The sequence below is a fragment of the Puntigrus tetrazona genome, unplaced genomic scaffold (assembly GCF_018831695.1).
Source record: "Puntigrus tetrazona isolate hp1 unplaced genomic scaffold, ASM1883169v1 S000000798, whole genome shotgun sequence".
Classification (NCBI taxonomy): Eukaryota; Metazoa; Chordata; class Actinopteri; order Cypriniformes; family Cyprinidae; genus Puntigrus; species Puntigrus tetrazona.
Genome location: NW_025048402.1, coordinates 228131 through 340000, shown reverse-complemented (window position 1 = coordinate 340000; position 111870 = coordinate 228131). Strand labels below are relative to the sequence as shown.

Sequence of the window (111870 nt, the reverse complement as noted above, 5' to 3'; positions counted from 1 at the left end):
AACCTGGAGAACTAAATATCCAAAGCAGATTCGGGCTGCAGGCGTTTTTCTGATTTTCCGTTTTCAGTTTTAGTAAGAAATCGAAGATGATACACAGATATTGACACGCAGGCCCTTCCTGATTTAGTAACATTAAACGTCTCGAAAGCTACAACACAAGTCTTATAGTTGGGAAAGTCAGGTGATAGAAAGGAGTTTTGAGGACTGAAGATAAGAGAAAACTTTACCGTTCTTGTAGTTGTTTGCTTGTAGCAGCTAATGAGAAAATAGTGGCCTTGCTCTGTTTAAGAAAGTCACGTGAATGCATGATAGAGTTTTATTTCTAATGAGATGCGTGTCATCATGACGTGTTCATGCCGTGTGCTTGCAGGAGTTTTGGCGGGTCATGATAACCGTGTCAGCTGCTTGGGTGTCACTGATGACGGGATGGCTGTGGCTACAGGCTCCTGGGATAGTTTCCTTAAGATCTGGAATTAAAGCCGTAAGGTAAGCTGCTCTGTGCATTGATTTATCACTCCGTTTCTGACATCAGCTGATCTTCAGCCCAAATGTGTACTAGTGCTCTGCGTACTAGTGCTCTGCGTACTAGTGCTCTGCGTACTAGTGCTCTGCGTACTAGTGCTCTGCGTACTAGTGCTCTGCGTACTTGTGCTCTGCGTACTTAGTGCTCTGCGTACTAGTGCTCTGCGTACTTGTGCTCTGCGTACTAGTGCTCTGCGTACTAGTGCTCTGCGTACTAGTGCTCTGCGTACTAGTGCTCTGCGTACTTGTGCTCTGCGTACTAGTGCTCTGCGTACTAGTGCTCTGCGTACCACGCTCTAGTTAGCAGCTTTAGCAGCCAATCACAGAATGTACAGGTTTCTGTGTTTTATGCATCCCCTGAATGAATAAAAACACAGCCCTGGAAGACGCAGAAGAGAGTAATCTCGTAATGTAAGCATATGCATATTAAAAAAATGATGCAATTTAATATAGAGATGAAAACTACGTGATGTTACAGAGTGAAATGTTGATCCAGAAAGAGGTCCGAGCAAGCTTAGGAAGTACTGATGGAAGCCATCTACTCCATTTTTACTTTGATATTACTGAAAATTAGATTAGATATATATACATATACGTGTGTAAATATATATACGTGTATGTGTATGTATATGTAATTATTGCATTAAAACATTTCTATATGAGTTCCATGTCAATATATTAAACCTAATATACTATTTAAATGAATCTGTGATGTCTCATCTCATGGTAATCATATATCCTAAACTGATTAGTTAGAGGTGTGTACAGAGAGGTGGGAGCGCTCTTACACACATCTGATGCGTATCCGTTTCATTTTCAGGCCTTAAACCCATCGGAGAATATTGGAACAGTTTTATCATTTTGTTGTGGGCCGTATCTATGTTTGATATGTGCCACATGGAAGGAAGATAAATGTTGACTGGGTGACTTGAATCGGTGTGAATGCATCATCTCTCCTGTCACCTGCTGCTGAAGACTCATCACATCTCTCTTTCCTCTTTCTCTCCAGATCGCATCCGGACTCTAAGGTTGACTGGAAGATCATTCCAAAATGAAAACGTTCGATTTTATTCCCCTCTCTCCTTCTCAAACACAACAGAACTGACCCCCAACATCTATAAACGACAAAAGAGCAAAAAGTTTTCTTTTGGGAAAAAAAAAAAGAGCACAATTGTTACACTCAGCTAGATTGTAGTTGGTAAGTGGATAAAAGTTGATAATTGTGCATCCTTCTGGGACCATTTTCTGATACTGTACTGAGAGAACACAAGACACTCATTCCACTGCTAATGTCATTATGCTAATGTCATCTATCTTTAACGTCAAAACAGGTGGTTTTTCTAAAAGAAACTAGCTCGATAGCTTTATGGGCCTTCTTTGGACCTCTCCTCCCGGTCAGGATCGCAGGCTTGCTTTTGTCTCCTAGTTTTTAAATGTTTGGGATCGAATCTTAGGTAGGAATGAAAAGAAAGGCGACACTCTGAAAGCGGTGTGTCTCCGAGCTCAAGGATTTGATCAGGGGTCCACTAGCTGCTATCAGGCCTGTACATTTAGTCCCAGGAAATTTGATTATTAATGTTCTTCTTTTTTCTTTTCTTTTTTTTTTTTTTGTCTAGTTGCGAATTTTTGTTTGCACAAGTAAAACAGTTTTGCAAATACGTTAACTAACCGAGCACGTGCTGTTCACGACGACGAAGACGTTTAACCGTACTTCTCCTCATGCTTTTTGGGAAATGTAGAGTAATTCAATGAAGATTAACCGATCGTTTGAATCATTTTATTTGATATTTTTCTTATCTTTGATGTGGAGGATGTTGAAGGAGGGGTGGCTAGTTCTTCCTCTTTTTTTTCTTTCTTTTTCTCTCTTTTTTTTTTGGGTTTCAACAGAGGTGCCCGTTTTGTGCTTGGAAAACAGTTACTACTCTGTGAATGACATGTTGTATAAATCAATGTTTGAAAATAATGATATTGAAAACTTTTTAAGTTAAAAAAATCTTTAAAAAAAACTCTTCTTTTGGTCGTCTGCCATGGGTGGGAAACTCGTAGAATCGCATGCTGTAGAATTGCTTAAGAGGTGCATATGGAAATATAAGTCCTTGATGTTTTTCTTTCTTTCTTTCTTTTTTGTTTGTTTTTTTCCTTTTTTTAAATAACCTATTAAATAGATCATCACAGTATTTATTTTATTTTTCTTTTGCTACTCTGTGCATACACAATTTAGTTGAACTTTCAAAGCTATGCACTTAAGAGAAGCAAACGTGTTGATCACAACAGCGAGTGGTGAGTTGTTCTGTCCCTTGAGACACACACACACACACACACACACACACACACACACTCAAATAACTAGAACAAAGAAATATCTCTCTGTAGCAAAAGAAAAATTTCAGATACAAAGACAGTGCTAGAGACATTTTGTAACAAACAGGTTTTTTTGTTCTTTTAATAAAAAAAAGGAAAAAAAATGACACAGCATTTGAATGGCAGAACTTTTCTGTTGTTCCCTCTCGACGTGTATCAAGAAAAGCGCTCTTTCCTTAGCTGTAGTGGCATTTCTTCCATTCTGTTATTTCTCTGCAACATTCTGTAAAAAAAAACCCCAAAAACAAACAAAAAAAAAACAAACAAAACAAGAAAAAAGTGCTGTTGTTGTGCGTTAGGCCTGGAGTCGGCAAGAAAACCCCTAAATGAACTAAATGAGCTTTTCTTTCTCCCTCTCCTCGCCTCTCTCCATACAAATAACTTACAGCTCTGCGTTCCCACTGTACCCTTCTTCATCTTTTGTATTTAATTTTAAAGTCAGTGTACAACAGAAAGCTGGATGCAAGATAGAAACTATATTAAAATGTACTGTTATTTAAGATGTAATAAAAAGCAGTTTGAGACGATCCTGTGTCTCTTTATTGAAGTAGTGGTCCGTTCGCTCTGACTGAACAGAGACGCTGTGCTTTAAGCGTGAAGGAAAGCTACGTTTCCATTTTGTCTGTTTAGGGCAGTGGATCCCAAGCGGTGTGCCGCGGCACTAAGGGGTGAGATCTTTTGAGGGTGCCGCCAAAATTTCGGGGAAAAAATTCCAAGGGTGCCTCAAACAAGAAAAGGTTGGGAACCACTGGTTTAGGGGGTGCTGTAACCAAACGTTTAATAGTAGCTTGTCCGTGTTTTTGGGTTGTAACAGTAAGTACTCATTCAGGAGCCCTCTTTTTATATTTCACCACAAACCCAGATGAAATGCAGCTTGTTCTGTGAATACCAGCATTGATCATTTCAGTACTGCTTTTTTTAACAACTGGACGTACAATTTTGACATGGATGATGAAACTGGTTGGGATGATTACAGTTAAGGACCTTAGGACCAACACAGTGTGCTGGAGTAGTCCTAAAAGCCCAAAGGAAGCACTGAGAATCAGTTCAGACGCTCCGAATAAAGGCTTACGCTTTTGCATAGTTCGGGTTTACTTTTAGGAACCGCAAACCGCCAGGTCCGGTATTAATAAAAAAGATTTATGTTGGTTAGCGTGGCCCTTATTTCTAAAGTCTTCTTCTTTCACCCACACAGTGAACTCTTCACGAGAAACAGAAAGAAACCCGATTCGGCTGAGATTGGTCTGTATTTGGGGTGCGCTCAACACAACTGACCGTACATCATTAATAATCATCCAGGGTCATAGCAAACTGAATTGTGTTAAATGAGAACACAGAATAGAGTCATCCGTCCCTCTCTCTCTCTCTCTGTCTCTCTCTCTCTCTCTCTCTCTCTCTCTCTCTCTCTCTCTCTCTCTCTCTCTCTCTCTCTCTCTCTCTCTCTCTCTCTCTCTCTCTCTCTCTCTCTCTCTCTCTCTCTCTCTCTCTCTCTCTCTCTCTCTCTCTCTCTCTCTCTCTCTCTCTCTCTCTCTCTCTCTCTCTCTCTCTCTCTCTCTCTCTCTCTCTCTCTCTCTCTCTCTCTCTCTCTCTCTCTCTCTCTCTCTCTCTGTCTCTCTCTCTCTCTCTCTCTCTCTCTCTCTCTCTCTCTCTCTCTCTCTCTCTCTCTCTCTCTCTCTCTCTCTCTCTCTCTCTCTCTCTCTCTCTCTCTCTCTCTCTCTCTCTCTCTCTCTCTCTCTCTCTCTCTCTCTCTCTCTCTGTCTCTCTCTCTCTCTCTCTCTCTCTCTCTCTCTCTCTCTCTCTCTCTCTCTCTCTCTCTCTCTCTCTCTCTCTCTCTCTCTCTCTCTCTCTCTCTGTCTCTCTCTCTCTCTCTCTCTCTCTGTCTCTCTCTCTCTCTCTCTCTCTCTCTCTCTCTCTCTCTCTCTCTCTCTCTCTCTCTCTCTCTCTCTCTCTCTCTCTCTCTCTCTCTCTCTCTCTCTCTCTCTCTCTCTCTCTCTCTCTCTCTCTCTCTCTCTCTCTCTCTCTCTCTCTCTCTCTCTCTCTCTCTCTCTCTCTCTCTCTCTCTCTCTCTCTCTCTCTCTCTCTCTCTCTCTCTCTCTCTCTCTCTCTCTCTCTCTCTCTCTCTCTCTCTCTCTCTCTCTCTCTCTCTCTCTCTCTCTCTCTCTCTCTCTCTCTCTCTCTCTCTCTCTCTCTCTCTCTCTCTCTCTCTCTCTCTCTCTCTCTCTCTCTCTCTCTCTCTCTCTCTCTCTCTCTCTCTCTCTCTCTCTCTCTCTCTCTCTCTCTCTCTCTCTCTCTCTCTCTCTCTCTCTCTCTCTCTCTCTCTCTCTCTCTCTCTGTCTCTCTCTCTCTCTCTCTCTCTCTCTCTCTCTCTCTCTCTCTCTCTCTCTCTCTCTCTCTCTGTCTCTCTCTCTCTCTCTCTCTCTCTCTCTCTCTCTCTCTCTCTCTCTCTCTCTCTCTCTGTCTCTATGTCTCTCTCTCTCTCTCTCTCTCTCTCTCTCTCTCTCTGTCTCTCTCTCTCTCTCTCTCTCTCTCTCTCTCTCTCTCTCTCTCTCTCTCTCTCTCTCTCTCTCTCTCTCTCTCTCTCTCTCTCTCTCTCTCTCTCTCTCTCTCTGTCTCTCTCTCTCTCTCTCTCTCTCTCTCTCTCTCTCTCTCTCTCTCTCTCTCTCTCTCTCTCTCTCTCTCTCTCTCTCTCTCTGTCTCTCTCTCTCTCTCTCTCTCTCTCTCTCTCTCTCTCTCTCTCTCTCTCTCTCTCTCTCTCTCTCTCTCTCTCTCTCTCTCTCTCTCTCTCTCTCTCTCTCTCTCTCTCTCTCTCTCTCTCTCTCTCTCTCTCTCTCTCTCTCTCTCTCTCTCTGTCTCTCTCTCTCTCTCTCTCTCTCTCTCTCTCTCTCTCTCTCTCTCTCTCTCTCTCTCTCTCTGTCTCTCTCTCTCTCTCTCTCTCTCTCTCTCTCTCTCTCTCTCTCTCTCTCTCTCTCTCTCTCTCTCTCTCTCTCTCTCTGTCTCTCTCTCTCTCTCTCTCTCTCTCTCTCTCTCTCTCTCTCTCTCTCTCTCTCTCTCTCTCTCTCTCTCTCTCTCTCTCTCTCTCTCTCTCTCTCTCTCTCTCTCTCTCTCTCTCTCTCTCTCTCTCTCTCTCTCTCTCTCTCTCTCTCTCTCTCTCTGTCTCTCTCTCTCTCTCTCTCTCTCTCTCTCTCTCTCTCTCTCTCTCTCTCTCTCTGGAGGAAAAAAGCCTAAAAGTCAATGACAGTGCTGCTTTAAATCTGATGTAGATCGTGATGACGGTGAGGCATGTCCTTCAGCTGCGAAGTTCAGCAAAACAGTGCTAAAAAGTGAACTTGGAACAAAACCGATTTGATCTAGATGTTTATGATGATCCGACAATTTCATTTGGTGGCGCTCTCAGACAATCTGCACAATGAACTGCTGCTTTGAGAGAAGCACCTCTTTTTAGCGTTTACGTCGTTTGCTCAGGCACCATGATTTTTATTTAGGAAGGACAGAGGCACGTTTCAGAAAGGAAAACTGAATATGTTTCCTTTTCAGTATAAGAGGTTTGTCACTTCAGAGAGAGGAGGGTAAGTTGAGCTCTTTCTCAAAGAGAGGTAACTTGGAGTCGGTTACCATGGTAACTACATCTGTGAACCTAACCTGTTCAGGAGCAGGTTTTCTTCAGTAAACCCAGAGTTTCTTTTAGTCTCATCCCCTTTTTAAATTTTCTTTTTATTTTAAGTATATTTGTCTTGTACTCTAAACGACAGGTGTCATGGAGTTAAACACAACTGATCCAGTTAATCAAGTTCTTCAGGCTCAGGTATGAACTGCGTGGTTTTTGTGTTGGTTGCTTGTCTTTGAAGAAGCACAATCTTTACCCTAACCCTGTTCCCTCTTGGTGCTGAGATCTGTCAATAAAGACCGTGCTCTTAAAGGGATAGTTCACCCAAAAATGTAAATTTTAAATTACTCACCCTCATGTCCTTTCCAAACCCATAAAACCTTCGTTCATCCGCGTAACACAAATTTATGATAGAGCACTATGTCCCCCCACAGACAGCAAGGGTACGACCAGTCCCGGTATAGTACCAAGGGTACGGCCAGTGTACATTCAACTAACGTGATCGACTGAAAGAGAATGTCTCAGGTATGTATGTTACCCTCAGGATAATAGACAGTCCACAAGGATGTATTTATGAAATGAAACATGGAATGCAAGTTGCTCAATTCTCACAGATGATTGAGATCCCAATTGTTCAAGTGATTGTTCAAGAAACTGATATGCATGATGACTTGAGGTATGCTGATGTCTTTTGATTGGTGCTGTTGCCATGGTGAATCAATATTTCTGAGATCCATTGATCACATTGATCAACTTCTGATAATCATGGTGCATGTGTTAAACTCGGACAACCTTCTCTCAGTTCAGCTATGATGAAACTAAAAAGCTCCCCTTGGGGTACGTTTTAATTCAAAGTTGTGAGTGCTCTGCCACTGTTGTATGAAGCTAATATTATGACAAAAACTATATGAATTTAAATCATGTAGAATGGAATTATTGACAAGTTATTTAACAAAACTGAATATTAATTATCAAAATAATTGATTTTGAATTTCTTTTACTTGAATATTTAACATTTGAAATTGAACACGCATTATTTTAGACATATTTTCAAACAACAATTGTTAGACTGCAAATATCCAGATTTTTTAAAATACAGCTTCAAGTTTTCAAGATGAAGAAGAAATTCGGCACATCAAATTAAATTTTCTAAAATTCAAAATGAAGAAATTCAGATCAGCAGGTTAGAGGTCATTCACAGGGAAAAGTTGGTGACCTCAGGAAAGTCGAACAAAGCATTTTGGCCAATCGTACAGTTGAGGTAGATTCCTGGAGCGACTCGGGGTCATCATTCTTCTGTCTCATCATGAATCGTCAGGAGGTAGGTGTTTGTACGGTGAACAGGCGAGGACGTCGTGGAAACATGATAGTCATGGCCAAGAGATGAGAAGTTGTGGGAATGACATATTTTTCTCGTGAGGATGAGTTCTTCCCGCTTGCAGCACAAGTCATTGAATGAATGGGTTTCACAGCACAGACCACACTGCTTTAGCACCGATTCGGACTAGAACCGAGGCTAACAAGCAGATACATCACCAGCTCGTATGTGTATTCGAAAACATAGCGGTCTGCGGTTTATTTACTCATCAAAAAGTCAAACCTATTTTAAATCCCATATAATATTCAGTTTTGTTAAATAACTCTTGTCAATAAATCAAATGTTATTAGTCTGATAACTCATAATTAGAATTTATGCTTTGAATTTAAAGGGATATTCCACCCTAAAATTAAAATATAAAATTTTCTTTACGTGCAAAAAGTATTCTTGTTGCTTCATAATGTTACGGTTCAACCACTGAGGACAGATGGATTTTTCCTGCAATGTTTTTCAATGCTTTTCTGGACTTTGACAGTGTATATCTTTAAATGTGTTCTGAAGATGAACAAAGCTTTTACAGGTTTGGAATGAGCTTAAGGTTTCACTGCTAGCCGAACACTCGGAGGTCATTCACACACACACACACACACACACACACGCTCTCTCTCTCTCTCTGAGTGTGAGTGTTTGGCCTGTGTGTTCTACATTTCTTTTTGGGATTTTCGTAATCCGTTGTTCCGTGAGCTTAGTCCGACAGTAAGGAGGTGTTTTATATAACTGGGCGTCTGCTCCTGGTTTTGTCCGGTGAGCATGGCTGCCTCAGGTAGCGGGAGTTTGAACTTTGAACTCTGACGCGGCGTCATGGTGTGAAAAGTGACTCCGCTGTAAGCTTAGAAGAATGTAGTCTGGCTGTTGGAGAAGAGACTGGTCTGAGAACATTCTGTCCTCCTCTCTTATGTTGTGTTTGTGAAGATAACTGATTTAGCGAGCCAGCTGGTAGAAAATGGGATCGTGGTTGGTGGTAATTTTCCTCGGTGCTCCCTCTTTCTACTGCCTCAAAAGTGACTATCTAATGTGCCACCTTTCATTCTGAATGAAGTTATGATCAGAATGCTCTCTCGGTTTCTCCTATTAAGATGATTCCCACTGGGGGTAAGTCTCATTTTTAAGGCATGCTGTATCATTTAGGTGTTACGTCTATATGATTCTACAAGATAACTTTCGTCATGATGAGTTTATCTTTTTTTTCCTCCGACAAAGGGGTGAGACCGGGCATCTTATCCCCACTTGTTCCCTCCATCCACCGGCTGACGGTGTGAGAAATGATGGAGAGGTGCAGAATGAAAATGATTTTTATTTGTTGTCTTTAGATCAAGAGAAAGCGTTTGATCAAGTTGAGCACAATTACTTTTGGGAGGTTCTACCCAATCTTATTTCTATGGGAAAGGTTCTGTAGAGTGATGTTGAGAGTAAACTAGACAACGGTGTGCCATCTGGTATGCTCTATTCTTTAGCAATTCTTTTTTTAAACAAATTAGGAAAAGATCTGCATGGTTTGTGTATTTTTAATAGTTTAAATGCTTTTAAATGATCAGTTTATGCTGATGATGTTGTTACTTTAATTTGTTGTCAGAGAGATGTGATTTTTTTGGTATAATTTATTAAATGATTTCAAAGTGTTTTCCTCTAAAGTAAACTGGTCTAAAAGTGAAGGGTTTAACCTGGATTGGGGGAGGGTTAAATACCTTGTGGGTCTTTTTAGGAAATGAAGTTTTCTAAAAACTTTGAAAAAATAATCAATCAATCAATCAATCATTTTTATTTATATAGCGCTTTTAACAACACAGGTTGCATCAAAGCACTGTACAGTATAATGACAGGGATATATAGTGACGAGAGTGACCAATTTCTTATTAAATGCAGAGACGGTCTCTGTAGTCAATTCAACGATAGTCACTAGAAGTTAAGTGTCCCCAACAAAGCAAGCCAGAGGCGACAGCAGCAAGGAAACAAAACCCCATCCATACAGAATGGAGAAAAAAAAACCTTGGGAGAAACCAGACTCAGTTGGGGCCAGTTCTCCTCTGACCGGACGCCCAGCACTTTAACTCTCAGTTCAATTTTAAACACAGCTGTGTCAGATAGTGTAAATGACTTAGTGTGTGTGTGTGTGTGTGTGTGTGTGTGTGTGTGTGTGTGTGTGTGCATCAGGATCTGGTGATCGGTCCACAGAGCTCATCTAGGTGTTCTGGTCTCTGATGAACATAATCTCTGTGTACTGATCCACCATCTAGTCTGGATACAAACTGTGAAAACAGATTAAGAAAGAGACAGGACTAATATTAGCGTAGATGCCATTCTTTTTACGATGTCACAAGTACATCGTATTGTAGGAGTAGTGTTCCCGGTTCCAGCAAATCTAAGTAATGCAGCCTAAAAATCCTTTAAAGGATCTGAATAATAAAAGGTGTGTTGGTGTGTTATGTGTAGGCTAAGTTAAGAGGTCTTCTTGATAAATGGACGTTTTTTTCTTCCTAAAATGTCTTTATAAGGGGCGTATTATAATAATAATTATTAATTTGGTAGCTTCCTCTTTTTGCGTTCATCCACTACTAGATTATTTTGTCTAAAGTTCAGCCAATTTTAATCGATTATTTTGAGGGGATAAGCTGCACTATTCGTCCTAAAAGCTGTTCTGTGTTTGGCTCAAGAAGAAGAAGAAGAAGAAGAAGGACATGGACATTTACAAAGCAGAATAGCAGCTTTTGGGCTTCAGATACTGGACCAGCGGACTCGAACTGGAGATCTACAGCTTGTGCTATTCTTCAGATTTCTGAAGGCCTGGGCCTGGACAAGACTTTATTCTGGATGAACCCTTAAAAGATGGACTTGTCCAAGCTACCCATTTTTTACTGAAATCTTTTTAAAGCGTGGGCTTTGTTTACAGATCAAAGAATAGTAGAACAAGTTCCTTACCTTTAATTCATGGGCCACGCTTGGATATATCTTGTGAAGGTCTCTCTCAGGAACTTGAAAGTCTTCTTCTCAGTGCTTAGTAACAACACTTGCATGCTTTAAGAATGTTGATTCAGTTGTTGGACATTTGGGCCTTCATCCAGCCCGTACTGTGGCTGAACCTCTGAAAATGTGCAGTTAATTGGGTCTGAGCCGGCCTCTGGAAAAGCCCTCTACTAAAGTTGTGTTAAATCTTTTAATAAAAAGCGTTTAGATGATAAGGTGGATACAGCTCCAGATGGAGGGTGGAGAGCTCTATATAAGTCACCATTAGCTAAGAAACTAGGGGCTTTATAATGGAGAACTTCACACGGGGCAGTTGAAGTTCATAGTTTTGTTTCGATTTGAAATCCTTGGAGTTGGTAATCATTGCCCTTTTTGTTTGCAGAGGGAAACCTTTTCTGTTGTGGTTTAAAGTATGTGCAGAGACACAGGTTTAAATGAATGTTCTGTTAGGTCAAGCCAAAATGGTGATTTATGATACTGGAAAACACCATATTGAACAAAATACAGGCTGTAATTTAGAGGTGGTTTTTATCAATTCAGTGAAATGCAGGATTTTAAAGTAATGAATGATCTTGTTTTGATTTGGTGCTATAAGGGGGCTTTGTGTAAGGCCATTGAAGACTCTTACGTTCATCTTAGGTTTCTTCCATTTGTTTCTGTTTAATTATGTGTAAATGACTATATAATGTTTTAGTTTTTGTAACAAAGTACATTTGAAATTCTATCTTTATCTCTATCTCTCTCTCTTATACACACACACACACACAGACACAGACACACACACAGACACAGACACACACACACACACACACACACACACACACACACACACACACAGACACACACACACAGACACACACACACACACACACACACACACACACACACACACACACACACACACACACACACACACACACACACACACAGACACACACACACACACACAGACACACACACACACACACACACACACACACACACACACACACACACACACACACACACACACACACACACACACACACACACACACACACACACACACACACACACACACACACACACACACACACACACACACACACACACAGACACACACACACAGACACACACACACACACCTATCTACACACACCTACCTTTTCTTTGTCTGCTATCAACACCTCAGGTCTCCATTACTTGCTCTAAAATGATATTTTGTAATTATCAAGGAGGCGTTGGGCGAGATGCAGAATCATACTAATATTAGCGTTTTAAGGAGAAAGTGGTGAAATACATGGAATACATCCTCTGATTGATCTCTTGAGATGTGGCACCCATAGGATCAGTGGAATAATTGACTCTGGGATGCTGAATTATTAGAGAAATAATGCACACCCGAGGTGCTGACTTTTCTGATTCAACTGCCTGTGGTCAATTATTCCTATTCTTTGAACATATTATCCTTCATACTTCATACATACATCTAGTAAATAAACAAATGAAGGGATGAGAGGTTTCAACCATAATCTTAATGTACAAACATCAGGGCATGTATAAGTCTTAATTTAAGAAGTGTCTGTAATACGCCTGTATTATATATCTATACTGGACAAGGGCTTGATGGACGGATGATTCAGATTCAACAACCCTCACAGTGCATTGTGGGTATTTTCTAACCGTTGTACACTTAATGCGGTCATTATCCTCCTCCATTTTCTGTAGGTTACAGCTCAATCCAGACCAACCGAGGGGGACTCATACTGTTTTCTTCTAAATACAGAAAGACACCAGACCAGTTTAAGTATACGAATTACACAATGACTTGGATTTCTAGTTTTTGTTAAACAGCATTATGTCATTACTCATATTATAGCATTTTACATTTAATATATTCGGACATGAAATATGTAAGATACCTGACTTGATGGATTCATTCACAAACATCATTTGGGGTCATAAACTGAGAAATCAAAGAACATAGAGGTCATTGTACTATAAAGAGAATGTCTTTAGTCCTCAATCAGCAAAAACATAGGACAGAACAGAACCTAGTACTGATCAGAAACTATAACATTGTAAGTGGACCTCAAAAAAAGGTTCAAAATGATCATTTTAACCCCTTTAGAAGCGTTTGATTAAATACGCATTATGTTTCCAGACTTCGAGGCTGTTTTAATTTGTTCGAGCCAGAAGATGGCTCTGTTGTCGATGCTCTCGTTTTCTTGCTCACCAGGGACAAGCCTCGGAGCTTCACGAAGCTTCATTTCATTATAAATCACTTAGAGATCCGACGCAGAGCCAGGCTTTATTGGTTTGGACTCATTTTCGAGTAGTTTCTAGAGAGAGGGCCTTTGATTTATAAGTATACGTGGATATAAACGAGCGTCTGGGGCGCAGGACGTTTCGTCTGATTGTGTTTTGTTTTTTATTTTTCTTCCACTTTACGTGAAAAAAGGCTACATCATTTGAGCTACTGTAGCACAACCTTGCGTAGTCTAACAATAATAAAAATAATAATAACAGTTATTATTATAACAAATTAGAGACGCGCACTAATCTCGACGGAGACCTCCACGTCACACGCAGGGAGCCGGTTCACGCGAGCTTCCGGTAACCGCAGTGAATCACGGGATACGAGTTTTCGCCCCATTAGTGACATCACAAAAGGTGATGGATTAAACTACATCTCCCACACAAATCCTCTCGTCGTTCCAAGGAAAGCCCCGTTCTTGCAGCTCCTTCGGTGAGTTAGAGCCTCTCCTCCGCTCCATGTTATTCAGGGGAGAGGAGCGGAGCGGAGGCGTCGGGTCCGCGGTCATGGAGCTGCATTAGGAGCAATAAAGCACAAGCTCCTCTACCCCTGCACAGAAAACACACACCGGCAGGAGTCTACGGCGACGGCGGAGGAGAACGCGATCATGCGGTGCGCGGACAGCAGAATCTGAACGCGTCTGCCGATCGAGATGAGCGCGGAGGAGCAGCAGCAGCAGCAGCGCGACTGGACGCGGGCGGAGGTGCAGCGGCTGTCCCGGGAGCTGGCGGAGACCACGCGGGAGAAGATCCAGGCGGCGGAGTACGGGCTCGCGGTGCTGGAGGAGAAACAGCAGCTGAAGCAGCAGTACGACGAGCTGGATGCGGAGTACGAGAGCGTCCGCCAGGAGCTGGAGCAGCTGCGAGAGGTAACTGCGACACTGACGCGGCGTCGAAACGCTGTCACTGTGCTGTCGACGACATGGCGAACCCGTGCCGAAATGACGCCATCGCGTAGTCGATAACGATGAAATGACGCCATTGTGTAACGTTCGCCGATGTGATGGAGAGACCTCGTGTTGTTTTAGAGCGCGGTGGAATACTGTGATTGTGACTGGAGAATAAATGTGTGATGTCCCACAATTCTGTGCGTGCGGCGGTTATTGGGAAGGAAAAAAGATGGAGCAATATCTATCTCAGCACATCAATATTAAGATCTTAACAAACCATACATCAATAGAAATTCAGCTTTCAGATGATTTTCAGATGACAGTGGTTTTGTGATCCAGGGTCATATATCTATCTATCTGTCACTAAGTTCTTAAGTGTGTCACTTGGGTCCTTTGGAAGTCTGTAGCTGTAAAAATGGCCCCCTGATAGCACAGGTACACTACAGAGACATCTACCTGAATTCTGCGGCTTGAAGACGTTCTCTATCGGGGTGAAGTAGACCTCTAGATGTCTTTTAAGATGTTTATCATTTGTAAAACTGTCAGGTGTTTGTACGCAGAAGATGCTTTTTCAGATGACCTTTAGCAAAAAATCTTGCAGACTTGTGTATGCTTTCTGGTTGCCCGTGTTTCACCGACTGACAAGGAAGTTAGTGTTGTGTAGCCAAATGACACGGTCGTGAGATTATTTTGTTAGTTATTATTCTCCGGCGACTATTAATATTTCACATAGTGAGAGAAAGTCACATCAGTGGTTTAGTTCTAGCAGCTCACGAGGGATGGTGAAACGTGACGGGCCTGCTTTTGAATCTGTGCGGGAGTCTGTGCCTCCGCCTCAACGGACGAGCGAGTCACAACCAAAAGAGGAATGAGGGGAATGCGGATGGGTTCCTCCGGCAGATAAACGTTCCTCTGTCTCTCATCAAGCCGAGTTTGCTTGAGAAGGACGCTTCGGAGTTAGAGACGGAGATAGACGCTGTTGGTATTTGTGTAAATGAGGACGTTCTAGGCCTGTTATCATTTATCTGTGACGAGCCCCGGCAATCATCAAAACCAGCCGGTTCTAGTCCTAACTTTCCTGTTTGTATTTCTGATTGTTTGTTGTTGTTATTGTTGGAGCTTGAGTCACATCCCGTCACGTTTAGGTCATTTCTGACACATTTGAAGGTTATCTCTGTTAACCAGCTCCTTCTGTTCATTGATGACTGTCAGCGTGACCTACATTGCTTCGTGGAGCGAAGCCTTTCATCAAGTTGTCCTAACACCTAAAACAAAATGCATTATTAACTTTTTTTTATCTACTAAAAATGTTGACTACTGAAGTTTAACGGAACAAGCAGGGTTATTGGTTGAGTCCAGTAGCTCTGTTAAGCTTTATAGTGATCGTTGTTGAACAGGATCTGTTTGAAAATCAGGGAGATAAAACCTCACCTGAAAAACCTGAGCAAAACACACCCGGAGAGTGCCCACACACTGAGATAGAGGTCAGATAAATGTTCAAGTCCATGCTTTCACTGCATGGTTTAGTCTGTTAAAATACATTCACGATCCCCCAAAATTGAGATAAGGGGAAAAAATGCCCCGTATGTTTTAATTTTACATCGTCTGATAGGCTATAGCCTAGTTAATCAGTAGCGTATGATAAGTGCCATTTTTGTTCAAATAAAAGCATTATATGATATAGATTTTATACAACACTTCAAAAAACAAATAAACATAAAGTGACTCAAACTGTAGACTATACAGTTCCCGTTTTTGAAGCTTTTCGCCAATGAAAATAGTTCAAAACAATGTCACTGCTCGACTGTGTTTCGTTACTGAATGAATCAGTCATTTGAGTGAATCAGTCGAAGGAAAGACTCAGTGACTCACTCATGCGGTTATGTGCCTCCACCCACTGGCAATTTTAAGATTATATTTAAAGTACTGCCAACCAAAAAAAACAAAAATGATATATCACTATTGAGCCTTTTCTTTAGTTATGCCCTTGTGACTTCGGGTTAGCATACCCTGCTTTAAACTAGCCGGTATAAATGCAGATTCTGTCACCTATATTGCAAACACTAATTTTGATGCTGATTGCTAACAGTTCTATAAAGTCGTTCTATCTAAACTAAATGTATGGCAAAAGTTGGTGTATACATGTAAAAATGCCCATAAAAGGCATTTTATATCAATTTAAATTGGAAAGGTTACTGCTACACACAGAATATGTCTAAACCTGCCAAGATGCCAGTACAATTAACACGCTCAGCAATTATCAGCTTAATTATCGTTAGCATTAAATTCTAGAAAATATTAAGCAAGAATTTCTTTTTTTGTCATCATCGCTCATCCCTAGGATGTATTTTGATCAACATTTGGGTACGTATTGAGGTGACTTGATCAGCTGACAAGCAGCCACTCCCAGCATGTTTTGTGAATGCACGTGATGAGAATCGGTGTAAACGGGTTAGTGGGTCGATTAGTGGGGCTTTAGATGCTGCCAGTGCTGCACTTGGCAAGCCAGCTATCCCACCCTATAGCAGAACAACGGGACCCTGGTGTGTTAAGAGGGTTCTCTTCAGGCGCTCTCGTACACTGTGTCTTTGTTTCTTGAGGCTGCAATTGAAAACAAATCTGCTAAATTAGTCGTTGTGTTGAATACCGTAGGATTGGTTCTGTTGTTAGCAGGTGTCCCACATACCACACAAGTTATCCGTCAATGTGGGAGGTTTATAGACCATTTGCTTTGGAGCTAACAGCTGTTTATATTCTGGTTAACACGGTGCTTCCATGCCAGCCTTCAGCTCTCCATCAACTGGACAGCTCGCTTTTAGTCACTGAAATACTTCACGCCAGTTTGAAGGATAAATGGCCTGATGCCATCTTGTCAAAGTGTTTGAGTTTGTTCCGGGGCTTAGAAACAGCTATCCGGCCCAGAATTTAGCTGTTAGACATCTTCATTGATTAAAATAATGCTCATTTATGCTTGATGTTAATGTAATTTATTTTTGATTTGTTTGATAATTGAAACTAGTTCTGTTTACATACACATTTTATCTCATTTTATTTATTTTTGTTGGAATTATATTATGAAATGATGCTACACGTCAGATGAGCTACACACGAAGCTGTTGTAAAATAGTTAGTTAGTTATAGCACGCTATAATCGGCTCCATGTTCAGTCTTAAGAGAATCCTGCCTGCTGAGATCTGCACAAACCTCCCGTAGCATAAATCATAAATCATAGATTCACTACTAGTTGACACATGCCTACCATCACATGGTAAATGCCATTAAACCACCCGGCCTTAACCTGGGGGTATTTGGGTTGGGCGATACTTTCTTCTTCTTCTTTTTTTTTTTGGGCTGAATCATGATTTACAGTCTCATCATGATTTTTAAAATTAAAATTAGTGAGCAGTAAAATTAATTTCCCAAAATGTAGCCCTACAAGGCAACAAAACAAAAGAAACAAAAGAAACCTAATCCGTGACAAAATAGAGGAAAAAAACCTTGGGAGAAACCAGACTCAGTTGGGGTCAGTTCTCCTCTGACCGGAAGCCCAGCACTTAACTTCCAGTTCAATTTTAAACACAGCTGTGTCAGATAGTGTGTGTAAATGAGTGAGTGAGTGAGTGTGTGTGTGTGTGTGTGTGAGTGAGTGTGTGTGTGTCTGGTTCTGGTGATCTGTCCATGGCTCAGGGCTCATCTAGGTGTTCTGGTCTCCAGTGAAGGTCATCTCTTGGTGCTGATCCACCATCAGATCTGGACACGAACTGAGAAACAGAATAAGAGAGGAGATTTAAATAAAATATCTTCATATCTGACTAGTGAAGACGGAAGGCATGTGGTTTGAGAGAAGCTGGCGCGACAATCACATGAACAAAATTGGACAAAAGTTAAAGAAAGTAAAAATGCACATGATGATAATTGTTACACTATACTGTAGTTACATGCAGTACTCTAAAGTAACTCATTCAGTTCAGCATTGTTGAACACAAAGTTGCTTCACCAGGAAACACAGGAAACTCTCTCACCCTTAGGAAACACTTCCTCCTCCTCCGGCCGGCTCAGAAGAACGATCATGGGAACAATACACTTTCTGAGCTGTGCTGCTGTGCGCCTTTTAAAGGGCAGCATCCTGACCGAAATAGAACCTCAGGACAAGTCCTTGATCAGAAACAACCTACATGAGTGACAACCGTTTCCTGTTTTCAGGATTCAACACCGTGGTCCGTGTACTAACTACAACACAGATAAGGTCAAGTTAGAATAAGGCATTAATATGTGCTTAATTACTATTAATACTAATGTTCTAATAATATGCATGCTTTGAACAAAGAGACCTAAACTACAGTATTACTGAGAATTCAAATCTCCTTTAAATGGCTAACAAAAGGTCAGTTCACGTCTGAACACAACGTAACAATACTGAGTGACACTGGAGCATCCATAAGAGAGCAGTTTCTGTAAGTGATAGTTGTGAGAATTTTCATTCTTTCTTTGTCTTTTGCCACAGTTTTCTTTTGAAATAGTCTGTGTTTTATAAAACGCTACTACTGACTTGTCGCTGCAGTAAATGTTCACTTTTGAATGAAGAGTTATGTATAATGCTTTTGCGCTAATCTCTGTATCCTTGTTGCGCAGGCGTTCGGACAGGCCCACTCCAACCACAGGAAGGTGGCGGCTGACGGCGAGAGCCGCGAGGAGTCGCTCATCCAGGAGTCGGCGTGCAAGGAGGCGTATTACGAGCAGCGCATGCAAGAGCTGCAGGCCGAGCTGCGACAGGCGCGCAACATCCTGACCAACGTCCAGTCAGAGAACGACCGGCTCGCCACCATCACTCAGGAGCTCCGAGAGGTCAGTCTCCACCCGCTCACAGGACAGACACTAGAAGCAGGTCTGCAGCAAAGATGGCTTGGATAGTATCTGTCAGTTGAGCAGTTCTTAAAACAGTAAAATGGGCTGATTGATTAAATCAGTAGACTTTGCTCAGCTTTTGCAGTTAGTTAAAATATTGCAGTATACATTTTCTAACAAATAAATAAAGGTCTTTGAAAATCATATTATGTAATTACAATTATTATGTAATTAATCAATAAATAATATTTGGAGATGAAAGACAGAGAAACCAATTGATTGTATGAAAAGTAATCTCTCCTAAAATAGCTTGTATTGTTATGATCATAAAAACAGTCCTGAGGAAGATCAAACTTTAATCTCTGCAAACCAAACCATAACTTTAAATGATATTTTTCCCACTTTTAAAAAGATTTTATCAGTAGCTAGCTCCAAGCTGCTTTACTGCAGGAAATAAAGAGACACTGACCATTTAATACTATACAGTAGCTTGACTTAAGGTCTGTAAGACGCTGGAGTACAGAAAAAAACTTGTACATCGCTGTAATGCTTTCTTAACTCCTGCTTTCTCACCAAAGTCAGTCTGTTCATGACAATGTTGTTTCTTTCAGTACCGAGATGAAAGTGTACAGCACGTTCACATATTCTTCACTCTCGTCATTATACATCCCTATCATTGTACTCTTCTAGTGCTTTGATACAGTCTGTGTTGTTAAAAGCGCTATATAAATAGAATTGATTAGGTTTGATATTCATCCAGACACTGAACTGCATCCAGGAGTCGAAAAGCAGACACCGGATGTTTGACACTAAACCAGTATCTGTTTTTTCCCTCTTTACCACCGGAAAAGATGCAAATGTTAGGATTAAAAGAAAATGAAGAATATGAAGTTTTATAGTAGTGAAATGAATCCAAAATAGATGAATAAATAAATGTAAAGACAGATGGTGTGACGTGAGTGAGGATTTGTGACAAGCAGACCAGTCCTCTGGACAGGATTAATGAGCCGAAGGTGAAATGAAATGTGTTTTAAGCAGATGGGGCAAAGACGGAGAGCTAGAGAGGGAGGCGTACAGATGGAGAGATAAACGGATGCAAGCGGGTCAAAGGATAAGAGTGTGGTTGATTAGAGCAAGGCATAGGACCATTCACAGCCCTGTGTGTGACGAGAGGGCTCAGTCAGTAATTATCTTCTCAAAAGATACGAGCAAAGATGCGTAAAATTGATCACAAATGTCTAGTCCAAATAATTGCTATTCTTTTTATTTTCACCAAAAAAACATGCATGTCACAGTTTCCACACAAATACTGGGCAGCACGACTGTTTTTAGATCGGTTGTAATCAGAGATATTCCTAACCAGTAAATCAGCGTATTAGAACGGTTTCTGAAGGATCACGTGACAAAGACTGGATTATAATGATGTTGAAAATTCAGCTTTGCATGACAGGAATAGAGAGCGTTTTAACAAATTCACACAGAAAGCGTCTACTTTAAAGCTCAGCAGCTGCTTCTGTCTTACAGAACAGTCAGATGGTGGAGCTGCAGAGGTCTCGTCTGCGTGACGACGTCAAGGAGTTTAAGTTCAGAGAGGCTCGTCTGCTGCAGGACTACAGCGAACTCGAGGAGGAGAACATCAACCTGCAGAAGCACGTTTCTGTCTTAAAACAGAGCCAGGTGACGTCCAGCTGCCATCCTTAATAGATATCACTCGCACCGGAGGAGTTTCCTCGTGTTCATACTGTGGCGCCGATCACAGTTAGCTTTGGTTTGTGATCTTGCAGGTTGAGTTTGAGGGTCTGAAACATGAAATTCGTCGTCTGGAGGAAGACACCCAGTTTCTGAACAGCCAGTTGGAAGACGCCATCCGTCTGAAGGAGATCGCTGAGAGGCAGCTTGGGGAGGCGCTGGAGACCATCAAGACCGAGAGGGAGCAGAAGGCAAGAGATCATCTTCTTTCTTATTACTCACAGCTAGATATTATGTGTAATGTGACCTTTCTGTAATGTAAGCTGGAAATCAAAAACCAGTTCTATTGAAACAAGTACTGAAGGACCCTTTTGTTTGTTTGTTATCACCATTAAAGATAGAGCCCATCAGTGGAGTCTCAGGAACTAGTTCGTTTTTCCAAATCTGTCAACATTATTCTGGTGAGACTTGTTAAGGCTTGAGTGTTAGTTGTCACATGATGTTACATTTACCTCAGGAAAGACATTCAGTGACTATACACTCATTAGTCAACTAGAAAATAAGTGTTTAGATTTTGCAAAATGTATGGTGTATGTTACATTAATTTAATTAGCACTGAACCTCTCTTCTTTATTAAGTGTTCTTCGTTTTATTAAGAGTAAGTGGTTCATTAAAGACCTGTTAAATGTATTTCAACAACTAATTGGTGTAGTTATATCATTAAAAAAAAAGGTTACTGCCTTGTGTAGTTAAGATGGTTTGTTTTTGTAAAACCTTAATTGTGCTGCATCACTAATCAAAGTCACCTTCATTTATACAGCGCTTCATACAATAGACAACGCTTCAAATAAGCCTTATGGCTGTAAATGAGAATAAGTAACAATTCAAATGTTATGTTTTATCTCAGATATGAGGCAAATCCTAATTCTGCTGTAGAGCCAAGGTTTAAAAGACCGTCGTGTCATTATTTAGCTCAAGTCAGTTCAGCGTTTCAGCATCAGGTTTGTCAGTTTATAACAAGTACACGTCCACAGATAGCAGCGGGTTTCTTCTCGTCCAATGGGATTAGAGCAGATAAATTGATAATACTATTGAATTTGATTAATATTATACACTTGATATCATGATCTTTTAAGCAATACTAACTATACATTTTGTACTAAACTCATCTAACTGTCAATGTACGTAAATACTTTTAAGTGATATGAATATTAAATGGTTTTGATAACGAGATATGAGTGTGGTATAGTTCCTAGGATGGGGTGCTTTCAGTAATGGTCACAAAGGAGCTGAAATCACAAAAATCCTTGGGATTTTCCTCACTATATAAATGTTTAGCATTTTTTAACGTAATAAGATTTCTAATAATTTGACTAAAGAGAATGAAAACGTCAACAAATAACTTGCATGTGCCATTTACTTTTCTGTTTGGACGTTTTTTGGTTAACACAAAGAAAACGCTCCTATTTATATTTAAGGACTTGACATGACCACAAACTCCTACGTAGTTGCTTAGTAACAAAGTAAAGCCCACTCAGAAATCCAGAGAAACCAAATATGCACCACCCACAGCAGCCAAGCACCATAGCTGTGAGTTTTTGCAGTTTCTTCAGAAAGTGTTTCAGATGAAAGCCTGCTGTAGGCGTCTGTCAGTCCAGCCTGAGGTCTGATTTAATGGCATTTGTTGATGTCCATTACTACAGGCCGCCTTAAGAAAGGAGTTATCACAGTACATGACCATCGGAGACTCGATGTACCACAGTCCTTTGAGCATCTCCCTCGATGGGCTGAAGTTCAGTGACGACACCGCAGTCGAGCCCAACAACGACGAACCCCTCCCCGTCTACGAGAATGGCTTTGACAAGATCGACAACAACGACAACCGTGTTTCCACGCCCAAAAAAGGAGAGCTGTTCCACCCTTCCTCCAGCCTCGTGGACAATCTGCTGAATGAGCTCAACATCTCCGAGATCCAGAAGCTCAAACAACAACTTCTGCAGGTGAGATGTTAAACTGTTTGTTCAGTCCTGCAGCATCATTCACAGCCAAGGTAGGCTACGATCTCTGCTGTTGTAATTCTAACTGAAAGCAACACCAACCTACAAGAAGTTTTAGCATGCATTTTTCAGTCTTTACCGCTGAAAACACAGAATATCGAACCTAATCCAAGTTGAAGTTTTTTTTTTTTACGATGGACGAAAGTTCAGAGACGATGTATAATTGGGCATTTAAGATTAATGTTTATTTTTTAACATGCAAAAATTTCAGACTCTGTGTGCATAAAGCACTTTATTCTATGCTCTGTCTGAATACTTGATTCTGATTGGCTGACATGCGGTAAAACTGTTTAATGCACAGTAGTTCCATCAATTTAATCACAATTGTATATTCATGTGCTTCTTTAATTAATACACACAGAAAGAGAGCGAGAGGAGATTGCAGATTGCCCATAGTAAAATACATTACCACCTCGTTGCTGAGAAATATAAACTCTTATAAACTATTTTTGAAGTAACTAAACACAGCTTGATTGTAGAGAGACGCACAGACGCAGGTAACTGTTGTCGACTGATGATTGCAGCCCTAATACCAAGACGGTACCTTGCGTAGACTGTAGTTCTGTTTTTGATTGGTTGACAGCTGCACTGTTGAAATCCTATTAGTGGAAGTTGCATTGAACGCCTGCCTCATCTGACACAGTGAGCTGTCAGTTCAGCCATCTGTCAGGAAGTCAAATTAGAAAGCCTGACCTGTTAAAGGTTGTCTTTTATGCATCCTTCGTTGTCCAGTGGTGATGTCCAATCTGTTTGCCAAAACCAGAGGAGCGATATCAGGGCCCTGAAGCCAGAACTTCTAGTCATTATGGTAATCAGACCCTCATGACCTTTAAACGCAGCTATTGATCAATCAAGAAATCCATTCCAGACACAATGAAAGGGCAGCTGAAGCAACGTGATTTTCCAGCGTCTCAAGTGAACCCAAACGACTGTGACCGCTAGTGACCGCTTCTGTTTTTGTATACACTTTTCAGACTTTATTGTTACATAAAAAACCCTTTAAAAAAAAAAAATCCACTTCCGTTTGAGAATGAAGTTACAATGCTTTGAAAATGTGTAGGCAGACTAATATGGTGCAGAACCATAATTGTTTTTGTAAGTGACATAAACAAAATAGACAATTAAACCGTTAACCACAAACCACAGCACAGAGCCAGAGCTTCATGTGGGTGGACTCCCATCTCAACAGACACGTTTTTGGGTCGTGTCCGTGCAGGTTAACACAGATCACACAGCGCTGCTAGTTTCAGCAAGTCCTGTAATCAGTGTGTGATAGAAGTGTGTGTGCTTTTGAAGAGGGTTCTGCTTTTACTGGCTTGAAAGAGAGGGCAGATTTTCAGCTGGTTTCTGCAGGTCTTAAAGTCTTAATGTGCCCTTCTACAAGGACAGCATATATGAGCAGAAAAATGTCAGAATCATGGCTTTAATTGTAGCATTCTGTGAAAAAAATAATAAAAATCTTTGAGTACGAATACCTAAACATTCATTAGTCTGAAGAAATGACATCTGAGAAACCAAGCAAATTTAAAGTTTATATATCTGTCACTGTGGTATGGATTTTTTTTAAGTTTTAAGGGCATTTAGAAGGTATTCAAACTTTAAATTTTTTTTTTTTTTTTTTTACAATTACTTTTGAGATCAATGAGATCTTTAAACTAGTGCTGTCAAACAATTAATCAAGGTTTTTGTTTACATAATATGCGTGTATATACTCTCATACAGTATATATCTTCTAAATATGTGCATTTGAATGTATACTTTTAAAATATTTTCATTTTGAAATATAATATCGATTATATAAGTGTCGGACTGAAACTAGCAAACACTTGTGCTATCCCGGGTGTGTTATAGGGCCTCTGCGTCTCTTTCTTCTCTTTCAGGTGGAGCGAGAGAAGGTGACGTTGCTGTCTACTCTGCAGGAGTCTCAGAAGCAGCTGGAGCAGGCTCATGGAGCGCTCTCAGAGCAGCACGAGAAGGTCAGCCGTCTCACAGAGAACCTCAACGCCGTCCGCAAGCTTCAGGCGAGCAAAGAGCGCCAGTCCGCTCTGGACAACGAGAAAGATCGCGACAGCCACGAGGACAGTGAATACTACGAGGTGGACATCAACGGCCCCGAGATCCTGCAGTGCAAGTACAAGGTGCAGAAATCTGAGGGGGGGCTTTTCCCCATAGGTTTTCTTTTTGTGTGTGTGTGTGTTTTTCCTCTTTGGCACAAGACTCAAAAAAAAAAAACTATTTAATGTACTCTGTATTTTGTTGGCTGAAAGAAAAGAGCCCTTTGGAATAATTTAGGCTAACAGCTCGCCAATCAAAGTTCACTCACCTTCCCACTTTTGGGTTATATAAAGTGCACAGTTTATCTCCATCAATATCCAACTGTCAGAACAGAAACAAAACAATAAGTCACCAAACAAACAGAGTTCTGCAACAGCTCCTAACTCAGATCACAAAAAATAAGATTCAGTCGTTCTCAAAATAAATCAAATATCCAGGGAAATACAAACACTCAACTTAAACCTAGTGCTATCACTATGTGGAGATGTAGGAATGCATTTAAAATCTGTCATTTAGTTTTTTAGTTTTCATTTAGTTTAGGTACCTTTTAGGCCGTGCTTCATTCACGGTTCAACAGTGACGTGCTGATTTGTTTGCTGCCACAGGTCGCCGTGTCTGAGGCCAGTCAGCTGAAGGAGGAGCTCAAAACGTTGAAGGCAGAACATTCAGCCTGTCAGTCTCAGTATAAGGAGGAGCGGGCGCAGCTGGAGAGCCAGGTTGCATCTTTAGGTGCTCAGGTCACTTCTTTGGAGCGCAGCAGCAGAGCCGAACGGGAGCAGCTGGCGAGGCTGGAGAAAGAGCTCCGTCAAGCCAGCGAGGTGGCAGGCGAATCCCAGGGCAGCCTTAACATTGCACAAGATGAGCTCGCCACCTTCAGCGAGGAGCTTGCCAACCTCTACCATCACGTATGCATGTGCAACAACGAAACGCCCAACCGCATCATGCTAGACTACTACCGCGAAGGCAAGGCTGGCGTCAATGGCTGGGGCAGCCCTGATGGCCGCGGACGGCGCTCTCCCATCCTGCTGACCCGCGGCCTCTTCCCCAGCGACGGCGCTTCATCTCCGGTCTCCTCTGTCCCATCCCCGGTGGCTGATCCCCGCAAGGAGCCCATGAACATCTATAACCTGGTGGCCATCATCCGTGACCAGATCAGGCACCTGCAGCTGGCGGTGGACCGCACCACCGAGCTCTCGCGTCAGCGCATGGCTTCCCTGGAGCTGGGTCTTGGGGCCGACCGAGACCAGGAGGCGAGCGTGGAGGAGATCCTCAAGCTCAAATCGCTCCTCAGCACCAAGAGGGAGCAGATAGCCACCCTGAGAACCGTCCTGAAGGCCAACAAACAGGTCAGCGTTTGCTCCTCATTGTGCTCAATAGATTTTCTCTCTTGCTGAGTATTAATGTAAACTAGTGGTCGACTGATATATTGGCCGATGAATATTTTAATAAACCTTTGGTCGATTATGTTCGAGGCAGGACTTTTTTGACAGCGCTGAGAGGAAGACAGAATTAAAATCTTTACAGAAAGGTATTATAATGATTGCTTTAATGTTATTAGTAATAGAAAAGCAAACATTATAGTACTTTCTTGTTTGCTGTGAGCATTCAGCAAATATGCCAAAATTTCCATCATTTAAACACAACTTTGAATGACTGATGAACATTTAATTTCACAAAACTTGCAGACATTTGAAATGTAATGTTACTTATATTAATCTGATTAAATAACTAAATGATATACTTATAGTCGCCAGTTTTGGAGGTAACACACAAGGCATAAAGATACTAAGATGCTATAAACAATAACAAGCTGCTGTTTGCCTGTGTGTTTGCTGTGTTCCAGACCGCTGAGGTGGCGCTGGCCAACCTGAAGAGCAAATATGAGAACGAGAAGGCCATGGTGACTGAAACCATGATGAAGCTTCGCAACGAACTCAAAGCCCTAAAAGAGGATGCAGCCACTTTCTCTTCACTCAGGGCCATGTTTGCCACACGGTATGAAACACACACACCTTAAGAGATTTATGAAAACACACGTCAGAAACATTTTATTTGTACTTATGAGACGCTCCAAACACTGTATGACAACACAGTATGATAGACAGGGAACCTTTTTTATTCATTATTTTTTGTCTGCTGTCTATAAAATGATTTTGTAGCACTGAGTTACGGCACAGATATAAATCGAGGTTAACATTATCTCTCTTTTCGTACATGACAGATTATACACAGAAGAAAATGAAAACTAAAAGCATTTTAATGCACACAAATCTGTATATATAGGGCAAATACAATGACTTTTAACAGTTTGTACTTCATAGATGTGTCATTACTTTTTATCATTACTTTTACTTTTTTATTTTAGTAAAATCATTAATACCCTTACTATGAGGAAAAATACAAAAACATCTAACTTTGTATTACTAAAAGGATCATTTTCCCACATGAGATTTTTAGCAAAATAATTTGGTTTGTCAATAGACAAAAGTTTGTCTTGTGAGAACAGACAGTTAATTCAGGTGTGGATTAGAGTAAATCTAGAGTTAAGTCTTCCCAGGCGGACTGTAAGCCGTGACAGCATATGGTGCCGAATCAGACCCTCCTGACACGTGAACACCATCAACGACTTCTCTGTGCTTTATGTGTTTTAGGGAGGATTGGCAGTAATGTGGGGAATTCTCTCGCTGTATACACAACATTATCAACCTCTCTCTCTTTCTTGCTTTGCCTCTATATAGATTAAATATGTTCTGTACTTTTCTCCTCGTGGTATACGCGATATAGATGATGGAATTGCCGTGAAAATGTGCTTAATAGTGTCTGTTACTGGTCCCAAGTATAGGCTGCTTGTTACTTTTGTTTCACGGAGAGTTTACATTCATACATGCTGTTAATGAACAAAACCATGAAAGCGTTTATTCACTAGCCTTCGTTTTAGCCCACATTATTCAGTGGGACGATCTCCTGAGCAGCTGTGTTCTGTGGCTCTCAGCTGCTCTGGGTTCAGGGTTTTGTATTGGCCTGATCCGTGGGGTATTAATATGCTAATAAGGGCATGGTGTCAGACGGGGGGCGGAATTCTCTTCCCACCGTCTCAAACGTGTCTACAAGCACAGCTCATATCGCACCCCAAAATCACAAGTTAAAAGAGATATTTGGGTGTTTGGCGTAACATGATGCGATCTCGGGACTGAGACGCACTCATCTAGTACAGCAGCTTTCACAATCTATCTGGCTGATTTTTGTTTTGTATGGTTCGTAGTTTTTTTTTCTCCGTCTCTTTGTTTTGTTTCTCGGTCTTGTTCTTTCCTGATGAATGTATTTCACAATAACAGCCTCACGCCTCCTTTTTCCTGGGGCTCCTCTCACACAGCCGCAGATGGGTTCTCCACTGACCCCCCCGGCCTCGTTTCCCGGGAAAATCCTGACCCTTGTGCTTAGAGGCGATTGTTCCCAGGGGACGATCTTTAATGAAGCTGCACTGATTCTATTGTGAGGTGCTGTCTTTATGTCTGAGACGCGCACATTTTAGCGGGCTCACGGTAGTTAGCCCAAATGCAGCTTTTTCAAAGTTCATAACTGAGAAATGCTACACAAATAAGCAGATCTACCAGTGATGGGTAACTGCTAAGTAGCATGGCATGGGTGGCTCTGGTTTGCAGCATTCATCAGTTCTTAATAATGAGAATTATTACTGTTCATCGCAAAACACTACCCAAGTAACTATAAAGTACTCTTCTGTATTTGACCTTTCAGATTCTCACGGTTTTCTGAGAAGGACTGATGAAGCACACCCTTCGATTAAAATCATAGGTTTTATGTTTTGTAACGACTGTAGGGCGGTAATGGCATGTTTTGTAGTGATTATGGTGTGTTGGGTGGTGTTCAGCGTGTGCTGACGTGCACTGGGCTTTAAGGTGTAGAGATGTAAGTGCAGTTTAGGGAAGGTGTGGCTCCATAATCGTTCTGTCTGTTCCATCATGTGTGAATAGTTTAATATCCTGACCATTCAACCTTTTATTAACATCAAGATCTGTTAATATCGCATGAATACTATACTAATACTAAATATAAGCATAGGCTTAAACCAATTGCCTTACCATGAGAGAAATGTATAAATAGCACAATGGGATGATAAGAGCAGGTCTTAGTACTATGATACGGTTTAAATCCTGAACATAGCTGAGAGGATACTCCTTTCTGTAGTATTTTTGACAGATGATGTGTTTTTGAAATCGGTCTGCTATTATCTAAGTATGAAGTTGAGTTGATCCTAGAGGAACCCCCATGAAACCACCTGTTTTAGCACTGGTTAGTTCTCACCACACTTAAAAGTGGGAGTGATCTGCTGTGGAGGAGAAAGGAAAGCCGGGATGCACGCATGGCTTGGGATTCAGTTGCACTTCACTCTCATTGGGTTAATAACACAAGTAAATGAACAGCAGTTTGCACTCTGCTTCGAAAACATGAACGTTTAATGTGGCACAACCAGAGCAGTTTCTCAAGAGCTCTGAGCTTTCAGCAATGCTGTTTTGAATAATTAAGTGAAGCATTTATTCATAACATATGAACACATAGAGTCATGAATAGTTGAATAGACCCTGGCACGTCATCGGTGTACCATTCCTACATCGGTGGCAGTGTCCACAAATTGTGACGTCACCACAATGTTTATTTTAAAACACAAATAGTAAAAACAGTTTTTTGAGAGAGGTAAAATCATTAGATGCTAGCATGGATGCTAGTCTTCTGTGACGTGCACAAACACAAACAATCTCAGAAAAAGTAGTATGGGCTTTCATGACCCTTTAATTGAGGGGCTTAATAGCCAGTTTGAAGGTTTTGGGGACATATCCTAATGATGTTGAGAAATTAATATTCAGAAGAGGATCCATGACTTCTGAAAGCACCTCTTTCAGTAACATAAATAGGATTAAGATTCAACATGTTGTAGGTTCTGATTTGACAGGTTTATACAATTATTTCTCTGAGAATGAGTGTAATTGTTTTCATCTTTATTAGTATTTATCTTGAAAGTAAAATTTTTCATACATAATGTTATTACTACTATACTGTTGGGGAATTATTGTCTGTTAATGCTTTATTTTTTGTCAGTTTGCCCACTGGACTGAATAAGTGTCTGGGGTTGCGTTTGTTTTCTTTCTCAGCTTTTCTATAAGTAGAAGTACTTTCCCTCTATGCAATACAAAATAGCTCTAGTTTTGTTTTTATCCAACTGTAGATTCAATTCTTTGGGCTTTTTCTCCATAAGGCGAGGGTGTGCTCGTTATACCACGGTGTTGGGCTTAATCTTCTTTGAGCGTTTTAAGCACTTTAGGTTGCTCCTTTATGCTTATGCTTATGTTTAGTTTCTGACCGTTTATAGTTTCTCTTACAGAAAGCCACAGCATTTGGCATCACAGTATAAGAACATTTAGTATGTGTATTGTTGCTTTTGCCTTCAGATCAGACTTGATTTCAGCAAGTAAAGTTTAAATCCTGTCTTTCTATTGTGCTTTAACAGTATGTTCTGCAATTTTTAAGAACTAGGTCAGTATGTGAAGAGGAGGTGCCTTCAGTGGCTGTTTGAACGTTACGAAAGCAGTCTGGTCACCTTTAGAACTTTTTCGATCCCTTTCACACCTGTGTTTAGTGTGGTCCACTTGTGATCTGATCGACAGAAATGCTTAATACCAGGTGTAAACAGGCTTAAGGATGATGTTACCGAAAAGGTAGCGGTACTAATATATGAACCATTTCTCCGTCTCTCAGCTGTGATGAGTATGTGACTCAGTTGGACGAGATGCAGAGGCAGCTGGCTGCTGCGGAGGACGAGAAGAAGACTCTGAACTCCCTCCTTCGTATGGCCATCCAGCAGAAGCTGGCACTCACCCAGCGCCTCGAGGACCTGGAGTTCGACCACGAGCAGACCCGCCGTGGAGGAGCCAACGGCCGCTCCAGGACCGCCTCCTCGCGCGGTAAACCCACCCACCCCCACGTAAGTCACCCTGCCGCCGCTGCCATCTGCGGGGGTCGAGGCGAGCCCAACGGCCTCCTGGGAACGCCGGTGGTGTTTTGCAGCGAGAAGTACAAGATCTACTGCGACTGAAGCTGCGCGGGCCTCATCAGCCGTTGTACAAAGCTCCACTCATGCGCTCTCTTGCTTGCTGTGTGCTAACCCATATGATGTGTCCGTGTGTTTAGGGCTAAATATGGTCATGCCTGCTAGCATCCTCGTAGCCAGGTGCATGTTGTAGTGCTAGCTAAGGGCAGAATGGTATAACGTGTAGTCTTATCGGTGAAGTGTGTTTCCGCTAGCGGTACCAAACCCAATTGCACAATTTTACAGCTCAAGGCAGCATTACTAAATTAGACGTGATAGAGAGAGCTAGCCATAGGATTGTTGAATTGTGGTTACGTCAGTAGCCGTTCGCCCTTTTTCCTCTGTCCATCTCTCTCCTGCCTCTGAAATCAGCAGCCCGTCCAATCAGGTAACTCGTGTTTACATGCTCGAACAAATGAAATATGCAAACCTCCTCCCTGCCTTGATGACGTGCAGGAAAAATCATAGAAGTGTGCCATTTTTGTTTCGTTTTTTGCGAGAAAACCGAAATAACGTCAAAAATGAAAATAGACGGGTTGGAGAGTGTGTGTTTTAACGATGTCACTCGTGAGGCAGGCGGGAACGTGTTCATAAATCAGTATGCGCCTTTTCCATTTGATGTCCGGCTGCAGAACTGAGAGCTTTAATATGTCTTCGACTCGATTGCGTTTACTTGAGCACACACGGCTTTACACGCTGAAGTCACGGTGAAGGGCTTGTCACACGCCGTCAACTTATTTCCATCGCAGATCAAACATTAGAGAGGCCTTATCTGTCGTTTCTGTGCTCTAAATAGCGTGGCCATCTCATTTCAAGACGAGAAGGACAAACCAGTGACTCTTCTTGGCGAACACAAGATTCAGAGTTCAAAGTCTCTGGCTTGCTTAAAACAGAGATCATATATTCCTCGTTACGCTCATCCTTCACATTAGTAATCTTTATACGATATGAATCTCCATGTATATCACAATTACCATTTTGTTTGAAATCACACGAAAGATCAACACAACTGCATCGGGTTTTTAGACAAAAGTTCGTGGTCTATTTGCAAGCTAATGTCAGTTAATACATGAATTGCTACAAATGGCTTCGCTGAATTTGTAAATAAAAATGGCAGCACCATACATTTCAGGAAGTTGATAGCAGTGTTAAATAAAGATTACATGCATTTTTCACATTCCGTAAGATTTTCTAGTCCATTTAATCCAGCGAGGTCCGTTCCCATATGATCTCGTGGTTTGAATCCTGCTCCTGGAAGGGATGCCTGCACTCATCACATTATTGATGTTCATTTTGAAATTGAATTGACGTCACAGAAAAAAGTCAATGTCTCATTCGGTTGCCATGTCTAACAATCAGAAAACAGATTTTTGGTCGGTGTGACATTTTCAAACTTCATGTTCAATGGCTTGCTTCGGTTACCAGTGAAAATTAGCAGTCGGGTTACCATTTGGTCTGCATTTCGCCAAGAGGAGTTCAAGGTTTCCCAATGGACTGGTCTCATTAACATTCACTACTTCTTTGGCTTGACCTGGTGAGGTTGAGGTTTTTAGTTCTTGTGAGAACCTCTGGCTTCCTGCATCCTGCACTACTTCTTTCACACTCGCTAACAAAACACGTCACATGGGCTGTGTTCGGCTTCTGCTCATTTTTCCGTTGAGTTCTGCTGGAAAGACCGCTTGAGCTGCTGTGTAACGGCTTTTATTTGTTTGTTTCGATTTGCAGTAACATTCAGCCTGAGCTGGAACTCAAAATTGCACCACTGCCTCCAAACCCAGTAAACGGTCTTGGATCTACGAGTCGCATTTGGGTTCTTTTTACACACACTGGAAGCCAGAGGTCACAAAGTCCTAAAAACGTACTGCTTAACTTTGAACTAAAAGAAAAAAAGAACATGTGCTAATGTTCTTTTCTTTTTAAGACATTCATCTGACTCTGCATTTTCTAAAATTTGATCTTTTAATATAAGGTTATATTGCTTTTTCTTATATTGGTCTATTGTTTGAGGTGTCTGTTCACTATTTTAAGAGTATTTGATTTCTTTATATGCATCCTCTGTGAGCAGAACTCAGCGTCACGTAATCATAACTCACATAATTCATATTCTGTCATCTTTCTGAAATGAATCCATTAAATTATCTGTGTGTTTTACTGAAATGTTATCCTTCTCGCATTGATGCATTTTACAGCCATGTTTGAATGCTTTTCGTCTATTTATTATTACTGTCATATTGTCTATATAGGAATATTTTAAAGTGAACAAATAAAAAAAAATGTGGCTTAATCCAATCAGAAGGCTTTGGTTAAACGAAACCAAAAGCTGATTGGATTTTTTCGTAACACTTCACAATAAGGTTCAAACCACGAACAATGCAGCATTTATTAATCTAGTATCATTACTCTTATAACGGTGTATGAATTAACATTAGGTTAACGTATTATGATCAAGCGTGAATTAACAATAAGCGAGAATACTCGTACGTTAGCATTAAGAGCTGTACCTTATTGTAAGTGTTGTCCATTTCTCTCTTGTTCGTTTCAAGCACCTTCGCTCAAGCTTTACGTGGATCACTGACTTTCTGCATTCTGTACAAGAGGAAATGAATTAATTCCAAATTGGAATGCTGTAATATTCTCTCTGTCTACTGTGCCAAGTGTCGGTACAACGTTTGGGTCGGTTCAAAGGATCAGAAGCGCTTTACCTCACCCTCTGTTCGGTTCGTCTTTCCTTTATGATCTTCATTCTGACCGTTAGTGCCTTTTTGTTCTTTGAAGAGAGAATCCTAGCTTAGCGTTTAGTTTTTTTGGTATTTTATTTTTCTCAGCGGATGGCTCGTTTCAAACCTAGCAGCAGCAATAAGTACAGAAGACGTTCGTTCTGTTTTCAAGGGTGCGAAGATATCGATTATTAGAGAAATAAAACGGATTGTACGGAATTCGTCAGGTCAGTGATCCTAGTAATAGCAAATTCAGGGGTTTTAGAAAACGTGTTTTGTCAAATGGTTTGAAGCCAGAGCTATGGTTTGCCTCGATATGAACACAAATTGAGACACGAAACCTGCGTGGTGTTTTGTTGTCGGAGACCGGTGTTATTCTAGCTTTGTACGGTGAGGTAGCTGAGGTCATGTGATATTGATAGTATTGTTAACAATTGTGAGAAAGCTCGTGTCCTCTTTCTGTCCAATTGGTTTTGTTTTTATACTTTTTTCACATGGTTATATGAACATTACAAATTCAGGAAACAGAAAACATGTTGCATCAACAAGCACACGGTGCCACAAAAGTCACATTTTGTTTGTTGAGGCGTAAAATTAATAAATAGAGTCAGCGAGTGAGGAGAAACTAAATTAAGTGCAATTAAACCAACACCAAGTGATGTGGTAACTAAGGTTTTCTGTTTGCTGGAAGTGATGGCGTTGTGATCTTCAACTAGCTGTGGAAGCTTCGATTTGGAAACTCTTTATTATTGTGTTCCAGTATTGATCTATAAGGATCTATAAGTTTGATACCTTTATATGAAATAACGTTCATTCGTTTGTATTAATTTGAAATATTGTCAGTACTGAACTTTATAATGTGCATTATTATGTCATGTGCATGTTTCTTTCAGCTATGAGACTTGTACACAGAAACGAAAACAAAGCTTAAAACTCCAAAACAAAAAAAAAAAGAGAGAGAGAGACATGTTTGGGTTTAAATTGGTTCGTTACTCTTGAACTATCAGAGTTGAAGTATTGTTTTCTAGAGGTTTGTCTGTGTAGAAGTAGTCATGCTGGCTCAAGTCAGTAAATACAAATAAAAGGTCACTCTGCGTTTGTGAATCTGTTTCATCCTTCTGTTGTGCGTGTCGTTTTCCAGTCCATGAAAATATAGGTTTAATGGAGGGAAACGGAATCATTTATGCTTGAATATCCATCTTTATTGGAACAGCAGTTGGTTATGAGCAGAGCTGGGTAGTAACTGCTTGCATATTGTTCAGAAAATGGCAGTAAATTAATAATTTAATTCACCTGAATCTGTAATATATATATAATACAATACACGTTTATGAGAAGTGGTAGGTTCCAGTATGGTTGATATGGAGGTTTCATCTCAAGAACATCCACATTTCTTTTTCCGGTTGTCATTTTGTCTGCCCCAAAGAAATATCTTCTAAAGAAATGAGATGTTAAGCGCTTGTTAAAACATTCTTCAATTCCCTCAACCCTTTTTGTATTGTGCTTTTGGCATTTCATTACCACTTTTATAAGAACACATAAGTTCAACCTGTTCTTCCCTCTCTCACTCAAAGACACTTGTAGTAATAGGGGCAGAGACTTGAATACACACTTAATTTAGAGACCAACAAACACCAAAAGTGTACAATCTGGGCACAGCTTCCTTTTACATCAGGTCTCTACATAGCATCTCGCAGGGGACGTCATTTAGATGAGCCTGGAATAGTCCAGGATTGAAAGGCCGTCTCCAAAAACAACATGGAAAGCGTCTCATCAGTCTGCAATAAGGAAAGGAATATAGATGAAGTGCTGTGAAAGTCTGAAGTACTAGCCATCTATGGGTCTTATGCTCACATCATTTTACTTTTAAAATACAAAAAGGAATTTATACCTGGTTTTGGCCACGTTTTTCCCTCTAGAGGTGACCGTTTTCCAGTGGTGTGTGATTAGCTGTACGTGAAGTTTTCTGTTGTACAATGATTCATGGAGGTAAACAGAATATCCAGCTCTATTGGCACAGCAGTTGGCTGTGAGCAGAACAGTCAGGTTTATCACTCCTTGCCATTATTTGTGTATATTATGTAACTGCCAGTCGAGTGGAAGGCGTTTGACAGCACAACAATTCAGTGGTTTCTTCTCGTCTTGAGGGACGCACACCAGCAGAGGAGGTTCAGGTTGCTTGGAACCTCTCCATAATCCACTCTTTTCCCAAGAGCTTCAATTTTCTAATTTATCGTCCAACACCTCATATTCATCACCGTGTTGGCAACATGTCTAATGTGGGAAGAAAAAAAATAAAACATTGGAATATTAAGTAAATATGTTCCAGAGATATTTACCTACCCTAAATGTAACAAAACTCAATTTATGATTAGTAATAATATGCATTGCTACATTTTTTTTGCACCCTCAGATTCCAGATTTTATCTCAGACAAATACTGTCCCGTTTTCACAAACCATACAATCAATGGAAAGCTTACTTATAAATCTAAGTAAAAAAATATTTATTTAAAAAACACTGACCCTTATTTGTTGTCCAGGGTCACAAATAAACGGTCGTTCCTAAAAAATCCCTTATATAACAAAATTGAGACCTGAGAAGCCTACGGCCTTGAAGCCCTCAGGATGAGAGCCAGGTCTTCTGTGGTCCTGCAGGTGAAATCATCTGCGCACTTCTCCGTTTCATTTCGAGAGCAGCGAGCTCTGGAGACTTCACTTGAACGGCTGACACATCAACACAGGAGGGAAGTAAGTTATCAAAGCAATGCGCTCAACCCAAACTACCAAGCACCTAAAAGTCACCTTTACTGCGTCGTTTCGTTTTAGGGACCGGGAATGACGCTTGAACCGAGACGCTCTTTTTTTGGAGTTTGAGAGATGCTCTGACAGCCCACCTCCCTCGAGAGAGCCTGCCACAAAAGACAGATAAGTGAAGGCCAAAACTCGTGGGGAACGCATCATCAACATAAGCAAGCTGTCTAGATAGACTTACGTTCATATTCTGGGACACACCAACCGTGTACACCGACGGAACAGCGGTGTTCTTGAGGTACAAGACTTTGGCGAAGCCCATCTGGTGCTGGGTTAAGTTCTGGAAACAGTCTGGCGTGAAATGCCTGGAGCACAGCCTCGAGTTCACCGTTAACCCTTCCTCTTCAAAGTGCAGAAACTCCCGCCAGCGGGACCGTAGCAGAGGCAGCCGTGGGATGCTGAAAAGAGTTTTGTTCGGCGAACAACCGAAAACACACCTCTTTGCCATTTCTGCAGTCGTCACAACTCACTCAACAGCCGCTTCTTCTTCTTCTTCTTCTCAGGTTTAATGGCGACTGGCAAACTAGCTCAGTGCTTTTCTGCCACCATCTGGATACAGCGCGTGGAGCGAGAGATCCTCCAGAGACCAGGAAATAAAGCTTCGTGAAGTCAGTGTTCGTGGCATTGCATTGCTCGGAGCAATAGAAGCCAATGGGAAAGATAACATGGTATTCGTGATATGCTGTCTCACATGCACAGATTTGCTCTTGAAGTGTGTTTGAGGTGGAAACAATAGAATTTTTTTTAAATCACCAATCAATTTTTAGGTTTTAGGATTATTTTTTTTTTATACCAAAGATGATTCTCAGCTATGTTATACAGCGGTTAGACAATGAAACTGAAACGCCTGGTTTTAGACCGTAATAATTCATTATTATAGTGCTGCAATTGGTTTTGTGGCCAATACAGCAGGAGTTGGTCTTAGATTATGGTCTTAGACTATGTTTGACTATGCTCCTGGTGGAGGAAAACGCTTCCCGACTCGCTCCTCCAAAACACCTCAAAGTGGCTCAATACTATGTAAATCTGGTTACTATGCAGGCCATGGGATGGGAGATGCTCACCTTCACTTTCATGTTCTTCAGATATACATATAAATTTTGTTTTCCCATTCAATTGTTTCGTCTCCCAAAGTGGATTTTAGTCATGCTTTTAGATGACCTCTTCAGTAGTGACGACTGGTTTCATAAAAGGAAGATATTTTTATTTGAAACCCCATAATATCTTACTGAGATTTCAAACTGACAAGCAGATTTAAATAATTTTTCACAAAATATTATATCTCCATAAGATTGTCAGCCATCTTTAAAGGCCAAGGAGAGTCTCTGAAAACCAGGAATGTGCTCTTTACCAGACATCCAGTCCTTAAACTGTAAGATGTCAAAGAGATTCACTAAAATATAATGTCCACTACAGAAACAAAAATATCCAAAGCTGGGGTTTAGGAGAAACTTAAATCCTGATATAAATCATGTTAATCCTCCTGTCCTCTTGGGCTCAAATGAATGGTTTCAGCTCTCTGCATTGTAAACGACTCCTAATTAATGTTATTAACAAGTAAAAGATAGCAGTCATCGTTCATATTCTTTCATTCAGAAGAGCTTACGCAATTATCACTGTATTTGGCCATAATCAAAGTCACTCAGACTTGCTTCATTGTTTTTAGCACATTCAGGAAATGACTGCCACTTGCCGCCTGATATATCCGTATCCATGTAATCAATGTTATTCTCTTCACCTGTTAGATATTCTGGCTCATCAGTACGTCATCTTTAAGGGTGATTAGCATTGTTAGAAGCTCGTAACAGTCCTAGCCGCGGTTATGTTTGGCCTGTAGTTCCTCCTTCCGACCGGTAAGGGGGCACTGGTGAGTTGTAGGTATCTAGGTATATAACTCCGTATAGACAGAGAGGAAGAGCATCTGCCGAGGTAGGATTGTCCTACCTGATCTTACCTTACTTTTGGTTTCATGGGAAACTTCTGTTTATAGCCCACTTCATGGGCCTCAGGGCACGTGCCTACTCTTTAGTGGGTTAGCATGAGGCGCTAACACCACAAGCCTGCTCAAAGGAGAAACATGGGGCCTTTAGTGTGGTCACCCATACTGGATGAAGCCCTTACCGTATGTTAAAGCTTCTACCTGTGTGCATTCCCATCTGTGTTTTGGATCCGTTTCCAGCTCATGGATCTCTGGATATAGTCTAACTGTTTCTTTCTCTCACGTGACTATGCTCTGTGATGTCGTCTGTCTCGGGACTGTAAGATATCCCATCTGGTACCTGGTCTAGTTTCAGATAATACATGTCTTTAAGCATTGCTTGTTTTTCGTCTAGTTTGACTCTGTAAAGTTTTGTTGAACTTTTTGAATCCTCCCTAAGATAGAGATGGCCTAAGCTTTTGCCTGTCAGAGTGATGGTTATAAGAAGCGTTCGCTTACATCAGTATATCACAAACCCAACAACCATCTCAATTTTAGTAATAGTTTATTTGCACATAAACTCGAGACAAACCATTGTAAGAGAATATCCTGAAGCACTTGAGAGACGTTCTTTTGCATGAAATGAGTATGTAGCTTTGCAGCTGCCGCAACACTGACTGACGAGGTTTTAACATTTTCCATGATAAAAGCACAGAAGAAAAAACACAGGATTAAACTTCCTTTCCAGGCAGCTGGAAACATTAAGTACATAAACCATGTGTGAATTAAAAAATACCTGTCAAAAACAAACCAAGTAGCTAAAGCAGAAAAAAAAAAATCTACTTTTAATGATATATTAATTGAGGCTTGTGTTAAATTATCTTGTTTAAACAGACTTCAGTTCATCATTCTGCTGTTCTTTAAGTAGCAAGACACTTTTCAGGGAATCTGATGCATCTCATTTTAAATAAACTGTCTGCTATTTTAAGAAGTAATACATGGCACCATAACTATATACACTGCTCAGAGTCTACTACCTGCACAAAACTCTGGTATCAAGAGAGAAAAAAAAAAAAAAAAAAGTTTATCTCTAACCTTTATTCATTGTCAGGCCAAATGAAACAACCACGTTTGTAAGATGAAAGGAAATAAGTGCACATCCTACTCAAGATCGATATAAGCCCGATGTTTCAGACCACAATACTGATTTAGCAGTAAAACACTACTGAGACTGGGATACCGCATCATATCCACACGTCTAAGGCAGGATCATAAATCAAAAGCAATTCTCCAAAAGAAGCAATGCTTCGTATTGCACGAGTCCCTTAACGTAACTGTACTGAGAGTCACTCAGAGAAAACGACCGGAACGGAAAACAGGTTGGCAGATGGACTTGAACAAGGACTGAAGAGGGAGAGCACACAGCGGCCTGGGAAACGTGAGAGTCGATCAGAAGTCCACAGTCAGGCTTCACCGAGTCGGAGACGTTGAGCTTATTTAGTCTGTGGCTATAACTTGATGTTGTTGAGGCCTTTAGAGAGGCTCTGAATGTAGGCCTCGTGGATTGCACTGAGGAAATGGGCGTCATTCTGCAAGAAAGAAATACAGCCAGACCAACGTGATTAACTGGACGAGTGTGTCTTCACTCCTGGTTTGTGAGCGAGTGAGTCTGTACCTTTATGAGATGTATGAGTGTATCTTTAAGCTGTGTACGGCTGTACAGGGACGAGTCTGCTGTGGGGGACGTCGGGGAGGCAGGGTTCTTCTCAGCCGTCTTGGTCACTGAATGCTGGAACACACTAGGAGACAGCAGCAGAGAAGACTCCTCCCCCTGGACAGCTGGCCCCGCCTTCACATGACAGAGATGTCAATCACAACGGGTATGTTAGAGCACTGCCTCCAAACCATACATCAAACCTGACGATGCTTTCAGAAGCTACTTACTGGAACGACCAGAGCAGAGGGCTGTGTGAACGCACTCGCCTCTTTACCCTGTCAGAGAGCGACCAAACAAAAACATCTCTGAGCTTTATTTGAAATGATATACATTCTTTTATTTTGACATGCAATAATGAAAAACAAAGGCAAAATTAATATGACTCAGACCTGCATTTTTAGTGTGAAAAAACAACATGTATAGTATTTTTGAAAATTGTATGCCTCATAACAGCTGGCAAAAGACTACCAATGAGATGTAGACTTTGTGTCAATTTGGGTACATTTGCATTCAAATATGTTTTTGTGTTTGCAGTAAATGGGTCTTAATGCTTACAACCAAAAAAACTTGTGATGGGAAAAAACTAAATCACAAAAACCAAACCCAGCATAATGCTGTATTTGTCTGAAACAAAGAGTCAAATATAAAAAAAAACATTAAAAAAGTAATTTTAATGTAATAGGGAAATCAGTTACATTATTTCTCTGAATAAGCATTTATTAAAAAACCTAAATTATATAAATATAAAATTGTGTGTGTGTGTGTGTATATTTCTTTTCTCTCTCTCTCTTAAATCTATGCAGTTAGTTCCACTAAAATAATAATAAAAAAAAATCATCCCATCATTATTTTGGCTTTGCTGCATCCTGACCTGAGAATATTTGGGAGATCAGAATGATGTATTTTTACACTCATTACATTACTAGCAACATTCACTCCAGTGTCAAAACGTCTTTAAAAGAAAAAGCTAAAAGAATAAACACCCAGAACCACAGGTGCATCAGTTCTTATATGAATCTTCATGCATTTCATCAATCATTTCTGCACTAGCTAATGAAAAAAACCAAAAAGCACGTACCATGAAAGCATTGCTTGATGTATTGGCCTGTGCCGGCAACGCAGCCTTGCCCATGAAGGGCCCGGGAACCTTACAGGCAGGTTCTCTGAAGCTCTGCGGGGTGACCAGTGGGCGGGGCATGAACCCGGGCAGAGACACGGGCAGCCCATGCCCATCTGTGAGAGGACTTATATACGCAGGAGGAGGTGGACCAGCCGAACCTCTGCGCACAGACTGACCGGTGGACCTGTTCTGACTGTCCTCCGTACTTGAAGCAACGGGTCTTGGGTCTCGAGTGCCACAACCCTGAAAGAGAGAGACCAGCGCCGGGCCTGCGGGGTCAGCAGAGAGGCGAGGAGCGAGAAGAGGCTCCACAGAGGCCATCGCTGACCCGCGCAGGCCTTCTCCCACACTGGAGCTTGTTGACTGGGACGCTTCTTTGGGCAGAGAGCTGCCGAAAAGCTCTTCCACCGTGATCTGCTTTACTACCGAGTGACCTGACTGAGGAGAGGAAACAAAACCAGAGGCACGTCACATATCATCGCAAACGATAAGATATCGCCCGTTCCTAGTGGAGATGGTTAACTGCTTGTTCTTCTCTCAGTAGTCAGTGTTATTTAGAAAAGTAGCACCGGTGCGATAGCAACACCTTCTCGTGTGGAGCGGCCGTGACGTCTTCTCTCTTCTCCTGTGACGGCACAGCTTCAGAGCTCTCAAATGACTGACTCTAGAAACACACACAAAATACAAACCCTATCCGTTACTCCAACATTCAATCACTGTAAATCGTCCTTATTGGAACAGTTTTTTAAGGAGGCACAAGTGGCAAAGCATTTAACACGAACGCTTTGGTTAACAATTACTCAAACAGTAACTTCTCATTTTAAATATTTAAACCTGTAAATACACTGCAGAGGGATTATCAACATTCATGAAACCTGTTGATCTCATTACATTACAATTATAGTAAAAGCTATCAGAATAGAGCCCTGGGATTCAAAACACACACACGTACTAAATGAGTACATAAACCTACAAACAAATTAAAACTTCCTGCCTTTGTTTGTTTTTTTGGATTTCTGAGGAAAAAAAAAAACAAAACTTAAAACTACTTTAAGACAAAATTTAAGTTGTTTGTTTTATGCATTCAAATAATCATACTAAAACACAGAATTTGGCAAAAAGCCTTAAATGTCATTTTTAAATATGTTTCATGATTTTAATTATTAAGACTTTTTTTTATTAATAAAATTGCATTAAACTAAAAAAAAAAAAATGTATGAAAACGAAAATTTTTAATGGAATTTGGGAAAATATCAAATGATTTCACAGTGCCATGTTAAAATAGAGTAACATTTTAAAGAGGACTCAGTGGCAGCTGCTCATATTTGTTTAGGCTCTCTATGAAGAGCATTACAGGTTTGTTTTCAATATGTAGCCAATCACAGGCAGTCTTTTGAGCATGTGAACACAATGGGTTATTTACAGGGTGGGTAAAAAAAAGTCAAGTTGATGAAGATGATAATAATAATAATAATAAGCAGGTCTAGGTGCTTTCAATGAGAAGTAATCTTGCTGTGAAGGTGAACAATAAAACATTTCATCATACCCTTTGATACTCCTCTTTAGCCTTGCTCAGCAGCTCCAGGATGTCTGTGGGTCTGGGCTGAACACAACCATTGGTCCTGCCGCTCAGACCTCTGTCAGGAGACCCTCGCAGCGCCTCTTGTTTGACTATCCTACACACACACACACACACACACACACACACACACACAACAGAGATTCAGCAGCAATTCAGGCTCCTCTAGTTAAGTTCGGTATAGTGGCATGCAGACTTCAGACGATCAGTAGATGCGTTAAAACACAGATACTCACTGCAGCATGAGCTGAGCGATCCGCTGGCAGTCTGCCTTATCATAGAACCAGATACTGTAGATGCCCACTGACACACAGAGGAACACACACAGTCAAAGAAAGCCACAAGAGAACAAATCTGCTCTGTGAGCAGCGTGCAGCTACAGACCGTCCTGGAGAACTTCACCCGTTTTACTAAAGCAAACGTGAAAAGATTTTTTCCACCTAGATGTGAAAACACTAAATATCATGCACGTGCAATTACACAAGAAGGCCTTTTACTTGCCAGAATCTATAAGTTATCAATTCTTAAATTATATTAAATATCAAACTACATATAGTTGCGGCGCACGCGCTAAACTCAACCTACTGAGATGAATAAACTAACAATTCATCTGTTCTGAAACCGAAAACATTTGAATATCTTGGTGAGCGAGCTCGTGGTTCAAGTTTAAACTCAGAGTTGGTTGAAGTTCCTTACTGAAATGGGCCCCTGGTTTTGATCGTGTAGAAATGAGTGAATCAGGGCTCCTTCTCACTTCCAGTAACAACACGTCAAGGAACGGATAACAGCTGAAAGTAACCTTTACAGCAAGCGGTGTCTTTACTTACAGTTGCCGTTCCTGTAGAGGAGGAAAGGGTCCTGGAGCTGGAACTCCAAGTCTTTATTGATGGGCTCCACTAAGTTTTCTGTACTCAAACGGTTCATAATTGTGAAGCCATGATGGGGAGATGCAGACCTGCAGAAAAACAGCCATCCTATCATTACGTCACAGATCGATGCTTTGCCAAAAATACTGTGGGCTTTCACGGGTCCAGTCCATCATCCTCACCTGGCATAAACAAATAATGTGCCTTCAATCTCAGTCTTCTCCTGAAGTGAGAGAAATGGGTTAGTTTTCAAATAGATCAGTTACCTTGCAGATAACTAAGCTACGGGTTGAGAGACTTTGCTTCTATACAGGATGTCTTACTAATGTTAGTTAACTTTTATATTAGTTTATCATCAGATGACGCCTATAATCATACGTTCACTCCTATATAAGACACCTCTTGTTTATCACTAACACCTAATATATGACACTGAAGCTCCAGCAGACCTGCCCGCTTTCATAACTCCCTGTATGTTCCCGGTGAATCGACAGAACGGATAATAAACACACAAACAGAGCGGAGCCTCATCATAAGACGCTGAGCTACGGCGTTGCTATTAGCGACTGCAGGCTAACTGACGTGAGCACGCGCTGATAGCGACACATTGTGAAATCTCACCCATTCGTTTGCTTTGGAGTTGAAGGTATAGAGCGCGACCTGTCCGGCGACGTCCAGCAGTTTCACTATGTAGGGGTCGTGCTGCTGTAGAGCCGCCAGACTCATAAGCTGCCCCGCTTTATTCACGCACTCCATCTTTACTCAGTGCTTACACGGAACACATTCCAGGATGAACACTTCCGGTTGCCTTTTTCTTATGTCCGTGCTGCGGTCAGGCTTCACTTATGGTTCCGTTAAGCAACTCAGGCCTGGTATCATAGACATAGACGTGCGTGTTATATATATATATATATATATATATATATATATATATATATATATATATATATATATATATATATATATATATATATATATATATATATATATAATTCAATGTAAGATATAACATTATAATATTGAATATAATCTTGTATATAAATGAATTGTTACTTTAAATTTTAACTATAGTGTTTCCCTATATAGGTCAATAAAAACAAACAAACAAACACAAAAACACTGTACCTAATCGCAAGCTTAATTCTCTTCATGAATAATTCAGACTCCAGGCTGAATTTAAATGTTGGCAGCCCTGTTTGAAGTACGCTGACGTATATACACTTACAAAATTCAATGTTAATGTTAGATCCTTTGTTCCAAGCACCAGTTAATCAGAAAATAAAAAATAATAATAGCTAACATGGGGTAATGTGAAGTAATCAGCAATCAGGATTTATTTTTAGTTAAACACTAATTTTCGGTCATAATTGCCGCTCCCTGACCACCCAAATGTATAAAACTCTACCTCTACTAGTTATTAACCTATTGAAAGAATGCCTATAAATTGTGTTTTTGATTACATTTACATTTAATAATTTAGCAGAGGCAGATCACATGGCAAGGTTTTTTAAAATAAATTAGATAAATAAATGAGAAAAATAGAATAAGTGCTAGTGTTAATTTGCGAGCGGACATTTTTTGAAACGTGGCACCGCTAGGTGTTCACCTGCACAGCGCAAGCCACTGTATTGATGTGGTCTGATCTAGTGAGTTTAGGTATATGAGTGGAGGCAAATATCGTAGTCAAGCATTGGTTCCTTGAATGTGATGTGAGCAGCTACCGGCAGCCAGTACAACTGATGAAGAGAACTCCCAACAACTTTATGAACTCTCAGTCCGTCTTGTCTGTGAACCTTGTGTCTATCCTGTCTCTGAATTCTGTATCTGCCCTGTCAAGGAGGATGCTAATTAACCTTCTGCCTGTTCTTTCTTGATCAAAAGGGCTGCCCCTGAACTAATATCTGCCAAGGAGACAATCAGTGTACTTTCAACACTGTCTGTTGCAGCCAAGGACACTATTAATAATCTATTAATGGTCTTCTTCCCTGCTGTTGTGATCTTCTGCCTTGCCTTGCCTTTCTATCTGCTGTGTCATGGCAAAGCCTTTAGATGCTCCGGTTCCCATAGAAACCTTATTCTTGGGGCTCATTCTTGAGATGTTAGAAGAGATACGAATTGGCTAATTTAAGTTTATATATCTTAGCAACCGGTCAGGATTTGACTGCATCACCTGTCCTCTCGTCCATCTTCATACCTTAAGCACTGATGGAAGTGGAACTCACACTTTTCAGCTTTGAGGTAAAAATGGTATTCTTTCAGCTTGACGAACATGAATTGAACTATGCCAACGATCCATGTCCATCCAATGTCTGTAGCAAACAGCCTGCCTTGTTGGCAGGGTGTGTATGAGTTATGGAGAAATCTGATTCATAGAACTGTATCTGCATATGCCAGTAAGTTATACTGTGCAGGAAAATGTATTGATGTTGTTGCCGCTAGTTCAGGAAAGCATTATTGTATAAAATGGGGGTAAATCCTATATGATAGAGAATACCTACAGATCTCGATATTGTCCTTATAGAGAGATGGAGACTAAATTAGCATAGCTGCTGTTCAACCCTGTGAATTGGATCAGACATAGCTGAAGTACAAAGTTATGAGACACATCATATGAATGCTCGTCTTGTATTTGTACACCAAACATTATCAGGAAGGTTATTCCAGATTTTGGGTGCAAAATGCACAAAAGGTCTACCTCATTTAATGGACTTTGCTATCAAGATCCATATCAGTTACAAAATATTACTACTTAAACGATATAGCTTCTGCATACCTACCTAGTCTTCTGTCTCAGTGCTTCTCAATTCCAGTCCTGGGGACGCCCTGCTCTGCACTTTTTGCACGTCTCCCTTATTTAACATGACTGGATGAGATCATCAGCCTGTTAGGAGAGAGATCCATGAACTGAACAAATAAGCGTATGATCTCGAGCATGGGGTCGCCAGGAACTGAGAACAGCTGTTGTGTCACGCTACACTCCATCACACGCTCTAAGTCTCAAAACTCTGGACTCCTTGGTAGTACCTGTAGGTAGCCAGTGCTGTAAAATTGGGTTAATAGTTAATATAATGTTTTTGACTTAGTAAGGACTGTAGCAGCTGCATTCTGAACTACCTGAAGCTTGTTTTTTGACGATCAGCTAACAGTGCACAGTTCAGAGGTTATGAATGCATGAACTAGCTTTTCTACCTCAGAAACAGGTAACATGATCCAAAGCTTGGCAATTTTTCTAAGGTCTTTTTGTAACGTGACAAAAGTATAATTTTCAGAAGACAATTTTTCTGTCTAATGTAACACCCAGATCTTTTACTGGAGAGGAAGTAACAGCACATCTGTCTAGTTGAAAATTGTAATCCAGGAGATTATGTGTACTCTCCAATAATTAATATCAATGTCTTACCTGAATTTAATAGTTGCAAATTATCGGTGATCCAAACTTTTACATTTTAACACACTCTGCTAGCTTAGATAATTTATAGAAATATATTGTGTATCATCAGCATAACAATTGAAACTAATACAACATTTTCTAATAATAAAAGGGACTAGGACAGATCCTTGAGGCACTCAGGACTTTTCTTCCAATAATTGAGATGATTGCCCATGATCCTCCACTAGACCTCTGAACTTTAACAGAAACAAATATATCATTGTTTCTCTGACAAATCTTTATTGTATCAACCAGCAGATTTTCCAAACACAAGTAATGAACGAATCCAGTGACTGCATGGTTTTCTTGATTCTGAATCCAGATGAAGTGGAACGACATAAAACAAGAAGTAATTCTTGGATTGCATTGTGCGGATTGGTGTCTGTCTCAGACAGAAATGACCAGAAAACCAGGTAAAACCTGCTAATTATTAACAGCTGTGCAGGAACACAATTGGTAAGGGATGATTCTGAGACTGTAAATAGTGAGAATAGATATTACTGATAGTTTTTTACTTACAGACCCTGAAGATCACATGAACGCACTGGGATGAATGGATAAACGCATGCAAGTACTCGCAGGTCTTGAGATGATCAAGGAGACTGGAGATCGTATTGGAAATGGTAACAGGATTAGTCGTTGAGGTAAATAGGATCATCAGTCGGGTAAGGAGCAGTTAAGTGGTCTGTAGTATCCAACGTGACTGAGAATGTTTGCTTTATTTATAGACCTGGTCACGAGAGCTGATGAGTGTTAGGTGAGTGTGTGATTGAGTGTCAAGGAAAGATGATGAGAAATAGTCCATCTTCTGTCCTCTGATGAGTTCAATGGTTTAATGAGTGTGGGAGAGCCTTGTGACTTGATTGTGACGTAAAGACAACTAAAACTGGGTTTTCTTCTCATGATCAAGATGTTTAATTAGTATGTTTGTTTGCTTTTAGTAGATATGTATGTTAAGCAAAATATTAAAATGGTAAAGACTTCAAGAGGAAAACCCTGAATTCCCATACAGTATCTGTCATACATATGCATTGTAGGTTAAGAATCTGTTTAAGATCAACTGACATAGCATCACGTGGAAAACTAAGGTGAATTATGTGTTTACCATTTAAGGTAACTTTGATGAGAACAGACAAATGGTTCTGTCAAGCTTAACTTTCTAGCAATATATTCCTGATCTCTTTATTTCAAGTCAGAATCTCTCACCATTTGTCCCTAATGGTTCTTGGTAGCCCTGTCTCATTCTTTAGCTATCATGCTAATTGGACTAGGACTGGGGAAACAGGGCAGGTTGCTATACCTGAATACTTGATTTGTATGCATTAAGATTGTCACCCAGGTGCTTTGTTTCCATTTTAAGCACTGTCCCCTGCAGTCTTCGGGGTAGGTCACCATGACAAGCAAGACATGCCTGGATTTGGACTTTGGATCAACATTATTGTCCAAAAATATAGACCCAACACTATCCATAATCTATCACTAAAATTGACATTTTCTATAAACTTATCTGTAAATTCTGTAAAAATTGGTCGACTGGAATGTTGTTTCAGGATCAACATGGATGTACTCACTGATTTCATGTAACCAGATTACTTTTTGAGTAAATAATAAAGTAATAATTTAGAAGGAAATATCTGAGTTACTTTTTCAAATAAGTAGCAATTAGTTTCCCATCTGTTGATTGGCAGCTGTTATGTTGAAATATTGATAAGACAAAATAAGTCAAATATAATTTATGTATTTAATCCCATTTTGTACTGACCTTTAATGGTCCAAGTCAACTATATTATAAGCAAAAATAACACTTTGTGTTTCGTATGCTTCATGCTTTTTGTTTGAGTGGTGCATTATATAATAAAGTCCTTTATAATGTTTTTAAATTTAAATCAAACAAGCAAGCCCTACCCGAATAAAAAAAGTAATAGAAAAGCCAAGGAGATGGAAGAGCCTGATGGAGCCGGAGGAACGAAGCAATGAGGAACAGCCAGAGGAGAGGAATCCCAAAGCACAGGGCAGTCGAAGCCAGACCAAGGCTGAGCTCCAGGGACGAGGTGAAGCTGGAGGATCGACGGGAGACTGTGGAGGCGAAGGGGAGCCTCAGGGTTAACAGGCAGAGGCAGAGGCAGAGTCCGGGCCTCGGAGGCTCGAGGTGGAGTTGGAGGGACACTCCGACCACGGCGATGCTGGAGGATGGCAGTCCCGGGTGGCTCATCCCATATTGACGTGGGGCGAGCAGCGGGGCTTCCAGAAGACAGCGGAGGAGGAGGCGGGAGCGGTTGAGAGGATTTTCTTGGAGCAGGCACTGGAGGTTTCTCCTGAGAAGCAGGCACTGGAGGATCAGGAACCCCTTCTGGGCCGGGAGAGGGCAGGTAGATTCAGCCTCCTAATCAGAGAGATCCTCCTCCATTTCTGGAAGCCCCAGATGTCTAGTTACTCCATCCTCAACAAACATTTACTGTTTACAGTCAGCTCTTCTGTCATACTCTGCTGTTGCTTAGGAACGAGGAATGAGGATACACAGAATGATCTTCAATGGTCTTTAATATAATCCAACAGAATACAGCATAGCGCAAACTCAGGAACACCGGGACAGGAAGACGTTTAACAGCTGATGCAGGCCTTTGAGACCCAATAACCTCATCCTTTGACTATTTTAACTTTACGCTGTTTCATTTATTTCTGTACAAAGGACTATCAAGCACAGATTTCTTTAAGAATGTCTCACTATTTCAAACAAAGTATCACCTGGACCTCTGCTGGCAGGAAAATGGACCTCTTGAATACGCCTGCTTTATTTGCATGGTTCCCCAACAGAAGCTCTACTAAGTACAAGTCATTTTGTACATATCAACCTAACAGTACACTAACACACAAATAACAAGTTGTTGCACTGTAGATTAGACACAGAGATAGACACCGAACAGGCCTAGACATATAATGTCCAAAGTGGACTATCATAATAAAGCATAACCCAGGATCTTTTTAGTCTCGATGTAAATATTTGTGCACTAAAACACATTTTATGCAATTACGAAAATAAGTGTTTGATATACAAAAGAAATGTAGAAAGTTGAAGCGTAGAAAGTGTTGAATTTTCTTGAAAGTAAGAAACATTTGAATGGACTTTTAAAGCTCATCAGGCCAGATTCAGAAATACATGATGCAGCTACAGCGTCTAGAGCAGAGGTGTCCTACTGCAGCCCTAATAAAACACTAATCTAGTCATTTAGGCTCATTTGAAAACTGCACGGGTTGTGTGTTTGAGCGAGTCTGGAAACTCAAGAGGTCGCTGTGACTTACAGACCCACGGTTTGTGCTCGCGCGGTTTTAACAGGTACAAAGAAAAACCGATGAAAAAAACCAAGAACAGTTACGAAGAAAAAAAAACTAAGATGAAAAAAATCTGCATCGCACATGGAAATAGCCTTAATATATAGGGCCTGGTTCTCGTTACTTTTGTTTAGCTACGTTTCAGATCGTCTGTGGTAAAAGATCATAATCAGAGAGATCGGTTTTTAATGAAATATTAGAGAGTGCTTTATTCGCTTCCGCTCTAGAACAGCTCAGTAGCACAGAAGGTTTGAGTCAGAGGATTATTATGGGGGATTATCTGCTACACACAGGTAATCCAAACCCACACTCCCATACGCTCCTCTGTGCTTTCAAGTTATGGCAATAATGATCAGAAAACATACACTCAGTGAATGAGAGAGATGAATGGCGTTCATACTGGGAATACGAGGTAAGATTTATATTCAGTTTGCTCGTGTTTGAAGATTAAAATAGACATCACCTTGACTTTATGAAGCCAAAGGTCTGAACTAAGAATAGATCGGCAACATTACTCAGTGTCAAAAGCCCGGGATAGGCTGAGTGACCTGTTGAAAAGCCTGTTAGATGTCCTGCAAAGGTAATTGAATATTCCGGGCAACCATATTCCCCGAACACGGCCTTAATTTAAAACAGACGCACAACTGCTGCGAGTGCGCGGGGGGCGGGGATAAAAGAAAAACAGGGCTCGCTTTTCTCTGATTCGGTCCGCTGTGACGTTCCCGACAGACTGGCTGGTTCGAGGCGAGGGCTCTCGTTATGACCGATAGCTTCTAATGGCGCTCAGAGGATTTAATCTTCATCGCGGGGCGAACCGCGTCCTCGACACCCGGATGTTGCGAAGATGCGCTCGTGGAGCTCAAGGCGTCAGCATCAGCATCATCGAGCACGCTAGTCAAAACACGACAGATAAGATGGTTTAAAGCAGCCACGCGAACTGGAATATAACAAATAATAAAAACATTTTCAATGTGGAGGAAGGGATGGACGAGCCAGAGGAACCGACTGAAGGTAAACGCAGACGTTACTTGTGGACGTTTAGAGTTAAAAGGGCTTCAACTGGGGACACCGCGTTTAAAAGTGAAGAGTGTGTCGGGGTTAAAGTTGTGTAGAATTCAGTGCACATCATACTGGTCTTTATGCGCGAGTGTTATGATGAAAGGTGACAGCTGTCATATAAAATGTAAAGCGAAAGATAAAAAGTCATAGGGTGCTCTATGTCAGTGTTAAAGATTCAGCCCTTACCATTACACAGTGTCCATCTTTGACACGGTTTGATTTAAGAGTATTATAAGCTGCTTTACACAACCAGTTCGTATTAAGTAGTGGCCTCAAAAAGTATCCGGAGAGTCCAGTCAGTGAACAGAGAAAGAAGTTTGTTTTGAAGTGCTAGAAAAACAGATGAAGTGTTGAAAATGCAGACGGTCGCTATTGAATTGATTAGTTTTGCTCCTGTTTAGTGGGACTTGTTCATGTAGGCCAGGCGATGTGAAAGACGCACCTTTAGGACAGCTCTCAATTCTTCAGTGAAGACAGCCAAGCTAGCAGAAAGCAGAAACGTGTTTGTTTATGCTAATATAAATGGTGTATGATGGAAAGAGAACGCTTTTCAACTTAACTTTTTGTCTTTTTTAATATTTTCATACTCTAGATTTAGAAATAATTCATTCAGTGTTGCTATTTAATGGATCAGTGTTTCGCTTCCTTTTAAATACTATTCAGTATGCAAGAATAGAATTACTTATGGAAACACTTATTTCAATATTTTGCAATTTTGGTTGGAGGGCAGATTTCTCTCTCTCTCTCTCTCTCTCTCTCTCTCTCTCACACACACACACACACACACGACATACACATGAAATTATAATTCAGAACATGCAAAACCACTACAGATCATCTGATGCCAGCCGGGGAATTCAGGAATATTGGCTTCATTTAGAAGAGGTTTCTTGAGCATGTTTTGATGTTACACTCAGCACTGAACTGTGATTCATCATCAGCACTCACAGAACAAGTGAAAAACTAGTGGTGTCTGTGATGGAGTGGCACTTTAATATGTATGAATAAATAATCTATCTATGTTTTTTTTTTTTCTTAAAGAAACAGTTCACCCAAAAGTTCCACTCATTACTCACCCGTATGTCGTTCCAAACCTAGAAGACCTTTGTTCATCTTTGTAACACAAATTTTATCTTCAGAGCTTAAATTATGTCCCATTTGACCCTTTAATGATGCCCTTGCTATACTGTGGTACGACCCTTGCTGAGAGATATCTTCAAAAAATTCCTTAATTTGTGTTCTGAAGATGAACAAAGTGAAACGACATGAGAGCGAGTAATCAATGACAGAATTATGGGTGAACTATCCCTTCACTCTACTGTCTGTTTTTCAGGGGCAAACTATGCCAGTGGCAGCAGAGCCCCGGTCCCTGGTGATGGCCCTCCCGTCTGGTCGGAAGCGCCGTCGATCGCCAGCCATCACTCGCCGGCTCAGTCCGCTGCGCTCTCCTGGCAGGCCGCGATTAATGCCGCCAGAAAGTCTCAGGGTCCCCCCAAAACCATGACTTTCTCTGCTACTGCAAGCACTGCACCGGCCGGCTCGCTCGCCCAGAGGAAACGCCAGCAATATGCCAAAAGCAAGAAACAGGGAAGCACCTCTAATAGCAGACCTCCAAGAGCACTTTTCTGCCTGAATCTCAATAATCCTGTGCGCAGAGCGTGCATTAACCTAGTGGAGTGGAAGTATCCTTATATCAGCAGCCATTGCACTCAACTGTAGGAAAGGTGTTACTGTACGCAAATTGAATTTGCAGCCTGGAGTTATCATCGATTTACAGCATTGGTCTCAAACTCAGTTCCTGGAGGGCCACAGCTCTGCACAGCTTTCTCCAACTCTAATCAAACATACCTGATCCTGATGAGCGATTTGAAACTGGTTGGAGCCAGGAACCGAGTTTGAGACCACTGCTTTAAAGGGATAGTGAAAATGTAAGTAAATGGTTTTCTTTCAACCCAGGCTCATTGAAAACATGCAAAACAGATATTGCTTTATTGTACATTTGGCAGCAGTTTCAAAGTAAGGCAACACGACCATGGCCATGTTTTTATTATGTTTGCATTGTTTTTATTACGTTGGTTTAAGCATGCATTGCAGTGGATCAGAATTGAAATGTATTGGGTGTTTGGTGGTCAGAAACAACAAACAAAGTCACACAGAAATGACATAAAATTGAGCCTAAAATGCCACGTAATATCTCTGCCATGGCATTTAAATATGGATTGCTATATTACTTCTTTAATCAGATTTAATTAGTTAGGATAATTTGTGGAATCATTTTTCTCCTTAAACTTGTTATTTCCAGACCTTTTGATATCTTTATACTGCTGTCAATATTTGCCAACTGTGTGGCCTTAGCTGTTTACATCCCCTTTCCCGAAGACGATTCCAACTCAACTAATCATGATTTGGTGAGTACTGTGACGTCTCTTCTGATTTCTCATTGGCTGTGTTGTGGGATTAGTTTCTGCTAATTGAGATTAGATGAGTGAATTAGAATGGAATTACACAAGCCCAAAGGCGAATTTGCAAACATTCAAAAGGTGCTCATCCGTGCTGCTCATGTTTGTGACTAAAGGTATATGAAAAGTCTGCTTTGTTTATGTTTGCTCGGGTTTATGTGGAAGTAGCTTCATAGGAATTGTATCTGAATATAAATTCATACATCTTTCATCAGAATCCTTCATGAAAACTATTTATGTAACTAATCTGTGTTAATGTTGTGGTGCTACACTCTTAATGTAGTGTCTTAGTGTCTTGTGGGCTTTTTTTTCTTTCTTTTTTTCTTTTACTTTTTTAAAGAATTTTCAGGAGACACATCTGTGGCTGATTATAGTGTAGTCTTATATACTATCACCATAGCCTGAATTTTCTTTTTTTTTTTTTATTAATTGCATCTCACATTCACTACCCCTTTTTATGTATATAAAATGAATATGTCCACTTTGTCTAATGCAGTAGTGAATCATATACATTATACATCACACATAAAATCTTAAAATAAATGCACTCATAATGTCAGGCTAGAGTTTTCAGGTTTTCTGGATCATCGGAGCTCTCCATGGTGCTGAAACCATCCTGGTCACTATATATTCAACATCATTTACTTCTACAATGCATTCAAAGCATACAGTGTTGTAAATAAGTGTTTGGTCTTGGACTGTTTCTTGTACTTTTACACATTTTACATTGGATTCCATTAGACTTAACCAAAACCTATGGATGCAAAAGGTGAACAGCAAACTCAAAGTTTTTAACACCTAGCACCTAGTAGAATAACTGCTTACACCTTAAGTTAACAAATGCATACTGCCAAATGCATCTTTCAAGAAGGGCACCCCTCTTCAGGTCAGTGACATTTGTGGGCTTTTCAACATTAGTGGTATCCGTCAGGTATAAGTCTTTGCTTAGACTTGACCGTTTCAAAACTTTTAATATTCATGTTTTTGCTTGTCTACATGACTACTTGAGTTTATGCACAGGTGCATTTTCATTTCTCTCAAACACTGGGCAAAGGCACACAAACATAGGCTACTTCATACCTGGAGACCTGGACCAGAAGCAGTGCTTGTGGCTGCTGTAGTAGTTTGAGACTGGAGCTCATGTCTGTGTTTTTATGTTGATTATAGAATACTGTCTGTTCAGCATTATTATCTCCTTTTCGTCTCATTAGGCCTGTCATGGTATTGATCATGATTACTGATAGTTCCACTCACAGTGTTCTCTCCTCCATCCCTAAGCATGCAAGGCTAGGTGTTGGATCTATTAACCACAAGGTCTAGAAAGCCCAACTGCCTGTTTGGTGTCATCTAGCCTGCTTGATCACTAGTGAAGCACTTGATGCCACAGTGACCTGCATTCGGTCACAACACTGGCCCTTCCCCCACATCACCACTAACTGTTGCAGTGCAGCACCAGAAACAGCTGCTTCCTGACAGTTGCTTTACCGTTTATGGAAGGTAATTGGTTAGCTTAAGTTCGGGAGCAAGGCTACACTATACCCCTACCAATCACCTCACTTCCCGAATCCTTGTTATATCAGTCCATCTTATACTGCACTGTTTGTCTCTTTCTCTCAAAATCCACAACGCATCCAGAGACCCAGATTAACACACTCAGACAAGAGGATTTGCTTGATTTCAATGCCACCTCTTCGAGGAATGCCTCTCATCATTCCGATCAGCCGCTTCCAAATGTTCACGTTCTATCACACATGCCTCTAAGCAGCGAGCATTCTCACAACGACTCCTCTCAAAACTCAGAAAGGCCTCTCCACAGCAAGATCTACAAACTGGGATTATCACTTGCGTGATACACATGGAGAACTGAATCCTCACTCTCCTTGAGCTGTTCCTCTCACACTCAACTCAACATGTGCTCATGTTTTTTATTTTGTGTGAGCACTTGGCTTTTGTCTTTTGTGCGCCATGTGCTCTCATGTCAATTGTCTTGACCTCACTCATCTTCTTTCCTGATTATTGGTTCAGTTGCTCCACCTGTTGTTCCTCGTTACCCTCCCCATTTACTCCCTTTATAACCACCTTGTGTTTTGCAGTCCAGTTGCCAGTTCATCGTCAATGTTTCCCTGATGTGTCCTGCCTTGCCTTGCCTTGCCTTGCTTTGCCTTGCATTGTCTTGTCCTCCTCTGCGTTGCCAGCCCGTTTTTCCCCCATGGGGTAGTTTTGTTCAGTTTTATTTATTTTTTAATTAATAAAAAGCCCTAAACTCTGCACCACTGAGTCCTCGCCTCATCCCTTCACCCAACTGTGACCAACCATAACACAGAATTTGAAATAGTCAGAAAAGAGCTTATTACCTTGTGAGTTAGACACAGAAGAGAAAGCACTAATATAGTCATTAAGAAGAAAATCATTCATAGTATGGCAAACAATCAGAAAAAAGAGCAGGATTTTAACTAGAAATGGATCCATATTAATGCCCTACTGCAGTTAAATAAAATAAGCATGAAATAACATGGAGGAACATCAGACTGGAAGACAAAAATTATGAGAAATTATTAGTTCATGTGCCATTTACAATAAAGCTCTACAGCAATTTATACATACAGCATCTATTCAATCCAACATCCATTCTAACCTTCCTTCAGATGTTCACAGCAACTTGGTGCTTAAAAAGCTACTTCCGTCCTGATGCTTCATCCAGCAACCAAAGGACCCTACTCACATGGGTCAGTTTAGACTCTTTCAACCTCCCATTTCAATTCAAATAGTCTATCCATCACTCTCTGCATATGTACTTTTCTACTGTTCTAAGAATTGAACTTCAGCAGATCAACACAATACCTTCATCAGAATCACTAAAACTAAAAATGTTTCATGACTGGAATACTACAACCAAATTACATTCCAGAGAATGGAAAACACAGCTGTCTACAGTCAAACAGACGAGCATCCATCCCTCCACCCTTCCCTCTCGCTCCATCCTTCCCTCCTGCCTTCCTCCCTCTATCGCTCCCTTCCCCTTCCTTCCTTTGCCCCTCCATCTCCATCCAACTCTTACAAAATCCCATTTAGCAGTAAGCTTGCTCAAACCCCTACAAACATTCTTTCATTCAAACATTCTGCTCTATTCTATTTAACTAATTCAGCAATACAGTCCTCAAATTTAATAATCTCATTCAACAACTAGTAAAGTCCAGATACCTCATCCAGCACCTCAAGGCACTTGGGCCTGTTTGGACTTCCGACCTCCAATTTTACATTCATCTGGTATCTGAGCTTTGGCTTATGACTGAAAGGATGAGATCCCGGATACAAGCTGCTGAAATTAGTTTCCTCCGTAGGGTGGCTGGGCGCTCCTTTAGAGATAGGGTAGACCCACTGCTCCTCCACATTGAGAGAGGCCAGCTGAGGTGGCTCAGATATCTGTTCCGGATGCCTTCCGGACACCTCCCAATGGAGGTGACCCGGGCATGTCCCATCGGGAGGAGACCCCGGGGAAGACCAAGGACACGCTGGAGGGACAATGTCTCTCGGCTGGCCTGAAAGCGCCTCTGTGTTTCCCCGGAAGAGCTGGACGAAGTGTCAAGGGAGAGGAAAGTCTGGGCGCCCCTGCTTAGACTCTTGCCCCCGCGACCCGGCCCCGGATAAGCAGCAGTAAATGGATGGATGGATGGATGTCCTTCCACAGGGCTTGTCCTTCCATCAATACATTTCCATCATCACATCTACAGCCAAAGCTACACTCTACACACCCTTCTCTTGGCTCAAAATTTCTGAGGGCTCTACACCCCTTACACCCAGCCTGCCTCCCTTCAATCTCAGCCATCCTATTTATTCAAACTACAGTTTTTAACTACTTTTTTGTTATAGCTCTACCCCTTTTAGCTATTCTTAACCGCCCTCAAACTCACTCATCTAGCAGGCCACGGAACCTGGCTGGCCAACCTGATACCACCAATGCCTTAAAATTCACTTTAAAATTTTGGTCCTATGGAATCATGCAGAAAGGTCCCTATTATTTAAATGCGGTACACCTTACATTCTGTTGTTAAACTCCCATTTCAAGTCAAGTCAAGTTAAGTCAAGTGGCTTTTTATTGTCATTTCAACTACATATAGCTGTGCAGTACATAGTGAAATGAGACAATGTTTCTCCAGGACCTGGTGCTACATGAAGTCACACTTACAACAAAATACACAATACAAAAGAACTCACATACTGAGCTAAGACAGTGTCTTAGCCACATAAAGTGCAACGTGTGCAGACTAGTGCAAACAGCAGGGGAGTAGAGTGCAAACCCAGTGTGCAAACTAGTGCAAACAGTGCAAAGACAAAATCAGTGCAAGGCAAAGACATAATCAGTGCAAGAACACAAAATTATTGTGAACACATCAACACAAATGAACACAAAAACACATTTTGAAGAACTTGCTGGTTTCTTACCAACAACTCCATACTTCCAGATGCCTTTCACCTCATGGATGACTTCCTAATGTTTCACCTCCATTGCACAACCTCTATCAAAATTTCTTCACACAAATCAGAGTTAGTTTCTCCAAACTCTGTGATCTGATCTGCTCCTCCTTATAGAATCCGAAAGCCACAAAATCCAACAACCAGACGAGGAATCTTATTTCAGCAATTCAGTCCAAATTGTGTGGCCTAAATATACTACCGAGACAATACCCCCATCCTGAGTCTCTATAATTTCTCCTATCCCATTTCATCCTCTTCCTAATCATCCCTAAAATTCTGAACTATTACTGTAAACTATTATTTACCTATTCAGCTGTGGCCTCTGCTTGTGAACTGCCTTTTGCCAAGCAGATTGAAGATGACAGAGATGAGCGGGTATAAGGGATCAAGAAATTATACTAGAAGAGTTTAACCTTGAACCGTGGGTCGGTGTGTTGGAACATGCTAATCACCTGAGTACTGTATACAGATGGAATAGATCTGCTATGCTGCTGCTGTTGGTTATCACTGATGTTGTAGATTGTTGCTGCTGCTGCAAGCAAGTATAGGAACCTTCTACTGCCAAAACATTAGCTGATACGGTGCTGTGAGTATTCAAGACACACCGCTGCATAAACGGCATATGGAGCTGGGGAAGGTGGATCTCAATGCATTATTTTTTAGCATCACATGAATTTGGGTGGGTTCAGAAAAAAGGAACATTTTATACAAAAAGCAATTTAATGCTTGATGATCTTGATGATCAGCTGCTTACACTTGTGCTTGTTTCTGCTTCTTCTTCACAATGTTTTGATTCAGAGATGTAATACTTCATACTTGAATGAGTACTTCATGAGTATTATTTCCTTCCACAGACCAGTAAAAAGATAGTTCTAGTTTTGAATTGTCTTATTTGCTGATCTTATGCATGATCTTTAGTGAGCTCATCTCATATTCAGAAAACCAGGCACAAATGCTAGCTATTGCTAAGACTTTCTGAGCTTATACAGTTTAGTTGTCATGACACGTAGTATTTTGTCTCTTAAATCAGAGTGAGCATTTGGTTGGGTGTCTGCTGAGCTCCAGGGCTTTGAGCAGCACTGGGCTTGTCCAGTAAGATTAGCCTCAACAGAGTCAATGACACCAGTGTTTAACCTCTCTCTCTCTTTTGATTTCCATTGCACTCACTCATGCATGTTCATCGATCATTTCCAACCTACAAACCTATATTCTCAATTCCACTCATGCCTTTGGGAAAGCCCTTTGAACAAGTGTGAAGAGTTGGCCGTCGGTGAACTGTAGTAGGAACCACTTGCGTGTCTGTTAATTTCTGACGAGGATGAATGGGGGCTTTTGTATACACAGATGGGTGAAAGTAGTGTGTGAAGCTAACTCAACATGCTGAACAGTACGTGAAATAAACACAATTACGTTTGCAGTTGTTTTCCGCTGCGTGCTCGCGCTGGTTGACACTAACCCATCTGTAAACAGGAGGGTGGAGGGTGATGAAAGAGGATCATAGGAGGATTATATCTTCACTCGCTCTCTCATCTCTCACTCCATCCACTGTCTCTCTCGTTCTCACATGACGGCCCTTGTTTCACTCCACCAGCTGTTCAATTAAATACTTTCGTATTTTAATACTTTAGTTTTTCCGTTTAAAGGGAGAGTTTGAAACTGAAAAATCACTTCAAACCCATGCTACTGGTTTACTTCTGTACAATGATAAATGTCCTTTTTGATGATTGCAGTGCAGTGGCAATCTATACACTACAGCACACTACAGCATGTAGTAAAGCACAGAGTGTCAGCAAGGCCATGTGACAAGATGAATACTTTCCAAGTGTTCTGATATTGTGTGGCTAAAAATATCTAGATCAAGTAATAATATAGTAAAGTTGTGGCAGCCATCATTGCCCTCCTGTGCATGTTTCCAAGAAGAAAATCAGTGATATGAGAACCGCTTTTTTATTTTTATGTATTTATGTAATTTTTATTTTTTATTTTTGCGAACATCAAAGTGATGCAATGAAGTTATATTGTAACCTGTATAATGTAGTCTTTTTTCTTTCTTTTTTGAACCAAATTCTTTCTTCACATTTGATGCAAGTATTGTACCATTAATGTAATGATTTTTGTGACCGCATAGCCTTGTGAGACTGTGAGGGCTATTCTTTCTGGTCTATTATGTACTTGCATTTAAATGAAACATTTGATAAAATGCACTTCTGTGCAGATGATAATGTCTACAATTACCCTGTTGGCCTATTCCTTACATCTTTACCCACCCTTCAACCTGTCCTTAACCTTACATGTATTTCAGGTCAATAGCAATAGTAGGTCAAAGTGTTTTGCAATACAATTTGAACATAAAAATTACATATTTTTGATTTAATTAGTAGTTAGTTTAAACAGTTGAGGCCACTTAATATAGAATGGGACCATTTTTTCTGAATTATTCATGGTAGCTTATAACAAGTACTTAAACGCTCAGTCACTGTGCAATTATTACTTGCAGTGTTCACTTGTTGTGTGTGGTGGAGTTCAAGGATAAAGGCACGAGAACCCAAATAGATAAGCTTTATTGAAGGGGTTAACAGGAACAAGGTAAAAAAACAACAACAAACAAACAAACAAACAAAAAAACATGAACTAAAGGAAAGCAAACACTTAATAGTCAGCAGATGGACAAGACTAGACAAATGACCAGGGCTAACACATGGGTTTAAATGCACACAGTCATAGGAACTAACAGGGATTAATTGTCATGAGGATAAATAGGGTTAATCAAGGGAACAAAACAGAGACAGAAACTGCACGAAGGAAGTGAACAGGGAACAGAAATGATAAAAAAACAAGAATGGGATTGTGACAGTAACCATTGGGATTTATTTAGTTTTTGACTTCTGTTTGAGAAATGAAAACAGAAAATCCAAAATAAAAACCTAGGCGATCTAAGGCAAACCTACGCAAACACAAAAGATTTTAAAATTGATATTTTTTTTTATTAAAACAAATCGAATTTCCACATATATGAAATGCCATTCATAGTGGGTTCAGCTGTTCTGGACACATGACCTTTGAACTCAGATCACAAGACCATGATAGTTGATTGAATGATTCAGTGACTCACTCCATTGTCATTTCTTTCCTGAATGTTTTTGAACAAATGGTTGAATGAGCAAAAACTGAGTAAATGTAGAAGGAGAAAACCCCACCACTGACACACAGACTGACAATCTGTCTAGAACAAATAACAGCGCTGTTTGTCTGCTGTAACACATTATAACGTGAAAAACAGTTAGCTAGAACTAACCAGTTAAAACTATGACTGCAATTGCCAGTGATGGCACTGTCTGACCAAATCAACCTTTGCCATTCGCTGGGAGTTTGACTGACAGGCAGTCTGTTCAATCATACCATGGAATCGGCCATTTTTGTTCTGACAAACAAACCAGATAGGAGAGTAGATCAAAAATGGACCTTCAAAAATGGTTTGTATTGACATCTTTCTGTGGTTGAAACAATTTACCTTATGCTCACTGATGTTTATTTCATGCTATAACTAGTAAGGATGAAGAGATTGAACTTGAACTCATTGAACACAGTAAAAAGCGTGAAGAAAAATATTCAAGACTTTGTTTCAATGTCTTGTTTGTTGTTATATTGTCCGTTTTTTCTTTGCTCGGTGTGACAACATGATGTGTTGCGTGAGCCTGACTGCTCAGACACAGCGAAGGTAACCAGAGGGGGCGGGGCTTTGCGAAAGGTCAATTGAGCAGGCTAACCGAACTTCACAATTCCCAAAACAAGTCAAAAAGCATTATCAGCTGAGCGAACTTAAAATGACCGTTCATAATGCACTGCATCATAACTACCTTGTTCACGTCACAACATCCACAGGGCAACGTGTTGCTTTGGCCAACAAGTAGACGACATTGCTTTTAGAGCGTGTAGACTCATTAGTTTAATGCTGCCATCAACTAAACTGGATACTGCGTCACTGTGGCCATCAGGCAGCTTGTCTTTGCCCTCAGGCTCTGTCCTTATGTAAGTCCACCACACGTGAAAGTACCTGAAGTATTTGATGAGCTTAAGTGCTTTAATACAAAGAGGGGAGCATGATGTAAAATGGATTAATGTACTGTCAGAATTCATGTTTGGAGGAGTGCTTCGTATTGCAGTATATTCACGTGAAAATCAACGACTGAACTGATTTGTTATTGTGAAGAGACATGGCCAGCCTGCCATGTTCAGCGGTGAGATTTTATTGTTCAAATGGGATTAATCTAGTCATCTAAGTCTATTGTAGCTATTCTTAGCGCTGTGGCTTAGCCATTGTCGTCCGGTCACCTGCAGGCTGAGACCACACCAATCTGATATCAATTTGTTCATTTTTTATTGTTTATTAAAGGTGAAAAAAGCTATAAACCAAATACAAAAATAAGTCAATATTTTGTGTTTTGTGCAGGATTTTGTGATTTTAATTTCTATATTAGTATTCAACAGTATTTAATAATAAGTGATCTTTACATTGATGTATGGTATGTTAGGATAGGACAACATTTGGTCTAGATACAACTATTTCAAATCTGTAATTTGAAGGTGCAAAAAATATCTAAAATCTTAAGGCGTAATCATTTCATAACACTTAAAATTGTACATATATATATATATATATATATATATATATATATATATATATATATATATATATATATATATATTTTTCAATCTCCACATTAAATTCCTTTACCAATCGCATGCTCTTCAAATTAAAAAAAGTAATGACACAGTGATTAATTCTTGCTTTTCTATAATGGTTTTTCACAGGAAACGGTAGAATATGCCTTCCTGATCATTTTCACGATTGAAACCTTCCTCAAGATCATAGCTTATGGACTTGTGATGCACCAGAACTCCTACGTGAGAAATGGCTGGAATATGTTGGATTTTGTCATCGTCATAGTAGGGTAAGTGAACAGTCACTCACACACACACACACACACACACACACACACACACACACACACACACTTTACATGTTAATCAACACCGAAAAATAAGTGTACTTTTTTTAAAGAACACATCAAATGATTAAATCATAATAAATGAAGTATACTTTAAAGTAAAACTGACATTAATGAAAATATACTTAAGTGGCCTTTTATATAATGTATATTAGTTATCTGAAAGTACACCACAAGTGCACATTTAATATGATTAAGCACTTTTTTCACAAGCGTGTGATGTCCTTTAAACAGTGAACATTTGGGATGTTACTTAAGATTCAAATCTTGTCCTTAATCCGTAAGACATAGCTCACAGATACACAATAAATGAATGTAATCCAAAATACTTGTCAAATAAACAGACCCTTCAAGACAGCTTAAGAATAATGATTTCTCAAACAGAAGTCTACTAGGAATTGCTGAGACATTTGTCTGGATCTTAATACCAGCTTTGTACTGTAGAGGGTCACAGGTTTCGTCTTCTGATGGTTCAGCCCATGATTATTAACTTCTTTAACATTGTGTTGTGCAGAAATGTAACCTGTCTTCACAATTGGATTGCTTTTTTGTGACGCGACACTTCCTGTGCTCATTAAAACTACCACAGGGGGTTTTTACCCTCATATAGTATGTTTCATTTCATTCATATTTTTGCAACGATTTAGTGTTATGTTTGTTTACTCTGGGGACGTTTTACAGAAGGATCCTAACTTTAAAATCTTAGCTTATCTGTTGGGTAACCATGGTCATTTCAGCAAAAGCTATTACAGAGCAACATTTCCTAAGTGCATTATCCTATCTTAACTAGAGATAGGAAAGAGGCATTACAGAAACCTCCTAACATGACGACGAATCCTAAAAACTTTCTTAACTTCAGGACAACCCAACAGCTGTCCTAACTTCAAAATCAGAAAAACACTTACAATTGCTCTGTCAATCAATGCTATTATATGTATTATTCGTGGAAAATAAAGAATGAAGATGGTGGGATGACTCTTGATGGAGCCTAAATATGTTATATTTTTGATGACAAAACACTGGGATTTTGTAAGATCGGATAAGAATCCCAAATCTACTTAAGATTTGATTCAGTGATACGAATTTGTGAAAGATCCCAACTTAACATTTCACATCTTAAGGCCCTAAGATAAGAAACCTTTTGGGATATCCTCACTGAGCACCATATATAATTTATATAATTATTCATAATTTATGCAGTATAAATCTATATGCGAGCATGGGCCATGTTTTATTGACTAGCCACTTGGAGCAAACTGTGATTCGTCAGCTGGTTTAGTGTTGTTAAATGGAAAAATGAAAGTTTATGTCATCATTTACTCAATATCACGTTGTTCCACAGCTAGAAATCCAACTAAATAAAAAACTAATACAATTTTTAAACTTTCAAAATAGTTTGGTAAAAAATACAAATATAATTGATTTTTTAATATTAATTAAACCAAGAAAATGTGATATGGGATATGAATTTACATTTGACTTACTGCTTGTCTAGACTGAAAATCTGGGCAAAAGTTATTTATTTCAGCCTTCAGCCAACTATGGTTACACAAAACCCAAACATAGTTAAGCTTTTGCTAAAACCGTAGTTCCAAAGAACTATGCTCTTGGGCAAAATCTAAGAAATTTATTTTTATTACTATTACTATTTGTGTTTATGGCTAGCTTGCTTGTCTTGTGTTACTTTGTCTGTTTACTGTCAAACAGCACGTGTTAAATGGCATTTTAATTACAAAGAATTGGTCTTCTGTGTTGGGCAACAAATGGATGTCACGATTGAAGAACTCTGTTGGAAGTAGTTGATGTCAGCTGGAAACCGTTGAAAGGATTTTTTCTGGCACATAGCTGGCAACTGTTCACAAGAGCTTACAACCTGATCTAGTGCTGATCTCTGACCTGACGTAATGAGATTACCTCCACTCGGGGAGGAGGCATCCAGTGTGTAAAGTCAGAGGTCATGCTGGATGGAGATTGGACTGCTGTAGGATCCTCAGGGATCACGCTGAATCTCATCTGAGACATCCCCAAGCCCTGGTGTCAGATGAGTGTTATTTGATACAGGTCCATGAAATGTGCAAGAGATAAAAACCCACCTGACTTGACATTACGCCTTGTATTAATTTGTTATTTCTGTAAATACTATTTGTAATGCTGTACTGCCATCAGCTCCTTCGTCATCATATCATGAGAGTTTTTCTTTCCTAAACGTCCCAAGCATTACTTTTTAATCTTGCTTAAACATGATAATCTGTCTGCATCTCATATTCATTGGTGCACAATAAAGAGCACAACTATAGCTTCTCAAAAACTGAAATAGCAGTCTGATTTTTATTTTATTTAATTTAAATTTGAGGTACTATCAAGAAAGTGGTATGTAATTAATGTACATATTTTGTATGCAAGTGAATTTCCCCAGAAAAACACAAGTCAAGTTTTGTGATCATGTTTTCAGTATTTATAAGTTCATCCAGATAAAATAATTATATTTTTGGATATTCTGGTGGTACCTATTGTTCATTATGGAAAAAAAATAAATGCATTTGTACTATTTGCTGCCAGATGTATTTATTTTTGTTTATTTATTTTCTACCTAAAATGAATTGTCACCATTTTTAACTTTACAAAGAAAGCATGTGGCACACCACAACAGATCTGCAAACAAATCAGTGACTGACAGGAATTAAACTGCCTCGCTGACAGGTCTTGTAGCTGCCATTTTGTCTGTCTGTTCTATCTGATATCCCAGTGTTATGGTATAAATGTGTAGTAATGCTAAACAAACATTCAGATACTCGATGTCCAGAGAGGCTAGTGAATGAAAACCATTCCCAAAACCAGCCAATAATAAAAATAAAACAACACAAAACACAAGCGTTTCATCAGTCTCTGCTTTAGACTACATGAACAACAACCTATGGGAATTTTGAATGATCATGTTTGCAGTAAGGAAAGAGATGGCAAAATACAGTGTGGTAGATGGTAATTGATTTAATCATTATGACATGTACCTTCATTGATTTTACATAATTTGTTCTCTCCATTATGCACAATTCCTCTTGTAATTTCGCTATTTTTCAACTTCTGCTGTTACATTTAACTTATAACTATATAACCTGAACTCGCATTCAGTTATTATTGTTAATATTGATGAGCGTATGTGTGTTTAGTCTCTTCAGTGTCGTGCTGGAGCTGGTAACCAAAGATCGAGATGTCAGTGGGCAGTCAGGAGGCAAGCCGGGCGGGTTCGATGTCAAGGCTTTACGAGCTTTTCGAGTTCTGCGACCCCTCCGTCTGGTGTCAGGCGTGCCAAGTGCGTCACCATCTTTACCCAGCATTCACCGCCAGAACAGCCTGATAACATGCTAATATTATGTGTGTGTGTGTGTGTGTATAGGCTTACAGGTAGTGCTGAACTCCATCATTAAAGCCATGGTTCCTCTGCTGCACATTGCTCTGCTTGTACTCTTCGTCATCATCATCTATGCCATCATTGGGCTGGAGCTGTTCATCGGAAAGATGCATGCAACCTGCTATCTGAACGGCACGCGTCAGTGTGTTCTCACATTCACTAGACTAATTTATGAACAATAAAGCCAGTTTCACAGACTTGGCTTAGCTTAAGCCTTAAGGTGTTTAAGCAGCTATTTAAGCAGCTTTTATAAAAATTCTTTAAAAGAAATACAATGTGACTGACATATATTAAGATATGTCAGAGCAAGATAATTTCAGTTAAGAAAGCTTTTTAATCTGGGACTTGCCTGAAGCCATGTCTGTGAAACCTTAAAATTTATTTTGTATTTCACACACACTGTTTCAAATAATGGGTCTTAAAGATTTTCTAACTAGGGTGCTCATACACACCATAAAATTGCATCATTTCTTGAGAATTAGACACATATTTCTCATTCTCCACACAGGTATATTAGCAGAGGAGGACCCAGCTCCCTGTTCTCTTTCTGGTCATGGGCGTCATTGTCTTCTCAATGGCACTGCGTGTCAGGATGGTTGGCATGGGCCCAACAATGGCATCACAAACTTTGATAACTTCCTGTTTGCCATGCTGACTGTGTTCCAGTGTATCACCATGGAGGGTTGGACTGATGTGCTGTACTGGGTGAGACTCACAATGTCTTCCTGTCACTCTAATGTTCACTGTTGCTAGCATACACTTTGCTCTTTGCTCCTGCTGGGAGCGTCTACTTCCACTCTAAGCTCTTTTCCATGACACAAAGAGAGCTCAATAGATGCTAATGAGATTGACCCTCTAAGACTGAAGGGACAAAGTCAGAAGACAGGCAACATTGAGAACATAGAAAAGCATGTCAACCTCTTCTTACCACTACTTTTCAATTTGATTTGAAAATAAAAAAAAACATTTAATTACCAAAACACATTTTAATTTTAATAATAATTTATGTATTCCCTATCAAAAGCTACTCTCAATGCTGCATGTGTAGCTCTATGTGAAACTCTTTCCCGATCATGATGTCCCCTCCCCTGCTCTTGCCCTGGGGTTCTACTGAGATAGGAAGACGTGGATTAACTCTGGCGATATGAAGACCAAGAGCACCATGTTTGAGGTGGGAGTATTAGTGAGGATGCACTTTTAGAACTACGCCTTCTGGCCTATTTCGGCATCTTGGTCAGAACTGTCATCACTAGGTTCCAGGAGGCTAAGAGACATATGTAAGCATTCAACCAGTTTCTTCCCCACCATGCTCAGTCCAGTTCCTCTGCGGGCGTGAGATGCAGAAGCAATGTTTGGCGAGCTGTGTGCCCCCTCATAGGGACTAGATTTGAGAACTATTATCTCCTGAGGATTCAGATTGCACATTGGCCTCTGCATTTCTACAGTGTAGTCTCCACTTCCATAAAACCAGAACGAGTGTATTTGTTGACACAGGAATGGAAAACAGAATGGAGTTCTAAGTCTCATAGCAGCTGCATACACGGTGATGCCCTTTGGCCTCCTGCACATTAGGGCTATTTCAGTTGTGGCTCAGTGACGGGATTTCATCCAAGGGCCAATCCCCAGAGGCAAATAGGGGGTTACGTGCCAGATGCTCCATTTCCTTTCTATGTGGTTCAGACCCTGGTTTCTGACTTTGGGTCCAACTCCAGGTTTGTGTTGTCTTTGCAAGATGCTAATGACAGATGCTTACCATCACGTGCTGGGGTGCAGTCTTAGATGGCTGTCCAGCCCAAGGGTTCTAGAGAGGTCATCTTCATGCATGGCACATCAATTGCCTCAAAATATTGGCTCTATTTCAGGCCCTGAAATAATTCTTCCAGGATCTGAGAGGCTACCATGTCCTAGTGCGGGTGGACAACATTGCGGTAGTCTCTTCCCACTTGAGCAATCTATCGCAGCAAGTTCTGCTTTGGGCACAGGACAAGTTCCTTTACATTACATATTTACATTCCAACACTACATTTACATTTACAACTCTACCCTAAAATAGTCAGTCAAATCACAGTCTCACAGGAGACAGCACAACTCCAAGACCTGACTCCTCCAGCTCCCCTGGGTCTGGACATGGCCCAAACTGTATCTTTACGTATTTCCTCCAATAGTTCTGCTCCCTGGAGTCCTGGAGAAGGACCATCGACAGAAGTTTTGCCTCTTCTTGATAGAACCTCTTTGGCTTACCAGAGTGTAGTTCTCAGATCTATTATCCCTCCTCGCCAGCTCGCCGTGGGTTATTCTGGTCAGGAGGGATCTTCTGTCTCAGGTGCAAAGGACAATATTTCATCCCCTGCCAGAGATCTGTAACATTAATGTCTGGCCCCTGAGGGCCTTCCAGCAGATGTAGTAGAGACTATACTAAGTGCTAGGTCTCCCTCCACTAGAAGAATATATGCCCTCAGATGTCGTGTTTTTCAAAGTTGGTGTATGATACATCATGCAGGCCCAGTTCACTGCCAAATTGTGCTGGAGTTTCTGCAAGAGAAACTGTCCTCAGGCACATGTCCTAGTACTCTCAAAAACTACATGGCCACCATTTTAGCTTGCCATAGTCTGATTGATGGGATTTCCGTGGAAAAGCACCCTCTAGTTGATCGCTAGTCGAGTCACTTTTGAGTGACTGTCCCTTCATGGGATTTTGCTATTGTTCTTGAGGGTCTGTTTGACATCCCTTTCGAATCCCCTGTCAGGTTTTTGACTTTAAAGATGTTTTTTTTTAATACTTCATTAAAGTTAATTGGGGATTTTTAGGCTCTGTCAGTCTTGCCATTCTGCCTAGTCTTTGCCCCTGGTCAAAGCTATTTTGCATCCTAACCCTAATTATCTTCAGAAAGTTCTATTTTCCAACATATATCAGTTTGTTCTTAAAGCCTTCTGCCCTCCGTCCATTCATGACAGTGGAGCTGGAAAGACTTCACTTACTATGTCCAGTACATGCTCTTCAGATTTATGCCCACTGCACTAGCCAGTGGCATGAGTCAGAGCAGCTTTTTATATTCCATGGAGGCTGTAAGTGGGTTATGGCTGCTGCTAGGCAAATTATGCCACATTGGGTGAGGGATGCTATTGCCCTAGCCCACGAGGCATGTGGTCACCTTCGCCTCTAGAGTTAGGGCCCATTCAACCAGTGGGGTCGCATCTTCAATGGATTTGGCAAGAGGTGTCCCCTTGCAGCAAGTGTGTGATGCGGGAGGCTGGTCCTCTCTGCACACATTGTACATCTCCTCATCCACCACCAGTGTGCAGCATCCATTTGGATAATGTTATGGCATCCATAGTGCACCAGAATGCCCACCAAACACCAGCTTATTGGTGGAGAGCTGACAGTGATGAAGCCAATCAATAGATATGGGGATGATTGGGAGGCAATGAAGATCAGAGGCCAGTGGGCAAATTTTGGCCAAAGGTCACACCTTTGTTAGTTACAAAAGACACTTTGGGATTTTTAATGACCACATAGTCAGGAACTCTTATCCATTGGTGCTTGTTGATAATATAGTGTGCTAGGACCCACACAGACTTCAGGGCAAACACCCCCTGCTGGTTTCCCTAGCACTTCTTCCAACAGCAACTTAGTTAGGGTTAGGTGGTTCAAATCACCAAAACAAACATGTCCCTATTCCAACAGGGTCGAGTCCTCCTGAGGCCACACCACCCAAAAAGAAGTCTCATGCTTGCTTTCCAATTCCCCATTTAGCATACTCCCCACATACTCAAAATATCAATATTATGAATGTGAGTTCCTTGCCTTCATGCAGCGACCTGCTACTTAGAAATGTGAAAATCTCAAAAATAGCATGCTGAGCTTGTTCGAACTTGGCTACAGTCCGAGTCACCACCTTCAGCAGCCCCTCATGCTGGGGATATTGAGGGTGCGGATCTTCATCAATGTTGACCTCATCAACCTTGTCCAAGGAAGAGAGGTGCAGCATCAATTCACTTCTCTTGTGAAGTGGGCTTCCAAACCCAGGGAGATGCCACTAATTCTGATAGAAGGGAAAAGAGATCTTGTTATAAATCTGAATTTAAATCTAGACGTAACAGGTAGATTTTAGTTTTTAATGTATTTATTTATTAATTTTGCTAAAATGCCATAATTCTATTAGTAAGGGTAGACTTGATAACATGAGTTAATCCGAGAGTTGCTGTTTGTCCTTGTGTTTCAGATGAATGATGCTATGGGCTCTGAGTTGCCTTGGGTCTATTTTGTCAGTCTGGTCATTTTTGGCTCCTTCTTTGTCCTCAATCTAGTATTGGGTGTTCTCAGTGGGTGAGTTATTTTATCCAAATGCTGTTCAATTATTGTAATTTCATAGATGCACCCTTCAAAATGCCATTAACATAACAACATTTCCATTGTCTTTATCTGGGTACCTGTTTATCTTATGTACAGTATGGTGTTGCTAGTGTGAATTTTTCTGCGTGTGTGCACTACAGAGAGTTCTCTAAGGAGCGTGAGAAGGCCAAGGCTCGTGGAGATTTCCAGAAATTGCGTGAGAAGCAACAGCTTGAGGAGGATCTGAAGGGATATCTGGATTGGATCACACAAGCTGAGGACATAGACCCTGATAATGAGGAGGAGGGAGATCAAGAGACCAAACGCAGCCGTACGTAAAAATACAATTTCTCAAGAACAATTTTTTAAGTGGTTACAAATAATACAGCAAAATTTAACTTGTAAGGATAGATAGGTCTACATAGCATGGATGTTTAAATATGAGTTTGGTTCATATGTTCCCCAATACGGTCATATTATCAATTAATCAGTAATTTTTATTTATATAGTACTTTTAACAATACAGATTGTGTCAAAGCACTGAACTGAGAATAAATTACTGTATAATGACAAGATTAAACACTTAATTTTTATTAAATGCAGAGGTGGTCTGTGTAATCAAATCAGTGATAATTTGCTAGAAATTAAGTGTCCCCCACTAAGCAAGCGAGACGTCAGCAGCAAGGAATGCACAGTCAATGAAAACTGGATGATGAGTAACTTCTTAATGCTAAATTCTGAAAAAAAGGTGCTAATAATTGGACCTAAAAATCCCACATGAAATAATCTAGAACACAGTCTAACACTTGATGGCTGCTCTGTTAATTCTTCATCATCAGTTAAGAACCTAGGTGTGCTGTTTGACAGCAATCTTTCCTTCGAAAACCATGTTTCCAGCATCTGTAACACTTTTTTCCATCTTAAAAATATATCCAAATTATGACCTTTGCTTTCAATGTCTAATGCAGAAATATTAATTAATGCATTTATGACCTCTAGATTAGATTATTGTAAAGTCTTATTGGGTGGTTATACTTCCTAGTCCTTACTAGAACTAGGAAGTATGATCATATTAGCCCGGTTCTGTCAACACTGCACTGGCTCCCTATCAAACATCGGATATATTTTAAAATCTTATTAATTACGTATAAAGACCTGAATGGTTTATCTCCTCAATTTTTGAGCAAGCTTTTATCACATTATAATCCTGCATGTCCGCTGCGTTCTCAAAACTCTGGCCATCTGATAATACCTAGAATATCAAAATCAACTGCGGGCGGCAGATCTTTTTCCTATCTAGCACCTAAACTCTGGAACAATCTCCCTAACTATGTTCGGGAAGCAGACACACTCTGCCAGTTTAAATCTAGATTAAAGACACATCTTTTTAACCTAGCCTACACATAACACCTAATACACTTTTATTATTCAAATCCGTTAAATGATTTTTAGGCTGCATTACTTAGATTTGCTGGAACCGGGAACACTACTCCTAAAATACGATGTACTTGTGACATCGTAAAAAGAATGTCATCTACGCTAATATTTGTCTTGTTTTTTTTTTTTATTCTCTTTCTCAGTTTGTATCCAGACTAGATGGTGGATCAGCACCCAGAGATTATGTTCATCAGGGACCAGAACATCTAGATGCGCACCGTAGACAGATCACCCAATCTTGATGCACACACACACACACACACTAATTTAGTAATTCATTTACTAATACAGAAATTTACACTATCTGACACAGCTGCGTTTTAAATTGAACTGGAAGTTAAGTGCTGGGCGTCCGGTCAGAGGAGAACTGACCCCAACTGAGTCTGGTTTCTCCCAAGGTTTTTTTTTCTCCATTCTTTATGGATGGGGTTTTGTTTCCTTGCCGCTGTCGCCTCTGGCTTGCTTTGTTGGGGACACTTAACTTCTAGTGATTATCGTTGAATTGATTACAGAGACCGTCTCTGCATTTAATAAGAAATTGTTCAATCTCGTCATTATACATCTGTCATTGTATTCTTCTACTTTATACTGTTCAGTACTTTGATACAACCTGTGTTGTTAAAAGCACTACATAAATAAAAATTATTGATTGATTGAAGGAACCAAAACTCCATCCATGACAGAATGGAGAAAAAAAAAACTTTGGCTCAGTTGGACTTATTTTGTGTGTCTGTATCTGCTTCCGGTGATCTGTCCACGAGGCTCATCTAGGTGTTCTGGTCTCAGATGAAGGTCATCTTTTAGTGCTGATACACCATCTGATCTGGATATGAACTGAGAAACAGAATAAGAAAAAAACAGACTAATATTAGCGTAGATGCCATTCTTTTTACAATGTAACGAGTACATTGTGTGTTATGGGGAGTTTTCCCAGTTCCAGCTGATCTAATTAATGCAGCCAGCTGACACAGTGCATTGTGATTGGCTGAGCGCCACAAGCATGCGTCGGAAATGTAATGTCCCTTACCATAATCACCTCTCACTCTCACACACGCACAAGAGGACATGCCGCGCTATGAAACACTTTTTCTCTTGACATGGATGCATCAGTACTACTGTGCTACTGTACCACACTGAAACTTGTTTCTTTGCAAAAGTAGTCTAGATTGGATCAGTTTTCATTATTGGATAGTATACATTCTTTTGTGGGAGACTTTGAGCTTTTATAACAGTAATGATCGCCCTTATTGGCCGAATTACGCAGATTCAGTTACCAAATTACAGTTCTTTGCAGTTAAAACAGTCCTTAAAAAAAACTGTGCTGTAGGTTGAAATGTTAAAGTATCTACTGGTTCATATACAATCCAAATGGCGTAAGATGCTGAAACGGTAAGTCCATAAAACAACAGATCAGTCCAGCTGGTACAGTCCTTTGGTCAGTGATGCTGATTGTTTAACATGCTGCTTGCTTTATACTTGTCTACTTCCTAATTGCTGTCAGGTGACTGATCACATGACAGGCAGACCCATGAACATACACACATTAAAATGCATAAGAGGATTAAAATGGCTAAGACAACATGTATAGCCATTAAAAGTCAAATATGTAGAGATAAAACCATCTTAATCTACATTGAGCCGTATAAACATATGTCTTGTGTGACAGAGTCTGCAGATCTTATGCATGCACAAACAATTACATACTACACTAAAGAAATGAAATAGAAAAAAATAGAAATCACACGACAAATTTATTCCCTGAAAAAATGCTAAGTGTGGACACAAGGCCAAAATAGAGAGAAAATGATGTGTTTCAAACAAACAAAAAGAAAAATTGTGTTGACAAGGACCTAGGCTTTGATAAAGCTGAAAGATGTCCTAAAAAGCATTAAAAAACTATTTATGATAAATGTGGCTTGAACGTCCTGAAGTTTGGGATTTTATATATTAATTTCATTTTACACATATCTAACTGTCAGACTTGTGTTCCCTTGCCCTGGGTTTTGCTCCCAACATGTATGTCTTACTCAAATCCTGTATTTCCAGTGTCCTGCGTTGGCTGTTATATGTCTTCCTGTCTGCTGTGTACCCTGTGTTCCCAAGTTGGATTACTAAAAGACTCTCGTTTGTATACTCTGCGACTCCTCCGTTGGTCTAGCAGAACGAAGTTTACTCAAATGAAAACTATAGTATACTAAACATTAGAAACTGCGAATCTTTCACTGAAAAAGAACTGACAGAAGAAGACATTTACTTTCTCCAGTTTGATCAGATCAAAGATAAAATAAAGATTATAAAGTGTAGATAAAATATCTCTGTATGGCTGCTGTCATCTTGCAAAAATATAATGTGCAGTAGTGGCAGATGAAACCACCATCTAGGGCCTTATTTATTGCGTACCCACAAAACAGGGCTAAAAAGACACGTACACCACTTTTTGCACAAAACAAGCTTGACAGGAAGATTTGCAACTCGGACCCATGCATACAAACTTAAAAACAATCTTTTTCTTTTTAAAAACAATAATTTTAAGCTTTATATGTCAAGTTTTCATGTCAATATACAGTATACATTTACATTAAATATTAAACTCACATTAATGGAGATTAGCACTGAATAACATAAAGGCATCATGCAGAAGTTCTCTGAATTTAGATGTATGTAGTGGATTGGCTTATGAGAAAATATTTTTTTAACGTGACTGATAATCAGTGTGTTTACTTCAATATTATGGCGCACACTACTGGATTCAATGGTCAAACAGTCCAGTAACCGAATTGAATAAGTCTATAATAATAGCTTACTGTACAACTGCAGCTGCTTTACATGGAGTTGTTGGAAGGAATCTCTAAAACATTATGAAAAGTTAGCTGTTTGTGATTTGTTTGGCACTCAAGTCTGCCAGTAGTGATTCATTTAGAGCTCGAGTCTTCTCAGTAGTGATTCGTTTAGAGCCATAGTCTGCACAGTTAGGGATTAGTTTGAAGCCAGAATGTGTGCAATAGTGATTCATTTGGAGCTCAAGACATTTTATTAGTGATTAGTTTGGAGTCAGATTCTGCATACATACACTCATACATGGGGAAAGTGGAAAGGCTTAATAGTAAACCATGAGGAAAAGCAGAGAATGAAGCTAGGGAAAGTCAGTTAACCACCTGTAACCCTTTAGCGTTGTTTATAATGGGGTCTATAACTAGTTAACTAAACCTGTTTAAAACCTACTTCACGCCCTGACTCATGATGATTGAGAGTTTCTTCCCAGGTAGAAGGTGAAGGGAGCTAACAGAGAGATCTGCTGAGATCCAAGGATCTTTTTTAAGAAAAGTCTAGGATGCAAGGCCCGGCGTAAAACTTAAGAGTTGCCTCATCTTATCATTGTCTCTAAGAACCACACACTGTGCTATGTTGAGGCAGCAGACGAAAGTAGAAGACACTGGAGGGCATTGGAGTAAGACTTTTTGAACCTCTTGTGTCAAAGAGCCAATGATGTCTTGAACTGTTGGAGGGAGAGTTTTATGGCTCTTTTTGCACTGGATTGGAGGTTGATAGTCAGCTAGTAAAGATTCTTAGCGCTTTAACATGTTGCAAAGATTTGATCATATAATATACACTCTCAGATCACATGAAAACATGTGAAACATTTAAACATTCACGGCGTGATTGAGGTGATATTAACTAGTGGTCTGTCATAAACATGCATTAATAATAATACAATACCAAAGACACTTACACAAGAACACAATGACCTGGGAATATGCATTCCAAGGGAATAAATCACGGGTTGCTGTTAATGGGTGACATTTTCACAATGTGAGAACCAAATAAATAGAAAAATCCACAACATGCATCAAGTGACAATAGTTACATAGCAACATTTTGTTGATAAAAATACACCAAAATGGAAAATTTAGAATCCAAAATGAATAATAATAATAATAATTTGTAGCCCAGCCTCTTTATTATGTACTTATTGTATTAGTGTGTATAGCTTGCATGTGTAGTGAAAGTGTTATAGTAGTTTTTCTTTTAGTCTTTGCTTTGTAATGCTAAACATTGAGTCAGAGAAGTGTCTTTGTTTCTTTCATTTCCTTCTTGTTCTCTCTCTCTGTCTATCTCTAGTGTTGTAGTGTTGTAGTGCTGCTGTGTTTTGTGCAGTAGACACTCATAGCTGCTCTCTGTTTGAATGCATGTGACCTGCTTGTGATCTGAAGGGGTGACGCTGGGCGATCTCACCCACAGGAAGAACACGGGAAACTCGGGCTGGTTCAGTCAGTCCACTGACACTCATGGTAAATTTTACAATTTTGTGTGTTGGAGCGTGACAGACACCACATATGCATTGCAACATGTTCAATTAAAACAACAATGCATTGGAAATAATTCCAAGACACAAAAGCCTCTTTTCTGTAGGTGCGTTTTATTTGATTTGATCAAAAAAATACAGTAAAAGTTGTGAATTATTATTATTAAAATATGAAAAATACATTTCCTGTTTGATACATTTATTTTTTATAAAATAATGTAGTTGCATAAATTTCCGGTTTATCACCTTTGTAACTTTGTATGCTTCATCTTAATCATACTTTTCATAATTACTGTGTTTTTCTGACATTAAACCTTTTTGACGCTTCATATACCTATAGACCAAAACAAATTCTAAAGACCTCCATTGACACATTTTTATATTTCTTCTTTATTGTGACACTGGGTATGACTCTTCAGAGCACGTCTACTAAACTTCATCAAAATTATTTTTCCAATTTTTTACCTTTAGAAAACAAAGCTAAGCAGGGACCAGTAGGGCTATACATGATCTGCAAATTATAAACTGAGGAATATGTGAATAAGCACTTTGTTTTCTATAATTTGTATAGAAATTACATCTCAATTACATCACTCTTTTCGATGGAAAAACTTTGGGAATTTTGTAAAAAATTGTTGAATATCATAGGCAGGCCAAAACAGTACATTTTAGTGCATAGGATGTTGTACAAATATTGAATTCACACATGCATCATTGTACATTTGACCTGTGCTTACTGTTTCCTGCTCCTTCTGTTCCTGGTTCCTGTTTTAATAGTGTCCAGCTGTTCTTCGTATGTGTCTAGATCAGCTCTGTTATACGTCATGGCACTGACCAGTGATTTCTAGAGCTCTCCCAATGGCATAACTGTTCTGAAAAACCAAATGAGCAGTTTATACAATGCAGCGCAATAACCATGGAACAGGATAGAATATAGCTGGGATATGTAACAGAAGTGTACTTTGAAACAAATCAAACCGGAAAGATATCAGTCCAGATAGCTGACCAGTGATGTTCTTGAAAGATGCAGTGGTCTCAGCAAGTAGGGTTAAGATTGGCAGATCGATTGAAGGACAATTTATGTGCATTGAGTTTAGATGGTTCTTCGTACTGTGTGTGTGTGTGTGTGTGCTTGCTGGAGGGGCTGGGGCAGTTTACCACCATAGCATAATTATTATGTTATATCACAGCACTGCTTTTGCCTTACAGTAGTGCAGGCTAGGCTCTCTTGTACTCAGTCATGTGTTTTCTGTGTCTCTGCAGCAAGTATCCCCACAAGTGAGACAGAGTCTGTGAACACGGAGAACCCAGGAGAAGACGAGAAAGTCTGCTGTGGGCCCATCTGGTAAGCACTCAGTTTTCACTTAGATTCAGCCACATGGGACATTTCTCAGACTCTTTTGTGCCTTCAGTAACCTCTAAAGAAACTCCCAAAGAATCGTAATAAAATGTTTAGTTGTTTTTTCGTCAGCTTGTATTCTTCACTTTTTCAGTCAGAAACTGACAAAGTCGAAGTTCAGGTCAGTAGCTCAGTGTGTGTTTGAAGCTGAATTCAGCTCCAGTTGTGTGTGTTTGCTGTTCTTTTGTCTTTTCGATGTCATTTTACCTCATCATTCTGCATGTGTGCACGTTGTTTTTAACATTTAGGCCTGTCACAATAATCATTAATAAATATTGACTTAGTACACAATATATGTACATAATCTCAATAATTATTGGTGACACAATATATAGCCCGTTATGTTTACAGGAATAGTTGGAATTCACCTTTCACCTGCGCCGGTGTCTTTTGCGGCTCCTCGTTCAGTACATAATGTGCTGTAGTCACGAGCTGCTCCTTCAAGAGACTTTCATCAGCAGATATGGCCTTGTCTACGAGCCTTTGTGCAAACAGACGAATAGTGTGCACCCTTCATTTACAGAGAAAAGAAGTCAGGTTAAAAATCTGTACATTTTGTTACTTTGTTACTATGTTACTTTGCACATTTTTTACTGTCTATTAAATTTAAAGTATGTAATATTTTGGTAGTTAATTTCCATGATATAAATATTCTTAAGAATTAAAAGTTTCTTGTCATTTGAAAGTGTGTAGGTCTTCTTTGCATTATTATGCTGTTATATTATGATTATATTATATATATGGTATGAAATGGTTTTAAACCGACATCATTTTCAAGGCAATATATCACACAACAACAAGCTGTTATCGTGACAGGCCTACTTTGCGTGCTTGATGCTTGCTGTGCATGTTGTGTTTTTAATATGAATGCATTCGAAGGGCTTTGTGTTTCATTGCAACAAATATTGAACAGTCTTCTGACCATACTGCATGCATGGACACTCTAAAAAGCATACAGCGTGTGTTCACATAAATCGGCGTTCAGGGTGTAACGCTCGCAGTGCTGTCCAATCACATCCTATCCCTGCAGCCGCTGGCGTTCCTGGAACCGGTTTTGCCGCCGGAAATGCCGAGCTGTGGTGAAATCCACCCTCTTCTATTGGCTGGTGATTTTGCTGGTGTTCCTTAATACGCTTACAATATCATCCGAACATTATAACCAGCCCGACTGGCTCACGGAGGTCCAGGGTGAGATACTCTTCTCGCTTTATACATCTTTGGTTGTTGCTTGGGTTATTTTGATGGCCCCTTTAACACAATCTGTTGTCTATTAGTAATTTTGCAAATGTCTGCTAACTCTGATTGGACTTTTTGTAGAGAATTAAGAGACTGCTAGGGTTGGGGTTATAACATGTTGACGTACTTATAATCTGAAGGAGGTCTGTTGGAACAGGTTTTAATCAGACAATCTACTATACTCTTGTTGTTCTTTGTTAACATATAGGTGCAAAGTTACTTAGTGTCAACAGAATGCTTTAAAAAGGGACCATTAAAACGTGATGAGTGACAAAAACTGATCAACCGGGATAATTAGAGATATATTACATGTATATGTTCTTATTGTGTTTGTCTGCAGATGTGGCTAATAAGGTGCTGTTAGCCCTGTTTACATGCGAGATGCTGATAAAAATGTACAGTCTGGGACTGCAGGCATACTTTGTGTCACTTTTCAACCGCTTCGACTGCTTCGTAGTTTGCGGAGGCATTGTGGAGACGATACTCGTGGAACTCGAGATCATGTCTCCTCTCGGCATCTCCGTGTTTCGATGCGTTCGGCTCCTCAGAATCTTCAAAGTCACGCGGTGAGAAACGGTGTATTTTTTTTTTTGCTGTTTTCATATCGCTGTAGTGACAGTCAGTCTCACCACTTGTTCCTCAATAAACTTTTAACTTACTGCTTATTAATAGTTTAGTTAAGTTTTAGATTACTTGTGTAGAGTATGGTCATATGTGCTTGCTAACAAACAACTAGTTCATATAGGGAGAATACTAAAGTGTAGGGACTCCTCAGACTAATGTTTGTTTCTCACACTTCACTGTTGGTGCATAACATCTCAAAAAAATGGTTTTCTAGCCTAGATTTTTTGTCTGGTTTTTTTTTTGAAACAAGCAAAATAATTCTATTGTGTTATTGAGTGCATATTGAGTCTTGTTTCTGTTTCTAGTCACTGGGCGTCTCTGAGTAACCTGGTGGCATCTCTTTTGAACTCAATGAAGTCCATTGCGTCCCTGCTGCTGTTGCTCTTCCTCTTCATCATTATCTTCAGTTTGCTTGGCATGCAGCTCTTCGGCGGGAAGTTTAACTTTGATGAGACGGTTACCAAACGAAGCACTTTTGACAACTTTCCTCAAGCCCTGCTGACTGTCTTTCAGGTGTGTGTGTGTGTGTTTTTGTCATTTTTTAGTGTTTGTGAGTCATAATCACTAGACTCACCTTGCAAAGATGGAATTGCCTCACTTTATGGCCTCTGTGGACAGCTGGCATAGGCTGCAAGAATCAGTTCGCTGTAAATGCTCTGAACACACTTTATTTGTATTGAACTGTTCTGGAACAGTGTTAACTTAACTTAACTTAACCACTGGTTTCTAGTTGTGTCCTCTTTTGGAAGCACAAACAATGAAACACTGATTCTCCAGAACACAGCACTGGCTGCAACACTACAGTCAGAATGATATTTCTGCCTTATGTCTTTGTGTAAATATTTGGGCGATATTTTTTATGAAAAATAAACCCACTCTGTGATGTAGAAAAGTGGGGGTGTGTTTAAACAAGCAGTTTTGGGGGGTGTGGACAAGTCATAACATTTCATCTCTTGGGTTTTAAAACTTCTGTCTTATCTATACAGTAGTTTGTAATACTCCAAGGAGAAAGGAAAACTGCTTCCTATGACCCCTTTAAAACACTGTTTTAATGGTCTATTTTAACATAAATGAAATCATTCTGATCGGTCGATTAAAGGAAAGTTTCATTTACAACGAAAAGAACATTGTTTATTTTAAAAAGTTTTCAAAAACTGTATATACTACCAAGTCTGTACTATAACCCAAACCTTTAAACAGTAGCTTTCATTTACACAAACCAGCATGTTCAAAGACTGCCTTAGTATGAATGATAGTACTGTAATATTTCTTGAAGTATCATGAATACTTATAACACCAAATCATATGATACAATGCAATACACCCTGAATTCTAGAAATATTTGGATATTTTTATATTTTTATGAGCTCATTTCCAATTGTATGCCTGTTACAGGGGTTGTACATCAGTCTGTTACAGTCACACACATTATGCATATACTGTAATGTGTTTTTGTTTACAAGTGAAACATTAGGTTTGCATAAAATTATATTATACAGTTATATTATAAGTTACAGTTTTAGATTCAGCACATCCAGCCAGTAGAACACAGTATGTACATGTTTTCCTTGCTCATCAGATCCTGACGGGTGAGGACTGGAATACCGTGATGTATGATGGGATCATGGCATATGGGGGCCCCTCCTCCTCAGGCATGCTTGTGTGCATCTACTTCATCATCCTCTTCATCTGTGGAAACTGTATCTTTTCTTCTGATCGGCCCAGCTGACCTCACATCCTTACTGTATAAGATGTCTTAGACTTGAACTGTGCTGCAGCTGAAGAATGAAATTAATTAGCTGTTCTTCTGAGTGATTAAAGTATATCTACAATAAGTATATCTTTTGCATTCGAATATTAATTGGGAGAGAACTTGAATGTCTTTAATTAACTTTAAATAACTCGCGATCAGACATCTTACTGAACGTCTTCTTGGCCATTGCTGTGGATAACCTGGCAGATGCTGAAAGCCTGAACTCGGCCCAGAAAGAGGAAGAGAAGAGGAACAAGAGGAAGAGAAGCAGGTAAGCGCACCTCTCTGATACCCTGAGAAGTGTTTCATGTAGACGCAGAGCATGAGCATCTGCTAACATACAGAGTGTGTTTTGTGTAGGAGTATGAGCATATTCAAGAGAGATGGTGATGATGGAGACGTGAAGGTGGGTGACATGGCTCTCTGGAGTACTTGACTGTGTGTTTGTTCTTGTGGTAAGTGGCTGATCACAAAAACCTGATGAGGGTCAAACTGCCACCTCAGCAGGGTTTAATTTCTGTGCTAGCTTTTCAGATTTTACCACAATAGATAGTACAATTCATCATGTTTTATTAAAGGGTTAGTTCTCGCAAAAAAAATTCTGGCGTTAATTACTCGCCCTCCTGTTATTTCAAACCTGTAAGACCTTCGTTCATCTTCAGATAAGAGCTGTTAAGTGATAAATTGCATACACAATAAAGGTTTCTGCGTACATGATCAACATTACTGAGGTCTTTGGTTGCAGGCATCTGGCGATCAGGAGGGTAATCAGGATCAGACAGAGGAAATGATCGACTCCTCAGGTGAAACTCCAGTAGAGTTTATCCCTCAGCTCCGCCCATGAGCTCCAGTAATGTCAGCTGACCGCTGTGATGTGTTTGTGTGTAGAGGAGGATGAGGAAGATGAGCCCGAGGTCCCATCAGGCCCGCGGCCGCAGAGGCTGTCAGAGCTGAGCCTCAGAGAAAAGACACCACCCATCCCAGAGGGCAGCGCCTTCTTCATCCTTAGCAACACCAACCCGTAGGTCATACAAATCTTTAAAGGAATGGTTCACTCAGAAATGAGACCTCTACTATAGTTTGGCCACCCTCATTCCAAATCAGCATGACTTTATTTACATCTTTTCATTTAGTACATTTAGTCTGCCCAAAGTCACTTACAAATGTGGAACATCACAGTTTATCATAACATGTTCACAGTACAAAATGGCTAGATTAAGGTAGAAATATTCATCCCCTTATCCAGGACAGTTGAAATGTAGCTTATTCATATCACATATGGGATAACTGTGGGAAATTAAATGGCTATGATTTGGACAGACACACTTAATAAAAGGTCCATTGTAACAGCTGATAATAAAAAAACAAGCCTGTAGAGCTCAGAAACAGGATCAACCTAAACATCTGGTAAGGAGTTCATAAAAGATTCTGCCGGGTCCACAGAAGTATGTAGTCCAGACGAGAACCCAATCAAACATTTTTGGAGAACCCTGAAAAGGTGAAGAGGTCAAGACATTGATGACTGATGTAGAAAAAAGTCATTTACAGTTTAACAGTTTAACAGTTTAACGCATACACATGTTTTTTAACAAATAAGATGTAGGTATGTGCTTGTGAACACTTTCTTTTTTTAGTCGTTACAAGCAGATGTTTAGCAGAATGTTCACACTGCTCTTTTACATAAAAGCACAACAAAGAGCATTAAAATACTGATTTAAAATATACATTTATGCTTTTAATCTGACATTTACAAAGTTTAGTTTGTGGCCTTATGTTTCATTCATTTTCAGGTACAGTATACTTTCAAGATTAGAAGAACGTTACAAATACCTCTAATACAAATAAGAATTATTCTTTTTGACAAGGTGTTTCAAAAAAATATTTGGTTCATTTTCACACACTATTGTTGGTTTCACCTCTGTCTATAACGCAGGATCCGTGTGGCATGCCATCGGCTCATCAACCATCAGATCTTCACCAACCTCATCCTCATCTTCATCATGCTGAGTTCTGTCTCTCTGGCGGCCGAGGACCCCATCCGTAACTTCTCAGCCCGAAACATTGTAAGACAGTCAGCAAAAGCAAACAAAAATCATCTGTTCTTCTTCATAGTGTAAAACATTTTTTTCTTTAAACACAAGATATTAAGCTGCATCATTTAAACATATTAAACTAGATGGTAAGAACTAGGTAATATTTAGCATACGCACACTGTAATGCCAGAGAATGATGGGCTCCTCCAGCTGAGTCCGGTTCTTCTCAAGAAGACTTGCTCAGATATTAATGCTTTGAAACAATATGGATTGTGAAGGAGCTGCAGAAACAAAAAGCTTGAACTGACTCAGTTTTTTGCGTTCTCTGTGCAGGTTCTTGGTTATTTTGACTATGCTTTCACTGCTATATTTACAGTGGAGATCTTGTTGAAGGTAAAGGCTCCTGTCTTAGGTCCATCCGCACACTATAACTCTCTTACTTGTTCTAGTTTAAAAAGGTGTGCTTTACTATTTGGGATTAATGAGCTGTTGAAACTACTGTTTCCTTTTAATATAAATGTAATAAAAAACTGAAAGCATTCCTTTAGCTTCAAGCAGTTTAGTTCACTTGTCTTTGTTGTGTTTATCAGATGACTGCGTTCGGTGCTTTCCTTCACAAAGGAGCTTTCTGCAGAAATTACTTTAATTTGCTGGATCTGCTGGTGGTCGGAGTCTCCCTGGTTTCCTTCGGCATACAGTACGTGGCCTACATCTCACACATTGCTGGATGATTTCATTCTGTACATTTGAAGTCAGTCACTGTGCTCATGTTCGGCAGATCGTCGGCCATCTCAGTGGTGAAGATTTTAAGGATTCTGCGTGTGCTTCGACCTCTGAGAGCCATCAACAGGGCCAAAGGACTCAAAGTCAGTCTCTGTTTGACGCAAGTATAGTGTGAAGCTCACCAGATAGAAAAGATCAGTGTTAAAGGTGCTGTGTGAAGAAACTGAGCTGTGTTTTATGCAAACATTCTCAGAGCTCATTTGGACTTTATAGATAGGTGAAGGTGATAATGTAACAATTTAACTTTCTCCTTTAGAATAATCAATGAATCTTAATCTGTCACCTTTTTTTCTTTTCTCTCTTTCATGTCAACGCAGCATGTGGTTCAGTGTGTGTTTGTAGCCATCAGGACGATCGGGAACATCATGATTGTCACCACACTTCTTCAGTTCATGTTTGCCTGTATCGGTGTGCAGCTGTTTAAGGTGCCTTAGCAAAGCCAGATTTCACATTTGTAATAACAAGCAGTTTCTATTCTTACACGATGACAATGTTTTGTTCTCAGGGCAAGTTCTACCGCTGTAGCGATGATGCAAAGACAAGTCCAGACGACTGCAAGTGAGTGAATGAAGTGTTCTGCAGCCAATACACGGTGTGCGTGTGTGTTCTAGCATCTTTTTGTTTTTACAGAGGGACGTATATCGTGTACAGTATTGGTGAGACGGCACTGCCACAAATGCGTGAGAGGATCTGGTACAACAGTGACTTTAACTTTGATAATGTGCTGATGGCGATGATGGCCCTCTTCACCGTCTCAACGTTTGAGGGCTGGCCTGCGTAAGACCACAGCACACACACACACACACACACACACACACACACACACACACACAGAGTTATGTACCTTACCCTCAAAGTACCAAAAAGTGTCAAAAATCTTTCAAAACGATTGCCTCTAAAGGATGTTTTGTTAGATTTAATTTGCCCCCACAGTATAGCTGAGCAAACAGTTATGCACTGTTCGCTAATAATAAACAATAAACCTACCAAAGAGCTAAAAATGTGTATAATTCTGGCTAGAATCAATAGACTGAATCACTTCCCACATCTTTTGTTGAAAGGCATTGGTCCACTGAGTGTGTTTTGTCTCCTGCAGCCTGCTGTACAAAGCCATCGACTCAAACAAGGAAAACATGGGTCCCATTTACAACTACCGTGTGGAGATCTCCATCTTCTTCATCATCTACATTATCGTCATCGCCTTCTTCATGATGAACATTTTTGTGGGTTTTGTCATTGTCACGTTTCAGGAGCAGGGCGAGAAAGAGTACAAGAACTGCGAGCTGGACAAGAACCAGGTCTGCAAGGCCAGTTGAAACGGATGTTATTCTGATGGTTATAGGTGATGAATGAAAGACGAGTTTTCTTGTGTGTTTTGACAGCGCCAGTGTGTGGAGTATGCTCTGAAAGCCCGTCCGCTGAGGAGATACATCCCTAAAAACCCATACCAGTACAAGTTCTGGTACGTGGTGAACTCCACGGGCTTTGAGTATGTCATGTTTGTGCTCATTGTCCTCAACACACTGTGTCTGGCTGTTCAGGTGAGTAGACAGATCTAAACATCAGCACTCTTACACAAACACAAAAGCTTCTTCAGAGAACAGGAAACAGATGGGCGCAGCGTATGAGTTCAGTAATCAGGTAGAGGAAGTAAAAGCCTTTCACGACAGACCTTCTGTGGGATCAGTAGAAACTACATTCAAGAAAATATTTGGTACCCTTACGGTGTGTGCTCTACAGGTTGGAAACCCCAGCTCAATAAATCAATGTATAGGAACACACAATTAAGTGCATTCATTCATTCAAATCCAGTACAAGTCGTGAGTCCTAGAGTAGTTCAATGTTGTTACTTTGGCGGTTAAGGAATAACTTCATATTTTCTGTTTGGACATCTGTTAAACCATTTATGCGATATGATTTCTATAAATGAGTTAAGAATGAAAAACGATGTCTTTGGTTTTGTTTTCTTTGTATCGCACCAAGCATCAAGGCCAGTCCCATCTTTTCAATTATGCAATGGACATTTTGAACATGGTGTTCACGGGGGTCTTTGCAGTCGAGATGATCCTCAAACTGGTTGCCTTCAAACCAAAGGTAGGTCTTTGTTTGGTCTGGCTGTAGTGCAGTGCCTGTGTCCCAGTCCTGTGGTGTTTAACCCTTTTGCTCTCCTGTCCTCCCCACCGCTGTCTGTCTGATTAGGGTTATTGTGTGGACCCCTGGAATGGGTTTGATGCTCTGGTGGTGTTTGGCAGCATAGTAGACATCATTCTGAGTCAGGTAGAGCCCAGATTTTCCTCTCGTCGGTCTGACCCTCACTCTCATCTGTGTCTCACCTCTGCTAGTTGGCGCTGTCTGTCTGTCTGTCTTCAGTGTGCTGTGTTTATTGATTGTTTCGGACACTTCTGGGGGAATAGGCTCTGTGGAATTGTTGTTTATGCTTAGAAAAAAACTGTGGTTGCAGAATTTAATCACAACAGCTAAATGCTAAAACATGCCACGAAAGATATCATACATGATTATACAGATATATTAAAAATGTTGGTGCTAACTAATAAATAATATGGGAGTCTCACAGTAAAACCCTAATAAACAAACAAATAAATACAATTACAAAAATCCAGTGGCACATCTAGATACATTACAGCACTGAACATGTCTCGTAGATGTCAATGCAAAGGTTTTCATTTTAGGGTGAAACGTGACATGTACATGCTATTATGAGGGTCATCATTTAAAAACGCGCACATGACTGTTATAAATAAACACCCAGACTGCCTAGCATTGGTCATTGTAGGAAATGTCTCAATCTGCTCCCAAGGTACAGAGCACCGGTTAGGTCCCATTGTCAAAAATAACACAATGCCTGGTTTCTCACTATGATCACTTGTAGGAAATGATCACGCCACCGTGTCTTGAGAGAGCGAGCACATGATGATATTTCATGACTTTTGTAACAGCTGCCGTACAACAGTGATACTTAATAAACAACACAAATCCAAATGTTTAGTGGTATAAGACCCTTAGTAGTGTGATGTAGTGTATGTTCACGATATGCAGAGTAAGGTGACGAGGACACGGAGTGGAACGAGACACAGCAACAGTGTGTGGCTCTTTCTGTGTGTGGCTGCAGCATCATAACTTTGATTTTTCTTGTGTCTTTTTCTTCCCACTCTCTGTCCCTTTGTCAATTCATCTATTTCTTCCAATCCTGCTTTCCTCTCTCTCATCTCTCTGTTTCGCTGGCTGTCCACAGCACTATTTTGCCGATGCATGGAACACGTTTGATGCCTTAATTGTTGTTGGTAGCATCGTTGACATTGCAATCACAGAGATCAATGTAAGTAAAAGCGTGATGATCCAAGCCCAGCATCTCTGTCTGTTTTTCTTCAAATATTAAAGCTTATTCGGGGTCATTTTCAGGAAAGGTGCCATTTGTTTAGTGTGTGATCTTTTCAAATACAGTGCTTGTTCTTCAGCTAAATATCAGACAGCTTCCTGTTTATAAATAATTTTTAAAAAATCTAATCTTAACTAACTGTAGTGGGCATGTAGATACTTATAGTTAGTTGAAAGTCTATTCATTCAGTGCAAGGGTAGACAGTGAGCATTGGAAGAGGAGCAATAGCAAGTGAAAAGGCCTGAAGTCTCACAGGACTCACACTCGGGTCTGCTGAAGTGAGCGCTTGACCACGAGGCTGTGACTGACTGTCTGTGATTTTTGTCCATTCATCTGTCATTTGAGAATTGAAATTTGATAGCAGTTCTAGGAGTACAAGTCTTTAAGCATATAATGATGTTCTGTGTGCTTCTACTGTTTGTGGAAGTGACAACCATAGTCATTTGGCCTAAGGTTTGGAAATGTAATTACTTCAAATACTTTTCAAAAGAATGAAGGCATGAAGGCACAAATGGCACTGTTTTCTGAGAATTACCTGGATTACTGTAATGTCAGATTAAGCCATGAACACATTTTACTAATTAAAGTGATCCTATGCAGCTAAAATTGACTATTTTTTCTTTTTTGTGTTTGCATTGAGATTGTGATTCATCACGAGAAAGCTTAATCATTAGAATGTTACATATACAATAAAGTATATATATGTATATATATATTAACTATACACTGACCTTACTATATAAACACTATAGGTTGATTGTGAGTTTTAATATCAGCCCTTTGATTTGTCGAAGCAAACAGAAGCTGTATAGACAGGGGTAAGATGCCCGCTGTGTTGTCTTAAAAAGAAGGTCTTTGTTATGAATATGGGACCATTAAGCATTTTTTGTTGAGAATGTGAAGCCTGCAGTGCATGCACAAACTCTGCATGAAAATGACCAGTGAATGATGCAGAACGTTAAAACGCTCAACACTCGTCACACACAACACACGCGACCTCATTAACATGAACTGTGTCTTCAATGCTGTCTGGTGTTTTTCTCAGAACTCGGAAGACAGTGCAAGAATTTCCATCACGTTCTTCCGTCTGTTTCGTGTCATGCGCTTAGTGAAGTTGTTGAGCAGAGGAGAGGGCATTCGCACGCTCCTGTGGACCTTCATCAAATCATTTCAGGTGCATTGAAAAATAAACCAACAAACACTTCTCCCGTCACTCATCACTCAAGTTCATTTATGCCATCTTCTGTCCCAAATCGAAGATTGCTGCATTTTCCTCCTCTGTGTCTCCCAGGCTCTTCCGTATGTGGCTCTGCTTATTGCCATGTTGTTCTTCATCTATGCTGTCATTGGAATGCAGGTAAATCACCTGGTTGTGAAACGTAGTAAACCTGTTGTGAATTATGATAATACGGTGGTTTTATTATTTTAGGTGTTCGGGAAGATCGCCATGGTGGACGGGACCAGCATTAATCGTAACAATAATTTTCAGACCTTTCCTCAAGCTGTGCTCATGCTGTTCAGGTGCGTTCTTGAGCATTGATGTTTCACTTCATTTTAGTGAAGGGATTCTTGTATGGCAAAAGATGTACAGTCATGTTGTCAAAGCTGGGAAAACAAGTGAAAAAAACATCCAATAATATTAGTGTAAATTAGTATAAACTGGTAAAAAACGGGAAGGTGAATCAGTGTTTTCAGTAAGCAGAGCTAGCAACACATTTATGCCCCTAAAGATATACCGTAGTACATTCTTTGTTCAAGTTCACTACGTTTTGTCAGGCAAGGCATCTCCTTATTTTGAATAAGAACTATACAAAATAAATTGGTCACATTTTTGCATGCCTGATTGTGATTAACTGCACTATATAGAGCAAATTTGTAATAAAAGTTCAAACAAAATGAATTTGCCGATCGTTTCACTGGTTTTTCTCTTACTGTATGTCAGATGTGCGACGGGTGAGGCATGGCAGCAGATCATGTTGGCGTGTTTGCCTGGCAAACTGTGTGACGCTGAGTCCGATTATAACCCTGGAGAGGAGAAAACCTGCGGCAGCAACTTCGCCATCCTCTACTTCATCAGCTTCTACATGCTCTGTGCTTTTCTGGTACCTCAGAACATTTCGACTTTTAAAAAGCATTGCATTATTATTTAGCAATTCCAAGCATTTTCAGTCTCTAATAATCACGCACCTACTTTTTTCACTTCAACGTTGCTCCTTCAACGTTTTCCTACTCTGTAACAATTGTTTTTGTTTTGTTCTCTGACGTAAAGGTATTGCTCAGTTTTATTATTGTTCTTTTTCTCCAGATCATTAATCTGTTTGTCGCTGTCATCATGGACAACTTCGACTACCTGACTCGTGATTGGTCGATTCTTGGACCACATCATTTAGATGAATTTAAGAGGATCTGGTCTGAATATGATCCTGAGGCCAAGTAAATATCCAAAAAGATGTTGTACTTCTAAATGGCACAGTGTGTGTTTTGTTTGACAATGAATACTGTGTGTGTGTGTGTGTGTGTGTGTCAGGGGCCGTATAAAACACTTAGATGTGGTGACATTACTGCGCAGGATTCAACCGCCGCTGGGCTTCGGCAAACTGTGTCCTCACAGAGTGGCTTGCAAGGTATAAAGCACACGAAGCACACACACATAGACATATATGCATAAGTAAGGCTGGGTAAATATTGTTCATATTTGCTTAATGTTTATTATTTTTATTTATATGTAATACGTTAAGTATGGCTGCAAATCTAAAAAAACCACACACATTAGATGCATTATACACACATGACTAAACACTCCAAACTCCCTCTTTCTGCCATTAGAGGTTAGTTGCTATGAACATGCCACTAAATAGTGATGGTACGGTGATGTTCAATGCCACCCTGTTTGCTCTGGTCAGAACTGCTCTGAAAATCAAGACTGAAGGTAAAGAAGGTTTTGTGGCTTTTTGTGACTTTCACATGTTCGTGCTGGTGTGAATGTGTCATTAACTGTGTCACTGACCGTCTCTCAGGGAATCTGGAACAGGCCAATGAGGAGTTACGAGCTGTCATCAAGAAAATCTGGAAGAGAACTAGCATGAAACTCTTGGATCAAGTAGTGCCACCTGCTGGAGGTCAAACAAACACACACACACACACAGACTGGTTTCCATATTTTATGGGGACTCTCGATAAGCGTAACGGTTTCTATACTGTATACTGTATATCCCCTAATTCTGACTCTGTCCCTAAAACTATTACCCTCAAATCTTTTTTGGATTAAAAAAAACCCACTCAATCCTTTATGATTCTTCATGGGAACCAAATGATGTCCACACAATGTCTAAATACTGGTTCTATAATGTAAGGTAGGAGCATGTGGGAGGTGTTTAGTGAAATTAATTGACTTAATTGTTTGTCAAGGTGACACGCTGTCCACTTTCTTCACAGCAAGTGGATGTTCACCGCTGGCCTTGGGGTCATGATTCCCTCCCATTTGGGTGAGGGTGGACCAATCTAGATTACAGACAGGAAACACATGCAAATCCATATTGGCCCTTCAGTTCTTGAGTTCCTGGATAGGACTCAAACCAGTGAACTTTACAAATGTTCAATTTGTTGCACTTCACTGTAATATTGATTAAAGAAAGCAAATTCTAAACTAATGATCAATTGCTAATATGATTTTAGTGCATTAAAGCATATATCATGGGGAATGAAGAATGAATTAAACAAAATACTTCATACATCTAGTTTTGTGTAATGATATGAGTAGGTTATTGGCTGTTTGTGTGGTCTGTGTTTAGATGATGACATCACTGTGGGGAAGTTCTATGCCACTTTCCTGATACAGGACTACTTCAGGAAATTCAGGAAACGCAAAGAGCAAGGTCTTGTTGGATGCCAGCCCTATTTAAACACCACTACTGCTCTGCAGGTGAGCTAAACTTGTACTAAAGGTGTTAAAAAAACGTGACAGGGTTGTTGAACTGAAACAGTGTGTCTTTATCTGCCTCTTCTGCAGGCTGGTCTGCGCACACTGCATGATATCGGCCCTGAGATCCGTCGAGCCATATCATGTGATCTACAGGACGAAGGTCTAGTAGATGTCAACCTCCACGAGGAAGAGATATATGAGGTAAAACACTTTAGAGCATTGTGCTTGTAAACCATGTCATGGGTTTGACTCGAGTGTGTGATTAAACACTTTTAATTCAATTGGAAAACAAACTACTTTAGACTAAATTTGATTTGATTATTGATTTAAAATAATATGCAAGTACTTTCTCTAATGCAGGGATCTCCAACACTGTTCCTGGAGAGTCGGGCTCCACTTTTTAACTTCCCTTTACTCGTTGACTATATTGCTATATTATATTGCATGAGTGCCCACTGCTGGCTGAACCCTTGCTGCAGGCTGAATTGTAACATCATAAGCACTTGATCATTTATGGAGTTGGTTTATTAGTTACATTTTCCTTACTATATGAATTAGCAAATTAGTGCAGTATTCTATATAAATGAATATAAAATCCTTTGTTTAGGGTGAGAGTAAATTAAACTCGATCTGTAGTGACATCACAAATGTGTTGCATTTGGAAATATGAAGTAGACTCACTAACTCAAAATCAAGGAGTTCAGGGTCTGTCCGTATCCACTTTACAAAGTGCAGCATGCTTCCAAATGTGCCCTACTCCAACACACCTGCCTACAATTATCAAGTTACCCTGAATATCTTACTGTGTCTGATTTTTGCCTGCTGTACTAATCATAGGGCACTAATCAAGGTGACAGCAATTTGTATTGGTGTCTGAAACCATAACTAATGTACAATTGACATACACTCAATGGCTAGAGAAAACCCATATTGCACTGTAAGGGCCATTAATTATTGCACCTAATTAGTTGGTTCAGGTGTGTTTGAGTGAGGTTGGAGAATCTGAAATCTGCAGAGGGGTAGCTTTGCGGAAAGCAAGGCTTGGCAATCTAGTCAATTCATGTTTTGCTGTAATTGTCTGTGTGTGCAGAGGAATGGAGTAGTGTTTGTGAATCATGTGAGTGGAGATCAATACAGCAGCGTCACGCAGCGTCCTCTGCAGCTTCCGCTTCCTCTGTGCTCCACCCAAAATTACTGTCCGTCCATGTCAGACAATTCATCCAACTCCAATATCAACAACGCCAACGTGCCAGTGGCCACTGCCTTTCCTAACGGCTGGCACAGACAGTGCCGGCGACTCTCTGGGAACCTGGTGTCCTCTCTGAACACCTACCTCAACCTCAGGAATGATGGAGAACCACAGCTCAGGACTCAGTCCAGAAGGTGAGAGGTCACCACAAAAAAACGAAATCATAAAAACTAAAAATTACCCTAGCTAAATTTGAGGCCAACTCTCATGCAACTTATTATGCCTTGGTGCAATGATAACAGCTGCTTACTTGTGTACTAATGATTTGCTTTTGCTGTGGCTTGCAGGCCAAGCACTGGTGCTGTTGGATATCCCATCATCCATGTAGAAAACTCTGCCCTAGGTGAAGTTAGTGATGATGACAAGAACTCTGGGGAGTATTACAGTGGTGACGAGTTCAATGAGGATGATGTTATGCTAGCTACAGACAGGTATTGCTAGAAAACGCTTGTCTGAAAATGTATATTGACAGTAGCAGTTATGTTTATTTTCTCTTGGTTCCTCTTAAAGGTCATACTTTCAGGACACTTTAAGTGATGATGCTCCAGATGGACAGCAGGATGCGTGCGAATGCGCCTGCGATGATGATGAGCAGCTCATATCCCAGCAACCCCAGAGGTCCTCAAAACGACTCCTGCTGTCCACGGCTCAATGTGAGATATTGTAAAATAACCATGAACTTTTAACAGTGTAACACTGTTAGTGATAATAAATGGACATATCGTTATGTATCTATTATGTTACAGGTCCTTCACCAGGAAAGCTTATCTATATATAAACACTTTTATAACACTAGCCTTCTATAAAACCTTTCTTGAGGTTGGCGAAGAAGTCCTTATATACTAATAAAATTTCTTATATACTTAAATCATAATGTTTTGAAATACAGAATAAATAAATCAAACTGTGAATCTATTTGTGTGTGCATTGTTCCATACAGCTTCTCACAAGCCCGCTTTCCATTTTGAGTGTCTGCGGAAACAGAACAGCCAAGATGAGATTCCCCTGCATCCAACGGGCCTACCACAGCATCAGGTGATAATGACATGACATTTGCAGGGACGCAGGGCGCACACCATCACCAACATAACAGATTAAGAACAACAGTAGTAGTGTGACATGCAATGTAAAGTGGCATTTGATTTTCTTGTGGTTGTGCAGGTGAAGACGCCGACCGGACAAGAATCGAGTAGAACTCGACTCTCTCCAACTCGCTCCATCCGCTCCTGGGTCACACCTCCGGCCACGCCTCCACCGTACACCCCCCTGATCCAGACCACTCCCAGCGCCAGCAGCACTCCGGGATTGGTTCACAGGGGCTTCTGGAATTCCCAGCAGGCCTCTGATTGGTCGACACGTTCTCCCTCCCCCTCGCTGCTGAAGGTCCCCCCCAGACTGTGTGGCCATCACCTGCAGCATCGGAGCAGCGCTCAAAGCCTGGTGGAAGCCGTGAGTCGAACCACTTTTTTGTAGTGCTTCACTGTGAAAATAACAGGGTTACTCTTTATTTTGTTAGTCTAGTTTAGACATTTTACCAACTATAAGCAACTACAAACAAAAGGCGTCTTGCAGTCCCATCGCAAAAAGGTGCAAAATCACTCTTGCGCACTTGGTCTGTTCCTCGCTGGTGGAACGATCACTAGCAATCATTATTGACAATGGATGTTGTTTTCCCTTCTGACCTCTATGGTATAAGTAATAAACCCATGTTAAAGAACTGCAAAAGTGGAAGCTCAAAAGTATTTAGGAGCCCAAATGAACTTGCCCAGAAAGTTTGCTTTGGTAAACTGTTTTAAATTGGCAAAACAAACTTTGATTTTATTTAAAGTATATTGGGGCCTTTACACTATATTGCAAAGGCCCTGACTGCCTCTGTTGTTGGCTATAGACAAGGAGGAGCCTAAAACAACCTGACGGACAGTGTCTTTCGTTGCAGGTGATGATATCTGGTGGATTGGGCCAATTTGCCAAGGATCCAAAGTTTGTGACCGTGACAAAACACGAGATTGCAGATGCTTGCGACATGACAATTGATGAGATGGAAAGTGCTGCTAGCAATTTACTGAACGTGACGCTAGGCCACGGGTCAGAAGCCGACGAGGCGGGCCCGTGTCAGAACGATCTGCGTGACTACAGCGATGAGGAGACGGACACGAGCAATAAACGTGAGGAGGATCTCGCAGACGAAATGATCTATGTCTCAGTATTATAGTAGAGAATTCAAAATACCCCACAAAACTAAATAATGCAGAAAATGAATGAATGAGGTAATTGTGCCTTTAAACGGGACTGTCATGGAGTGATCTGCTGGCTTACATGAACCAATAGATTTGGATCTTTTTCGTTTAGTTAGCAAACCTTTTGATGTCTTGGGAAATTTCCAGCTGGATCCAAATGTGACAGCACTGCCGACCGAAGTGTTTTTCTCTGAATCTATGCATACACCGGACCTTTGAGGATCCCTCATCGACTTGGTCAACAAGTCCACTTGGTCAAAGATACCAAACAGCATTACTTCAGAGCCACTTTCGCCATTTGATTGAAGTGTTATTCACACATACAAGGAGAAACACTTCACAATGATTCCTCTTAGTAGAGTAACTGAACTATATTTTAATTCTTTCAGATTAAAAGTCACAAAAATATAAAATCACATAAAGTCATGACTGACTGAATGTCTTTTTTCCGGTTTTTCTGCATTCAAAACGCATCAAGGTTAATGACATTTGCCATCTTTGACTTCAAATGTGCTGCATCAGATCCTTGTGTGTCGTACAGGAACGCAGATTTAAACGTAATCATTTCAGTTGGGTCATAGAGCACAAATTACATGGACTACGGAGCGCTGAACACAAATGGAGTAAATCATTTTTGGCAAAGTGTATGATAGCATAAATGGAAAGGCTAATGATTCATACTATTTTCAAAGAACAAAATAATGCAAGATGCCAATTTGGTAGTGGAAGAAAAGTGCATACGATGTTTTCCTACGCCCGTCTGTTGAGTGAAAATGGCTGCAAAGGGCTTCACACAGCAGCACTGTCCAAAAGCTGTCTGTTCACTGCGATGAAAACAGCGGCGTCTTTTTCTAGTAGTAGTAGTTACCTAACATATCAAAAGAATGAGCGCTCGAGTCAGCCTGGGTGTGCGTCACTGTTAGTGTGAGCATATCTGCCTCCATACTGATTATTCCAACCGCTTTGGTCCTTCAGCTGGTCACACAGCAACTGGCTTTTTTTTTGGTTTTTTTAGATTTCTTATTTATTTTCTGTGTTCATCTATTTCATTGATTCTGTAACTGATAATGAGGTCTATGTCTTAAACACATGATGACGTTTGGGCTTATAAAAAAATAATATTTAGTTCATCCAAAACATGCAGTCATCATTTACTAACCCAAATGTTCATTGCAAACTTGTATGGATACTCAAGTGTTTGTGATTCAAAAAGGACAAGTGCTATAAAAGTATGAGTATTGTCCATGCAGTATGGATCGAATGAGGGATAAACCAACATTAGTATTTGATCGCTCCAGCTCTGTTGTGAGCAAATCATTTTTGAGACTGTAAGGAATAACGGGTAATTTAGCACATGCTGTTTCTCAACTACTGTATGCTTGTCTTTGTGATATAAAACACTAACATTTCCTTTCACTTAGAATAACTCTAAACTGCCTTTATCACTTTCGAGATACTAGACATTAAAGAGGATCTATTTTTAACAAAATGTCTGATTACAAAGGCTTTATTAAAGTCATTTATGTGTTGAGTGAATGGATAAGTTATGACAGTGTTTTAATAGCAAAGCAAAATTGATCTCCTTTTATGTCGAAGGAACATGTCTGTGTGGTTTCATTTATAGTTTGAGAATTAAAATAGTTTTTTCATGGTCTTTTACCTATAATTAAATGCCATTAGAAAAGAAGGTTGTGTGTAGATTCTGCTTGTTATTGTGTGGATGTTTATTTCAGGTCATGCGAGCGTCTGTATGGACAGTATTCGGACATTTAAATCAGTCATCAGGAGACTTTTATAACGGAATAATTTTATTCTTTTTGAGAGGTACAGTTATTATTTAAAACATCTGTTGTAGTGATTTTAAAAGCATTTTTCAATCTGTTAAAATTGGTCCACTCTTTGTTACATTCTTTTTCTTACTCCACTATAATTTAATAAAGTATTTAAAAATCCATAGTACCAGAATAAAGAATGCTTAACAAGTCTAAAGATTCTCCTTTCTCTCCGTGTAAACATTAAAGAGTCATTTGCGTGGATTCTTGGTTCCTAGCAGCTGAAATGTATTATTTCTGATTATTAGCACATCATAATTGTGATAGTATGGAAATGCAAACAGGAAAAATCTACGCCGCACATGACCGATATTAGTATGCTTCATTAAGACACTTAAGCGGGAAATCTCATGAAAACGATCGAGACCATGCCTGGCCATGCTGCCTTAGCAATGATCTGTTTGAATTGAAGGTATACTGAAATGAGTCACTGTGAATGAAGCTGAGCTGCCCAAGACTGATCATGTGACCCGTTGATTCATTTAAACCTGGAAAATCTGGCCTCCCAACTGTTCCCGTCTAATTGCGTCAAAGCAATCTATCTCTGTGTCTCGACAGTCACGGGCCGGTAAACGGGAACTCCAGGGTCGTGGAGCGAGGGAATCCCTTTAATGATGTCCGCTGCCTTTTCGGCGATCATGATGGTGGGCGCGTTCAGGTTCCCGCTAACCATGCTGGGCATCACGGAGGCGTCCACCACCCTGAGCCCTTGCAGGCCGTGCACTCGCAGAGCAGGGTCCACCACCGCCTCCAGGTCCGAGCCGCTGCCCATCTTACACGTGCAGGACGGGTGGTAGGCGCTGTCCGCCTTCTGTCGGATGAAAGCATCGATTTCTGCGTCCGATTGGACGGCGGGGCCCGGCTGCACCTCGGGGCCTCGGAAAGGGTCGAAGGCTTTTTGAGCGAAGATTTCCCGGGAGAGCTTGATGCTTTGTCTGAACTCCAACATGTCGGTATCTGTGGCACATGAGGAGGAGGAGAACATGAGACAGTGAGAAACTACACAAGAATCAGTCGGCGCAGTTTTCCTGTTTGATATTCAAAGCATATAAACTAGTGCTGTTTTTGTTTACTTCTGCTTAGAAAAGGGGGCGCTAGTACACAGCTTCTGTACAGGTTTTCAAAAAAAAGAGAAGAAGAAACTGAAACTACGGATGCTTCCACATACCGGTGGAGAGGTAGTTGGGTTGGATGATAGGGTGAGCCAACGGGTCTCTACTCTTCAGTTTGAGCCACCCAACACTCGTGCTCCTCATGGGTCCAACATGAACCTACACACATCACAGAGATTTTATATGGCATGAAACAAGTGCGCCATGAGGGCAAAGGCTGAGTGTTGAAAGTCAACATCTGTTCACACACATACAGGTGCTCACAACGACAAAGACGTCAAGATTCACAAGATTGTCGGGATTTGATGTGGGCATGTCTAGAGGTGGAAAGTCATACCAGGACATACCAGTGTTTCCAAACAATTCAAAACAATGTTCTCATAGTTTTATTCTCACCTGCAAATAACATTCAAAAAACACATTTTGTGGGCTCGGCTTCATCATATAGAACATTATAACTTTCTGCTAACATTTTGACCCAAAACATGTTCTTAGAAAATATTTAAAAAAATGTAATAAAATAAAAATATTTATATATAATTTTCTTTTTGTGTTTAGAACATTATTAACATTTATTCGTAATGTTAAAATATGTCAATAGCTTTTTATTTTGAACATTTTCTCACCTTCAAAAGGAATGTTCATCAAGACAAAATACCATCATGATATTCCAGTATGTTGTTTTCAGAAGGTTTTCTCTTAGTTATGAGAACGTACATCAAATATTGATACATTTAGAAGGTTGTTCCATTACCATTACTTTTAAGAGCATTCAACTATTAAACGTTCGTCCCGGTTTGTCTACCTGCAAACAGCAATTCATCAGAAATCACCAGATTCATTAGTAATCTTCCTTATGAAATCATTTTCAACACACTACTGCCGTTTACGTGCAAACGCATGTCTGCAGAATATGAACGTTAGACTAAAAACAAGCTCCTCTACATCGTCTGACTCTTTAGGCTTGACGACAGAGAACACAGACAGGGTTTGATTAGCAAAAGTCACCTGGAAGGCCTCGATCTGGGACTTAACACGGCCGTGATCGATGACCTGAGAGGGCAGGAAGTGGAACTGAATATCGGGATGAGAAACGCCAGGACGACTGCGAATAAACCCACCGCTCTCCAGGTGAGCCGTTGCACCGTAACCTGCGGCAAAACAGAAGCATCTTCATGTCTGCATTGCGCCTTCGTGTTCTTTACAGGCTTGGTGAGATGCACACACCTGTGAACCTGACGAACCATTCCAGGCCGATCTTCACCATGTGGAAGGGCTTCTGGGCTTTGTAGAGGGTGATGGGTTGAGTACAGCGATGCTGCACGTATATCTCCAGATGATCCTGCAGATTACGGCCCACACCTGTGAAGACACAACCAGTTGTCCTCATCTGATGATTGAAGTTTTAAGCTCAAATTCGCTGGCATTCCTACAGATCGTTGCTCATTTCAAATAAACAAGTCAAAAGAAAACACAGCAAGATATACCAATAAAAACAGGTTTGAGAGCTCAGTGCTAATTTTACTCATCTACATGTGTCTAGTAAAAAAGAAAAAGCATAACAGCACATGCGTTTAATAATACAAACCAAGACTGGTAACAATAAGGATTACTATAATAATAACTATATTAACATCCAGACCAATGCATGATAACGTTTGGTTTATTACGGTATACTAATTTAACTTCTATAGATTGTACACGCAAACATTAGTGTTCCAACGAGGCAAACTAGTTTGGAAACCTTGTGATATTTCAAAACATACTATAATACTGTTCTGGAGCTTTGCCATGGAGCCTAAACTTATGACTGCTAAATTAAGTTTACACCTGAACATGTTACTGAAAAATGAATAAATAAATATTCAATTATTAGTTTTGAAAAAGTGAAAAAGTATAATAAAGATATAATAACCATAATAATCATGCATTTCTAAAATCTGTCACAACTTCTGCTTCATGCCTAGTTTTTTTTTACCAGTTTACCAGTAAAGCCCACTCTACTTTTCTCACTAAAGCCAGTATTTGCTCGCATGTCGTGTTTAACTGTGGACCTGCTATCTTGAAGATGCATCGAGAAGGAGGATATGAGGTCACCTGGAAGATGCTGTATAACGGGAATATCGTGCTGGCGAAGATCATCTGCGTTTCCCACTCCAGACAGCAGGAGGAGCTGAGGAGAGTTTATGGCTCCACCGCTGAGAATGACCTCCTTATCAGCAAACACCTAAAGTCAGCGTGAGAGACATTCAGGTGTCAGCAAATCAATCATCTGGCTCATATCATATCAGCGGAAATGACTGAAAGTGAAAGACTGATGTGCAGATAAGGCAAGCCGTGGAGCCTGACTGCAGTCAGTTGTGCAACCGTGTATTTTCAGGACCGTTGATGGCTGTGGTGCGAGTCTGGCGAGCGAAAAAAGTCCCGAATTTAAACTGATGCGTTATGTAGATTAGTCACATAGATAACACAACCTGCCACTTGTACATGATGCTGACAAAGGCTTTAGATGTTTACAGGAGCTCTTGTCATTTAACATCCTGTCTACTGAGGTCCCCTTATCTAATAGCCGTGTGAATGTCTCAAAAGATAAAAATGGCCAAAGCATTTGCTCAGTTATCAGGCACGGTGCACTCATTTGTCAGTGTTAAGTTAACTTAAACAATTCTGTTTAGGGCTACATGAATTATTTAGGTTGCATTGACCAAAACTGGCCGGTGGCTTTCTAGTCCCTAGCATGCTTTTCATAGGCATAGATCAGGAGAGTTTGTTGTCTTTTTTGAGTGTAGACCTTGTGGTTAGGCTATGTCTACATGAGCTTTAACTTTCGCTTCTAAAAATGTCCAAGCTCTTACCAATGTATATGTGGCTAATGAAAGTTTTGCTTTATTTATGGTAGAACATGATCTTTACCTAATATCCCAATGATTTTTGGCATTAAAAAACAATCTTTTGACCCATACAGTGTACTGTTGGCTAATGCTACAAACATACCCGTGCTGCTTATGTGCTCCAAGTTTACAATTTGTCTCAATTTCATCATTGAACGATTACAGAACATTTATGTGTGTGTATTACAGCTACTGACATTCAGCATAAGCTCCCATCTTCAACCAATCAACCAATCAATCATCTTATTATATATAGCGCTTTTAACAATGCTTATTGTGTGAAAGCACTGAACATATTATGCATTACTGACAATCTGTTCTGCAAATTTAATGATAAGCTTACACATTTTAAGGTAAAGGAATTTCATTATTAAATGCAGAGACGTTGTTGTCTAGGTCAGCTCAGTTTCAATAGGATCTCTGAAATCAAATCAGTGATAATCGCTAGAAATTAAGTGTCCAGTAACCAGTAAAACCCAAACAAAATGTTAACAATATCATGACGCAAAACCATAATGATAACTAAACATTAAACACTTCAAATCTAACAGGTCTTTCAATTTTTTATTTATAAATTTGCAGAAAACGCCAAAAGACCTGTACAAGAGCACCAGTCTGAAGAGTTATGCTCATGGAGCGTTCACAGAATATAAAAAACGGGTAAATTAGCATGAATTTTACACATCAGTACAATGAACCTAATTTCAGTTCAGCAGTGTGGAAATAGGTGTTAGAATTGTATTAAGTCAATCACTCACACATGAATCAAATTAAATAAAAAAACAAAAAACCTTTTTCAAGTAACTAGTTAAGTACCACATTACCGTTTCATTTACGAGAATAACAGTTACTTCCCCCCCCATTTATTTAAGTCTCCTGTCCCCATGTTGAAAGATGTAGAAACTGGAAGTACAGAGGCATTGTGTGCGCTCTGAACAAAACACAGACAATCTCAAGGCTACAAATAAAGAACACCCTGATTAACTTATAAAGAAATTCAAGCTGATCTGCAGACAAGTTTTGCCTCTTTGTACCATCTATATCTGAAAGCCTTGAATTGCAGTTACTTGCAGAATGGCATTCCACACATGGGTGGTATCATAGACAGTGTTGGAGACGAGTCGCTACTCAGTCCTTATGTTTACAGATGGGACGTAACGAAACAGTGCCATGCTTGAATTTCCTGTGAAAACCTACCCGTACCACTCAACTGAGAAACTGATGAGCCAACCGTTGTGAATCAGGCTAAAGCTGATGGTTTAGATTACTGGCTGTTTATGTAGTTGCTTCAGATAATGATTTTTTTTTTACCAAAAAAGTTACAGATTGCAGCTTTCAGTTAAGAATGGCAATACTTTTGTCCAGTGCATTGTTTAGGTCCTGTGTGAAATGTTATCATATTCAACTTTTTTTGGGGGGTAACTATTTTCTGACAGAACTGCAAGGGGCGACAGGATTTTTGGCTGCACTATCCAGTTTGTCATGAAATTAGCAAGGCAAGTTTCATTAGAATCCAAAAGCCTACAAAATATAGTTTGCTCCTCCACACTCTGCTTTACGTGGGACTGATTAAAAGCGACCCATGTAAATTCACCCGGCCTGACCCTACAGTGTCAAAAGTTGATTTGACATAAAATACTAATGTCACCTGTTTTGTCTGTCCATCCTGCTGGTACTCCACCCCTCTTGCTCGCGTCCCATCAAACAGAATTCGGGTCACCATGCAGCGCACCTCCGCTCTCAGATTGGGTCTGGACAGCGCAGGCCGGAGGTAAGCACTAGCTGTGCTCCATCGTCTACCTGTGCAAGAAAACAAGAGAAGGTGACTTGGGATGTGGTCACTTTGTGTTACACATGACTAGTGCTCATACAAAACACCACCCGAATGCCGGAAATGTTGGGATGTTTTTTTTAAATTTGACTAAAATGAAAACTAAGTCAATCTATTTTGAACACATAACTGAGAAATTTCACAATTTTTGTCTTGGTTGTACAATAGCCCCTTAACATCAAGATTGTTAATATTATTTTACATATTATATAGTAATTAACAGTAATACCATATATATTTTTTCTTTTTAGATAATGATTTTATTAACATTACTGTATATTTTATTACTAACGTTAATATAAATAATATTATTTACAATAATATAAATATTCATATAATTATTCATACTATTCATAATTTACACAAAAAGGCCTCTAACAGCAGCTTGCTCTATTTCTTTTCTACTCTATCTGTTTTCTTTTTATTTATTATATAATTAAAAAAAACCTTGCTATGTGGTTTTGGATAAAAGTGTCTGCTGAATAACTTCAAGTTTCTTCAAGTTAAACTGAACTTTTACTTTTGCTGTTTTGAAGAACCACACCATTCGTCGATACGCCTTAATTTCTGCCGCTAGATCGATCCATATCAAGTAAGAATATCCAGATCTTATAATCATCGCCATTCATTTTACTGTGATCTCAGTATGACAGCGTTTATTACCCATGCCTCATGTAATATGCCCTATGTAATAACCTCCGTGGATAGTCATGTCCATCCAGCCCACTCCTTCCTGCTGGAATCCGTTCATGTCACCGGTGAAGGGGTAGCCGGCCTGCTGGCCAGCCTCGATGAACGCGTGGTGCAGAGGGTGACCGGTCTTTCCTCGCGTCACACGCAGCGGGCCATCGCCCCCTCGGTACCGGTCCGCTCCCAACTCATGCGCCTGGGCCTTCCGGAAGTACGGAAGACAGCGAGGGTAGTCCCAGCCCTCGGCCCCCTCGCTCTGCCAGCGGTTGTAGTCCTCGGCGTGGCCCCGAATGTACACCATGGCATTAAGCGAGGACGAGCCGCCCCAGACGCGTCCACGGGGCCAGTACATCACCCTGTCGTTCATGTGCGTCTGAGGAAGAGTGTGGTAAAACCAGTTGTACTTATCGTCGCAGAGGTTATAGGTGAGAGCGGCCGGCATGTGAATCTTCCAGGACAGACGTGTGCTTCCCAGATGCATGTCTTTGGGTCCTGCTTCCAGAAGGAGCACCGAATCGGAGGCGTTCTCCGACAGACGGCTGGCCAGCACGCAGCCTGCGGATCCGGCCCCGACGATCACGTAGCTGTGGGACCCTGCCGTGCTGCGCTGTCTGTGCTGTCTGTGCACGGCCATGCACCTGTGAAGGCTTGCCGTGAGCCTCCCAGACGAGGAGAAGCACAGCATCCTGACAGAGATCTCAGCTTTCAAAGGGCTGCGCTGAAGGTCGCTGGGGGCCTTGAGGAAACAATGAGAACATTGGATTAAACACCGGCGCTTTTCTTTCAGGATTAACGTTTACTAGAAATACTGTCTAGAAATGCAGGAACTAGTTAATCTTTAAATGTTACTATTATCCTGATTTTAACATAATAGTAAAGGTGACCCCTGTGCCTCCTGCACAAAGCTGCTTCTAGTTTTTACCCGGGTGGGTAAGTTTGAGTTTTGTTGCCGTGGTAATGGCTGCGCTTTATTCTGGGTTAGAGATAACAAACCTAAACTGGACCGATCAGCTATGAACAAAGTGACACATATCGAATGAAGCTACTCCCCTGTATCTCTCCTTATTATACTTATTATATTATATTAATCGTAATTGTTTATGGGCTGTATAATACGTTTGTATAACTATTATACGACGTGACAATACATTTCAAGGATGGATGGGTAGGTAGGTAGATTTTAGGTCGAGTTTGGTTTTGTCAATTCTAAACCTGCTCTGAGTTTCTTCAGTTAGCTTCACAGTCAGTGTTTTTGTTAACATAAATGTTTATATTTATGCAGCTGCTTTCGGCCAAGAGACATCATGTTAGACGCTTTCTTTGACTTCCATAAAGAGTAGACAGTAAGTGCGTCAGAATGATATGATTGGACAAGAGCCGTCTTACACGAGCGTGTCTGAACACGTAATGCTTTCTCATTATATTGCCTCTGGACTCTTGCACTCTTTACTTATTTGTGTTGTTTGATAGTGATTTCAAATATCTGCCAATGGGGTCAAACATTTATGATTTTTTATTGTAACATGCTTATGTAATTATAATCTTGCTAAACCCTCCTTGCTAACCCCTAAGCAAACAGGAATTAAAAAAACTATATAAAAATATAAAATGAACACAATGAATACAACACATAATTCAAGCAAAAACTTTTTTTGACACAACTGAATAAAATATAATATAATAAAAATGTTACATAATAACGTGATATAATTAATGTGATATTACATAACGACTTATATAATTAGGAGGACATTGTTTAACTTAGGCAAGGCAAGAACTGTAGACAACAATACAATATATATAGCGAGTGATTTCTTTCTAATGATTTCTTCTGAGGAGCAGTCAGACAGGCTAGAATGTGCCTGATTGGATCACACTTTGATCACAAGGATTCTTATAAGATCAAATAAGATTAAGACTGGGGTGGATACATTAAAATGACAAAACTGCACATTCTTCTCCTATAGTATATTGTATGATGTTTATCAGAAAACTAAATGGACTATTTTGCAGTGAGCTCTTGCTATTAAACAATACGAAAAATACATGTAATCTGTTTTTTTTATTTTGTAGGGGTTTCGTTGTTTGCAATTCAGCGAGGTTTTGATGTTTTACAAAAGCCTTAGTTGGACACATAACAAATACAGTTTTCGTTGTTTGTTGAATCCCACGAGCGAATTATAATCGATCCCTCGGGATTGATTGATAGGACTCCAGAAGCGATCCTGCGCGAATTCCTGGGATTGTTTGCCTTTGAGATCCGTCCGCTCACTGGCTCCCAACAACACGCCTCCAGGCCCCTTGTCGTGGGTGTTAATCATTTCTAAATATACTGCGAGTTGTGCATGGTTTGGAGTTTCTTTTTTTATCGCACGAAACAGTGAAACATTCCACGAGTGGGTTTCCAGTGGTCTAAATGTACTAACGTTAGGCGATTGTGCAACTTTTCCAGTCAGAACAATAGCTTCGAGCCGCGCAATCACAACTCTTAGTGTTTTGTACATCGGGACGTTATAAATATGCAGTTACAAGTGAGCACAGACTGAAAAACAGCTTACCGTGTAGTGCTCTTCATGCAGTGCGCACAGATGGACTGTAGAGTTGCGTGAAACCCCTCCCACTCCACTGTCCTTACCGAAAGCTAGCGATGTGGGCGGAGCCTATGTGTTAACACCTCCCCTTTAGGTCAGCTGGGTTCTCAGCCTAGTCCCTCCCACACTGGACTGGAATGGATTCATGTATTATTCGACTTCAACAAGACAGACAGCTGGACATACGATCGCTTTAATCACTGTTGTCCCAGACACTTTCTTAAATATGAACAATTATTATAGAAATGCCATCTAGTAAGCTAAATCATGACTGATAAAAGTTAAGTAGAAAATTAATGTAGTAATGAATTTATTGCTTCATTTTTTGTACTTATGGGAAGTTGCAGCTTCAGTGAATCTGTGTAGAGCTAAAACGTGTGAACTTTTATATCTGTGATAATTTCAGTAGTTATTATTATTATTATTATTATTATTATTATTATTATTATTATTATTATATTTTTTAGATATCTTCATCATATGACAGCTGAAGCTAAATCGTTAATGCATGGTTTGTTAGGATAGGACAATATTGGAGATTAAAAATACAAATATTTAGAAAATTGTTGAATTGTTGAAAAGTTGTCCAGATGAAGAAGCGTGCATATTGCTAAAAAAAAAAAAAAAGCTTTGATATGCTTATGGTAGGGAATTTACAAAATATCTTCATAGAACATGATCTTACATCCTAATGATTTTTGGCATTGGCAACAACATATTGAACAAATTGTTTGTTATAAAGCAAACAAAACACCTGAATCCTAAATCTAAATCTAGAGTTTGGTGGATTGTTGGTTTTCTACAAACATCTAAAATAAAACAATAACCAAAAAAAAGGGACTCAAAAATGTCAGAATTTACTGGTATTACTATCCTTGTGGAGTAATTTGGTCTTTATAATGTACCAAATTACTAACACAAACACACACACACACACACACACACACACACACACAAAAATTAATCAAGAAAGTTCCATGTAAAACATTCTAGTAATGTTATTTTTTTCTGTCTGTGATACCAGGCCATGAATTCTCAATTCTTTACTAGCACCAACATTAAACAGGACCAAAATGTTTCTTCTAAAATCTTAAAAGTAAATAAATTGATAAAAAAAAAGAACTCCAAATGAACTTGCTAGGAAGTGATGTTTATCAGTGTCCCACAAGCTCCCCACTGACAGTAAACTTCAAACATCATGAATTTGCACAGCATCTCTCCACAGTCTCTGTGAGCGGAAAAGGTCAAAAGCAGCATGAAAATCGGAAGAAAAAATAAATCTTTTAGAAGAGAAAGAAGAACAATCGTTATAAAAGCAATTGTCACGTCTCTGGACTTTATTATTGTTTTTTTTGTCTCGAGCCACGTGCTATCTGTGCCCTGCCTTCACCTTGTGTTTAATTGTGTAATTGTCTGCAGCCGTGTCTCGTTAATTTCCCTGTGTATTCAAGCCCTGTGTTTTGTGTGCACATTGTCGGATCATCAATGTTTTGTTCCCGAGCTCTTTTCGTGGTTTTTGTTCTACCTGCCTTTGTATATTTATTTTGCCCTGTGGATTAAATCTATTTAAGTTTATTTTTTGAGTCTCAAGTCTTTCCTGCGAAACCACGAAAACGTGACAGGATGATCCGACCAGAAAAGTAAAGCGGCATATTTCCCCTTTTGTTTTTTGGGTTTTTTTGTCATGGATTCCCCCTATAACGACCCAAATTTCCAAATTCGCTCTCTCAAGGGATATACTAAGGGATTCATTGCCCTCGCGAACGACTCGCGCTTCCCGGACAGCTTCCTGTGCTCGATCCACTTCCAAGGACTGAACACCACCACACGAGCGAAGCTGTCCGGAGATGGCCCTCGAGAGAGCGTCGCCACTTACATCGAGTGGGTGCTGGTGTCGTGCAATTCGCCGATGACTGTTGCACTGGAGGACAACGACACCAGCCCCACTCCAAATCCAGAACCCAGCCCATCATCTCCTCACGTTGCGGAGACAGCCGTTGACAGCGAGAGCGCGGAGTGGAGCTCCGCCCACTGCACATCGGTTGAGGATGAGCTGATCATCCACCTGGGGCTGCTGGATCTACAAGAGGAACTGGATGATGTGGACTTGGACTTGGACTTAGACTGGGCACCTCCCCTGTATCCTGAGTCCTGTTAGCCCGCTGGTCCCGCCCAGCTGTCCTGTTAGCCCGCTGGTCCCGCCCAGCCGTCTTGTTAGCCCGCTGGTCTCGCCCAGCCGTCCTGTTAGCCCGCTGGTCCCGCCGTGCGCTTCCAGTTTAGCCACCCTCCCACCCTGGTCATACCACGACGATGGATCCCAGCAGCCCCTGCGCTCATCCTCAGCTCTCCATCACGAGCTCGCCACGGGTCTGCCGGTCCCCATCGCCGTTGAGGGTGGACAATCCCTCGCCTCACCGTCCCGCCTCCGAGTCCCGGACTCCTCCTCGACTCGTAGACCCGTCGGCTCCCCCTGGGCTTCTAGCTCCCTCCTCTTCACCGTGGTCCGTCAGTCCACCAGCTCCACCAGGCTCCATCGTCCCTCCGGCTTCGCCTTGGTCTGTCGTCGACCATCCGTCGCCTCAGGATTCCTCTCCTCCGGCTTTGCCTCGTCCCTCCCTCCATCCCACCGGCTCTGTCAGGCTCCTCCCTCCCTCCGGCTTCACCTCAGTCCTCAGTTGCTCTGGCTGCGCCGCGTCCTTCCCGTTCCCCGTCTCTGCATCAGTCGCAGAAGCCTGCGGCGTGGCCTTGGTCCTCCAGCGCCTCGACGTCACCCTGGCTCTTCGGCTCTCCACTTCGGCCTCAGTCTCCTGCACCACCTGCTTCGTCGTCGTCGGTCGGACCCATGGAGTCGATGGCCGCTCCTCCTCCATGGCTCCTCCCTCCGTCGGCGCCACCATGGACCATCATGGCTGGGCTCTGGATCTCCTCCTGCTCCGGACTCCTCCTGTGTCCTCCCTGGCTCCTCCCTCCTTCTGTGCCCCCCTGGACTCCTGTCTGCTTAGCCCCTCATGGGGGCCGTCCTCCACCAAAACCTCCTCCCAAGATCTGGTATCCCCAATTGGGAGTCGTTTTGTTTGTGTTTTTTAATGTTACTTTAGGTGCGAGGACGTACCTTCCAGGAGGGGGGCATTCTGTCACATCTGGACTACTAGTTATTATTGTTTTTGTCTCGTGCCACGTGCTCTGTGTGCCCTGCCTTCCCTACATGTTAACTGTATTATTGTCTTCAGCCGTGTCGCGTTAATTTAGTCAATTTCCTCGTGTATTTAGTCCTGTGTGTTTTGAGTTCACGTTGTCCGATCGTTGATGTCCCTATGTGGTTTTTGTCCTGCATGCCTGTTCTGCCTGTCTTTGTATATTTATTTTTGCCCGTTTGGATTAAATCCGTTTAAGTTTATTTCGAGTCTCGAGTGCTCTCTCGCCGCAAACCTTCAAGCGTGACAGTAGGATCGGACCTAAAAACAGTATAGCGGCGTGTTTTCCCCTTATTGCTTTAATTTTTGTCACTATGTTTACCCAGTTCATCGACACGACTGTCCTCATCCTCCGGCTGGAGCAGGGGGATTGCTCTCTCAAGGAATATACGGAGACATTCTTCCTCCTCGCAAACGACTCCCGTTACCCGGACAGCTTTCTGTGTGAGATTTACTTCCGCGGACTTAACATCTGCAATCAAGCTCAACTGTCTGGGAACGGTCCTCGAGAGAGCCTCTCCGCTTACGTCAAGTGGGTGCTGGTGTCCTGCAAATCGTCAATGACTGTTGCGCTGGAGGACAACGACACCAGCCCCACTCCAGATCCAGACCCCAGCCCATCATCTCCCCGCGTTGTGGAGCCCAAGTCTGTGCCCACCGATGGCGCAGTCGCTGAGTTTGGGACGACCATGGAACCATCGCCGAGAAGAGCGACAGAGCCATGAAGCGCCACCGGACCCAAGCCGATTGCGACAGACCATGTGCGTGAGCCCGCTAGCCCGCTGGTTCCGCCCAGCCGTCCCGTTAGCCCACTGGTTCCGCCCAGCCGTCCCGTTAGCCCGCTGGTTCCGCCCAGCCGTCCCGTTAGCCCGCTGGTTCCGCCTCGTGTGCTCCCTCCAGTGCTCGCTCCTCGTGCGCTCCCTCCAGTGCATCCAGTTCACCGCGTCCTTCCCGTCCCCCGTCTTAGTGTCAGTCGCCAAAGCCTGCGGCATCGCCTTGGACCTCCAGCACCTCGGCGTCACCCTAGCTTTTCGACTCTCCGCCTCAGTCTCCTCCACCACCAGCTCTGCCGCCATCGGTCGGCCCCATGGAGTCGATGGCTCCTCCCTCCGTCGGCTCCACCGTGTACCACCATGGCTGGGTTCTGGATCTCCTCCTGCTCCGGACTCCTCCTGGCTCCTCCCTCCGTCTTCACCTCCCTGGACTCCTGTCTGCCTGTGACGACGATCCCGGCCTACAATGCCTCTCTCAGTGGACATTCAGTTGGTAAATACCCTTTAGTGACACGTTTCCTATGCGGTGTGCTGAGGTGAAGGTCTCCAGTATGATTCCAGGTTCCAACATGGGATCTGGCTGTGGTGTTAGAGGCCCTCTGTGAGCCACCATTTGAGCTCATAGAGGAGATCTCTGAATGTCTGTGGACATTAAAAACCACACTGTTGCTAGAACTTGTATTCTACGAGGAGAGTAGGTGACCTTCAATAAGGACTCTACGGTCAAGCCACAGCCGGTCATACTCTTTCAGTCTTTCGATACGCTTTCAATCCTCCTCCCTTTTGTGAGCTGGTGCAGCAGAAGCTTAACCGGATGCCATCAATACTGCTTTGGAGTCCTCTGGGCTCCCTCTGAGGCTAGGACTCAGAGAACACTCATCACGAGGTGTGGAGGCCTCCAAGGCCCTGTTATCTGGGGTCTTGATGGCCAAGATCTGTGATCTGTTTGGTGGTCTACCCCCATACGTTTGTTTTTTTGTATGGATTGGACTTGCAAGTCCAATCTTGGGGCTCAACTTTGGGCTCTTCTTTCTCTTGCCCTAGCTGTTAAGGTACACACACTGGGTAGGGATTTGCAAGTCTGGGTGCGTGGGCATCTCGTTTCCCATAGCATCATCGACGTGGCGCGAGTTCCTGAAGAGGAATGTCTCTAGATTATGTATGTAACCATGGTTCTTCAAAGGAAGAGATGCCTCCTCGTAACCACACAACTCGCATCCCTGCCTGCGCTCGCTTCATGACAGAAGCTGAAGCCAACTGAACTCCACATGCTTATATACTTCCTGGCCAATGACGTCATCCGCCCATGACGGCTCGTCCATCCTTTGGAGTGATTACACATACTATTCAGAGCATGGAGGTATTCACCATAGCGTCATCGACGTGGTGTCTCGTTCCTTCAAGGAATCATGGTTACATATGTAACCTGGAGATGTTTGTTACCAGTAAAACATATGATGAATAGAGGGGATCTGTAAATGCACAGGTGGGAATATATTACTTGCATATGGAAAAGATTCAAAGCACTTAAAATCCGTAGGCATAATATAAAAACTTCTAACATCACCTCTTTAGTAAATCATTCATTT

The 111870-nt window shown here is 40.7% G+C and overlaps 5 protein-coding genes and 1 long non-coding RNA gene across 16 annotated transcripts in view; 3 read left to right on the top strand and 3 right to left on the bottom strand.

The window, feature by feature from the left end:
* gnb1a (guanine nucleotide binding protein (G protein), beta polypeptide 1a) overlaps positions 1–3410 on the top strand; it is a 29127-nt gene extending 25717 nt beyond the window's left edge. The window contains exons 10-11 of the mRNA XM_043233402.1: positions 371–486; positions 1532–3410. Coding sequence (XP_043089337.1) covers positions 371–477 — 107 coding nt within the window. The 3' untranslated portion in view covers positions 478–486; positions 1532–3410. The remainder of the gene's footprint in view (positions 1–370; positions 487–1531) is intronic.
* Positions 3411–13510: 10100 nt separating this feature from the next.
* On the top strand, positions 13511–39308 carry zgc:171572 (protein bicaudal D homolog 2). Of its 3 annotated transcripts, none has more exons than XM_043233394.1 (10): positions 13511–13990; positions 18644–18856; positions 20381–20533; positions 20641–20796; positions 22249–22545; positions 24483–24740; positions 25263–26003; positions 26501–26652; positions 30430–30655; positions 36793–39308. In XM_043233394.1, exons 1-10 carry the CDS (start codon positions 13775–13777, stop codon positions 36796–36798), a joined length of 2418 nt encoding a protein of 805 aa, XP_043089329.1. In that variant the 5' UTR covers positions 13511–13774; the 3' UTR covers positions 36799–39308. The 3 variants fall into 3 exon arrangements, with proteins under 3 accessions (XP_043089329.1, XP_043089328.1, XP_043089330.1); XM_043233395.1 differs by lacking the exon at positions 36793–39308 and adding an exon at positions 32486–34572 and having other exon boundaries at positions 13512–13990; XM_043233393.1 differs by lacking the exon at positions 36793–39308 and having other exon boundaries at positions 30430–34572.
* Positions 34096–36770, bottom strand: LOC122335512. The gene is made up of 2 exons (XR_006248974.1): positions 35369–36770; positions 34096–35255 (listed from the first exon to the last, which is right to left on the bottom strand). It is a non-coding gene; the product is annotated as an uncharacterized LOC122335512 (long non-coding RNA).
* On the bottom strand, positions 38756–44283 carry dcp1a (decapping mRNA 1A). Its single transcript, XM_043233401.1, has 10 exons — positions 44111–44283; positions 43672–43712; positions 43451–43578; positions 42860–42926; positions 42591–42720; positions 41631–41708; positions 41003–41482; positions 40152–40199; positions 39883–40056; positions 38756–39796 (listed from the first exon to the last, which is right to left on the bottom strand). The coding sequence occupies exons 1-10, from the start codon at positions 44243–44245 to the stop codon at positions 39716–39718; spliced, it is 1362 nt and encodes a 453-aa protein (XP_043089336.1). The 5' UTR covers positions 44246–44283; the 3' UTR covers positions 38756–39715.
* A 6183-nt stretch (positions 44284–50466) lies between these two features.
* On the top strand, positions 50467–97055 carry LOC122335503 (voltage-dependent L-type calcium channel subunit alpha-1D-like). Of its 9 annotated transcripts, none has more exons than XM_043233385.1 (48): positions 50467–50661; positions 52642–52990; positions 53611–53716; positions 63056–63195; positions 66420–66562; positions 66647–66799; positions 67170–67366; positions 70885–70988; positions 71156–71325; positions 76643–76720; positions 77998–78079; positions 78228–78254; positions 79164–79321; positions 79710–79935; positions 80299–80506; positions 81573–81693; positions 81906–82017; positions 82107–82152; positions 82492–82549; positions 82635–82767; positions 83680–83809; positions 84113–84172; positions 84370–84476; positions 84558–84645; positions 84880–84987; positions 85068–85120; positions 85193–85339; positions 85659–85860; positions 85945–86103; positions 86546–86656; positions 86762–86839; positions 87816–87899; positions 89005–89133; positions 89251–89316; positions 89389–89480; positions 89902–90061; positions 90265–90392; positions 90487–90583; positions 90786–90888; positions 90977–91078; positions 91751–91881; positions 91969–92082; positions 92972–93264; positions 93418–93561; positions 93641–93783; positions 94071–94165; positions 94292–94579; positions 95067–97055. In XM_043233385.1, exons 1-48 carry the CDS (start codon positions 50637–50639, stop codon positions 95340–95342), a joined length of 6324 nt encoding a protein of 2107 aa, XP_043089320.1. In that variant the 5' UTR covers positions 50467–50636; the 3' UTR covers positions 95343–97055. The 9 variants fall into 9 exon arrangements, with proteins under 9 accessions (XP_043089320.1, XP_043089319.1, XP_043089323.1 ...); XM_043233384.1 differs by lacking the exon at positions 50467–50661 and adding an exon at positions 50830–51260; XM_043233388.1 differs by lacking the exons at positions 50467–50661; positions 76643–76720 and adding an exon at positions 50830–51260.
* A 107-nt stretch (positions 97056–97162) lies between these two features.
* On the bottom strand, positions 97163–106370 carry chdh (choline dehydrogenase). Its single transcript, XM_043233398.1, has 8 exons — positions 106282–106370; positions 103730–104459; positions 102851–103002; positions 100409–100538; positions 99539–99673; positions 99320–99462; positions 98368–98470; positions 97163–98156 (listed from the first exon to the last, which is right to left on the bottom strand). Exons 2-8 carry the CDS (start codon positions 104406–104408, stop codon positions 97738–97740), a joined length of 1761 nt encoding a protein of 586 aa, XP_043089333.1. The 5' UTR covers positions 104409–104459; positions 106282–106370; the 3' UTR covers positions 97163–97737.
* Positions 106371–111870: the final 5500 nt, after the last annotated feature.

Excerpts from the sequence above, each read along its gene's own strand:
- zgc:171572 (XM_043233393.1), top strand. The coding sequence starts at position 13,775 with ATGAGCGCGGAGGAGCAGCAGCAGCAGCAGCGCGACTGGACGCGGGCG. Across the intron at positions 20,797-22,248 it reads AGACCGAGAGGGAGCAGAAG|GCCGCCTTAAGAAAGGAGTT; the intron begins GCAAGAGATCAT and ends CCATTACTACAG. Across the intron at positions 22,546-24,482 it reads TCAAACAACAACTTCTGCAG|GTGGAGCGAGAGAAGGTGAC; the intron begins GTGAGATGTTAA and ends CTTCTCTTTCAG.
- dcp1a (XM_043233401.1), bottom strand. The coding sequence starts at position 44,245 with ATGGAGTGCGTGAATAAAGCGGGGCAGCTTATGAGTCTGGCGGCTCTA. Across the intron at positions 40,057-40,151 it reads CCTCTGCTCTGGTCGTTCCA|GCGGGGCCAGCTGTCCAGGG; the intron begins GTAAGTAGCTTC and ends TGTCATGTGAAG. Across the intron at positions 39,797-39,882 it reads CACTCATACATCTCATAAAG|AATGACGCCCATTTCCTCAG; the intron begins GTACAGACTCAC and ends TCTTTCTTGCAG.
- LOC122335503 (XM_043233384.1), top strand. The coding sequence starts at position 51,233 with ATGGACGAGCCAGAGGAACCGACTGAAG. Across the intron at positions 85,861-85,944 it reads GCGAGCTGGACAAGAACCAG|CGCCAGTGTGTGGAGTATGC; the intron begins GTCTGCAAGGCC and ends GTGTTTTGACAG. Across the intron at positions 94,166-94,291 it reads CGGGCCTACCACAGCATCAG|GTGAAGACGCCGACCGGACA; the intron begins GTGATAATGACA and ends GTGGTTGTGCAG.
- chdh (XM_043233398.1), bottom strand. The coding sequence starts at position 104,408 with ATGCTGTGCTTCTCCTCGTCTGGGAGGCTCACGGCAAGCCTTCACAGG. Across the intron at positions 100,539-102,850 it reads AGGATGGACAGACAAAACAG|GTGTTTGCTGATAAGGAGGT; the intron begins GTGACATTAGTA and ends CGCTGACTTTAG. Across the intron at positions 98,471-99,319 it reads CCCAGATCGAGGCCTTCCAG|GTTCATGTTGGACCCATGAG; the intron begins GTGACTTTTGCT and ends TGATGTGTGTAG.